Source organism: Martes martes (genome assembly GCF_963455335.1).
Source record: "Martes martes genome assembly, chromosome: 6".
Lineage (NCBI taxonomy): Eukaryota > Metazoa > Chordata > Mammalia > Carnivora > Mustelidae > Martes > Martes martes.
In genome coordinates this window covers 12,593,222-12,737,400 of record NC_137893.1, presented here as the reverse complement: position 1 = coordinate 12,737,400, position 144,179 = coordinate 12,593,222, and the positions used below count along the sequence as shown (strand labels likewise).

Here is a 144,179-nt window from a genome sequence, read left to right as displayed (position 1 = left end):
GATGTTTTCAGATTAAATAAGTTATATAAAGGGGCACAAGGAGGATCCTTGCAGTGATGAAACTGTCGTTTGCTTTGATGGGGGTTTCGGACTACCCAGGGATGGTCCAGAGAGCCATGAATGCTACTGTCCCCCGGGGCCCCTTTCTTCCCCTCTGGTGGAGTGGCAGTCCCTACATAATACCACCGGACTGCCTAGAAAGTAGGCTAACCATACCTGCCATCCTGTAGGGCACGGGAAGTTCCCTGAAGAAGAAAGAAGTTGTCCTTTTCACTACCTTCTCAGTCAGGAAATGGAAAGGAATTTCACTTAAAGAGATTTCAAGGTAGACCACTCATCTACTCAAAGCCAGCTTTTGCCCTACATTTTTGGCCTCAAACCACTAGCTGGTGTAAGAAAATCTCAACTGTGAATGAAAACAGCATAGGGCCCTGTGACACAGTGGCCAAGCCACAGGGGAGACACTCAAAGATCTGGATTTGAACCCTGTCTCTGTCTCTGCCTCTGCCTCTGCCTCTGCCTCTGCCTCTGCCTCACGGAGTTTAGACAGGGTACTTTTCCTCTCTGGGCTTTGAGCTCCTGGAGAGGACAACTCTTGTTTCCCAGGATTGTTTAGAGAAGTGACTGAAATTGTTCATGTACTAGTAAAAGTGTTGCTTATGGTTCCTGGAACATAGCAGGTGTTCAGTAATATCATTGGTCCTTATTCTGTGCCCTGCACATGCAGTATCCCGAAAATGCTACAGACTCTCTATTCAAAAGGCTATTGTGCTATTTCTAGTGCCTTATATTCCATGCTGGGATGTTTAGGCAGGAGGTTTCTTGTCTATTAGATTAATTCTTTCGCTTCTAATCTTAACTTGCTCTCACTAATGTATTCAGACATTTTTGAAAGGGCTTACCCACAGTCTAGTAATTTGGGGGTGAGTTTAAACTGGCTCAATTTCACTTTTCCACTACTTCTCTTTCAACGCCTATTTAGTTTGGGTGGCCTGTCTTTTGGTCACATTTGTTCCTCAGTTGTTTCTATGGCAAATATCTCTCACCTGATCATTTTTGAGACCAAGGAGAGTTGCTCAACACCTAGGAGCCTGCGTATCTGATTCCAGGCTAGAGTCTGATCAGAGACTCCTCCAAGGTGACAGTCTGTCACTGGCTCTGTGAGATGAGATGGCCAAGATCCTAATAGCAAGAATTATCTCTTGACTTCACAAAAATGTTTTTCCGATCTCTCCCTGGGTATGCCAAGATAATAAAGTCAACATGCCCTAAAGAAGTAATTACTCTTATGCTGGCAAGTCTAAGTGCAATTTAGAACTGTTAACTATGGAACTATGGTATGGAACTGACTGTTGAACTTGCTAGAAAGTCATTCAATACATGTTTAGAGGCTGTTATAAATCATCCAGAGAAAATAACCCATTTTTTTAAATGTGATTCTAGCCACTAATGAGACCAGTCAGCCCCCAGTGGGTTCTTATTTGTTTATTTTCATGTTCGAGCGATTACATGATTCCATACCAGTCTTAATCTCAGAAGGAATCCCCATACAACATTAAATAACATCAACTGTGTCATGTCTTAGATTTTAATGAACCACAAACATTAGCAAGTTACAACTAAAAAGCTGTTTTTGTTTTATTTTTGGTGAAAGATTAAAAGAGCGTTAAATTTTTGTTCATTTATTTTAAATCAACATTTATTTTGTATTCAGATTATTAAGGTAGCCCAGATATGCTCAACTAATGGAAAACTTGGAAAAAAAATAGAAAAGTACAAAGACAACTATAACTAACAGCTATAAATCCACTAATCATACAGTAACTTTTTAGCATATTTACTTCAATCTTGCTTCTCTACATTTTTACATAGTTGGAACAGTTGTGCTTCTGCTGTTTTTTTCCTTAGCATTAATAAATGACAATATTTCCATGAACATCTGTGGATTGATGGTATTCCTTTATATAGATCTACTGCCATGTCATCCTGATAACTAGGCTCATAACATTTATTATTAATACATAATTCTTTAAAGGAATCATGCTTATTTATGTAATTTAGAAAATACTGAAAAGCATAAAGAAGAAAATATAAATTGGTGGCTAAATTTTTAAAGTGGCTGTGATGATTTGAAAGCTGAAGAAAATATATTGACAAATGCCATTTAATGAAGACCCATGAAGGAGCAGACCGTGGGCAGTCGGATATGTGACCTTCACACATAACCCCAAAAGCTCAGTGTTATAATTACCACTTTACAGGTCCAGAACTCATAGAGTTTGAACAGATGGGTCTGACTCCACGTTTGTGTTTTCTCCTGGCTATATTTTTTTTGCTTTCTCAGAATCACCTCCACTCTACCACCATATCTACCACCACCTGCCGCCATCATACCCACCAGCACCTCCACCATCACCTCCACCAGCTCCACCACCAGCTCCAACTCTATACCACCACCCCATCACCACCAGACTGCCATCCTTAGGGTTTTTACCTCCATCACCACTTCTTTTCATCTCATGTCTATTTACCCTTTCTTCTCTTCTCTCCTTTATATTCACCTCCCCTCTTCCTTCACTTTGACTTCCAATAAGCATTTCCTTAAGTGTCAGAGTAACAGAGAGAAAGCAAAGGCTATCCTACCACACTCACTTTAGGAACAATCCCCATCACTTATCCATTTGATAAAAACCAACAGAGAGCATACTATGTGGCAGACACTATTTTGAATGCTTAGTGTATAGGAACCCCCCCCCCATTTGTGAATTTTTTTTGCAACACGGAGAGCTCATTGTTTAGGATTTTCTTCATTTTCACATCTGTTTGCATGTGAAACACGCTTGCAAATTGTCAACCTCTGTTGACGTTACCCGTTCCTATAGCCTCGCCTCCATGCTGGATGGAAAGCAGAAGTGAGCTGTTCAAGGAAACCCGCGTCAAAAGGAAAGTCTCAAGCAATCGTCATGAAGTAATTTCTTATCTCTTATTGCCACAGAAAACTACCACAGGAAAGAACTTCCTATTTCCAGACTTAGCTGATGTGCCTTTGCTTAATGCAGCTTCCTGCAAGAGTTTACACACACACACCCTCCCCAGAAAAGACACTGGATATACAAGGAAAGGAAAGGAAGAAAATTCGAACAGCAGTTGAAGAATGAGTCCCTCAACAGATACACACACTGAAGTCCCTTTCCTCCTCACTTGCATGAAAGAAACCCGTATTCTTTCTGTTCCTATTTTCTATGTAAAATAATTAGTAGTAGAGGAATCAGACTCTATAAATGACTGTGCACTGCCTAGGACAGCAGTAGGAACACATGGGCCCTGAAGCAAAAGAAAATCCACTGCTACAGTCAAAGATGCCTTGGCGGGTAGTAACTCTGACTCTTACAATTACATTTCTTTCCCATGCACACAAAGAAAAACAGATGCTCCAGATGTATCTCAGGACCAATATTACCTAACTTCTCATTTACATACAGGTATGACTTCAAGCCTGTGACTTTTCCCTAAGAGGAAAATCCGCTCCAGTCGCCTGCCTACAAAGGGGGACCTTCCACAAAGAGCACAGCTTCTCCAAAGAGGGTGGCCACAGAGTGTTTCCAGGCAAACTCCTCAGGACCCAAACAAGTGTTAAACTGAGCTTTTCTAAATCAAACCCGTGGTCTGCAGGCCAAGCGCCTGTCCATACAACATCCATTCAGGAAGGAGAAAAGCAGAATGAGTATACACAACCATTCTCCCAGGATATTAAAGAGTAATTTTAACACTGGACTTCCCAGAAGCAGGTTCATGAAGAGCTGAGCCAACATTGAGTCATTTCCCAAGAGCCACATTTTAAAAGTCATCACCATTCTGAAAGAGAGAGTGCTAGGGTATCAGTTGTTTTGCCATCTTGAAAAGCCAAGCAATGACATCTGATACATCAGCCAAGGAGTGATTTTACTTACATGCAAGAAAAAGAGAGTAACTCCAAGAGCTGGCTGGTTATCCCTGATTTCAGAAAACTCATAATCCACTGAAGCAAAGGCTAGGAATCCACCCAACACAGCCTCAGCTCTGGAGGCTCTGTCTGCACAGGACCACAATCAGAAGCTGAGCAGAGACTCAGGCTCTTTTGAAAGAAGAGGAAGTGTCGTCTCTACTTCCTCAATTTTCTTGTCCTTCCCTCTTCTTGTTATTGATCCCTTCCTCGATTCCCAAATCCAAGGCACTGAGCACACGAAGCGTGCGCGTTCCGTCTCTCTGATTTCACTTATCCCTAAACACCACCCAGTGTCTTCGTTTCCAGGACACACACACAAAACATTACTCAGTTTTGTTTTCCTGTTTTGGAGGCAAAGATGTTTATTTACAGGCACGGAGGGTGGGAACATTTGCAGAGCTGTTCTCAGTGTGTTCAGTGGAGACGCTGCTTGTTCATGACCCACCTCGTTTAGGCTCAATCTTATTTCAAAGTTCTCTTCTTTCTCTTCTCCAAATATTTCATAATACTCTTCTCAATAGAGTCTAGATGCATTTTAGGGTAAAAATAAGTCTTAGTCTTTACTGTTTTGCAGCACAAATCATAAATTCTCAAACAGCAACACTTGTCTTTCCCCCCACCCGGCAAGGAAATGATGGTCTGGGGGTCAGAGATACTTGAACTCCTCGCCAATAAATTCCTACCCTCCCACACCTCCTTTCCAACAGTAGCATCTTGTCTCTTGGGAAGAGTACAATATCATTATATTTTTACTCTGTTTTCAAAGAAAAGGAAACAAACCGTTAGAATGAAGCTCACAACCAAGGCAATTTTCCAGAATGTGGGAGCTACAGCATTAGCATGAATATCAGCTATCTGATTGCATTGACACTTTGAAGCTTTAAACAACCAACACCTATGACCTCGAAGCTTCTGTAGGTCAGAAGTCTGGACCCAGCTGAGCCGGGTTCTCCTGCTAAGGGTCTCCCCCAGGCTACATACTCAGGCGTTCAGCCGGGGCTACAGCCACCTCAAGGCTCCACTGTAGAAGGAAACTCTTCCAACTTCACTCCTGCAGTTGTTAGTAGGATTCAGTTTCTCACAGCTCTGAGACTGAGGACCTCGGTTCATGCTGGTTGTTGACCAAGGCCACCCTCCATGGTTTACCATGTGGACTTCACACGGCAGCTCATGACATGGCAACCGGCTTCCCCAGAGTGAAAAAGCAAGAGTGAAAGGGAATCAATGAGAGTGAGAAGCTCTCATGCCTGGTTAAAGTCCTATATGTGGCCCTTCGGGCCTGACTATGGGTGCTTACAAAGGCTTTCCCTGGCCTGGCCTCGTGGGGAAAGCTGCCCTCCCCACACCAGACTCCATGACAGCAAATGCGCTGAGGTCTCTGAGGGGAGTTGCAGTGAAGGTCTTGGGGGTCCCCTGGACCATCATGCTCTTTTCATATTTACGTTCTCAGCCCTAGATGTCTGATGTGGGAAACAAAGACAACAGAAAAATTTAATTTCCTACCACCTAGAGCCCACTGACAAGTCCTTGACACAGGCAGAGTGACATTCTTCTAGGAACTCAGCTGCCTCCACCTTAATACTTTGCTGGGGGCAAAAGGCAATCTTAGCCCGACCCCCAGGATCCTGTAGGTCTACTTTAACATGTAAAAATTATTTGGAAACTTCCTTTATCTCTAAACCCACCAAGAGAAGTGTTGGCAATCATCCCCCAAACATATGACCCACCAACATACATCTGAAGGGTCTCATGACTAAGGTTTTATTCGACAGTAATAAATGACCTTTCCCAACAATAGCTACCCTCCTCAAGGTTCTGGAAAGCTTGCTTCCAAAATTCCCGAGAGACATGCTATCCCAAATCCCCTCTCAACTTCAAAGTATATAATGGGCCACTTCTCATGACCCCAGGGCAGCTCTTCTGCCCATAGGTCCTGTCCCCGTGATTTAATAAAACCACCTTTTTGCACCAAAGATGTCTTAAGAATTCTTTCAAAGCCATCAGCTTTGAACCCTAATATCTTTCCCATATCAGTGTTCGTCATCTGAGACCTTGGGTCAAGGTCCTCTTCAGGTAATTTCATTGAGGCCTCTTTGAAGATACCTTTCCTACTACTCAGTACTTCCTAGCCCCCTCCCCCCTTTACACCCACACACCCACTACGGTCCATAACACTACTGGAGCCTTTTGTTCAGGGCTTCCTCAACACTGAGACTACCTCCACTTGACTCCACAAGTGTGCCATTCCCTAGTGGCAAATGGAATGGTGGGCGGGGTGGGGGGTGGGGAATTTGGTGCTTCCTCCAGCTTTAGACCCTTGCTTATGCCCTCACAGTAATTGATTAAAGCCTTAAGACTTTCAGTTGTGGCTGGTTGTTTTCATCAGCCCCACATCACTTCTACCTTGCCCAGCTCTGTTGAGCTCCTGACAGGAACAGTGTTAGCAAGACAGAAGTCACAATTTTTGTAACCTAGTCTCAGAAGTAATAGCCCATCCCTTTTGCCACATTGGGTTTGTGAGAAGAGGAGAGGGTCACACAGGGTGCCCTCCCAGGGCAAGGATCACAGGGGGCTATCTTGAAGGTTTAGATACAGCGTGTAAAATTATGTAAAATTTTACCCAAATTCAAGTTGCCCCTGTCCAACCAAATGTTAACAAAGGGGAAAACCCTTCTAAAGATAAAATCATAAATATCACACCGCTACAAGAAAATCTGAGACTTGCATCCAGGCATTATAATATCCTACAGCCCACTGTATTCATTACCAAGATCATACTGCTCAGACCTGAAAATACAATGACCCTAATCATTCAATCTCCAAGACACAGACTGATTAACATAGATGCAAACCCTATAATAAACTACAAAACTAGTCTAGAGTCTGCAATTTCAATCTAAAGAATAACTCTTCACCTAACCACAAGCATGAGAAGCCTCCAAGCAAAACCAGGGATTTTTCAGTGGGTTTATATATTCTCCTTAAGCATCCATGAGATTCGAACTTCTCAACACCTGCTTCTCTTCTCTTGACATTCAAAGAATCTTCTCCCTCCTAAGAAAGACCAGACAGGGCTTCAATGCTGGCTACCGCCTCTCCAACCCCCATGGTACAAAAGCATACTACTCCTTCCATCTTCCCTTGTAAGCAATTAGAAGGGCTATTTCCTGGCCTGCCACCACTGGGGGCAAGGAGGAAAAGGTCATTCTGGGTAGAGAAGTAAATAATTCAATTGAGCTTAGATCTTCTTCGTTTGATGATGTGCGGATAACAGCTGACATTCCAGACAGAAGCACTAGATTTGCAGTTTAACTGGCAACATTTTCAAAAGCCAAGTGAGATCCTCCGTATGTCATGTTTTGTGTCTCTCCTTCTTCAAAAGTGTTTGATTTTACAGATTAAACATAGCCTACATCCCAACATACCCCGCGCCTCACAAACCAGATGTCAATTAAAAAACCATGTTAAAAATAAATAATCCCAGGACACCTGGGTGACTCAGGTAAGTGTCTGCCTTCAGCTCAGGTCATGATCCTGGGGTCCTGGGATCGAGTCCCGTATTGGGCTCCCTGCCCAGCGGGGAGCCTGCTTCTCCCTCTGCCTGCCATGGCCCCTGCTTGTGCGCTCTCTCTCTCTCTCTCTGACAAATAAATAAATAAGATCTTTAATAAAAGAAAAGAGAAGGAAGGAAGGAAGGAGAGAGAAAGAAAGAAAGAAAGAAAGAGAGAGAAAGGAAGCCGGAAAGAGCGAGCCATTGGAGGAGCAGAGAAAGTGAAGGCGGATAATAAAGTTACTATTTGGTGAAAGTGAAGGCCTTTGGGGAATAGAAAATAGTTTGAAAATAGAAAACTCCTCAAAAGAACTTTTGAAAAACAACTCCAGTCTCTGGCTGCAGACGTCCTCTCCATTTCTTTCTATTTCTTTCATAAGGAGACAAAAACGAGATTGAATCTGGAGGAGTGAAAGAATGACAGGAAGACGCTGGAACTCCACCCGCGAGTAAAACGAAAGCTCCCTCGGGGGCTTCTTGTTCGCATGAACCTCTGGGTCTGGGAAGTGCCCCCGCGTCTCCTTCCTCCGTGGACTTGTCCCTGCTGGGCTCTGCTGTGGTTGGCAGCCGAAGACGGTGTGATAAGAATTTAGTGACATCGGTAGCAGGGACTTGCTTCTCCTCAGGCTTTTAGATGCCCTCATCAAAGACATCGCCCCAAGAGCACCTCATTCACAGCTATGGGGCTGGGATCCGAGTCACTTAAGTTCCACGAGCACAGATCACCCGATCGACCAAAGAGGGATCATCCTCAAGGCGGCTGGACTTCCAGTTCAAGAGCAACGGATCACAGATGCTTCTTGCGCTTTTCCAGCTCTCCCCAGACTCCATTAAACTGATGGGAAAAGCATAAAATATACATAAGCCCAAAATAACACTGGGGAAATTGGAGAAAGAGCATTAGAGCTTGACTTCTGGAAGACGGAGGAACAGAGGAGGGGTATGAAGTGTAGGAGGGCAGGAAACCAGGGGCTCCCGTCAGTAGGACTCCACAGAGTGGTAGAGACACTGGCCTTCTGCGCAGCAGGATCCCCGCGAGGATCAGAACTCAGAGACCCAAGACGACTCTGAAAATCTAACTACGTGTTGCGGCTGGGCACCCAGGGGGCTGCCTCTGGCTCAGGTCACGATCCCAGGGTCTTGGGATTGAGTCCCACAAGGGCTCCTTGGTCAGAGCGGGATCTGCTTCTCCCTCTCCTTCTGCCCTTCCCTAGCCCACCCCTGCAGGCTCGTGATGCACTCACTCAAATAAATATTTTTTTTTAGATAAATGAATGAGGGGTGTCTGGGTGGCTCAGTGGGTTAAGCCTCTGCCTTTGGCTCAGGTCATGATCCCAGGGTCCTGGGATCGAGCCCCACATCATGCTCTCTGCTCGGCAGGGAGCCTGCATCCCTCTCTCTCTCTGCCTGCCTCCCTGCCTACTTGTGATCTCTGTCTGATTTGTGATCTTTGTGAAATAAATAAATAAAATCTTAAAAAAAATAAAATAAAATAAAATGAATGAATGAATGAATGAATGATGGGCCTGAAAAAAAGGAAGATTGAAAGTGTATATGAACCTAGCTCCACCCCGGCCCATACTTTCAAGTATCTCCATCAGCCCCCCCTTTCACAGAGCAAGCACAAACCAGCCTGTGGGCAGTCATTTTCCCCCACCCCAAGCAATATCATGGAGGATTCATCTCTAAAAATAGTGAAATTATGCAAAGAATACTGACAAAGAAGGTATGCTATGAGCAGTCCAGAGTGAAACTCCACATTCTGGTTACCAGAGCATCACTCAGCATGTGCTGGGGCATGACATCATCTCCCTGTTGGGTAACCATGAAATGCTGTAGGAGAGTGGGAGGAGTGACCTTCTACCAGGTTTCCCTAGAGAGCCATGAAGATCTTATATCCATAAAAATGAACAGGGCGCTAAGAAACCTGAGAACAAGAAAGAACATTTTGATATTATAAATATGATTGCCAAATAAGGATTAACATGGAAGGGTCAGGGGATAAATTCAAGTAAGTCTTTCAAGAAATACTATTCACAGATCTCATCAAAGCAATAACGTAAGATTTCCCATAATAGAAGTCCATGAGTATCTGGATTAAAAGTTCTCACTGAATGCTCAGGATGAAGAATTTCAAGGTATTGTAAAAGTCCCGCATGCCAAAGACAAAGAGAAAATACTAGCATCTCCTCAATACAGAAAACAAGTCACTTCCACAGACACAAGGAACTGAAGGTTCCAGATACCTTCTACGTAGCATTGAGAGTTGGAAGGCAAGTGAGCGAGGTTCTGCAGGACCTCAAGTTCACCCCAGACTTCCATATTCACTCACTCAGCACAAACGTTGGGGCACCATTCTGGACCTGGAGGTATAGCAGCGAACGAGCAACAGGGAAAACTCTGCCCTGTTCCAATCGGGATGGAGGATCTCTAAGCAAGATAAGTGACGATGTGTTCAACAGTAATAAGTGCTTAGGAGGAAAATAAAAAGGAAGATAAATATAGAGAGTCAAGGAAAGAAATTACACTAAAAATGAGAAGATGACCTCTGAGAAATGGTCTGAAGGAAATGAGTGAGCCAGCTGATGCCTGAGGAAAGAGCATGACAGGGAGCGGGAAGAGCAAGTGCAAATGTCCTGAGGCCTCCAGAGACTCTTCTGCACGAGAGGAAGAGTAAGGTGGCTTATCCAGCTGGAACTGCAGAGAAGGGTCAGAAAGGTAAAAGAAGCCAGATCATCCATAGTTATGGTAGGTCACATGGGGTCACAGTACTTGGGTTTTTTATTCTAACTAACTAAACCTGGAGTAAGCAAACTTTTTCCAAAAAGGGCCAGATAGTAAACATTTAAATAGTCAATAGTCACAATCCAACTATTCGACTATGCTGTTGTAGTGTGAAAGCATTCATACAATATAGAAATGAATGGACACAGCTATGTTCCAATAAAATTTTATTTTGGACCATTAGAATTTGAATTGTATAGAATTTTCTTGTGTTCCAGAATATTCTTCTTCCTTTGATTTTTTTCTTCACCCATTTTAAAATGTAAAAAGACGATCCTATAACTTATGAGCTGCGCAAAAAAGAGGAAGCAAGACACATCTGGCCCATAGGCAATAGTTGGCTGATTCTGAACTAAATTATAAATTAAGAATGAGAGTAGAGGGGCATCTGGGTGGCTCAGTGGGTTAAGCATCTGCCTTTGGCTCAGGTCATGATCCCAGGGTCCTGGGATCGAGCCCCACATTAGGCTCCCTGCTTAGAGGGGAGCCTGCTTCCTCCTCTGTGCTCTTCCCCTGTGTTCTCCCTCCCTCCCTCTCTCTCTCTCTCTCTCTCTGTTAAATTAATACATAAAATTTTTAAAAATTAAAAATTAAAAAAAATCACTCAAATAACTGACAGAAGCACTAAAAACAGAGGTTTGATTGTGATGGGAGGAGAATGGAGACAAGGCAGCTATCCAGCAAGCTACACCACCATCTCTTATTCCCTGAGGTCAATAGTTAGTGTCTGAAGTTGATGAAGAGCATAAAGACAGTATCTAGAAATCCAGAGAAGGAGGGGCGCCTGGGTGGCTCAGTCAGTTACGTGTCTGCCTTTGTCTCAGGTCATGATCCCAGGATCCTGGGATCGAGTCCCACATCGGGCTCCCTGCTGAGCAGGAAGCCAGCTTCTTCCTCTTCTGCTCCTCTCCTCTTCTCTCTTTCTCTCAAATAAATAAAATCTTTTAAAAAGGGAAGGAAGGCCAGCATCCCAAGGAGGGCAAACCGGAGAGCTAAGGGAGAAGCCTGCGGTCAGTGGGCAGGGGTTACAGCAGGGGAGCAGCTCTTGCCTCGGCTGCTCCGGCCCGAGTCGCCCCCGCCCTTCCAGCCGCCCTGCCTTCGAGATTCAGCCCACAAATCACACTCACCATATTATAGGATGTTTGTAAGCACACGTGACATGTCCCTTCTCAAATCCCTGTCCTTAGAAGGGCCCCGCATGCTTGGTTTAATGTTCTGACGTCACCCTCTTGAAATTCCTCATCATCAGTGAACAAGGAGCCCACGTTTTCACTTTGACCTGGGCTCCGCGGAGCCTGCGGCCGTCCGTGTGTACATTTGGCTCCGAACTGGACAGTCAGCTCTTTGAAAGCAGGGATGGGTCCTTTCTGAGATTTGTATCCCCATGAATCAGCACAAAGCCTCCAGTAAATGGCCATAGACCTAACTGATACTTAGATATATTTTACTTCCGAGGGCCATAATTTTATACTCTAAAATCCAAGAACATAATCCATCTTCAGGAAAGCTACGGAGTCCCTCTAACGCGACCCATAAAACACCTCTGACTCATTCGCTGATGACCGAAATGCCAAAATTATAATTTTACTCCCTCACCGCCCCCTCTTTTTTTGGGAAGGCATTTCCTCCTCTTGCCCTGTCAAATGTTTCTGGGAGAGAATAGTCTCTAAGCTTTGCTGGTGAACCTTAACGCATGTGCACTTGTTGCAACCCTTCAGACAAAACAAGCCCTGCCCCAAAAGGAGGCAAACCAGTTTAAGTTCACACTCTGAACACATAGCATGGAGCTGTGTTACTGCTTGCGGACTATGTTGGTAAAACATGTATACAAATAACTCAAATCGCTTTCTGAGCCTCAGCCACCGCAAATCAGTGAGGTGAAGATTTCAGTGTTCTATGCGAAAACGTATCAACTCAAGAGTTTTTTTGAAAGATGCGTGGTCTCCAACACACATAACGTCATCTCTAATTTCTTCCCGAAATACTTTTTCACCGCTTCCACCATTCAGATATCAAAACCCTTACCTGCTTATTTATTATTCAGTGTATTTGTAGAATGTGCTTCTTGGGTGATGCTGGGCTAGACAATGTGCTAGAATGTGAGGACTGTGGAGCTAGGAGAGAAGGAGGGGTCCGTGACCCAAGGAGATCAGGAGAACCAGAGGCAGTGTGAAGCAGACATTGCCCAAGAGGAGTAGGAGAGGTCAGAGATAGAAGGAAAAAAAATCTGGTTGGATCCACTTGAACTAACTTCCCAGAGAAGACAGTGTAGGTGACAATAATGAGAGTGAGATGGGCCAGGGGATGACAATCCACGTAGTGGGTGAAAGTTCAGGACATCAGCAGGATGATGACGAGCTCGGTGGTCCTCACTGAGGCCTCCTAAGGAGTATTTTGGATTTTGTAGAGGCTTTTAATTGTCACAATGATTGAGTTGCTCCCCATTTAGTTGACTGGGGGTAAATTTGACAACCCTCAAAACAAACGGCAACCCTCATCACAAAGAACCATCGTGTGTCACACAAAACTCCAGACAGCCTCTAACTGTGAATCGTATGTCAGTTTCCGCCACCTGAGCCTAGAAACAGAGTATATTTTTTACTTGGCTCTAGTACCATTGACATATCTAGGAACACCACTGTTGTTACTTCCAAATTTATTTGTAAATGTGTTTTATTTGGAAGTTTGCAAAGAACTGCTCACCATCTCAGAAAAACACAGGAAACCCTCACTGGCAGCCTTACTTATAGAATCAGTCTGGGATCGATCCGCATGGATAACTGTTAAATTCCCAATCATTTAGCATGTATATGAATACGGTTAGTTCAGCATGACTTCCAAAGCCAGATTTTTAGTTGAAAAAAATAGTTGAATACTGTCTTCATTAGCTTAAATCAACACTTGTACCTTATTTGTTGGACCAAGGGTCTGTTTGATTTTTTTTTTTTTTCTAGTGTGGTCATGTCTGAGCATATATATATTAAAATACATATTACTTGGGGCACCTGGGTAGCTCAGTCAGTTAAGCCTCCGACTCAGTTTCAGCTCAGGTCATGATCTCAGGGTCGTGAAATGGAGCCCCACATTGGGCTACACGCTGAGACTCTCTCCCTCTCATCTGCTCAAGCTCTCTTTCTCTCTCTCTAAATATAAATAAACAGGGGTGCCTGGGTGGCTCAGTTAAATGCCTGCTTCGGCTCAGGTCATGATCCTGGGATCAAGCCCCGTATCAGGCTCTCTGCTTAGAAGGGAGCCTGCTTCTCCCTCTCCAGCTCCACTGTGCTTTGTTCCCGCTCTCGCTATCTCTGTCACAAATTAAAAAATTTAAAAATAAAAATAAATAAATGAATATCTCTTAAAATACATATCATTTTATTATAAGTTGCCCTTATATTTCATTTAGGACATTAAGAGTTAATAGAGAGTGTGCCAGACTTGTTATATATAACTCCTTGAAGCAGTGGTTAATACCCCCATTTCAAAAATGAGGAAACTGAGGCATAGAGAAATCAAGTCATTTGCCTGCGGTCTCACGGTTAGCAGACAGCAGACCCTGGAATCGAACCCTGGCAAGTTCGTGCACGTAGCCAAATTACCATATTGCATGATATTTGCTCTTTCTGAGCTTATGTATATGTAGGTTGAATTATTTATTAATTTCATCTCAAGATAGTACACAGGGCATTTTAATATATATTCTCTTGAGAAAAAAGAAGCATTGTAGCTGATAAGGTTGAGAACCACTGATAGAGCTAAACATTTAGGTGAAGGAGTAAGTAATGAGAAATAAACTTGAAGGTTAGCCCAGCTCGCCTCACCAGGCAAGCCAAGGAATGTGGACTGAGTTATTCTGAAAGACCCCTGCCTCCTTGCATAAAAAACGTTCTGAATATACTGTACTTTCCTAACAGTCTGTCTTTTTTCTATGCAGAAAATCTCTTTGTTAAGAGATGTAGGATTCTCAAAGTTAGGGACTACATTTTTTTTTTTTTTTAAACTCGAAACCACAAAGTACAATGTCTGGCACATTATGGTCCAGTCATGTTGGACAAATTAATTCTGTTTTCCAGAATTAAAGACTAGGAAGAAAAAACTCGGGTTTTCTCCTCTCTCTCTCAATAGCCTCCATCCTGCAGGGGCTTGCTTAATGAGAAGGATCAACAGTTCCAACTTGATGCCTTTGAGGTCTTTCTCTTAGTAAGAAAAAACCCCCTTATTGGTCTCAGCTAATGAGTTCTTTTTTTTTTTTTTTTAAGGTTTTATTTATTTATTTGACAGAGATCACAGGTAGGCAGAGAAGCAGGCAGAGAGAGAGGAGGAAGCAGGCTCCCCACTGAGCAGAGATCCCGATGCGGGGCTCGATCCCAGGACCCTGAGATCATGACCTGAGCTGAAGGCAGAGGCTTAACCCACTGAGCCACCCAGGTGCCCCTCAGCTAATGAGTTCTTTTATCAGCTTAAGATACCCCTGTGCCTAGGAATTTCAATGTTCAAAACAGCCATTCCCTATGCCAGTAAATGAGATTATACTTGGGGCATTTTAGCCTGGATTTTTTTTTTTTTTTAAGAGCACCTGCTGACAGGTTGCGTGGAACCTGTGATACTGTTGTTTTTACCATCTCTGAAGCAATTCTGAATCAATAATAATAGGAAAACCACCCCCAGGACACGAGGCTACATCTCAACCCCTTTTCCATCCCCTGGTGTAAGAACAGGATTGAGCCAAGGTTCTCTAGGGGAGGCCAAGACCCAGCTACAACATATGAGCCCCAGGCCAGACTGTGACTTGTTCGTGAAGCAGGCCTTTGGCAAGTATGGGTCTCATCTCTCACCAGCAAGGGCTTCTCCCAAAGTACCCCTTCCAACCACACATGGCAGAGTTCTGCTCAGCGCTCTTCCCCCATCACCACATTTCCAGATGTGACTGTGTACCTTGATCCGGCCCAGACAAGTTCAGTTTCACTGGATCTTCTGGACTGTGCGTGCCAAAGATCAGCAGATACTCCAGTACCCATAAAGATGAATCATGGCAGAAGAAAAATAAAAGATTTTCGCAAAGACTTGGATGGTGAAAGAATTGGAAACACGGATAATGGTGTGGGTGCTGGAAATACTTTACAATATATACCTGCAATAAAGTTTCCAGTATATATTATCTGTTGAATTTTCAAGCTATTACTGGTAACTAGGTCAGCAGACGCATTATAGAACAAAGATTCTTCTAAAAGGAAGGAGTTACTGAGAGATTTTCAACCTCTACAGGTCCAGAAATTCATTGTATTGTAAGTTGGAGTACTTCTATGATTATAATTCACTCCACACTATAAATCCCTAGAAGTTAGGGTCCATATCTTATTCATTGATACATCTCACAATGCTTAGCACAGACTAGGCACTCCATAAATATTTGTTGAAAGTGAGGGAAAGATGGAAGAAGTGAAGAAATACCGCAAGTGGGTATATTCGTTTTCCATTGTTCTTGTAACAAATACCATACACTTGGTGACTTAAAGCATCACCGATCCATCACCTTACAGTTCAGGCAGGCAAAAGTTCAAAATGGGTTGGCCGAGCAATATTCCTTCTAGAGGCTCGAAGAGAGAACCATTTCCTTGGTTTTTCCAGCTTCTAGAAGCTACTGAATTCTTTGGCCCATCACCCCACATCACTCCAACCTCTGCTTCCATTGTCTCCTTCCGTACAGCTCCTTCTCCTTGTCTGACCTTCCCCTCTCCCTCTTCTAAGGACCCTTGTGATTGCATTGGGCCCACCAGGATATCCAAAATAATCGCCCAATTTTAAAATCTTTAACTTGATCACATCAGTGAAGTTCCTTTGCCAGGGAAAATGACAGATTCACAGCTTCTGGGGATTAGAACATGAGCATCTTTGAAAGACCATCATACAGCCTGCCAACGATCCACTGGGTTAGACTCTTTTTCCCTCACCTAACTCTTTTTTTTTTTTTTAAGATTTTATTTTTCTTAAGCAATCTCTACCCCCAAGGTGGGGCTTGAACTCACAACCCCAAGATCAAAAGTTGCAAGCTTCACTGACTGAGACAGTCAGGTGCCACTTCCCTCACTTATTTCTAATAGTTTATGTTGATTTTATATTCTGTAAGCAGCTAGAGCTCATCTAGAACATGAGATATGTTAATGTTCTCCAAATGCCTACCGCAGTTATTAATACCAACTGAGCCAAAGCAGGGGAGACATTAGGTTTGTTTGATTTTTTTTCCAGATCTCTATCTACCTTCACAAGTAAATCACCAAAGTTTATCACTGTAACCTAATAATTCCCAAATCCGTGTTCTTCTACCAAACCTGCCTGCCACCTCACTCCACCTTCAGCCCTCCTCCTCTGCCGAACTGCAATACCTCTCCAGCCAGGATCCTCGCCGCCAGATGGGTCTCCCTAAAGCTATCCTCCATGAGCCTGAGCTCTCGAACATGCAAATCTGTCACTCCCCAGGAGCTGCCCATACACCTCGAAAAACATTTGCTGAAATACTTTCTAAGCAGAACTGGCCATAATAGATACTGATTTGAAAAAAATATATATTCAAAAAAGTGATCCTTTAGGGGTGCCTGGGTAGCTCAGCGGGTTAAAGCCTCTGCCTTCGGCTCAGGTCATCGTCCCAGGGTCCTGTGATTGAGCCCCCATCGGACTCTCTGCTCAGCAGGGAGCTTGCCTCCCCCCACTCTCTGCCTACTTCTCTGCCTACTTGTGATCTCTGTCTGTCAAATAAATAAATAAAATCTTTTTTAAAAAATAAAAAAATTTTTTAAAAAGTGATCCTTTAATCTAAGATCTACTACTTCCTTATTTGTAAAGGGTTACTTTGATTGGATTTCACCTGTTCACCTACATGATTCAATTTTGTAAGGAAGCCCGTTACTCTGGTCAGTTTAGTGCATGTGTAATTCAATGAGTGGACCTCACGTACTTATAACATTAGCTTTCTAAGATTGAGAAGATACATCACAGGTGTTTGTGACTGACTCCTCAGTCTGGACTAAACTGATCACTGCCACCAAGTGGCAAATGTTGTCACTGGAATGAGCAGGCAGGCGGACACAGCAGCCTGTTTCTTCATTCTTTCCATGACGATCGGTGGATGCATAGGTAAGCCCATGAAATAGACCTCAGACCTCTATTGGCCCCGAGAGGTGCTATTTAGAACAGCGGTTTGCAAGATTTTTATATCACAACAGGAAAAGAGGTCAAAACACTAGTAAGTTTCACCATAGAAGTTATTTTTAACTTCTACTTTCCACATTCAGCCTTACAAAACAGAGTAATACCTTGTTTACTTGACATTAAAGGGAAGATGACGATCTGGACAGTTATTTTCAAGATAACTCGGGCTTTGTCTTTTTTTTTTTTTTTTAAAGATTTTGTTTATTTATTTGACAGAGCGAGACATAGAACACAAGCAGGGGAGCAGGAGAGGGAGAAGCAGGTTTCCACCGAGCAGGGAGCCCAATGCGGGGCTCAATCCCAGGACCCTGGAATCACGACCTGAGCCGAGGGCAGACACTTACCAACTGAGCCACCCAGGTGCCCCTCAAGCTATGTCTTTAAAAATTAACCCTTGGGACGCCTGGGTGGCTCACTTGGTTGAGCGGCTGCCTTCGGCTCAGGTCATGATCCCAGACCTGGGATCGAGTCCTACATCGGGCTCCTTGCTTGGCAGGGAGCCTGCTTCACCCTCTGCCTCTGCCTGCCACTCTGTCTGCCTGTGCTCGCTCTCTCTCTCTCTCTCTGACTAATAAATAAATAAAATCAATAAAAAAAAATTAACCCTTATTTTTACAATCCAACCACCTATAATGAGCATGAATAGCTCCCTGCAACGGAAGTGAGAACAGAACGATGGGCCTGTTTCTCTGGGTGCGGCGGTGACAGGCCCGGGGCTGCGGAGAGGTCTGGCTCCTGCTCTGTCACATTGTAAGTTCTCCACTGTCTGGAGTCAGGCTCATCCTTGCCAGCACAGAAACTCCATTTTGTTCCTGCCTTGGTGTTTTCTGGCCACAGGGATGCTGACTTACCCTAACCAGGTAACACACAAAACTCTGAGAGCAGAGGTAGGTATTTCTGAGATAAGAAATACAACACATGAGATATTGACATTAACCTGACTACTCTTTTCTGAACCTTTTCTGAATTTGTGTCCGGGGTTGGGAGCAGGGGCAGGAGGAAAGAAGAGGGGGAGACATAGGTCGCCCTTAATAGAGAGACGCAGAGAGCTGGATTCAACTCGGATGGCATTTCTTCTCCTGTTCTAGTTCATGTCACTTAGCAATATGTCCCCTTTTTTGGAGATGACTTGCACGAATCTCTGTTTCTTAAGAACAAAAGAAGGAGCTAAAAATGCGATTAAACATGAGAATCCTTAAGGATGGTGTTTTGGGTTTTATGTACACTTTTAATTCTAGAGCATTTGAGAATTCTTTGTGATCGTTCATACTTTTGCTATTCGTTTCTAATTTTGTTAGATAATAGTAAGAGAAGGTAAGCTGTGCAATTCCTTTGTAAAATAGATTTATAATTCTTATTGTTCAAGTACATAATTATCATATATCTTCAAAGAACACTTTTAAAAAGGTCAGTTCTCTGTATTATAAATAATTTATGTCTATTAATTCAACTCTCAAAATACATCACTGCTCTTAACTCTACTTCATCAACTTAATCTGTCAAAGACTGTGAGAGGTACGTTCATTTCTATGGCCTGTGGATATTTGTCAATCTGCTTTTATATTTCTAGTAGAAGTTGTTTTATATGTTTTAAGTTCACGTATTTGGGCTTATACAGTTTTTTAACCATTACATCTTCCTTGTAGATTGTACCTTTTATCTAAAATAACACTCCAGGGAAATGAAAATCAAAACCACAACCAGATACCACCTCATACCTATCAGAATGGCTAGTATCAAAAAGACAAGAAATCACAAGTGTTGGTGAGGTTGTGGAGAAAGGAGACCCTCATGCATCGTTGATGGGAATGAAACTTGGTGCAAGCACCATGGAAAACAATGTAGAGGAGTCTCAAAAATTAAAAATAGAAATACCATACAACCCAGTAATTCCATTACCAGGTATTTACCCAAAGAAAACAAAAACACCAATCTGAAAAGACATATGCACCTTTATGTTTATTGCAACAATAGCCAAGATATGGAAGCAACCCGGGTGTCCATCGATAGATGAATGGATAAAGAAGATGTGGTAAACATATAAATGGAGTATTACCCAGCCGTAAAAAAAGAATGAGACCTTGCCATTTGAGACCTGGATTAATCTAAAAGGCATCATGCTAAGTCAAATAAGTCAGACAGAGAAAGACAAATACCATATGATTTCACTTATATGTAGAGCCTAAATAACAAAACAAAATAAAATGAGAGCTTATCAGAGGGGAGAGGGAAGGAGATGGGCAAAATAAGTGAGTGGGGATTAAGAGGAACAAATTTGCAGTTATAAAATAACTAAGTCACAAAGATGAAGACTACAGCATGAGGTATATAGTCAATAATATTGTAACTATGGTATGTGGTGACAGATGGTGACTGCCCTTGGTGAACACCAAGTAATGTATACGACTGTTGAGCCACTACGTTGTGCACCTGTTTTCTTTTGTCTGTCCGACTAATCTTTGCCTATCTTTCTTTTTTTAATTCTTGCACCTCTAATTTCATTATTTATGTTTTTGGTTATTGTTTGTAGCTTATAGTTTGGTACTTTATAAAAACGTTTTTTATATTATATTATATTACATTACATTATATATTATATTATATTATATTATATTATATTATATTATATTATATTAAAAACTTGTTTTAAGATGTTGTATCTGCTTGTGTTTGTCAAAACTGATGCACTGCTACTTGCTGTCTACTTGCTTTCAGTTTTCCACTCATCTGGATTCCACTGATGCTCCAGGGTCCAGGGCTAGAGCACGTGACTAGCCCTAAGCCAATCAGGGGATTCCACCTGTCCCCAGTGTCCAATCAGCTAGAGACCAGCATTTGTACAGGAGCTCTCAGGGGAAGATTCTCTTTTGTGCTAAACTTCAGCTTGTCATGATGTGAGGTTAGAGCTGCTAGGACCGCCTTGTTGGACTGAGAATGAACCAACACAATAGAAAAAAATAGTTGAGAGGTAGAAAGAAATAAGACTCCCTGAGGCTTTGTTCAAACCCCAGAATTCAACTATGTTCAAAGGCAAATCTGTGTGTAGGCCCTGCACTGCCCACCTACTTCCTGCAGTGATAGAAATGCTTTATGTTTTGCACTGTCCAATATGGTAGCCACGAGCTACACTGTGACTGTTGAAATGGAGTAGAGGCAAAAGGGGTGCCTGTTTGGCTCAGTTGTAGACATGCGACTTTTGATCTACCGGCCATGAGTTTAAGTCTCACGTTGGTCGTGGAGCCTACTTAAAAAAAAAAAAAAAAAAAAGTTGGGGTGGGAGGCAGCTAGAACAACTAAGGAATTGATAAAGATAGTGCATTATTAACAGAGAAATGCAAAGATTAAGCATCTTGGTTAAAATCACAGAATTTGTGGCCAAGCCAACACTGTAGCCAGATCTCCTAGAATCTACTCCTAAACTGTGGATATATGAGCTGAGATTTGTAGTGGTGAGTTAACAAGACACCAGTGAGGAGCTAAAAAATAAGGTCTGTATTTGATGTGTGGATTTCTGACCATTTCTTTTCTGTTTTGTATTGCTTATGTTCACTGGCGTCAAATATAAATAAGTCGTGGGGCGCCTGGGTGACTCAGTGGGTTAAGCCATTGCCTTCAGCTCAGGTCATGACCTCAGGGTCATGGGATTGAGTCCTGCATTGGGCTCTCTGCTCAGCAGGGAGCCTGCTTCCCCCGACCCCTCTGCCTGCCTCTCTGCCTACTTGTGATTTCTCTGTCAAATAAATAAATAAAATCTTTAAAAACATATACAAATAAGTTTTTAGAACTTAAGTTATCTCCAATTATACCAAGTATAAAGAAATTGTTCTCATTATGTTTCCATCGATAAAACTTGATGTGCCAGATGGGAGGGTGGTCAGGCTGCAACACCTGTCACCCCACGGATTGCTCGTGTGCACTCAGCTGATCTGGCTGGTCGGGCAAGGGTTCCCGTCCTCCCTCACCGGGCCATGTGTGTCCCTCCCAAAGCTTGGCCCTCTGTCCAAGAGGACAACCTTTCCCGACACAGGAAGATCTTCTTTGGTCAAGGGCATACGAGTAGTTGCGCTCTCCTGCTAGAACCTTGAAGCAGGTTTACTCTCAAAGTCCATCTGTAGGAGAAGGCAGGGTAGTCTAGCTTCCGAGACCCAGACACATCCAAATAAAGTGCTGTGTGTGGCAGTCTGCCTTTCTTTTCTTTAAAGATTTATTTATTTATTTATTTATTTGAGAGAGAGCGAGTGAGCACGTGAGCTAGAGGAGGGGCAGAGGAAGAAAAGAGAGGGAGAAAATCTCCAGCAGACTCCCCGCAGAGCACAGAGCCTGATGCAGGGCTCAGTTCCAGGACCCTGAGATCATGACCTGAGCCAAAATCTGGAGTCTGGCCCTTAACTGACTGAGCCACCCAGGCACCCCGAATTCTGCCTTTCCTAAAAACAACTAATGTACCAATTGTATCTTAAGATATACCGAAGACAGGGCCCTGTTAAGAAAAGTTTAAATAATTCGGACTCCGTATTTTAACTCCTAGCTTACACTGAATACTTATTCCGACATTTAAAATTATAAGAGGTGAGGGGGGCCAGGAGGGAACCATCAAGAAAGAATTCTTGAGACGTTCTCAGTGCAAAAAGGTGTTTTTATTAAAGCCCGGGGACAAGACCCTTGGGCAGAAAAGAGCTGCGCTGGGTTTGCGAGGAAATTGATGATATACTTTAAAGTTGGGGAGAGGGGAGAGAGAAAGGAAGCTTCTAAAGGGATTTTCATATGTTACAAAAGATTTACCGGATCCTGGAGGTCTGGCTGTTGTCAAGGTAAGTCTGCCTTTTGCCTCTAGCAGAACAGTGACTTCAAGTTGTGAGTTCCTGGAGGAAGGTCCTCCTCAACCTGAACTGTAAGGCCCCGTCATTGTATCTCCACATCTTTGGCGTTTGTTCTCCTCATCAGGATGGAAAATGTGCCTCTTGGAAAAAAAGTAGTCATGGAAGAGCTTCTCAAGGCTTCGTGCCAGTATCTGCTGGAAGGATGCACTATTGGCCTTGCGTCCTACTCACTGTCCTGGGGGGATCCCATCAGGAGAGCAGCCTGGTTCATTCTCCCTTTTGCACAAGCGCTAGTCCATTATCCTTTGTCTTTCTCTTGCTGGAGTCTACTTAGAGATTTTTAAAATATTTATCATAATATTGTGGTCTATTTGGATTATAATTCTTGCTAAAATGCCAGCTCTCAGTTTTGTTCACACACACAGCTGGTAACTCAGGAAATTTCTGGAAACTTCAGGAAATTTCTGAAGCCCCACATATTCACCTATGACCTTGCGCAGAGCATGCTGTTACTGCCTCAAATATGTCCCACAGGGGTTGCCAAGAAGCCAGGAAATGCAATGGCAGCCAAAATTGAAATGAGTTCAAATGTAGTTGAGGGGGGTGTTTTTTGTTTGTTTGTTTGTCTATGACATTTCTGACTTAGATTTTTGCATACCCAAGTGAAAGGAGAAGATTTTTACATGTTGATAATAATCAGGAAAAAAATTTTGAGAATCAGAGCCAAACTGCCCAGTTTTAGGCCCCAGGCTGCACCAATCAGAAGGCGGAGAAGCAGAAGAAACATGTGCCCTCAAAAGACTGGACGTCGGAAGGACACTCTGCTCTGCAAAGGGGGCAGAAACACCCGGGACGAAGTCATGCAGCTCGCAAGTTAACGGCAGCAAGTTCCATAATGAAATTCCCCTTAAAAAAAAAAAAAAAAAAAAAAAAAGTTTCCTTTTATCATCAACATACTTGCAACAAGACAATGTAACCCTGGCTGTTTTGTTTTGTATTTTCCCATTCTTTTCTTTTTTTCTTTTAAAATGTGACAGCTGCTCTACGTTCTGCATTTCAAGGGGAAAACAACACCAGAGCATCTGCCTGAGGGCTCACTGCTCTCAGCCTTGCATGACCCCTGGGCTGCACCACATTACTACCCTTCCCCACAGTAAGGAAGGAGCCAGACACATGCTGAATTCACAACACGCACCCTAAGCATCACCAAGAGCAGGAGGCAGAACGTCTGTTCCCAACAAAGGGAGTGGAGCAGGGCCAGGCGGCCGGCATCAGACCGCCCTCCTGCGGGGTGGTCCAAGCATCGGTCTCTGGAGTCTGCACATCCTGCTCCTGACGGGGGTTTACAGAGAGACTCTCCCAGGCCCTGGGAGAAGGAACACGAAGACTGAGAACCCTAGCTCTGTTTGAAAGACTGAGTCCAAACCACGATTTTCACTATAAGGCCATGACTAGCAGCAAATACATGGGGGGATAAATTAACATAAAGCTGAATGTGGAATTCAAGATCCCATCTGTAAATTTCACCTGTTTGGGAAATTAAGAATACAGGAAGGCAAACACTATTGGGATTATTTTGGACCCAAAGAAGGAAAAAGTCTGGGGAGAAATTGTGTCAGGGATTAACTCAATCGGTAAGAATAGCTTTGTTGTAAAATAAACTTAGAAGTTTGTATTAGGATGCTAGTAGGTAGGTGGCTTTATTATATGGTTTCTTTATTAGAAATTAAGAAATAAAACCCATCCAGATATTGTCCCCGTATACAGGTAGCCCCACACTTCGCAAGGTTCCGTTAGGCGTAACTTTGTTACGATGGTTTAGTTAAATGACAAAAGTCGTTCAAAACCTGAAGTATGTTAACTGCGAGAAGCTGATTGAGTACCAAGTGGCGCTGGCCTCTCAGCCCCCTAATCACTCTGTAATAGCAGATGCATCTCATGATCAGGGCACAGTCACGCCACTTCTTCCCCATCTATCAGTGATCGGTTAGTCCGTTCACATACAGCCAGCAAAGTGGGCACAAAAGGGGATAATCAAAAGCATCAGAATGAAAGAGCAGCAAAGAAATGAAAAGTAACAAGGCTGGAAGTAAATTTCTTTTTTTTTTTTTTAAGATTTTATTTATTTATTTGACAGAGATCACAAGTAGGCAGAGAGGCAGGCAGAGGGAGAGGGAAAAGCGGGCTCTCCACTGAGCAGAGAGCCCGATGTGGGGCTCGATCCCAGGACCCTGGGATCGTGACCTGAGCTGAAGGCAGAGGCTTAACCCACTGAGCCACCCAGGTGCCCCTAGAAGTAAATTTCGAATCAAATAAATGTAAGTGAGGGGCACCTAGGTGGCTCAGTCAGTTAAGCATCCGACTTTCGATTTCAGTTTCAGGTCATGATCTCAGGGTCCTGGAATCAGGCCCGATGTCGGGCTCCAGGCTCAGTAGGGAGTCTGCTTAAGGAATCTCTCTCTTCCCTCTGCCCCTCAGCCCCAACCTCTGTTTCTCTGTCTATCTTTCAAATAAATACATAAATCTTAAACAAACAAAAAAACAGGGGCACCTGGGTGGCTCAGTCAGTTAAGCATCTACCTTTCGCTCAGGTCATGATCACAGCGTCCTGGGATCCAGTCCCAAACTGGGCTAACAGCTCAGTGGAGAGTCTGCTTCTCCCTCTCACTCTGCCTCTCCTCTCATTCATGCTCTCTCTCACTTACTGTCTCTCTCTCTCTCAAAAAGAAATAAAATCTTTAAGAAATAATTAATTAATTGATTGAATGATTAAAATTAAGGTGAGTGGCATCAGAAAGAAACAGCCAACCTCGGGACTGTGGACACTGCCCCGTCCCACAGACTATGAACAGGCAGCCAGAGGATCCGTAAAGGTAAAGTCAGCCACTAAGTGCAGACAGTGGTTGTGACACAAAACATGAAGATGTCCTAGAAGAAGGGATGTGGGCTAAATTAATAATAAGTAAATTGATAAATAAAATCACATTAAAGGGGGCGCCTGGGTGGCTCAGTGGGTTAAAGCCTCTGCCTTCGGCTCAGGTCATGATCCTAGGGTCCTGGGATCGAGTCCTGCATCGGGCTCTCTGCTCAGCAGGGAGCCTGCTTCCCCTCTCTCTCTCTCTGCCTGCCTCTCTGCCTACTTGTGATCTCTGTCTGTCAAATAAATAAATGAAATCTTTAAAAAATTTAAAATTTAAAATTTAAAAAATTTAAAAATTTATCACATTAAAGGACTCTGAGGGATATTTCCCATTGAAGTACAAAGAATAAAATGTCAGAGGCTGATTCAAACTTAGGAAAGGTGGTTGACCAGCGTCGAGGTCTAGGAAAGAGTCGCAGAAGGCAAGCCCTGGACAAAGTGTTCTTGAGAGGTTTTTTACAAAGAAATAAAAACACTTTGATTATCAACATTTTAAATGTTCTAAAGTGGATGATACTAAATATCTATCAGTCTTACTATTTTTTTTTCATTTCTCTATACATTTATAACAGACAAAGTGTTTGATGTTTTGACAAAAATTTTCAAAGTTCACCAAAGAATCGTAATTTCGCCCATTGGTTATGGGAAGAGTCCGCTTGCACAGTCGTACTAATGGTCTTTCACTACCACACAAACCAAGGGCTGCCTACACTATTTTATTTTTTTAAAGATTTTATTTATCCATTTGAGGCAGAGAGCAAGAGAGAGCGAGCGAGCACGGAGCAGGGGGAGAGGGAGAGGGAGAAGCAGACTCCCTGCTAAGCAGGGAGCCCCTACCAGGGGACTTGAACCCCTGTCTACTGTATTTTAAATGGGAACATGAATTTGAGAGTTTTGACCTCTTTCCACTCAAATCACTGATACACTCTGGAGCACTGGTATGCTCTTGATGTGAATTTCCAACGCTACCTCACCCTCTGTCTGGCTTCCATTGCCTCGTGTCCCCCTGAAAGAAAAAGATGGTCTTGGTATCATCATGCCTTTGGCCAAATTAACATACATTCCGTTAAAGTCAAAATGCCCTTTTTCCAGGGATCATCGTTATTTCACATATAAAGAAGACTATTTCAGAAACTGCCCCCTGGTGATTATCCGCAACTCAAAGACAAGAGTTCTGAAACTCTGGGTGTTCCCCATAGCAGGAAATTTTCCATGGCAAGCTAAGTATACCTGGAGTGTAGCTGCCATTTTCATGCCAGTTTTTGGCCTCAAAATGAGGGATATGCAGGGATATCCCTGGCTAGGCTCACATAGGACATGTTGTACATAGTATCCTTCTAGTCTGAATAACTAGCTACTCACTTGAAGGCCTTACTCTCTTGACTCCCAGGGCATTCACAGTCATTTCCTCTCTTAGAATGCCTTCCCCACCCCCACTATCTGATCGCCTAAGAGACCTGTTTATCTTGATACCCTTGATCTCTACCACGGCACCTATCAAATAGTATGTGCCAGGTAAATTCTGTTTTGAATGAATGAATGAATCCTCAAGTCTTATTTCCAGCAACAACTCGTCTGAGAAACCTCCCTCCCCGTCCTCCACCAAATGGACCACAGGCCAGGCAACTCTCTCCTCTGCACTTAGACCTTCATATCTTTGTCTTGATCACTGCTTCGTTATATTTCAAAAGTAAGTTGAAATCAATTTCCTTTTAAAAGAAATCCTTTCCTGGGTCCTCACTACCTCACCTCAAGTTCAAACTCCTTGGTTGACGTTCTTTGTGTATTCATTCCCTCACTCAACTAGGATTTATCAGTCGCTGGGGGTGGTATGAGCAAGTTGAGAGCCCTATTCTCGAAGGGTTACCTGCATGGACCGGCCGACAGACACACATAATGGAGGGACAATGCAGGGCGTGCACTGACAAGGATGCGGACAGTGTATTTTGATAGCAGGGGGGAGGGGCCCCTAATCCATCTTGAGAATGAACAGAAAGGAAAGCTTTTCCCTGGGAAGGCAGTTGCTTAGACTGTTTTAAGGATGAGCAATCTGCCCACCAAAGCAAGGTGAAGGGGAAAGGGGGCGGGTGTACTTTGTTTGCATAAACGTGATGTATCTGGAGACCTAGGGTATCCAGAGGTGATGCCCCAACAGTACAGAGAGAGCCCCATCACTCCTTATCGCTTGGTAGCACCCCACTATGTGGATGCACCTAGTTTGTTCAACCAGTCTCCGTTGATGGACATTAATATTTCTCGTTCCATTATCTCCCATCACAAGTCACACTGCAATGAATGACATCGTGCATCTTTGTTGCGTTTGGTATTCTTACTGGTTGTCGCTTTGGGATAAATTCCTAGAAGTGTATATATGCTAACTATATTGGAATTAAAATTTCTAAACCATGGGGGAAAAAAATTCCTAGAAGTGTGATTGTTGGGTCAAAGGGTAAATGAAGATGTAATTGTGCTAAATATCGCTCATTTGTAGGGGTTGTGCCATTTGCATTTTCATCAGCAACGTAAGAGACCAAAAGGCAATTTATAGAAAGATGACAAAAAAGATGATGTAAAAATCTTGGTCTCAGAAGTGTGCTCCAGCAGCATCCATGAGAAAGGACAAGTTCAAAAGCGTAAAGCACTAGGAACTCAGAGATGTAGAAACCAAATTATACAATCAGAACATTTATTTAAATGGACAATGAGTTGCAGAGGAATAAACAAGCTTCTTACTACCTTTTGTCATGCAACAGAACAAACCAAACACACCACCTCTCCTGAAAACTGAGGTGGGGGAAGGAATTACAGCACATTAGCCCTTATTACAAATTCAGGGTTCCTCCGTCCCCAGGCTTGATTTTTTTTTCCAATGAAGTGAATCTCACAACTGCAAACTTATTCTGCCCCCAAAGTTTTCAAGATCTTTTACCTCAGCTGGGGACACCTGTCATAGTCATTCCTGCTCCTCCCCAGCCCCTCGGGGCCTATTTGTCTCTGAAGCGGAAGTAGTCAGGACAGCTGAAAGCTAAACAATTCGAACCAGGTAACTCAACTCCCCCACCTGATCTCACCTGCCTGAACCCCTAAATCTGTTTGTTTTTCTGTTTGTAGGGGACAGGTAAAGGAGGCAGATGGTGTTGCTTTTTTTTTTTTTTTAAGATTTTGTTTATTTATTTGACAGAGAGAGAGATCACAAGCAGACAGAGAGGCAGGCAGAGAGAGGGGGGGGGGAGCAGGCTTCCCGCTGAGCAGAGAGCCCGATGTGGGGCTCAATCCCAGGACCCTGAGACCATGACCTGAGCCGAAGGCAAAGGCTTTAACCTACTGAGCCACCCAGGTGCCCCGGTGTTGCTTTCTTTATCAGCGTATCTATATTTGGTTTAAATAAAAGTGCTGCATATGCATGTAAATATAAGCACCACCCACCCCTGCAACTAAGAACCAGAATATGACAATGGCCTTGAAGCTCCCTGGGTGTTGCTCCTTGATCCTATCTCCTGGTCTCCTTCCTTTCCCCCAAGCCTCTTCCGAAGAAGATGTGTGTTTGCATTTGTGGAGAGTCAGGTGATTCCTGGGGCCCCTTTTTCCTCCTTTCGTCCTGACGGGTGAGCTCGTGTTGTGCGCACAAGGCTTAGGCTCCACATCCCAGGGCAGGGTAGGAATCTGCCCTCGGGACCACGTGCCTGTCCTTTCCAGCCATCACCCTCCGCTCACTGGTGGAGGTCCCGCCCATTCTCACAAACCCAGCAGCGCTTTATACAAAATCATCTTCACTGGGATTAGCAAGATTTCGTTAGGGTGCGGCAGGAGGGCTCTCCGTGGTACCGAGCCACCCAGACTGCTGTGAGCCACCCGGACTGCGGGGCATAGACCGTGCCTCTGGTCTTGAGATAGTTATCTCCCTTCTTTCCTATATTCTTAGGAAGGATTACAGCAAATCCTATTCTAGGTGCCACGACCCCTTAAGACTTCAATTACCTATGACAGTTACAAATAGTTAGTAGTGGTTACCTGAAATTCTGTCTTGAGGAAGTTGCAATTTTTTTCCCAAGCACTTCAGGAATGCAAGGTCGATCTCCACCGCGAGTAGGCATGTGAGGAGTGACAGTCTCACAAGAATTCAACCTCCACAGCCTAAGGTCCAACGTCTGCGTTTTTCAGATGAATGTATATTTTTACTCTTCAAGGATCAGTCCTTGACTACCCAGATCTGATCTACCTTCAGAGCCCTTGTCATTAGTAAGGTTGCAGGAATTTTAAAAACAAACATCCCTCTCCCTACCCATGGCTTATCTCATCCTTCATTCATTCATGCGCCATTCTAACTCACGCCTGACTTACAAACCAGCCTCCCCCAAAACTCAAGCTCCTTGCCTCCTCTTAATTTCCTAAATCCTAGCAAAAGTTGTGCACTGCAGAAACACTTTATAGTCTGAACACCTGCCTCATCTCGGGCCCTATCTGACCATTCTTAATGATTAATTCTAATTTCCTGGTTAATATTCATCACTTGGCATATTAGTTATCTACAGCTTTGTAACAAAGCCTCTAAGATTTAACAGTTTGGAAAAGCAATAACATTGATTTTCCCACAGAGTTTCTATTAGTCAGAAATTTGGGGATAGGGCTGCCTGGCTGGCTTAGTCGGTAGAGCACACAACTCTTGATCCCAGGATTGATAGTTCAAGCCCCACACTGAGTGTAGAGATTATTTTATTTTAATATTTACTTTTTTTTTAAGATTTTTTATTTATTTATTTGACAGACAGATCACAAATAGGCAGAGAGGCAGACAGAGAGAGAAGGGAGGAAGCAGGCTCCCTACTGAGCAGAGATCCCGATGGGGGGCTCGATTCCAGGACGCTGGGATCATGACCTGAGCAGAAGGCAGCGGCTTTAACCCACTGAGCCAACCAGTCGCCCCAATTATTTACTTTTTAAAGATTTTATTTGTTTATTTGACAGAGAGAGATCACAAGTAGGCAGAGAGGCAGGCAGAGAGAGAGGGGGAAGCAGACCCCCTGCCAAGCAGAGAGCCCGATGTGGGACTTGATTCCAGGACCCTGAGATCATGACCTGAGCCGAAGGCAGAGGCTTAACCCACTGAGCCACCCAGGCGCCCCGAGATTATTTTAAAAAAATAAAATCTTGGGGTGCCTGGGTGGCTCAGTCGGTGAAGCCTCCAACTCTTGATTTCAGCTCAAGCCATCACCTCAAGGTCATGACACTGAGCCACAGTGTCAGTCAGATTCTGTGCTGTGTGTAGAGTCAGCTTGGCCCTCTGCCTCTGCTCCTCCCCGTTTTCACTCTCTCTCTCTATCTGTAAAATAAACAAAATCCTTAAAAAAATAATAATAAAATAATATCTTTAAAAAAAAAAAAAAGGCATTTGGGGAGTGTCCATTGGGTGGCTGGGGATCTCAGGTGAGGTTACTGTTGGGATGGCAGCGGGGACTACGGTCATTTGAAGATGACAGGGGACAGGATCCACTTACGAGCCGGCTCACTCACATGGCCGGCCCGTCAGTGCTGAGTGTCCTTACAACACAGCAACCGATTCCCCCACACCGAGTTGTTCAAGAGAGAGCAAGACGGAGCATCAACGTCTTCTATGTCCTCCGTCAGCAGTCCCCCACGGTCGTTTCCACAGAATCGCCATTGGTGTCCCCGGTCCTCTCTATCCAACATGCGAGGCGATCACCCAGTGGGATGACGGAGAAACCACACACTTGGTGATGGAGATCCCTGGAGGGCTTCCTGCAGGCCGAGTACTATACTCCGCACATATTTTTCCTTTGAAAGAGATATCAAGCCAAAAGGTCCCCAAAACCTGACACTTGCTGGTTTGTGAACCACTCCAGTGTGCTGAGTAAAGAGCAGAGACTAAGCTTTTACGTTTCCTGGGCGGAACAAGACGATTTCACATTTTTGCAAGAAATCTCATAGCTTTGGGGCTTATCAGCTTACATCTTTTTGAGATTCCAAAAATGAAATTACATTTCACAATTAAAGAGAGTGGAGCAGCAGAGCAGAGAGAAACCATGGGATCCCGGCAGAAAGCTGTTGTTCAATCGTTCCCAATATTCGTCCTCAGAGCCTTTTGGTTTAGTCATTTCCCACGGAATAATAAGCTCCATTCAGTGAAATACGTTCTTGCCCTTCTCCTTCTGACAGTAACTGTCATCATAGAATAATGGTAGACTACACTTTGTTTTGTTCTGTTTTGCTCTCTGGAATGCTTGATACGATAGCACCCACAGAGCTTCTGGAATTTCCTCACAATCTTCTAAGGCAGTAGAAAGCCGTAAGTCTAATTATAAAACAAGGTTAGCCTTGTCACTGCGCGGTTAGCAAGCCAGAATGCTGAGACGTTCAACAAAGCAGTGGCTTGAAGAGATTTATATAAAACTATGTTTAGTAGCCCACCCCCTGGAGAAGGAAGTTCTTCAAGGCGCATCAGCATCACCAAGGAATGTTATCTAAGCTCCCTCCTCCTCCTAAGTAATCAAATTCAGGAGACACTTAGGAAAGAATCTACCACCAGAATATGCCAGTTATTTTTCTGGACGTCCAGGAGCTATCGAGAAAGCGAAGACCCTGACCTCCCAGAGCTCGCAGATCTCTGGGCGGTATGAAACCTCTTACACCCGGTGTGGATTTTCAAGACCGCTCCCCTCTTTATCAACTTGTAATAAGACACAAAATCCAGTGATACAGGGATTCGGTTTGGAGACGTCTTCTTTACACTCTCCCTTCTACCTCACCTGCAGCCCCTACTTTCCTGGGAACAGCACACCTGGGGAGGGGGCAAGCCCCTGGCTGTAGGAATATTTCTCCCTCCAAATCTGATACGTTGGACATCTCATTCGGTCTCTCTCGGCCCCCGGTGATTTACACGGAAGGAGTGTGTCCAGGGCTCCCCCGAAGCCTTGAAATCCAAAAATGCCTGTCCTGGTGACAGAGGATGACACCCTTCTCAGGAAAGAGGCATGGGAGTGGGAGAAGCAACGGCTTTTTCCAATGGACTCTCTGAGCTTAGATCCAGCCTAGCAACTTTCTTCTTTTTCCCAGAGGAAGAAAAAAGTAATTCTGCTCCATCCAAACTAAAGACTCACTCAATTTTTTTTCTATTTATGGGTATCAACTTCCTTTCTCCCTCTCTTATCCATCCCTCAAATCACTGAGGATTCTTTGAAAAGGCACAATACAAAAGCAGCTAGGTTTATGAAGTGGAGCCCTTAATCGATTCTGCCTTGAAGTATCTAAATTTCCTAAAGATGGCTTTCTTTTTTTAATTGGGGATAATTAATGTATAACATTATATTCATTTCAGGTTTATAACAATGATTCATGTGTATGTATTATGAAATCGTCACCATAGTAAGTCTAATTAGCATTCATTACCATCCCTAGTTACACATTTTTTCCTGTAATGAAAACTTTTAAGATCTACTCACTTAGCAATTTGCAAATATGCAAATACAGTATTATTAACTATGGGCGCCATGTTGTAGACTCCATCCCCGGGGTTGATTTATTTTATAACTGGAAGTTTGCACTTTCTGATCACTCTGCCTGTGAGCCTGTATTTTGCTTTGATTTTTTTCTTTTTCTAAGATTCCACCCATAAGTGAGGTCATGTGGTAGTAGCTAAAGATATCTTTCTACATTACAGATTAACAACCTTAAAGCCTTCCATTAAAAAGCAATTTCAAAGCACTTACAGATTACATAATACCCAGATGCATACACAATGATTAGCATTCTGCCCTCCTAACAAGGAGTGCACAATTCCTCCCCCACCCTTCCACCTGTCAGTCTCTAGAATCAAAAACGACAGCGGTCCCCTGAAATCCAAAGACAAGCGTCCCCTGTGTACCTTCTCATTTGTGAAATGGAACTGAGTTATCAAAACCTACAATTTTAAAGGAAAAATGAAAAAAGACTTAGAATATGGCAATTATCAAAACATGAAGGGGAAAATACTTTGTTCCATGTGAAAAGAACTAGTAAGAATACATCCACCACTGTGGCAACTGCCTTGTAAGTGTGCCCGATGTTTTCTGATTTTCACTTCAGATCTACTCTTCACTCCCCCAAAACTTCCCGGCACCATAACCCCTGCTTTGGGCCACCGGAAGCTGCCCTCCGTGGACTCCTCCATCCACCAGTCTTTCCTGCCCTCTGTCTTCTGGTTGTGTCCTGACAATGGTGGTAGGTAGTGACGGAAGGAGAGGAAGGTCAGGACACGTTCTCCTCTCTCTCTCTCTCTCTCTCTCTCTCTCCTGCATTGGCAGCGATCTTCTACCAAAGATCAAGGCTTCCAGTGGGCATCCCTTCCCCTCTCCTCCTGCCTCATTCTCTCTGGGTTCCAGGGATCTCTTCCTCCCCTAATTGGTGGTCCTGCCTGCTGATCCCGAGATGCCTCACTGTCCCTCAGGAGATCTTGGCATCTGACAACACTTCTGTAAATAACCCATTCAGGAGACTCTCATCAATGACCCCCTTGGAGGGTGCCATCTGTTTCCCGCAGTGACCATGACCAGCACTGTGCATGACTGATCTTTTAGCCTTCATATCAATACATCAAGCATTTCACTCTTTTCCAAATGAAAAGTAAATTACAAAAGAAAAGAATAAGCCAACCACAGGGTGCCCGACTTTGCATAACTAATAAAATAATTTAGGCATTGCTGAAAAGAAAATTAAAGAAAGATGTTTTATGGTGTACATTATTTAATTGAGGCAATAGGAAAGGAATGTTAAGGAAAGCAGGAATGTTTGTCGAGTTCAGGGTCCGTGAGAACTGCCGATCGCTCCATGTTGCTGCCACATGAGTAATTCACGATGGATATGAACATGCATATGTAACGGTTCTTCTACTTTAGTGAAACATAAGAAACTGGCCAGCCTTGGATATTAGAAACGTACATGTTCAATTATTTTATTAGGCCTTATGTAAAAAAAAATTATATAATCAAATGTATTGTGCATTGTTTGTAGACATCTGAAACAATAGCTTATTAATAAAATTAATCGGACTTAAGAGTTGAATTTTTACAGGAGATTTGATTCTTTTTCTTCCCAAAGTAGGTTTAAATTAGCTTTGCAAAAAGAGTCAGCTGATTTCCTAGATGTAAGGAAGAGTAAGTTTCTCAGAATTGAAAAGCAACCTGCTTTTCTCTTTTGTGTAGAAAAACAAACATGGGAACACAGAGTTGAATTGTTCATAATTTGATCTGGGATTGTTTACACTACATCATCATCAACATCGCCCCCTCTTTGTACTTCTCTTACTTTTTGAATTTTATTCTTAAAATGATAAAATGAATTTCTATGTACCCACTATGCTAACCAGGAACGGGAATATTACTGACCAGCCACAAACCTACGCCCCCCCCCCCCATCCTCTAGGGACCACCCGATCTCAGGCCCCGCCCACATCTTACCAGCGCACCGGGGCCCCCGGTTCCCTGCCTAGGGCTGATCAGGGCGGGGCATCCCCTTGACCCTCACCAGGACCCTCACCACGGAGCACATCCAGGTTTCTAATCTTCCTTTATGATGAAAAGCCACACTGCGTGGCATGGGCTCTGCCTTCCTGAGCAGCCACTAAACAGGCTGGATGACACCAGGCAAAAGTATAGGGACTATAACTTCCTCGGGCAGACCCTGACCAATGGGAGACGGGAGCGGGTGGGGAGGCACCAGAAGATAAATCCCTTCTTCATCCTGCGCCCTCCCCGCGTTCCAGAGAAGCCCCACTGAGCAGGACACAAACCCGAGTGACCCACGGTGCCTCTTCATGACTCATCCTGACAGGGAAGCCGATAGCTCCGTGCATCACTTTGGGTCTAGTCTACTCAGGTGTCCACGACAAAGGACCACAGATGGGGTGTGAACAGCAGAAATGTATTGTCTCACATCCCTGGACGCCAGAAGGCTGCTATCAAGGTGTTAGCAGGGTTGGCTTTTCCCAAGGCCTCTCTCTTTGGCTTGTGGAGGTCATCTTTTCCCTGTGCCTTCCCACGGCCCTTCCTCTGGGCACACATGTGTGTCCAAATTGTGTCCATTTTTCCTCTTAGGGGGACACGGGGCGTACTGAATTAGAGTCTATCCTAAAGACCTCATTAATTCTTTAAAAGACCTTATCTCCAAATCTGGTTGCATTCTGAGGGCCAGGGATTTAGGACTTGGACATATGAATGGGAGCAGGGGTGGGGGAGGGTTGGGGGCTGTGAGATGTTGTGGGGGGCACTATTCAACCCATTACACTTTGCACTGTTTCGCCTCCCTTTTTTCTCACTCTAGTTGTCCTGGGTCTTTACTTCCCATGTAAAGCATCAATCCGCGAATCCCTGACCCCAGCAAGAACGGGGCTTCTACAGCAAACATGGCACACCCCCACCTGTAAGTGCTTTCTTTTCTCACGCTCCTTATTTTTTTTTTAAGATTTTATTTATTTATTTGACAGAGAGAGAGAGATCACAAGGAGGCAGAGAGGCAGGCAGAGAGAGAGGAGGGAGCAGGCTCCCTGCTGAGCAGAGAGCCCAATGCGGGGCTCGATCCCAGGATCCTGAGACCATGACCTGAGCCGAAGGCAGAGGCTTAACCCACTGAGCCACCCAGGCGCCCCTTTTCTCACGCTGTTATCACCCCAGCACGGCTAACATCCTGAGCTCGGTGTTTCTCATTCGCTTTCTTTTCACTTTCCACTTAGAGGCTACGCCTCCATAGTATCTTCTCCAGTTTTATCTCTTTCAGAAGGTAACGGAGTGTCAACCTGCGTGTTGAATGCTGGCACTTCCTCGTTGCACTCAGCATCGGGTTCCTAGATTTCGTCTTGGATATGAAGAGCTGGAATTCATTCGTGTCCCCTCGCTGCAGATCACTCCACTGGAAGAATAAAGCACCGTGCAAACGTTATTGTGCTGATGGACATCAGGTTGTGCTGAGCAAACAAAAGCAAAGGGCTAAGAGCACCAGTAGGGCCCTCGAGACCATGTGCCGGGGACACTCAGAAAAGCACAGAAGGGGTGTGGGTCCCCTATTGTCGGTGTCATCTAGGGCAATAGACACGAGTCTAACAGAGCCCAACCTCAGAGCCCGGGACAGAGTGCCTAAACCTTGTGGGGCTTTTAACCCACATGACAGAAGATGCCTCAGGCACTCCCCGGCATGATCAGAGCTGTGTTGGCCACTGACATTCTGCCAGCTAGCCCCAGGATCACCTTTATGAGCGCTCATGGTGAGAACAACCAGCTCTTCCTCGCCCTCGCCCTCGGAGAGAAACTAGGATCCTAGGAAACTAGGATCAAAGCCTTGCATCAGATCAGATTTTATTGCCCTCAACAACAGGTCGTAGCCAATTTCCATGGAACTCTGTAGAAGTCCAACTCCTTTTTTTTGTAGGGAGGGGATCAGTCTTTGACATGTTAGCATTTACCGCACAGGTAATTACCATGTCGTTCTCCAGAATACATGTCCAGGCTTGAAATTGCTGGGGTGCAGGACATATGAATATTAAATGGTAATTTAACTTCTCACCAGCAACGCACTGATCCTCCTACTATATTCTCCTGGTATTTTCTAGTTAGTTCATTTTTGCCAATCAATGAGTTAAAAGAGTAGCTCCCTGTAGTTTTGATTTAGATTTCCCTGATGACTACTGAGTATCTTTTCATGTGCATATGGGCCATTTGCATTCCCTTTTGTGAAACGCTTTTTGCTCATTTTTATACTAATTTGTCTTTCTCTAACCAACTTGTGAGAAGTATTTACATATTCTTAATTGTTAATCCTTAGAATGTATCTTCTCCCAATTTGTGGCTTCTTTCTTTCCTTTTTTTTTTTTTTTTTAAGATTTTATTTATTTATTTGACACAGACAGAGAAAGCAGAGAGGGAACACAAGAAGAGGGAGTGGGAGAGGGAGAAGCAGGCTTCCCACCCAGCAGGGAGCCCAATGTAGGGCTCAATTCCAGGACGTAGGATCATGACCTGAGCCAAAGGCAGATGCTTAACTGACTGAGCCACCCAGGTGCCCCTTGTGGCTTCTTTCTATTTCATTATAGTGCCTTTTGATAAACAGAAGTTCTGGGGGTGCCTGGGTGGTTCAATCAGTTAAGCCTCTGGCTCTTGACTTTGGCTCAGGTCATGATCTCAGGATGGTGAGATTGAGCCCTGCATCATGCTCCCTGCTGGGCATGGAGCCTGCTTAAGAGTTTCTCTCCCTATCCCTCCGCCCCTCTTCACCCTCACCGCTTAGGCATATGTGTGTGCGCTCTCTCTCTAAAAAACAAACAAACAATAACAACAAAAACAAACAAACAAAAAAACCACAGAAGTTCTTAACTTCAGTGTCGTTGGATCTATCAACATTTTCTTTTATAGCTTCCCCTTTTGTTGTCTTGTATAAAAGATTCCTCCCCATCCCAAAGCCATAAGAATATATAAACTTCAAGGTGATGCCTGGACCAAAAACTAAATCGTAATGGAAATTAAAAATTAGTTGGAACCCAATGATAATGAAAATACCGCATAGCAAACCTTGTGAAATACAACAAAAGTAATGCTTCAAAGGAAACCTACAGTCTTAAGCGTTCGTATTTTAGAAGTTGTATATGAATGAGCTAAGTATCCAACTTAAACATGGCAGAAACCACTAGTCCTCTCCAGGATCTCTTTCCCATCTGCCCTTGCAGTGAGGGGGGCCCGGTCATCATTTCTAGGCTAAGTTGGTTTATGCAACTTCGCTTCTGTATGTCCCACACCCCCATCTACTAGACAGACAACGCCAGGGTGGGCCCCAAGTTGGAGAAACCATCAAACAGGAGTCACCTGAGTCCCTGAGCCGCTGGCTGGAGGAGGGCTGGCATGGAGAGTTGCCCACCTAGCACACCCAGAGAGGATTGCGCGTGAAGAACATGTAAACTCTTGTGTGTCGAGTCACTGAGATATGTCAGTTGTTTCAGCGTGTTTAACTTCTAAAATAAGAAGTTAAAACACAACACAAACCAGAATAAACCCAAAGGATATAGAATGAAGGAGAAGGTAAAAGAGCAGAAATCGAGGTGCCTGGGTGGCTCAGTGGGTTAAGCCTCTGCCTGCGGTTCAGGTCATGATCTCAGGGTCCAGGGATCGAGTCCTGCATCGGGCTCTCTGCTCAGCGGGGAGCCTGCTTCCCCTTCTCTTTCTGTCTGCCTCTCTGCCTACTCGTGATCTCTCTCTCTTTCTCTGTCAAATAAATAAATAAAATCTTAAAAAAAAAAAAGCAGAAATTGCCGAAACGGAAAACAAAGATGCAGCAGAAAGTCTCAACAGCAGGACAGCTGTTCTTCCCAGAACTCTGGAAAAGCCATCAGGTAACTGCTCCACTCCACACTGACTCTCCTCGCGGGAAGTGTTTTCCTCTCCCCACACTGCACAGAAGCAGCACGCATCGACCCCCTGACACACACACGTATTCGAAGCCACATGGGCTGGACTGTTTGTCACCTGTTTCTCCAAGTGCCAAATCAAGGGTCTGTATTTCCCCCATTGTAGCAGCATCGGGAGAACACCAAGGTGAGAGAACAGAGCAAGAGATGGAGAGTGAGAGAGTAAAGGTAAAAAGGGCACGAGGCGGGACGCCTGGGTGGCTCAGTTGGTTAGGCAGCTACCTTCAGCTCAGGTCATGATCCCAGCGTCCTGGGATCGAGTCTCACATCGGGCTCCTTGCTCAGTGGGGAGCCTGCTTCTCCCTCTGCCTCTGCCTGTGCTCACTCTCTCTGACAAATAAATAAATAAAATCTTTAAAAAAAAAAAAAAAGGGCACGAGGAAGAAAGAAAGGCCTGCAGAGCAGAGGGTTGGGTTTTTTGGGGTGCTCAGGGCAAGTCCTCCCCCTGCAAGGGAAAAAAGACAAAAGCAGAGTATTGCCATCTGTGCGCCCCAAGTATTTTCCATTGCCCACAATAGAAGCCAATCCTCTTCCCATGTCCTAAGTGTAGTCTTCAAGTTCAGTGAATTCTACAAGAGTGCTTTGGATAAAAGTGCCCAGGTGGGTCCATCCAGGAAAAGCAGCCAAAGGGAGGTCCAGTAATCCTCATCATTAACTGTGATGTGCAAAGAAGGGTTTTTAAATTTAATCATCTGATATTTCTTCCTTTTACTCTTTTTTTTTTCCTTTGTTGAGCGGCATCGTAGCTGAACGGCATCATTGCTGAACGTCTCCTGCTACGTGTCATCTTTCCAGTGGGGGTTCCTGGGGAGCAGAATCTCTGCTTGTTTCCATCCATCAGAAAGGAGAACCCCACAGATTCAGGTGAGCCCAGCATCGCCACAAGCAAAGGACGACGTTATTGTAAAACCAGGCGTCCACGGCTTCCGATGGTAGCAGTAGAAATAGTCTCCGTAGTGCGGTCACTCACCCCCTCGGGACAAAGGCTCTTAGGAACGTAGACTCGACAACCTTCTATTGACACCCTCGGCTTTCTCAGGCCCAAATTACTCGCCTTCAGTGAAACGTCAGAAAACCGGAATGGTCCTCCATCTTGCCTAAATTTATGGGAATGTTCCTTCGCCCCTACTCTCCCACTGTTAATTTTTCTCCACTTCATTTGAAACTGCCTGTGTGAATGAGTCTTAAAGGAGTCCCCTGTAGACTCCTGAAAGAGCTTACATTCTCAGCAGTTCCTGTAATTCTGTAACCAAAGAAGCTGTTGTTGACGGCCTGGGTGTATTCTTCCTATAAATACGAGTGAGTTCTGACACCTGATACCATGTTTTTCTTTAGAACCAGAGCCAATGTAATGAAATTCTATATGCGGTAGTCTACAAAAATCCTTAGTAGAAGATTTTTTTTTTACAGAAAACTTAAATAATTTTCTCTAGCTTTTTTCTGACTGTACAGTCGTTAATTTTTCCACTTAGTTACTTTGATAATATTTGCTCTACTGCCTACCATGGGAGTTACACAGACTCTGATTTAAAAAGGCTCCTAATCCAAGCTGGAGAGCCAAACATCAACCAGGATGAGTCAATGTTACAGAAAAACAAGAGAGACCAGTTAATTATGTCCAGAATAGGATCGAAGAGAGCCTCACAGGGATGGCCATGGGACTCACCCCAGCAACTGGATCTGGAAGATCCAGATTTAAGAAGCCAGAACCAAGTGCTAAGTAAGGGTTGTGAGAAGAGCATTAGCTAAAATTAAATAGTTAATTAGTTAAAACTAACATACAAACCAAATCTTACACCCCGGCATTTGTACTTTATCTTCTCTAAAGGGTTTAATTCAATACCCTCGAAGGGGGCACTATAGTGGCATCCCTTCATTGAAGAAAAATCTGAAAAAGGTACTTCCAAATAAAACATACTGCCCTGGACAAGGTTAGTTTAAATGTTCTTCCATTTATTTGAATGCCCTAAGAGCAAAAGGAGAAGCAAATCTTGAAAGCTCTTAGTTTGCTTCTTTTCTTCTCCAAAGATCAGGTTCTAATTGGTTTTCTTTTTTCTTTCTTTTTTTTGGTTTGGTTTTTTTGTTTTGTTTTGTTTTGCTGTTGTTTGCTTTGTTTTTTTTTGTTTTGTTTTGTTTTTTTCTGTTGTTTTTGTTTGCTTGCCGTTGTTTGTTTTATTGTTAACTGTTCATCTGATCTGAATGCCCATGGCCAACCCTCATCTATCCTTAGCACTGCCCTGAGCACAAATAATGCAAAATGCCAATTTTGTCAATCCACCATGGTTGCCTTCCATTTTTTCTAGGAATTAGACAGATTATTTCCTAGGAAATAAACAGATGAGTAAAATCACATTTGGGCATCATCGTTAGGCGTTCCGGGTAGCAAGAGATACACAGAGGCAGACAATTCGTACAAAATGCAACTGTGACACAGGGTACAGAACAGAATTGAGTTTTGCTAGAAAGAGAAGGAAGGAAATATGATTACGTTGAATTGTGTGGACTGCTGATTATGTAGGGTTTTAGTGCATAGGGCCAAATTCACACATTCACACGGTTCCCCTCACAGAGGAGGGACACAAACCCAAGAGCCCAAGCCCTTTCCAAGGGGCAGGGAAAGTCACCGTAAAAAGTGTAGGCACAGTCCCACCCCAGTCCCACATCGCAGATAGATAAACTGAGACTCGTGGGCTGGGCTATCAGATATGGACTCCATTCACGAACGTTCTTCGAGAAACAATATTCAGGACCAATATTCACTCTGTATTTGCTAAGCATCTGTCAGTCTGCGTGCTCGGTCTGGCAGGTATGATGCACGTGCCCAGATGGGCAAAAGTCAGGCACGGCCCCATAAAGCAAATGAAAGCCAAGCCCCGAGATCACCGTCCAGCCCCCTTTTCCCTCTCAAAGGTTCTCTTTCCCTAATTACCCCCAGCCGACCATAGCATTACTTGGAAAAGGCATCCAAGGATGGGCCTTTTCAGCTTCTGCAAAGGCAATACACAATCTATTCACTTCCTACTCATGTAAGCGTTCATTCTCATGAATATTTTCAAAATGGGCGCCATTCTACAAGGTTCCTACTCTTCCAATCCCATGAAACACAGAAACAAGTTTGGGGGGGGCCACTCCAAAGCGGGTATGGGAGGCAAAAGTCATTCAGCCAAACAGGAGATGGGCAAATGCTCAGGTTTTGTTTTCCTCTATCATTTTGCTAAAGCAAGCTGGTGGGGAGGGCGGGGGCAGTAAAGACAGAAGACACGTTGGCAGTAAGTCGGTGCTGTGATACTGTGATTCTGGCTGGATGTGTCCGCTCACACAGGCTTTTATCGCTGGAGCTCTGACTCAGCTAACACTTCTGAGCAACCGAGATTTGTCCCAGCAAAAACCACACTTCCGGGTCACACACGGCACAGCAGCCCTGTGCCAGTGTGACAGAGGCATTATTTTGCTGCTTATGGAAAAACAATGAGCAACTGTCTATAGACCAGCTCTGAATGTCTTATTTACTAGAGGTTAAGATTGTGTAAACACCACTACTAGAGTATTCCAACAAAAGTCAATATCTATTAAGTGCTGTGTGGTAGACAGCCCTAAGGGCCTTACAAACATTATCTCCTTTAATCCCCATAAGCCTATGAAGTCGATTCTATTATTACCCTCATTTTGTAGATAACTGGGGAGCAGAGAGATAAGTGACTTGCTTCAAGTCACAGTCTGTAAGTGGTAAAGTGGGACGCTGGATTATCCGACTTCAAAAGCTGAGCCCCCCAGCTGCTTCTAACCACTGCTAATTTCCAAAAGTCAAAGACTTCCAAATTAGTACTAATTCCTGAAATCTCTCCACTCTTATCCTGGCACAGCCTCAGCTGGAATGACAGCGAGGTGTTCCTAAGTGGGAAAACAGAACTCGACACCCACAAAATTAAAAGACAGTTTCTTAACTTCAGAAACAGTATTGCTTTATATCAAACTTCATTTTTAAAGTTCCTTCATGTTTCTCTAAAATAATCGAAAGGTTCAGACCAAGATACTTCAAAACTTTGAAGGAAGGTATTAAAATTTGGTCTCTGTCACCCTAATGTTGAAATTACGGGTTAAGTCCCTTAAAATGGGTCTGGTCTATGGAAGAATAAGAAAAAAATAATAATTTGTTTCCTGGTACTTTCTTGTCTCCTTTTAATCATTCCTTCACGAACAGTTGAGGGGGGAGAGAAAGTGATGAGACTATCCCTGGATCCCTGGATCCTGGATTTCAGGAGTGATGTAGTTTTGGGTTTTTTTTTAATTTTTATTTATTTATCTGACAGACAGAGATCACAAGTAGGCAGAGAGGCAGGCAGAGAGAGAAGGGGACGCAGGCTCCCCGCTGAGCAGAGAGCCCGATGCGGGGCTCCATCCCAGGACCCTGAGACCACGACCTGAGCCGAAGGCAGAGGCTTTAACCCACTGAGCCACCCAGGCGCCCCTAGATCTTCTTCTTTTTTTGTTTTTTTTTTAAATGCCTTTGAGGTTTATTTTTTTAATTTTCTCCTGCAGCTTCAGTTTCACAACTTCTCAGGGAGACAAGAAACTCTGTAAAGAAGATCGTGTGTAATAGTCGTTGCAAGCATGGCATGAGCGCTCAGACAAATCGTCCCAGGAGCAGGGACTGCAGCGCAGTAGGTAGGAACTGGGAGAGAAGGCAAGAGGAAACCCCGTGATCTTGGCTTTAGCCTCATCACGTGTTTTAATCCCTAAGGTCTGTTTGAAGTTGGCAGCACGGGAACACTTGACCAATCAGAAGATGAACTTCACAAACGCTGCCATAGAATTTTTGAGTATCCCCAAGGATGGTCAGCATACGCCCAGACTCTTGTCTTTAATAACCCCACACCATGTGCCTTTCTATGTTGGGGGGAGTGGGGGAGATGCCCCAGAGGTTCTCAAAGACTGTGTGTGACAGGCTCCTGATTGAGTGATGTTATTTTACTCATTGTGGACAAAATCTCGTCTCTCCTCTTTCTCATCAGTAAGCCATGGGCCATTATTGTAGAAGGACTTTTCTAAGAGGACAAAATTCTCTTCCACACACATACACAGGGTTTGGGACAGACCTCACATGCCTAAAACTGGAGAAAAACACGGCCACCTAGCAAATCTGAATTTGATATAATCTCTTTGTCCTTTACTTACATTAAACCTTACATTTGTCAAAACTTTGTCAGACCAGCACATTGCTAGCAGTAAGTTTAGTGGCCAAAAATAAAACCTCTTTGGCAAAACTTAGCAGTTAAGAAATCTCCAGAAAATTATAAGGTAAATTTTATTAAATGATTACTATTTTTTTTCCTAATCCCATAGGTTATAAAATCTTTTTTTTTTAATCCCTCGAGGTATCCTCAACCACATTCTATGATTCCACTAGGTTTGACTCATCATTGCCAGATCTTCCACCTGTTTGAAGAAACATCAGAAAAAGTCAGTTTTTGTGTACTATTTACATCAGTTTTTAGTCGACAGATTTTTAAATACTCACCTTCAGCTGATTAGCATGAATGTGTAAAAAAAAAAAAAACAACCCACCTTCCACATCATCTCCAAGGTAGGGAGTTTGTGGTCGTCTCCTCCCAAAGGAAATGATGCAGGGATTCTATCATGAGGGTGGGAGGGAAATGTGAACCCCTCGTCCATAAAAACTAGTCCCAGACACATGCAGACCTTCAAATGAGGCTGCCCCATTTATGCCTTCAGTGGCAAAAAAAAAACAAAAACAAAAAAAAACAAAAAAAAAAAAACAAAACCACAACAACCCTCTCTGCCTTTTATTCTTTGCTAATAATATTCAGATGTCAAACACGTTTACGTAAGCTCTTTAAAGGGTAAAATTGCGTGTAAATACTTTAGTGTTTTCTGAAGGCCAACACTCTGAAACTCAGTAACATTCATGGTCTTTGGGCCAGAAGCAGCAACAACTGCTTGGCTTTGGGGAGAGGAAAAGAAAAACAAAACAGTAAAACTGATTCTAGAACCTCAGGTTTGGTGGGTAGAGAAGCAAGGAGAAAGAACCAGAGATAGACGATGGGCAAGAACATAGCATGAAGACTGACTCACACTCGATGATGATGATGATGGTGATGGGGTTTCTTTTAAATCACTTGTTCTCAAAGGATGGCGTCTCGTCCTAGAGCCAGTTTTGGAAATGTGAGGCGCCAGTGATGGGGAGGGCCACTACTGGTGAACAGGTGGGGTCCGGGCGCTGCGTGAGCTCCACTGGTTAGATCCCTTACAACCAAAAACCGTCCCCCATCGGTACAGCATCTGACTGCGCCACCAAGTACTTATGCGGATGGAAACCCGGCTCAGCATTGTCTGAGTCTGTAATCTCATTCTATCCGTGAACACACAGGGAATTTTTAGTCCCGTTTTAAGACGTGTTGGAATTTTCAGGAATGCAATCACTCTCCAAATTGAGAGAAGCCTGTACGGTAAAGCGATGATAAACAAAGAGGGCAGAGCTAAATCGCTTCGATCTTAACCCCGGCTCTGTTATCAGCTGTCTACACTTGGAAAACTCCCTCATTGGTAAAATGGGAAGAACAGGGACACTCATCTCATAGTTGTTGGGTAAATATTTAGAACAATGGCAGGCACCCAGTAAGCACTATGTGGATGTAGCTCTCATAGACTTTTGTTTTATCTACAACTTTATCAACAATTGGCCACATTTTAGAAAATCACGTTACTGACATCCATCTGTTCCCGGCATTGCATTGCCCTCAGAACACACCTGTGCTGGTCTCCATTTTGTAGCTGTCACATGCGTGGTGATTTTCTCTACAGGTGCAAGTATGTGCCTTGTCTCATTATTTCAATACATCTTGGTGCTCGCTTCGGCAGCACATATACTATTTCAATACATCTTGTACTATAATAGTGCTAGAATATTTACATCAGAAAGTAATTATTTCACTATAAAACATTTACACATTTGTTTATATTTCATTTAGGACATTAAATTGATGCATGTGTATAGAGGCTGGTTAAATTTACTATTAATTTCATTTTGGAATCATACAAGTATATGCGGGTGATGCTTTTATGTGTGAGGATAGGTTTAATCATCCATGGCTTTCAGTTGATGATTGTAGCTATGTTGCAAAATATTTATGATAAAAAGGGATGGGTGTTGAGTTGGTCTGGTAGGGTTAAAGAAAAAAATCACTTTTAAAGTTTCATGTCGAAAACTGTCATTCCACACGCCCTCCATTAAACCTCCATTGCTATGGAGGCAAGTGGTTTCCTTTCATGGCTAAGAAATTAGTATTAAACTATTGTTTATATATCTCAATGGTAGAGATATATACAAACTTTTTTTTTTTTTTTTTAAGCAGGGATCTATTTCTCAAATGCAACTCAGGAGAAAACGCAAATTAAAATACAGATGAAGTTGTGGCATCTGACAGAATAAAGGTAGAGAACCCAGAAGCTTCTCTGGTCTTCTATTAGGGCTTGAGGGAACAAAGTCACAGAAACACCCATCTGGTGCAGGAATTTAAGCTGGGCACTGCCTGTAGTTCAGACAGACTCCTGAAAATCCATTTTTGAGGATGGTCGTCTGATTGCAAGTGGCATTTTCTCCACAGAAAAGGGGCCAACTTCCAGCTAAGACCTCCAAAGCTACTTAACTCATTACTCAGCTGAACAGCACTAAGAATCCTCCCAAATCCAGGGAGTGAGGCGAAGTGTTGCCATCCCCTTTTCTGGGCATAAAGCCAGCTCAAGCTAACAGTAAAATGGGCCAAGGCTGGCGCCCTTCCTTTTCCATAGCTCCCACACTAGTCTCCAGAGCCTTATTTCCAGACCTCCCCACCCCATGCTCTGCCCTTACATTGTGCTTAAAGCACCCAATGAATCATGCATTCCGAGCCTCTTCTGTTCTTGGGCTGCAGCTCCCTCAGAGGCTGACAGGAGGAGCCTGACTGAATTCAATCCCCTCAGCCTCACCAGAGGCACTTAAAAAGGAAGATGTTTACTCACTCCAGGGAAGCTCTAATTCGTTGAATTTCAGGCACTTGAGCAAAAAGTAAACAATTCCAGGGGTGTTAGCGGTGGTGGGGGGTGGGGAGGGGGAGTGCTTTTGAGCAGGGAATACCAGCTCAGCCTAGGAATAGACCTCAGAAAACTCCCCGGATGTAACTGTTACTATACCATGCTTCCTCAACCCCCCCACTTCTAATCCATAAAATCCCAAAATGCTTGGGAGGGTTTGTTTTGTTTTCTAACAATGGGGCCCACAGCGGCAGCAGCCTGGGGCGGGGGGTCACTTGTAAATCGGAAAGCACCCAGAACACTCGTTTTCATTAGCTTCACGCAGGACGCAAAACAGAAATATTTCAATTACACGTGACTAAGAGTAAGAAAAATATACAACTATATTTAAAACACTTAAATTAACAAGATAGGACTTTTCTGTTCTAACAAAATATCATACATTCAGTTTAAACAAGAGTTAATATCCGGACACACTTTTCCAAAATACCTGATGCTAGTTGAAAATTAGTGACCATGAGACTTTCCAAGAGATTTCTATTTAGCAAAATATGTACAATCTTGAAGAACTGCCTGTTTTTTTTGTTTTTTGTTGTGTTTTTTTTCTGGAAGACAGACATTACACAGTCAAAATGCAAACTGCTGTATCTCTCATAAACCTAAATATTGTTGCTTCATTTTTCTGCAATGATCCTTTGGCTGTCAGCACATCTTAGAGCTTCTTTTCCCTTAAAGACAGTAATATATAACAACGACGACACCCCTCACGAATAACCATAAACTTCTTTGTGTGTAGTAATCCCTACCTAAATGTGTTCATGTGTTTCTGTGTTAACTGACCTACATACTGAGATTGTTACAAAAAGGGAATAACCAAGTGCAACAGGCCTACACTTACTTAAACCACTTCTTTGAAACAGCATGAAATGCATGCCACATGTTACTTCAAAGTCAAAGCTGCTATACGTACAAACAGGGTATGTAGCTTGAAAAAATCAAAACAAAAATGTTTTCTCCACTGGCTTTTTCAGGTGAAGAAGATGGACCACAAACCAAGGCCTCCGTGTGACAAGGGCCACCAACTTCAGCCCCGCCCCCAACACAACCATGGCCCAGGTCCTCACAACGACCGAAACATTCCGGGCACAGGCCCCGGTGTACAGTGTGTGTCTCCGTGTTCCCGCCCTAAGGAAGCAAGGAAAGCAGACTCGACTCATTTCTCTCCTTTGGCCTCCACAAGGCAACACCTAAGATCCTCCGTGATCTGTCCCCATCCAATCACTTCCAAATTCCGAGAAGGGCAGTATACAACTTCCAAAAGAAACCAACAATGAAACTGCATAAGGTCACGACGTAATACTGTGGATGGAAACCGGAACAGGTTGTCAACGGAAAAAGCAAGGCACTTGGGAGCGGGAGGCAGGGATGAGTCCGGGGGGGCGGAGCTCAGTGAGTCAAGAGTTTCAGGCGAGTGAACCAGCTGACCAACAGGGACGGCTCCGTGGAGGAGGCCTTGGCCGCCGAGGAGACCGGCTTCTTTCGGGTCCCTTCCTCCTGGAACGGAATCGTGGCGCTGCTGTGGAGATCCGAACCGAGGTAGCCCCTGCTCCCCCGGACGTAGTCCGCGCCGCGGACCAGCTGCCTCTCCGCCGGGGGCCTGGAGAAGCGGTACGGGGGCGAGGAGCGCTCTTCGAGGATGGGGGGGATCCGCTCGTTACTGAAATACCGGCACAGGGCGTCCTCACCTGTTTGCAGACAAAGCCCACGAGTCCGTTAAAATCCACGGCGCCGTCCAGCTCAGCCAGGCGGGCAGCGTGCGGAGACCCCGGTGCCCTCGGGGTGCGTCCCAGACCCTGCCCTCCCCCCAGCCGGCCAGAAGCACCCCACTGGATGTTTAGAAAATAGAAATGGAAGGAGTCCATCAAAGTCTGCTTTTACAACCCGAGAGGCAGCACAAGGGCAGGGCAGAATCGGAGAGGCCACACTTCCTTACCAGTGTAAAAATTCCCCTAACATTTCACTCGAAACTGAAGGGGGAAAAAAAAGCGAAAAGGTTGTCTCAGTCTGCACTCCTTAAGGCCCGTCTATTCTTGTTCAATGCCTGTGGGCACTGGGACAGTGGTTCTTATCCCCAAGTCTCCCCGAACGAGCAATCTGAAAGGTGGGGGTGCCTTGGGCTGTCACTATCATTCACCTTTAATAGACAGGGTTCTGCCATGCTTAAGACAGTTCCAAACAAGGAAGAATGGTCCCAGCCTAAGTGCCAGTACACCGCTCTTGTCGGGGGCTGGGAATGCGGGTGGGGGTAGGAGTGGGGGTGGGGGGTGGGGGATAGTTAAGAAACTAAAGAGAAACCTAAAATGCAGGGCAGTCTGGCCACGTGTAGCATTCTTTTGACCCAGAAATTATGAAGATCTAGGGACAAGAGGCTTAGTACAGCGTTGCTCACAATGGGGGGAGGGAAGGGGGTGCACACACCCAGCCCAGGTGTCCAGCAGCAGCAGCCTGAGTGAGTACATGCTACAGCCCTAACATGGATGTTAGGATGTCATGCAGTTGCTACAGAAAACATACATGTGTTGAGTAAGTCACCTTTCACGGTACTGTCAAAAATCTATTTCTTCCATTTTGCACATTTTTTCTAAGTGTATAACATCAGAAAACATTCAGAGTGATTATTTCTAGGTTGGGGAAGCAGAGGACAGTTGAGTTTTATTTTCTCGTGTCTTCTAGATGTTTCTCAGTGTGCCTGTTTCGCTTTTGTAACCAAAGGGGTAGTTGCTTTGAAGAAGTGCCCATTGTCAAAGAGCCACATAATGCAGGAGTCTACTTATAGGAAACGTCAAGAGTACAAAAATCCAGAGAGACAGAAAGTAGATTAGTGGCTGCCAGGAGCTGAGGGAGGAGGGAATGAGGAGTGACTGCCTGCAGGGGTTTCTTTCTGAAGTGATAAAATATGCTGGAATTAGACAGTGCTGATGGACACGCAACTCTATGAATGCATTAAAAACCTCTGAATTGTACACTTTAACAGGGTGAGCAGATTTATGGTATGTGAGTCCTCTCTCAAGAAAGCTGCTTTTTTAAGTGCCCATCATGCAGACAGACACCTTTTCATTCTAAAACGATCCTATGACAGAACTATGGAAGGTGAGACACGAGGTCAAGTATGTCTCCACTTTCAGACTGAACACTCCCCACCTCCCACCCCGATCTCTCAATTCTAAAAGGAAATAAAAGGCTAAATCAGGGATTAAAAGCCCAAGAGAACAGCAATGAAGATGTTGACATTTCTATATCTAAACAAAGGACAGCCCTGCCACCTGCTGACCGCCCCACAGATTGTCACATGCCAGTTAAGGGTATCCTGGACCTTACACCACAGACATGTTCTCCCTTTCCCGATTTATTAGGCTCCAGGTGATTCACGTTCCTGAGGGAGAAACTTTACCAAGGCCCGGGGAGAGGCGAGGGGTTGCTCACTGTGGAAGTTGAGCCTCCAGAACTTTTTTCTTCTTCCTTTTATTTATTTGTTTTTTAAAGATTTTATTTATTGGAGGGAGAAAGAGCACAGAAGGAGAATGGGAGAGAGAAGCGGCCTCCCCACTGAGCAGGAAGCCTGAGGCGGGGCTCAATCCCAGAACCCTGAATTCCTGGCCTGAGCCGCAATCAGGAGTCAGAGGCTTAACCCACTGAGCCAGCCAGGCGCCCCCACCACCTTTTTAGAGCACACGATGCTAATGAGAAGATTCACAGTCACTCACTAGGATAATATAATTCTGCCACTCCAGGAACAGGTAGGGCCTCAGAGACTCAGCAGCCCCGACGTTATATATGAAGGGACAGGACTCGGGCTGGGATCCTCTATCTGGTTATTACAGCACAACTAGGAACAGGGCTGAAATGAGGGCCATGGCCCTTTTGATTCCGGGTTGGTGTATTTTGGGTTTGTTTCCACTTACCCTTCCTCCCATGACCTCGAGGTCTGGCAAAAGGGTCCACGATCCCCATCCAGCTCCCATCCGCGGGCATGGACAAAGGTCGGGGCTTGCCTTCAAAGGGAAGGGAAGGACACGACAAGTTGACCGCGTCTGTGGACCTCAGAGCATCTTTCCTTTTATTTATAACTTAAGACTCCCCCATATCACACGCACTTGAACCTAAGTGATAACATTATTGTAAACTAAGAAAAATACTGCAAAGCCTCCCATTTCCACGGCAAGCAATGAGAACATAGGCCGGCTGAACTCAAGCCTGTGTTGTCTACACAGCAAAGCCGTTCCACGCCACAAGCCAGGCCCTGCAAGTTAAAACCGTAACATGATCTCACTCCACTGGGCTTTGATGCCAGGCAGCGAGTAATGATTCAACAAGACTTCGCTTGGGAGAGATGAATAAAGGTCTCATACTTAGAATTTCATTGAGGTTTATGTTTTCCTCAGATTACCCTGCGAGTCTGCCAAATTCATCCAACAGTTCCAAATAAGGAAGGGGGGGTAGGGGAGGGAAGGAAAAACAAATGGCAGAACAAAACAAACAGTCAGAAATGTACCGTGAGATGGAGTTTTCTCTCTCATTTTTGTGGGCAGAATATTGGTTTCCACCGAATACCCAGGCAACTGATCAGAATCAGCAATGGTAAATCTCCGTCTTCGGCTCTCCTGGTCCAGGAAGGAATTTGGCGACTCGGAACCCTTAGGACCAGGCAATGGCTGTTTACACTTACTGAAGCCTCCATAAAGAAAACTCCCGTTTTCATCCCTGGAAGACAGTGGCCAATAATTAAGTCGCTTACAGAGATCCTCTCCCACAGAAGAATTACAGGACATACTTCCTCCAGCACACACACGTAAGAAAATTTTAATCTTCCTTTCCACTGTAGGAAGAAGCATTCCTTTTTCGTTCTGTTACCCTCCAATATACAGAAATCCTATTACGTAAGAGTAAATAGCATGATCCTACTAAATAAGGGAAAATCACATTTTCTTCCAGATATGTGTAAAGAGTATAAAGACAGCTTTGAAAAGACAGCTCTGGTCTCCTGTACTTCTATCCGGTATCTGAATCTCCTATTTATTACAGAAATCACAAGTGAAGGTATGATTGAGCCATTTTTCTGATGCCCAAAGTAGTACCTTTGCCAAGAACTAGCAGAGAAGACACTGGATGTGTAATGGAGTTGTTAGGTTTGAAAACTCTTGTCAAAAAATACGAAGGCGCCTTTATCATACCCAATGGAGGGTGTCTGTTTTCTCAACTCCCTACAGAAACTGGAAAGTGTGGCTTAAGGACTCCAACTTAATTCTTTCTACATGTCAGCTTTCCTAAAACTTAAATTCTAGTTGAATCCAAGTTACCAGCTAGTTACATTTTTTTGCATTTAGAAAATTCTCTTAGGTGATCATTGCAAAAACTACTAGACAAATTTCAACATCAACTGAGTTCAAAAATAATCTAAAGATCAGCTTTGCCTGCTTGGTATTCCCAGTGAACCTCCTGCCTGTGCACCCCCTCCTCCTTCTACAAATCCATCTCCTTCTATACTTTTAACCCTGGCATATAACTGCCCCAGTCACAAAGCTCTCAAGACTCACCTCTCGTTCTCCGTAACCATGTGTATGTTTCATTCCTCTGAAGGTATCCTTCATTAATGGTGTGTAAGTGTATGTGTGTATGCACGTGTGCCTATGTATCACGTGTGCATGTGTGTCTCCCCTGAAGCTTAAAAGCTCCGGTTCGCTTTCCCCTTTACTGTGCACGTACCCTTTTTCCTGCCACTGCTCTGTGACCCTTCACTGACACCCAGACAAGAACATTCAGAGTTGGGGGTTAGGGAGTGGCCTCCTGGTTTCTTGTAAAACCACCCACACACAGGTCATCAGGGAAACTGTGCTCTCCGTGTGCAAAGGCAACTACCTGTCACTTGAAACACATTTAAGATTTTGTGACCACAGGACTCTGGTCTGTGAAGACAGGGAAAGGTCCCATCTACCAACTACGATGCCTCTGATCAGCTAAGGTTCTCTGCGCTGTACTAAGTTCTGGGCGGCCCAAAGCCAGGGAGAAGAAAACGATGTTCATTTTCCCTTGTGCCCAGGGAAGAAACAGGACAGATTCAAACACTCAGCTTAAAACAAAAACAAACCGACAAAAAACTTCCAATATAAAGTAATATATCACTGTAAGGTTCAGCCTGAACTTTTTCTTATGAAATATTATATCATAATTATGTATTTCTCAATTTATTCTTGAACAGCTGACTAAGCCATTGGCAGTTCTCTGGGGGTAAGAACCACATCTGTTTTGTGTCAGATGGTGATGCAGGCCTCGCCCTCACTAAACTTATGTTGAATAAATGAGTTAAATTCTCCGTAAATAGGTAAACTGATATAAATAAACCTGTATTCCACACCTAAATAATCCCCCATGGAACAGCTAATATGACGAGCCTCGTTATACCATGTGCCAATTAAGAATGTCTTCTAGTAGAACTTCTAAGAGACACACAAACACACACAACCACAAGTACCACACCTCCATTCACATTTCTGAAGTCCTATGAAGAACACAAGTCTACCCAAAAATACAGCTTAACTTTAACTTGCTGCACAAAAACATGTATTATCTTCCTCCCCAGAGATGATCTGACCTTATACATAATGAAACTTCAGCTTCAGGGACCCCCAAACAGCCCTTTCCGGTGTTCCAGGAGGAGCTAAAACAATGCATTCCCAAGAATGCATGCTTTCTCTACATAGAGAGTCCCCTCTCCATCAAACTACATAGTTTCGGATCCATCCCTACATTTCCCCCTAAACGATCACACATCCCCCTCCCCGTTTTATTGAGAAATAACTAGCATATGACGTTGTATTTGTTTTAGGTGTACGACATGACTTGATTCATGTACATACTGTGAAATGATCACTACAAAAAATTAACACCCATCACCTCACACAGTTACAAATGCTTTTATTCTGCGAACTTTTAAAATCTCTCTCAGCAACGTGGAAATATAAAGTACCATACTGTTAACGATCATCACCGTGCTGTTCATGACCTCCCACAACTTCCTTATCTTGTAACTGGAGTCTGGACCTCGTGACCCCCCCTTCACCCATTCCTCCCAGCCCTACTCCCAGGACCACGCTCTGTCGAACAACGGCCATTTCAAGACTCAGCCCTGTCACCCTGGAGTGCATCAACTTCTGCCCTCGAAATCCTCACGGGCTTGACACCGCCACTCAAATCTCCACGCACAGGAGACGGGCATGCACACCGCCACCGGACGCTGACGTACCGCGGAGAGTAGGGAACAGCCGGCGGAGGAGGGATATAAAGATCCAGGATGGCTGGCTTCTCCTTCTTCAGCGAGGTATCCATAGTGCTTTCAGGGGACTGGGTTGTCGTGGGTGGAGGTGAGGCCTGAAATGGAGGCCAGTGCAAAGGGCGGAGGTGAGATTATTCTTGGGTAACTCTCCTTCCCCAAAGCCAACACCGAGGGCCGACGTCATTCGTGTGTTTACGACTATTAGCAACACTCAATGTGTAGTCTTTGAGATACTCAGAATCAACTGGGCGTTTTGAAAGACTAGATGCACAGGAAGAAGTAGAGGCTTGGGGGTAAGGGGAAGAGGGTGCCTGGGTGGCTCAGTTAGTTGGGCATCTGACTCGTGGTTTCGGCTCAGGTCATGAAGGCACGGGTCGTGGGATCGAGCCCCTCATCAGGCTCTGTGCTCAGCATGGAGTCTGCTTGAAAGATTCTCTCCCTCTGCCCCTCCTCCCCACTCACCCGTATGCATGCTCGAACTCTCTCTCTCTCTCTCTCGCAAATAAGTAAATAAATCTTAAAAAAAAAAAAAAAAAAGTAGAGACTTGGAAGCCAGGTTAGAATTCTAACTCTGACCAAATCGCTTAAATACCCTTGTCTCAGTTTCCTTCTCAGAAAACAGCCATCCTGACAGTAGCTCCTGCACAGGGCTGTGGCCCACACTGGTTGAGTGAGTCCACACAAGTCAGCAGTGATGCTATCATGCACAGGAGCATGGGCTCGGGCCTCTGTCTGGGTGCTATCCTGGCTACAGCTCTCACTAGCTGTGTATCTCTGGGCAAACCGCTCAACTTCTCTGTGCCTCATCTGTAAGACGGGAATAAACGAGACAAGAATAGCATCCACAGAAGGTGAATTAAGTGACACAATACACGTCATGGGCTTATTAGCACACTGCGCGTCACACGGTAAGCGTACAACCTTATGCGCTTTTTGTCACACATCCATACAAGTTAATTTTAGAATTTTAAAATCCTTACAGCTTAATTTTAATTATGTTATTAGGCTCAAAAGGACCTATTTTTTAAAATCTTATGTGAGACCTTCAAATCTTATTTCTTCTATAGACTAACAATGACGACACAGTTTCTGGCGGGTAAAGGAAGGCTGACGAAATCTCAGAGTCGAGGCATAAAGACCTTTGGTGACGGCCAGTGGGTGGTGATGGCCACACGAGAACTGTGCCTGGCCCCTGGTACCTCAAACCCTATCCAGCCGGGAGACCCCACAGTTCCCCCCAAGTGAGACCATGAGCTATATTTAAGGACTGGAAGGACTGGAATGTACTCACAGTGACAGCCCTGTTTTAGGGGGAGACCCCCAGACTCAAGAGAAATGGGGGCTTAGTCATTAGTCTCCCGTGACATGATGCCTACAATCTGGATGGTGGCCACCAACACAGTCAACTCTACTCAATATAGAATTGATTAATAGCATCTGAAAACACAGGGCAGGGAGGGAGGCCCCCCACGAGTGTTAGCAGAAGGACAGTACAGCACTGGCACAGAGTGGGCGCTCTCCAAAGACTCCAGTACTGATGATGCTGGCTATAAGAAGAACTCTCATTTCCCAGGATGAGGACCTAAAACCAAAGAGGACACCTTCTCAGGGACAGGCAACATGAATGATGGTGACAAGAACGAAAGAAACGCCCTCCCCACAAGAGGTGGGTGCCCAGGCGTGAAGCCTGGAGAATGACACACAGCAATGTCAGGGAGTGTCAGTGTTCCAGAATTTATATTCTGCAAATATCCTGGACCCATCATGAGAACACCTGGTAGCTAAGCTGTGAAAACGGCCTCTCAGCTGTGATGCTGGTTCTCCCCCTGGGTCAGAAGCAAAACTAGGTATCTCCTCCCTCACCATCAACTGCTCCCCCAAACTGCACAGTCAGTGGGACTTGGCAGGAAGGTGGACAAAGCCAGAGAGGAGGGAAGCATGCCATTCTGGAGTGAATTTCCAGACATCAAGGGACTAACTCTAGCCTGTACCTAAAAACAGCTTCCACTTCCACTTGAACACGGGCACTTGAACCATCCCGTCCCCCCTCACTTCCGACTCAGTGATTCTCAGAAGACCCACCGTCTCCGCCTTCCTGACTCTAATGTCTGTCACCGGTATCACCAGCCAGGTTCAATGTCACACGGCACACCTGCCCTGCTTGCCTTCCATATCCCTTGGCCCAAAGCCTTTTAAGATTTCTATTTATTTATTTATTTTCCGAGAGAGAGGGAGAGAAAGAGAGTGCACAGACGTGTGAGAGAGAGAACACAAGCAGGGGGAGAAGCAGAAGGAGAGAGAGAGAGATGCCAGCTCCCAACTGAGCAGGGAGCCCAATGTGGGGGGTCGATCTCAAGACCCTGGGATCATGACCTGAGCCGAAGGCAATGCTTAACCAACTGTGCCACTCGGGTGCCCCAAGCTTTCTCTCATAGTAAATACTAATAACTGGAGGTGAGGTTTAGAAAGATTAAATACCTTATCAGAGATCCCACAGTTAGTCAGTGGCAGAGCTGGGATTCGAACTGGAGAAGTTGAACTCTACGCCCGCCCCCTGCCTAACCACTATGCTGTGCTGCTTTGTGAGTCTTTTTCATGCTTTTTCCAAATGACCTCCTCGCATGAGCCTTGCACTGGCATTGCCCCATCACAGTTGGGGTGTGACTGATACTGTTATTATTTAAGAGATGATTATTTATAAGAATTGACTTATAAATTATTTATTTATCAGTTACTATTTAAGAAGTGATTTTAATTACGTGCCCCTCCTTACTCCATATCCTGTTATTTTAAGCACCCCCATCAAGGTACGCATGTAGGTGTATTTCCAATGCTCTGTGTATCACAGAGGGTCCAAACTGAGAGCCTGAGACGACTACCATTCCTTCCATTTGAAGATGAACCATAAAATGGCAGATGGTTCCATATAAATTACAATCTCCGTCTTTAAAAAGGGCATGAAGATGTCATTGCTTTTTATTTACGATTTAAGAAATAAACACTAAGGACCAATGATATCAGGAAGGGGTCTGGTCCCTGAGCACACTCCACCCAGGTGTGGGCAAAAGGGAGTTACTGTTCGCACAGAATTATAAGACAGTATCCGATACGATGCCGTAAGTCGGTCTGCTGCTGCTGATCACTCAAGTCTGCCAGCTCTGAACTAAACAATGCGGTGGTCCCACTCCCCACTGTATGGCCGGTTCCCACCATCCCTAGCCCTGCCTTGGCAGGACTCCACCCCAGGTGGTCTCTCCAGGGTTAGTGCTCAAACCGTGTACCGTCAGATGTGTTTGAAAGGAGAGGGGAAAAGGACCAGAACGAACTTTCTGCAGTGATGACGACAGCCACTAGCCACACGAGGCTACCAGACCTCTGAAGTGTGGCTAATGAGGCCAAGGAACTGGACTTCTCATTTTATTTAATCATTTAAACAGTCACATGTGGTGAGTGCAAAATCTAGAACCTATGTTCTCACTGAAGTAGGACTAGAGAATGATTCCGCATACGCAAACTCCTGAAACCAGTCGCCTTCAAATGATAACTGTTCTTTCTGGAGACAAATCTGATCCTCGACATGGTTCATGCGCAGAGGGTGGAAAAAGGTTTACAGGGGCACGTGGGTGGGTCAGTGGGTTAAAGCCTCTGCCTTCGGCTCTGGTCATGATCTCAGGGTCCTGGGATGGAGCCCCACATCGGGCTCTCTGCTCAGCAGGGAGCCTGCTTCCCTTCCCCTCTCTCTGCCTGCCTCTCTGCCTACTTGTGATCTCTGTCAAATAAATAAATAAAATCTTAAAAAAAAAAAAAAAAAGAAAGAAAAAGGTTTACAACCAATAACGGATACCTGCACCAGAGGCGGTCTCCACCGGAGGTTTTTCAGGGGAGCGGGGGTAAAGTTGAAAGAACCCGTGGGGCGCTTCTTAAGCAGTAATACGACTCCTGTAGGATTCTCTCTCAATTTTCTCACCAGATTTTTTAGCTGCCATCCCACCTTCAAAGAAAGAAAATGAGGAGAAGGGGCTCACTTGTGAGTTATGAAAAATCAAATCTATGAATTTATTTCAAGGAAATCAGTTGTGAGCAACTAAGCAAACACTAGTGTGTCCGTCTGAGCACTACTTAAAACTACGGAAAATTGGACAAAAGTCACAAATTTCAAAAGTTCAAGCAAAATGGTTTCGGATTTAGTTAAAAGCTCTAGAGGGGAATATTATAAGTCTTAAGTCTCAATGAACAAACTCACCACCGTCTGCTGATTAACCTGAATGACTTCATCACCAGCGTGAATCTTCTGAGATCTGTCTGCAGGAGACTATTAGGAACAAACACAGAGACCTGTCTTATTTTTTAAATCTTCTATTTGTTTCTGCTTCTATTTCTTCCTCCTTCTTTCTTCTGCAGACAATGAGGAGTGGAAATACAATTTTCTCCAGAACTATTACACAGAGCACTTATGAGACAATCCCAAGACAATACGGTCTGTAGAGCCTGGCATGGGGGTGGGCACTCATGTTCCCCACCTGATGAATGGCCGGCTGGTCCAGACCATCTGTCCGTTACAACAGCCGGGTCCACCTAACCCACCAGAAGAGCGGGACATGCAGCCGGGTCCATCTAACCCACCAGGAAAAGTGGGACATCCTGCGACACTGAACTAATAAAAAAGGCTTTCTTTGGTTTACCTAACGTAGATCCCTATCAAAATTAATCTTGTAAAAGCTGACCAACTGCTTAACACGTAAAAACCATTGTTATGGTGATGTTCATATCTCCTTTTAAGCAATTATTAAAACGAACTCTTGTCTACTCAACCTTGTTTTATGCATCATCACAATGCTATTATAGCACAGAAGGACGGTGACATTGGAAAACATACTTCTTTAAAGAGAATGAATTTAATTTAATGTACTTCTTTAGAGAAAACAAATTTAAATTTTTGTCATTTTCAGGTTGAATCCAAAAATGCATGTGTTTTCAGTATCAGAAGTCCAGATTTTGATTCTGCCCAATAATACTTTGCTACAAATCTGCATATATATATATATATATATATATATATATAGCTTTCTCTCCACTTATGTGTGCATATAAATATCTATATGTGATCTATTTCTCAAATATTTGTCCACAATATTCTGTTCAATTAATGAAACTAGCACTCTCTGTGTTTAAGGTATCTCCTATGAGCAAAAGTAAAGAAAAGGATAAAACCTTGATTTCAAATTACAATCTAATGTTCTCGAGGCCAGAGTATTTTATTTGGTAACTTATGTAACTGACTGAATCTTTAGACATATTTATAATTATTTTTCTAAAAAAAAGCAGCACCTCTGAACACAGTCAAAAGGACAGGAACCAAACACAAGACATCCTTGGCTGAATCTTCTTGCTCAACTGTTGGGACAGGCTCAACAAGAAATAAGCAAACAGCATTAAACTGTACCAACAGTCCCTTCAATGTATCTAGATCCAATGCAAGGTTCAGGGAACTGAGAGTTATTTTTCCTGCCACCATAACAACCAGCAGTGTCTTCCCTGAGAGACCTGCACCGTGGGTACCTCAGGGAGATAGTCGACCTCAATCTCTTTCTCTTGAGGCACTGAAAGAAAAAAACAGAATGTGTCTAGGCTCCCTTTTGCCCCCGCATGGCAGATGCTTAACCCATAGTTATAGACCAATTTCTGTAAGTCCAGTCAGAATCAGTCCAGCCCAAATAATCTTCCCGGCCTGGGATTCACTTAAGGTAAAGCTTCACTTTAAAAAGATGGTCCTAAGCCTAGGACGTTCTTGTTTATGGATGTGCAATCTTAAAAACCAAGCCTAAATGTCCTGACTTGACTTTCCTTCCTAGGGATCCTCATGCATTCATTTCTCAAATGTCCTACCAGATGATGAAGAGATGTGTTTGGCAGAACACTGGTAAAGGGAGAGCTTGATACCAAAATTCTCCCTGGGGCAGTGACTCTTGCCTATTCTCACCATGAGCCAGACTACTGAAAAATGATGCTTGTTCTGGTTTTCTGCAAAAGGGTAATGACCTGGAGAAGAATGCATCCATTCTTCAGAGGCTAATCGAATCCCCACATCATCTCAGAGGTGGGGAACAGAAGTATGGATGAGATCCTGTCAAGGTGTTGGACAACTTCAAAAAAGAAGTCATTGAGAATCACTAGATACTGTTAGGCTGACCTTGGAATGATCCTGACTTCTCGGGTAACCTCCCCCCAAAATGGACTGGAGGCCTAAGATGACCTGCTGTCGTTGCTTCAGCCTAGAGTCCAAGATAAACACAGGGAATGCAATGGGTGATTTCCATCCACTACCAGCCACCACACTAGGCTTCCTTTAACACATTCTAATACTGGGAGCGCCTGGGTGGCTCGGTAGGTTGAGCATCGGACTCTTGATCTGGGCTTAGGTCATGATCTGGGGACCTGCATGCGCTTCCGAGCTCAGCGGGGAGTCTGCTTGAGATGGGATGTCTCTCTTTCCCTCTCCCTCTGCCCCTCCCCCTGCTTGCACTCTCTCATTCATACATACATACATACATAACTAACCAGCATTCTGATTTGAAAGTCACAACAACCGTTAAGCACTAGCTGGAAGGCTGTCCCAGAGCTGGCAGCTGGCATTTTCTACTGCCATTTAAATGTAAAACATCCAGCATTTTTAGGGTAAAATATCCAGATTAAGCCCTTGAGAAGTAGGCTCTTACCTACGGTCCCCACCCCCACCTGTAAGATTTAGCAAGTGTCTCACACATTCCAGGTACTCCGTGAACACAAGCTCAATGACTGAAAAGAATGAGTGACATCCTCAAATGGATTGCCGGAGGGAATAAGACAAGTTTTCCCTTTTTTGATCTTTCACAAGATGGAAACCACCTGTGTCTCTGGGATGACTTCTGTAGACTCCTGCATGGGACCAACTACATCCAGGTCAACCCTGAACCTCTCATCCAGTCTTACTGGGTCTTGTAGGAATTCCAGGAGACGTACCCTTGCATCTGACATTTCACTTCATTCAAAAGCAGCTTGTTTTGTCTCTCATTCAACTCTCATCCTTAAAGCCAAAGGATGGGGGGCTGGTTTGAAGAGGAGAAATCCGCGTGCCGTCTGGCAGTAACAGGATAGCGAACTACACAACTATCCAAGATGAAAACTGCCTTAAGGAGACCAGGGAGAGTCTGCAACCACACAGGTCTGGTGGTTAAACAAGGCAATCACTAAATCGCTGAATGCAAAACGTCCACTCTTTAAAAACTGAAATGACCTTCACCGTCCCCCTGAATCCTTCCAAGTCCCAAACAATGTACCGAGTGGTACACAAGTATGTTCTCATTTTGGATGACTTGAAATATACCAAGCCTCTGACAAGAATGAGGGATGAACCAAGTAATGAATTACGCATTTCCTCTTCTGCACCATCCCTGACCTAAAAGCAGAACTTCCCGTGCTGTTACTGCCTATCAGGTGATATGCCCAAAAAAATTCCTATCTACCGCTTCTCAGTGTGTTCTCACAGCGGCTCGACAAAGGCTTAGACACCACCATCTTCCACTCATTCCTCTGCCAGAACCACACACCATATTTAAAATTCACTGACTGCCTTCAGCAACATCACTTCTTTCTTGCTAGAATATCAAGCTTGTGTCACAAACCCTCATCAAAGATCATGCCGTTTTATTTTATCAAAAGACGCTGCAGCTCGAGTTCAAAATTCAACACGTATTTCCAACAGATCAGAGGAGTTACCAAATTTCTTCTATTTTTAGAAATTATTTCCTCTTGTCTTAGTTGATTAAATAGCAGATTAGTTCCACAGACACATGCTTCTTTCATACAGATCCAGGAAGCTATTCTAACATTTCTACCCTCATATCAATGTCATCAAAAACTAGCCATATTGTAGGTTACAAAAAGAAAGCATTCAATTAGCTCTACTTTTTACACATTCAAAATGTTAGAGGGGCTCAAGAAAAACCTTTCATGGAGCAGCATTTCCAAAAGGAAGTGAACAGTGTACAAAGACTCTCACAGGAAAAGCCGCCCTGCTTTTTCTATTCAAAAGATTGGGGGTGGGGGTGCGGGGGGGAACTCAACTTCAATATCATGCCAAATATTACAAAACACAACTCTGTAAAAAGAATCTACACTGTGTAAAAGTCCCAAAATAGCTGCTCTGGTGATCTATCTAAATTCCATTAAACAACAACAAAAAACTGCATTTTACACATATGGCTACTAATTTCAGTTCTTCTAAGAGTGGTTTTCAACCATAAAGAGATCATTGTTTTTAGACCTATGGGTTAACACTTCCAGGGTGCAAAAGGAATAATTAACAAGGGTGGGGGGTTAAAAACTGGGCAAGGTATGTGAACAACAGCAATAAAAGACAATTTAAATAATAAATTCCCAACAGCTGCGGATAAGCAGTGTGCTAGCAACAGAAATAAACAAAACAGCACCCACGCTCTCACCGCAGGTAATAAAATAGGATGAACACGTTGGGAGAAAAAGTATAGGGACCACGCGTGACATCTGTTTAAATACACGATAGCTTTTACATTTAACGGATGTGCGCACTTACGTTCTCTGTGGTTCCAGTAATCACGTGCAATCCATCATAGGTTGATTTGATGTACATACCCTAGAGGGAGTCACAAACATATTAACTCATTACTCCAACATTCAGAAACATAGCCGCCAGGGAGACTTCATCTTATAAAACATTAAAGGCAATCGCTTCGGGACAACGCTCATTTCTAAGCCGCCTGAAACACTGGGAAACCAGAGCCAAGGAGCAGTGAAGGGAGCTAACAAAGGGAAACACTCATGAAAGAAATCAGGAGCCGAATCTCTCTGGTATTATAATTTGTGTACTGGGCACAGAGAATTTTCCCATAACTCTGGGGACTCGGAAGGCACCTTCTCAGACCCACGGAATGAATGAGGCATTTCAAACGAGGACTGTTCTCTCCTGACCATCTCTTGGGTGACACGATATATTCAGATAAATGGGGGATCAGCCGTCATCATGGGTGACTTGCTTAAGCCACTAGCAACCCAGACTAGGATACATGAGCCAAGATTATTAACCAACACGACACGGGGAGTAAATCAGAAACAGGCACCCCTCCGTTTTAAGGGAAGGATAAAGCCGAATGCGCTCCCGCTGACGGGCCTGGTGAGCAAACTCACAGGCAAATGCCATACCATGGAGGAAACATTTCCACTGTTTGATGTACCACATATAAAAAATTTTTATTAAATGTTTATAAGATTGGGGGAAAGAACAAAAAGTCGACTGGGCGAAGAGTAGTATCGAATTTGCAATAACGTATCAAATTTGCAATAACGTATCAAATTTGCAATAACGTATCAAATTTGCAATAACGTAGATCTTCCTCAGAAATCATTTTGACCCTGAGCTTGTCCTGCTCAGCAACCTACACCACTCTGGAGTAGGAATCTCATCAAGTGCTAACACCTTCAAGGGACTTCCCATTCCTCTCCTTTCCTGTTTCTTTCACTCACAGAGGAATCCCCTTCTCCTGACCTATGCAACTCCTCCTTCCAAAGCATTTGCTTATAAAACTTTCCATCTGAAAACAGCAAGTCTACTTCTGCCCATTTGGGGTGTTTCTCTGCTTCAAGCCAGAACTATAAACTCACCTCCAGGAAGTCTTCCCTGCTTAATCTACTCTATTCCATCAGGTGAACCCAAGAAGTCTCAACATGCATATTACTACGTACTAAGACTGAACTTGTCGATACTCAGTTGATTTTTGTTTTCCTGAGAGCAGAGTCTGCCTTGGTGTCTCCCCACAGCTACCTACACACTGGCCTTCCTCCCCGCCACCTCCCTCCCCACCACCTCCTCCTCATCAGTGCCATTTTCAGAACCTGCACAGCCACCAATGACTACATGGGAACCACGCATCCAGCAGCTGGTACCCAGCACTCCTCATCTAATTTAATACGTTCAACAACTCTGTGAGGCAGTAATTATTACTGTTCACGTCTGTCAGATGAGGAAACCGAGCTCTCTCAAACTCACAGCCCTGAAAAGCTCATCAGGGAGCTTCACAGCCTCCCTACCAGAAGATCTAGGTACCGAGGCACAGATCCAGGGAAGGAATCTGCCTGTGTGTACGCTCAGGGCCTGTTTGTATAGGGCTCGTACAGCGCTTATGAAACATTTCTGAACTTGTTTTTAAGAAATCATTTGTTCCACGGCTCTTCTCACATTCATCCTAAGTGCTAATACAGACTTTCAGAGCAGATGTTGTTTTTGTACCCAGAAACCATCTTTCCTTTGTGTAAATGTTTTATATCTCCCTGCATGGCCAAGTCCTAAAAATAAGCTTGTTAAGACAATTCCTTCAAGATATGAGAATGCAGTTTAAAAACTGTATTTATTTTTATACATTGAAGACATAAAACATACCAACAGTTCAAGATGGCAAATTCCTAACTGCACAATGGAAGACAATCGAATTTAATTCTATTCAGAATCATAGTAAAAAGCAATAAGGAGTCAGGAAAAAAATAACTTTAATAAATGATGGTATGTTATTATGTGAAAAGAAAATAAGTGGTTCGGGGACCTGGGGGGTGGCTCAGTAGGTTAAGCCCCTGCCTTCAGTTCAAGTCATGATTCCGGGGTCTTGGGATCGAGTCCCCAGTCAGGCTCCTGCTCTGCAGGGAGTCTGCTTCTCCCTCTGCCCCTCCCCTCACTTATTCTCTCAATCTCTCTCTCTCTCTCCCCCAAATAAATCAATCTTCAAAATAATTAAAAGAAGGAAAAAGAAAAAGAGAAAAGAGAAGAGAAGAGAAGAGACAAGAAAGGAAAAAGAAAGCAAGTATTGCTAGAATTCTTACCAGGCCTTCCCCAGGTTTAACATTTGGCAAGTGAACCTCCTCCAGACATGCACACTGGCTCATAACAGGATCCGTAGTAGATCGTATTGTTTTGTCACAGATGCCATTTAAAACCTTGACCTCAAGTTGGAAGAGGCAAATAGGAAAGGTTCAATCATTAACCAAGTTTATCTCAATCTGAATTTTAAAGAAATGCACTTCCCCTACAATCTTGAGCTCCGGTCAGCAATCATTTTAATAATGCTACTCCATGAAGCCAAGGCATGTGAACTTCGCATTTGCAATCTGTAGAAATGGTGCCACTACTTGGGCTTTGTTCAGAGAGTACAGCTCTTCCAAGAATCGCAGCCACTAAAGAGCAGAGATTGCACAGAAACCTCCATTTGGTGGTGGAGGAGAATCACCTCTTCCCAGCCATCTGCATGATGTCTTAGCGATCACTCATATTCTGTGCCTATCAAATACTCACAAGGCGAGAAGAATTTTTTTTTGTCTGCAGCTGCTTTTTTTTAATAGATTTTCTTTTCAAAGCAATTTTATTAGGTTTACAGAAAAACTGAGCACAAAGTACAGCATTTCCCTGTACTGACTTCCCCACCCCAACACGATTTCCAGTAATATAATATAGTAATATAATATAATATATCATATTATATTATATATAATTATAATATAATCATATAATATTATAATACATTATTTATATTTATATATTTATATATTATTATACATTATTTATATTTATATCTTTATATATTATTTATAATATAATATAATAACATAACATGGCTAATAAAAACAAGATATCAAAACATTCTGCATTAGTATGGTACATCTGTTACAACTGGTGACCCAAAACTGGTACCTTTTCATCAAAAGAGAGTCCACAGTTTCCATTAGGGTGCACTGTTTGGGGTGTATAGTTCCATGGGTTTTGACAAATGCATAATGTCATGTATCTACCACTATATACCATACAGACTAATTTCACTGCTTAAAAGCCCCCTGGCTCCACCTCTCTCACCCTCCCCACAATGAACCCTTGGCAATCAATGACCTGCTCACCGTCTCTGTGGTTTGGCCTCTTCCAGAACGTCAAATAATAAGAATCATACGATATGCAGCCCTTTGAGCTTGGCTGCTTTCCCTTGGTATGTGCATTTAAGGTTCTGCCATATATCCTCATGGCTTTATAGATCATTTCTTTTTATGAGTAACTGGAATATTCTACTGTCCACATGTGCCAGTCTATATAGTCACCTACTGGAGGACATCTTGGCTGCTTCCAAGTTTTGGCAATTATGAATAAAGCTGCTATAACATTCTGTGTAGGTTTTCTGTAATCAGGTAAACACCCAGGGGTCTAACTGCCAGATCAGAGGGTAAGAGTAGGCTTGGTTTTGCAAGAAACTCCTGCAATATCTTCCAAAGGGGCTGTACCATCCTGCATTCCCACCAGCAATCAACTACTTCTCTAATCCTTGCCAACATTTGGTGTTGTCGTGTTTGGGGTTTTAGTCATTCTAATAGGTGTGTAGTGGTATCTCACTATTGTTTTAATTTGCAATTCCCTAATGAAACTGGATGCTGAACACTTTCCCTATATTCATTTGTCAAAAGCCTATCTTCTTTGGAGACATCTGTTCAGATCCTTTGCCCACTTTTTAACTGGGTTTATTTTATTACTGAGTTTCAAAAGTTCTTTGTATATTTTGGATACAAGTTCTTTACCTGATATGTGTTTTAAGAATACTTGTTCCCTGTCTTTGGCGTGTCTTTTCATCCTCTTAACACTGCATTTCATGGAGCAGAGCGTTCCATCTCAAGGAGATCTACCTTGCCAATTTTTCTTTCACGGATTCTATCATTCTCCAACCCCAAACATTGACAAGGTAAAATTTTTGAGCCGTGAAGATCCTTGCTAAGTGGTCTCTATGTAGAAATAACCATGGTTACATGTGGTGGTTTCCTCCAGTCAGATTCATCTAACCTTTCAAAATTAAGCCACCAAAGAAATCAGGAAATTCCAAAGAGGATTTTTTTTTTTCCAAGGGGGAGAATCCAAGAAGTGACACTTCTTACATTCCCCCAATTTGTTTAGCCTCCCTATTTATGGAAAATATATTTATAGCTGTTTCATTGCTAAATTCCTCAACATCAGTGGGAGGAAGGCCTTATCAAAGGAGCACAGGCCAGCTTATGTCAAAGGGAGGAAGCAATGATGACTAAGTCACAAAATCTCTTTAAACAATCACAGCACATCCCCCCCTCCATCATAAGGTTTTTGCCAAGGATTTTTTTTTTTAATCAAAATGTTCCTAAAGTGAAATCTGCAGATTAGTGTACCCTTGATTACCAGCCTAGCTAGTAATTTAAGTATAACGGTACCTACGGAAATGTTAGGAGGAGACAGAGACCTCCATCTACCCAAGCACAGGAATTTTCACAGTAGTCATTTTCTTGTTATTAAATAACTTTCATTCTTCCCTTTCGACCTTAAGTCCCCAAAAGCCAGTATTTCAAAGTATATCCTGAAGGAATAAGCCACAGAGTTTTTGCTCGAATTGATGTGAGTCCCACTGGTTTGGGGAAAGGAATTTTACAGTAATTTTTAAAAGGTATACTTACTACAGTTAAAACTTTATCCTCCATTTCTGCAACAAGGCAATCCTAATGAAGGAAAGAAGAAAAAAACCATAAGAGCTAGAAACTTCCAAAAACTGTTGGCTTAGCTCTATAGGTACTTCCTGGAACCCAAGATGTGGCTGGCATGTCCCTCACCCTGCAACCCAAGGAGTCCTGCACTGAATTCAAAGGGCACAGAGCGGGGCATCCAACCCCTCCCAAGGCTCTGCTCTCTCCTGACCAAAGGAGCTTATCATCCAAGGAATGCGTTTGACCATTTATTTAATCAGAAAACCTATGAAACATAACTGAACTGAAACCCACCAACCATCTACACTGGGGAAGAGAGCAGTAAGCCAGAAGTCAAGTCCAAGAAACCTGACAATGGCTCCGGAACGTGACCCCACGCTCAGCCAGCCCTTGGCCAACAAGCCAGGAATCTTTTAGCTCTGGGCCTGCCTATAAGAATAGCTTTCAAATAAGGGCTTGAGTAAACGTAGCCACAGAAGTTTATTTTAAGCACCACCGAGATTAAATCAGATATCTCAGTCCTTAATAAATGAAAAAGGTTCAACAAAACATTCATTAACACACTGCCAAAAAAGTGGTCTTGAGGTATGCTACTGATGACATTAAATAAAGGGCTGGAATGCAAAGCATTATTTACTCAGCTTGAGAACAAAAGACTCAGAACTGTACGAACCCGGTTGGCTGATTATAGGAGTCACCATTGTCCTGTCTAAAAGTGGTCACAGTGAAGCCGCTGATGTCAAACTCTCACAGTTAACCTTCTAGAACTGGTCTACAGCAGAGGTTTCCCACCCACTGGGCACAGTACACAGAAAAAAAGGGCGCTAGATTCTTTACAGTTCTTTTGCACCATTAAGTCAAATCTAATCCCAAACTAGGACATCCTACTTCTTTCATGGACATGAAAGATATTAATCAACACTGTTGGAATTGTCAAAGATTTTTACTTCAATCGAAAGTCATTTGAGGTCATTTTTCTACCACCACGGGGTGGCAGGGGCCTTGGTTAGAAATGTATGATACTCTATCCTATATGATTCTGTAATCAGATTTTTGGTGTCTTCCTAAAAAAATTCTCTACTAGGGCACCTGGGTGACTCAGTGGGTTGGGCCTCTGCCTTCGGCTCAGGTCACGATCTCGGGGTCCTGGGATCGAGTCCCGCATCGGGCTCTCCACTCAGTGGGGAGCCTGCTTTGTCCTCTCTCTCTGCCTGCCTCTCTGCCTACTTGTGATCTCTCTCTGTAAAATAAACAAATAAGATCTTTAAAAAAAAAATTCTCTACCAGATTAAAAAATGTGGGAAACAATACTACTCCATTGCTCCCAAAATTTACAGATTCTCAGGAAAAGAGCAGCCAAGTAAGGACACACTTTAAAAAAGAAGTTTAGAAATGTATTTTTACATGCGTGAATCTGATATAAACTCAAAATACAGAAGCAATTTCTGTAAGACAGAATAATCATAGCTCAAAAATGTGCTGTTCCTCCTCCCTCTTGTGCACAGAACAAAACCATCAACTACCACCACGGTTCAACCCCTATTAAAACCACTGGAAAAACAGAATTATTAAATAAATACCAATTTTAGCAAACAATACTTATGTTGTCTAGTGCTAGAAATAAAATTAATCATACGTGTTTATGGTTTTTTACTACAAATCCCAAAATGACATGAGCCCTGTCACCCTCCTGAGATAATCACCCACAGACAGAGGGCTCCTCTCGATACACCAGAGACCACAACTCAAGGCAGCTATGGGCTCTCGTGGTTCCTGACACTTAATTCCCTGACAGATCCAAGAAGCCACCAAGAAAATGGGCTCCCTGCAGCATTGGAACCAAGGTGTGAGAGGGACTCTCCTGCCTCCCAAAACTGTTCCAGTCAGCATGCGAAAGAGCTCCCTTTTTACCTTCCGCCACCATGAACATGGGTTCCCACACCCGTTCCTACTGGGAGGAAGCAGCTGCAGGCATGACTTCATGTTGTTTGGCATAAAGGCAATGGAATGGGAAAAAGGAGTTCTGGAACCAAGTCACCTCTCAGGAGCCAGGCAGACACCCCACCAGGGCCACCATCGGGTGCCCCTTCCTTCATGGCTCTTCCTCATTCTACCTTCTTACCAACGGAGGAGGCTTCAGCAACCTGTCACCCTCTCCATGCTGTGTCTCTTCCTCTGTAAAGCAGGCATGATAAACCCTAGCTCAGAGATCTGCTGAGAAGTAAATGTGGTAACAGGTGTCAAAGATGTCACATGCACCTGAGACACAGCCAGCACCCAATAAATGCTCTCGTGGCTTCTTTCTCTCTGCTTCCATGGCCATCTCACTTCCTGTTCAGTCCTTCTGGGCTTTCTATTGCTCATCCCCCCAACTTTTTTTCCACAGTGGAACTCTGGTGCCTGCCACTGTCATTTCATCTCTCACCCCTGTGACTGCAGTTTCCATGTCATCGCCACTTCACAAGGGCAGACTGAAGATACAGCCCTTCCCACCCGAGTTTCCCCTGTAGGACGGTAGAGCCTGAACACTGGACAGGAACTCTATCCGTGGACTTGGTGTGGGATGGCAGCTGAGGCACACTTACAAGAAGGGTGCAATCTCCTCACAGGGGAAAAAGCAGCAACTCTTTACCCTTCAGACACATTCAGACGGACACATTAACCTTAAACGGAAGGATGCAGACAACGTGACAAGAAAGAGAAGGGCGGATGACAACACAGGGAAGAGAGAAAGGAGCAGAAGGATAAGCAAACAGCTCTCCTCACAGACGGAGACAAAAGGAATAAGACCCAAAGAGAACACGTTCCTTGTCACTGGAAGAAGGACACGACTTTCATTCCTTAAATTTCCCAGAGAAAAGGAATAAACGGAAAAGACAGGTTTCTTCCGGAAAGGTCAAGAGACCTTCTGCCAAGAAGTTCTGGAGAAAACTGTACTTCCCCTCACTGGAAGAGAGTGTGAAGTCTCCTGGCTCATTCAGTCTTGTTGCTGCTGTCACACGGCATACAGAAAAAGGCATTCAGCTCATTCATCAAGTTTGTTATTTCTAATTTGTGTGCACACCAACATTCCGCTTGCCAAGGCACCTGTGTTCTCTAATTGCTGAAGAAAACATATGTTCACAAGAGCTAAACATCTTCCTCAATCTAAGTTCATAAAATGATACTCCCATGTATATTCATATTTTGCCAGTTTCAGACCATCCTTAAAAATTGTTCAAATTTAAATAAACAAACAAACCAAAAAACCAACAACAGAAAAAAAAGAGCAACACACTTGTCGACTTTCTCTCCTTAAATCATCAACTTTGTTTCCAGAAAACCAGTACGAGGCATGATTTTTTTATACTTCCTACTATATGCTATTATTTCTTGTGGATACTGTGCTTTACGTATATTATCTCATTTAATCTTCATACCAATCTTTTGAGGTAGATATTATTATTATAAAATAAAATATTTGGGGCGCCTGGGTGGCTCAGTGGGTTAAAGCCTCTGCCTTCGGCTCAGTTCATGATCCCAGAGTCCTGGGATCGAGCCCCGCATCGGGCTCTCTGTTCAGCAGGGAGCCTGCTTCCTCCTCTCTCTCTGCCTGCCCCTCTGCCTACTTGTGATCTCTGTCTGTTAAGTAAATAAATAAAATCTTTAAAAAATAAAATAAAATATTTTACATTATTTCGCTATATCTAATTTTACAGAAATACATACATGTGGTCAAGTAATATTCTTTGTAAATGAAAGAAGTGCTTCTTTTCCATCCCGGGGTAGAGGGGGTTTGGCTCTTTTGCTCCATCCCTAATTCTCTCCCTGCCAAAGAAAACCCAACTTTTCTTTTCTTCCAAATTGCCTACTGTACTTACTCCTTTGTATACAGGTTTTTGGATGTCTGTATATTACAAATACATATATACCTACATTTTTATATTTTGGGGAGGTCACCATTTGCCATTATATTACCCTTTTTTTCCTTTTTTTCTTATTCAACAATAACTGCTAGAAATCCTGCCAAATCATCTGGTAAGGTAAATATTAGTATTCCCATTTTACAGACAAAAAAATCGAGGTTCCTAAGTTTTAAGTGACTCATCCAAGGTCCCAGGGTTAATTAGTGGTAGAGGTAGGATTTGAACCCATGGTTATCTCTGAAGCACATGCTCAATGAGCACCAAAGGGAAAACAAAAACCATACCTCTTGTGTCCCCGAAGTTTGGGTTGAATTTCTCCCGATAAGTGACAAAGTCTCATCAGCTGATTTGTCAAAAGTATTATCTCATTTGTTTAAACACACATTTAAAAATCACTACTTCTCATGGGCCAGGCAGTGTGAGGCCCGCAGAAGGGGCAAGCACGACGAGTGGGCAGGGAGCCTTCTCCTGAGGTGAACAGCTCAGGATCCGTAGTTCCCATGGTGACCTTTTTTTTCTACCATCAGTTCATAACAATCAATACCTCTGTGACCAACAGGAAAGCACCCCAAGACGACATAAGAAGCCCTTTTCCTCCAGACAGGCACAGAGTCACGCCAGTCCATTTACTCAAGCGTCGCCTTCTCAAGGAAGGTCGCCCCTGCCCCATACCTAAACCTGAATTCCACCTCAATCCTTCCCGTGCTCCTTCCCTCCTTAGCATTTCTTAACTTAAGGCCATGCAGTTGCTCCAGAGTTTCTATTAAAAAAAATTAAGTGCTCAGACAGTTTAGAGAAAGTACAGACCTACTAGCTCCATTATTTTAAAAAAAAAGAAGGCAATCTCTGATGTAAAGGCCACTGGTCATTTTCCAGAAACCATCAGTACAGTGCATCTCATTAAAAGCCTTTCATCGCTCCCCAGTTGCGAGAAATGGGGAAAAAATGGTAGGGACAGAAAAGCAAAAAGCATGTGAGCCCTGTGAGGAAGAGGACAGGGCAGAGGGAGGAAACGATGTTAGGAAGCAACAGTGATGTACTCACCTTCTGGACGGTGGTGGTCAGGTCCAGGCAAAGCTGAATGATTTTGTTCTTGGTTACTGAGAAATCCGTGATCCCTGTAAATGGAGCCCTAGGAAACAACAAATGTTCTTTTAAAAGGGGGGGCGGGGCACCAGGATCCCACACCATACGCTGAGAAGCACGGCCACAGCCCAGGCTGGTTTCCAAGACTGGTCATGCAACTGTTTCCTCTAAAAAACGGGAATCTGAACAGAAAAGAGAGAGAGAAGTGCTAGATAAAAACACATCAGAAATGAGCCAAGAGAATTCCTGTCCCTTCAGAGGTCAAGGACAGCTTCACGTGGTTCCAGGCCTTCCCCAAGCGGAGCTTAATTTGTTCCTACTATTCACCCTTTCAGGAGCTTCCACAGGGACCCCAAAATCCCCCACTGAGCCAGATCTCCTGCAGTGGTACAGTGGAAGGGACAGGCAAGGGACCCCAGCTCACTTCCCCGACAATGGACAGGCCTGTGTGCAGCTCAGCTCCCCCCCCACAATTGGACGGTCGAGGCCATGCATCACTTACCGGTCCAGCCAAGCCAACAAGGCCTTCGCAGCACCTATTAGCTCCACCACAGAAGTCAGGAACTCATTGGGGGGCTTGTGGGAAGTGTTTCCATCGTAAGCTGGACTTTTCCGCCGGCTACTTATGTAATTTTGTAAGTTGTGAGAAGATGCTCGCAGTTTCAGAACTAAGTTCTTCATATTGTCAGTTTCCAGGCCATAATTCTGTGGAAAATAAAATCAAAGGGAAAAATTCAAAACAATCAACAACATCCAAACTCTCATAAGTACCTCAAAAGCCCACTGAGCAACTTGAATAACTCCTACGACAGCCACAAAACCCTACATGATTTACCCCCAGGGCTGATCTTTCCCACTCCAGCCTCTTCTGTCCTTCCTCCAGTGTACTCCCATCCCAGTGACTTTGTTCTTGCTAGTTCCTCTTTTCAAATGCTTCTGCCACAAATATCTGCATGAACAGCTCTCTTTTAATTCACCTACTAGCCCAAAGGTTCCCTCCTCTTTGAGGGTTCCTTGACTATCTAGAACAGTTTCTTAGCCTGAGGTTTACTGACACTTAAAGCCCACTGTCTCTGTTTTGGTTGGGGTAAGGGGGAAAGGGAGGATTCCTGTACACTGCAAGACGTTTAGCAGCAACCCCGGCCAATTGCACCCTCTCCCTAGTTGTGACAACCAAAGATGTCTCCAGATATTGCCAAATGCCCCTTCAGGTAACTCTTTAGCTCATCACCGACTGTCACCTCTCTGAACCGCCCTATTTGGCACCATCTTTCTCCACAGAGATGCAAAGTCTGAGAGAGCCAAGTTCCGTGTCTGGCTCACGACCATACTGGCAGCACAGAAGACAACAGAGTAGCCCCTGAGTGGATGCATTTCCACCAGGTGAGACTCACCTGCCCAGAAACAGCATCACTGAGCAAATGTCCACTCCCCTGAAATATAATTTCCACCTCTTGAGTTTCTCACCTGTGTTCTTTCTGGATAATGTTCAACTTACTCAGGTGCTTTGAAAAAAATGAGTTTTGTATGACAGGTAGAGAACAAATCCCAGAGGACAACACCTATATCTCAGATGACTTTGGCGGGAGGTGGGATGAATTTCTGTATTCAACCGCATGTACATATTCCAAGTTGGTGTTTCTTTATTTTAACCAAAAAACGAAGATATTTCTGAGGTCTATTATACTGTTGCAACAGCATCCCAAAAGTCAGAATGTGGTGCCATTGAAACTCTGGGAGTGACAGAATGACCAATAAAATGGAACATGTACGCTCCGCCATCTCCAGACTGGGCTAAGTCCTCAACAAGTATTACCTCAGGGAAAGAGCACATGAAGATGGGAGTGATGGGATATCTATTTTCTAGGTGAGGAAACTAAAACACGGGGCCATTAAATAAATTCCCCAAAGTCACACAGCTCATCTGTGGAGAGGCGGGCTTGCAAGCAAGGCCATCGGCAGCGAGGGCACAACGCTTTGATCGCCATGCTGCACAACCCCCATCCATGCTCCCTGCCCGAGAGAGGACAGGAGAAGACACACAACAGGACGGAGAGCAGATGAGGAAAAAAAGAAGAGTGGCCAGTGGCCTTGGATCTACACAAATCAACAAGCTGCTTACCTCCCCCCAAGTTCTATCTTGACCCGCTCCAACCCCTGACGTTCAAGAAGTCAATGGTTGCACAGTAATAAAAGTACCAAGTAATTTCTGGGGACATCGGCTACAGACACTATAGCTGGGTTTTCACTGCAGTGAAATGTTCATGAAGCTTAAATGTATGTTGCTGCCTATAATAAAATAAAAAGTGCTTTTTTAAAAAAGATTTTATTTATTTATTTGACAGACAGAGATCGCAAGTAGGCCGAGAGTCAGGCAGAGAGAGTGGGGGAAGCAGGCTCCCTGCCGAGCAGAGAGCTCGATGCGGGGCTCGATCCCAGGACCCTGGGATCATGACCTGAGCCGAAGACAAAGGCTTTAACCCACTGAGCCACCCAGGTACCCCTAAAAAGTGCTTTTTAAAAATTTTAGGTAGACATTTTGAAAAGAATGGAGAACAACTAAAAAAATAAAATAAAAAAATAAAAATAACTCCTTGGAACCATTAACCAGAAGCTGTCATTTGCAAGCTTTAAAATTTTCATATAAATTCATAATTTCATAATTTTACAAGGTAAAATTTCATAATACACATGAGTGTTTTGTATTGCTTACATTCCTTTTTTCCTGTCATTTTCTGCAGACTAAAATATGACTTTGTCCTTCAACAAAGAAGACAAAAACACGAACATGGAGTTTCAGCGTGCTTTTTAAATCCAGAGAATCAAAGCCTCACAAGTGAATGGATAAAGAGCCACATGACAAGCTTGTTTTGAAGGACTTGTGACTGATTAAAGGAACTGTCCCCTCATTCAGTCAATTCCTCAGCCTGCCAACTTCTATCAAGAGTTCTGAACTAAAAGCAGAAAAGTCAGCTCTCTAGACTAAATGTCACCAGCAATGACTTGGAACTCTTATGACTACACACAACATTTACTTTTTGAACTCAAAGAGGATTAAATGCATTTTAGTACAGCAAGAAGTGTTAAACCTCCATCTCCTACAAACCTACCACTTTTAATCTAAAATAAAGGGGGAGCAATAGCTTCTCGTTAACTGGTTCCTTTCATTTCCACTCAATGTGCTCTGATTCTGGTTTCCCACCCAAAACAAATCCCAGGACTGGAAGGAGGGACAGATGCAGCTTTAATGGAGTACAATGTTAACAAGATAGAAAGGAGGAGCAAAGGAAGGGTAATTCCTTCCCTTTCCACCCCATTCCACACAAGAAGAGAACAAGACACTGATTATATTCGCGCAAGAGAACCTCTAATGCAGAAACATAGTCAGGAAAGGATGACTGACCGAAGTGTCCCACAGTGAAAGACAGAAAATGAGTAATTTCTCAGACCAGATTTGATTATCTTCATTAATCTTCTCCCTCAAACTTGTCCCCTTCAGAAACTACACTAAGATAAAAGGATGAAGAAGATACAAACCAAGGAAGAAATGAAACAAAGCTCTGAAAATCTATACACACACACACCCCCTTGGGCTGGGGATCTCGCTTCATTAGAGCTCAGCATCCGGGGTTATTTCCTGGCCTGGCTGGGGAAATCACACAGGAGGCCGAAGGGAAGGAGAAAGGCGGATTCTCGCTCTTCTGGTGCCTTAAGTACACACTTTAGCTAAGATGAACCTTCTGCTTCTCTTCTACATTCTTTCCCCCCATTCCTCCCAATCTAACACGTGTGATTAGGGAGGGCCAGAGACACAGTCTAAACCATCTCACTGACTTGGCTCAATCAACTAAGTCACAACCTAAGACATACAGTCCACATTCTTGTCCTAAAGGCATTTAATACACTCATCAGGAAGATCCAGTTAAACTCAAACTTTTAGCAAAGATTACTTTCCCGGCATGATTTCTTCCCATAAAGAAGGATAACATTTTTTCATGATTTGCCATAGATGGGTAAAGGATGAACTGAGTAATCTCAGGGATATACAAGTGCACAGAAGTGCCCTGGGCAGGTAAACACATTACAGGTATTTCATTTAATCATACATTTAGGGGCATCACTTGACATATGCTACCAATCCCCACTTTATTCACTTTCTCAACCTACTTCGACCTTAAACAATATGGGGCATCTGGGTGGCTCAGTCGGTTAAGTGTCTGACTCAGGTCCTGATCTCATCGGGATCGTGAGATGGAGTCCTTGCAACGGGTTCTGAGCTGGGCGTGGAGTCCTGCTTGAGATTCTTTCTCCCTCCCTCTCTGCCCCTCCCCCCTTGCACATGCTCTCTGTCTCCAAACTAAAATCTTTAAGACATATATAATGTTTTATAGTTAATTACTTATAAAACATGTAATTTATATATAATTATATATATGTGCCTTCCTTAGTAACTAGGGTCTGGTTGATTTGGCAACAAAAATGGGTTACAATTCTACTTTCTTACCCTCAATCACACCCTCCAGACCAGTGCTAGTAAACAGAACTTGATGCAGTTGGGGAAATGTTCTCTATCTGCACTGTCCAAATATGGTAGACACTGGCCCCCAGTAGCTATGACCTAAAATATAGTTCAGTGCGACCGAGGAAGTGAATTTTAATTCATTTCAACTTATTTTAATTGAGATAGTTGCATGTGGCACATAGTTGTCCTGCTGAAAGAGCGGCTCTAGTGTCTGCCCCGGATGGGGAGAAAAACTGGGCTCCGACTCATTCAGTCCTGAGAAGTGGTCTTGGTTCCGCCTCACAATCAAGTCCCCAGTCAATATTTGCAAAAGGCAGTGGTGTTCTCTCCTGGCTCTCTTCTCTACCCACGACTGTCTGTCTCTGGAGCCATCAGCTCACTGGTTTTGGAATCTTTACCCATAGCTGTTCCCTAGTTTAGGCTTTTATCCATTCTATCTGCCCTGTTCCCTCCAGAACTTTCCAGTGGTTTTGTTGTCTCCTCTTTCTTCTACATTCTATTCATTTCCTGTCCATCACGAAACCGACATCCACCAAACTAAGTTTACATTACAACCTCTTTTATAACCCTAGGGCCAACTGCAAATACACATTAACTGCCCAAGGGATGGGTTGTTCAAGGCGAAAAATTATCACCGATTTATATATACAAAGGTCTATATAGTGGAAATGCATTAAACAGATAGCATAATAATGAACATATGCATTTCAACAGGAACATTCTATAAGGATATTATATCAAGATGAAAAAACATTTTACTCCAACGTTCTAAAACCCTCCCCAACCCAGAAAAGGCACAGTCATGTGAGAAACCCCCTGTGCCCCTCCTGTCTAATGCATTCACTGGCACTTTACTGCACAAAGCATGTCCAGAATGAGTTTGAGGTCAAACTTTGTCTACAAAGGAAATTAGAAGGAAATTGTAGGAGATAAAATGCAGCTTTAGGTTCTGGCATTTGTCCAGTTTTGTTCCTTTCGGCCCAATATTTTAAGAGGCAAGGAAGGGGCGAAGCAGAGAGGCAGTTGCTATGTGGATCACCTGGCTTGCTACACACTACGTGCCTCCAATCGACCCTTCCTCCTCACCTCTCACATTGCAGACTGCAAAGTCATTTAGCTCAAAGCCCTCCCTCGAAGCTGAAAGAGCCAAATCAAATGAGCAGAAAACATGGAAAAGTGATCTGCCCAGAAAGTGTAATAAAAGTAAACTCAAACATGTTTCACTGTATTTAAAAAAAAAAAACACCATACAGCTTTAATAATAAACAGGACTCTAAGACATCTTCTGGGCAATGCAACACACACATTCGAGCACTGCCACATCCAGAAAGTGTTACTGTACAGATGGGGAAAACAGACACCCCCATTTCCCTGGAGGTCACAGGCTGAGGAGTGTGGAGCAGAGCCAGGACGAGAATGCAGAGAGCCTGCCTCCCAGGCCAACACTCACACCACTTGGCCACAGCGTCTCCCCTGTGGCAGCTCATTTATCAACCACAAATAATTTCCCCATTACTTCTGTAAACAAGAGCAGCGCATCTCAGAGCCGGAGACAAAGCTCTGTCCATTTTAAGAAGAAGAACATGCACAATGCGTCGAGTGTTATACAATCGACGGAACGCAGAGCGGCTGTGGCACCGTAATCGGGAGCACATTCTTTCCCACCATTCTCAGTGATGTAATTGTATATACCCCTGGCTCAGGTTCGCCGCATTACTTAACCCAGACTGAATGCCACGGAGTGGGTCCAAATCCTGACAGTTGGGGAAAGTGCATCCTGGACATGGCACGGAGACAGAGAGACGCAGATCCCACCGTGTGGCAGCCAGTTAGCAGGCACAAGGCCCTCACAGGTGTTTTTAGCCCACGCAGCCACGGATGTCGGGCCAGAGTCAGAACGTGGCAGGACTGAGCTCACTGATGTTCCCCCCGGAGCTCAATCATCTGCAGAGTGTAACTACGTTCACATTTTTTCCCATCTAGCTTCCATTTCATAGGCTGACTGCAGCCCGCCCAAGCGTCGGCTATTTAAATATCACAAAGACCTGTGAAACATAAAAAAGCTTTTCATGGTAACAAAAACAGGCACGAAAATCAGAACTTATTTCTCATTTCAGTTTAGAAGACGGCCCTGTAGTTCAGGACGGTCTCCTTCTTCGTACTCTCCACAGAAGATAAGAAAATGAGACTAACACAGAGTTTTTTCTGTAAAAGGCAAGCTTTTCAACAAAGGGCAAGACAGTCAACACACTGGACTCTGGGGGACCCCCCGGGTCCCTGGTACAACTACACCACTACCACTGTGGCGTGAGGGCAGCCACAGACAACACAGAAATGAACAGGCGGCGCTGCATGCCAATGAAACTTTAGTGACAACGGTAAAGGGCCAGGCTTAACCCGCAGGCCACAGTTTGCCACCTCTTCGTCTAGATAATGATTTCTTTTTACGTCGTTGCTCCTTTTTTATGCTGTGTTCAGCTCATGCCTCAGGTCAATGGATCATTAATAGAAAACAACGCTAGGCTCAACCGCGAATGGTGAGGATTTTGAGAGAGTAAGGTTCTGAAGAACATCATCATGGCACAAATCATCTTTTCCTGAACTAACCAGTGCACAGAGAAGGTCGACAGCCTCCAACACAAGTTCTTGGTGTCCAATGCGCGTGACCCCCAGCTCCTCAAGATCCTGATGGGAAATCTGCAGCAGCTGCTCTCCATTTATCTTCTCCCGTTCAAACTTGTGGACATACTGCTGCAGGCAATCATCTAACCCTACCAAAAAAAGCAGAAGTCCATTATTGTCATTTTGTTACCTTGACTCAAAACACTGCCCACCTTTAAATCAGCCTCAAGTATCTCCACTTATGGTCCAACCATTCAGACTGCTGATATACAATGTATATCCCACCCGATGGGCCCTTTTCAGATGTGTCTTCAGATCTGCACAGCTTAAGATTTTCAAAGGGATTTAGCAGTTTCATGACAGTTACCTTTCCATCCCCTTTCAACTAAAAGAATAATCAGTAAACCCTTGCCAACTTGGAAATGCTGGTTATATATACTAGACATATTTGTTTCCCAGGCAGGGATGCGACACCAGCCCTGTCCCAGCCCCCGTGATCCCAGTGGACTTGCCAATCAAGAGCCCTGCCACAGTCTCTGGCCACAATATTCTACCTGTCGGCCAGTTAGAGGTTCAAGGATGACCAAGCAGAACCAATCAAAATCTTCCCTGACATTTGATGTATGGACACAGGAAGACAGAGGTTGTTCTTGCTTTCCTGTTGGAAGTCATAAGGATACAACTTTCGGAATACTGACAGTCACTTTTCTGATCAGTTTTCTGGAAACAAATCCACGGGAGGGAAAGAAAATGCTCCAATAACTTCCTATATGCTCCTGGATCTAATCCTGCTTAAGGATCGTTCTCATCCTGTAATCTTTCACTTAAACTAAAATAAATTCCCTTTCCAGTTTCAGCTTGTTTGTGTTGGGCTTCTGTCCCTTGTGACTGAAAAGGTTCTGATGGATACAGAACCCAAAGGAGAAGATACCAGCAGTGGTACCAGAGAACAGCAATGGTCAGTGGGTTCACTCATGGGACTTTTTCCAGGTCCAATAATACTGCCGACAGTGCTGTATTTTAATGATCTTCTATAATGACTAAAATAGTTATACAGGTAAGCCTCTCAGAACTTGGGGTTCTTTATGCCTATACAGAGAACTCTCTGGTCAACTTGTTTCCATGGTTTTACTGGAATAAAATTTTACACTGAATCAACTGGTCAGTTCAAGCCTAATAATAAATGCTACCTTAGTGTTTTCAACACTGAGGCTTGTAAAAATTTAATCCCAACACAGAGGATGAAAATTCAACTTAACCAGCCTAAAGTAGGTGGAAGGCACGCGGCTGTCCTCTAACACAGACACACACACACACACACACACACACACACACACACACACCCTTACTGAGCCCCCACCAAAGATCTGCCAGGTGGGTACTCCGGACTAGGAAAAGTAGACACAAGGTCTGGTACTGGGTTTTGGCTATACCAACATCTGTGGATCTTAAAAGCCAAGGTGCTAGGCTACATGACACCTCTGCTCCACACAATGTCACCATTTGCCTCCTGAGAAGATATAAAAAGAACAACAATGTCCTTATCACTATTTGGGGACTCCATCAAATACAGGAAGAGGAGGTTAAAATATATATATATATATATATATATATATATATATATATATATATGATGATCCTTCAGAACCTACCCAACTTCCCTCAAGTGACATCTCTCACACTGAGAGGTTCCATCACACCACAGGCCAGATTAGAGACACTGACATAAGCCCAGCTCCACTCTGACAGCCGCGAGCCACAAGTGGCCATCAGGGCGTGCGAGTCAGACAGGCCCCAGAGACTACCCAAGGTGGCAGGTATGAAGACGGAGCCCCAGCCCCAGGGTTGCAGGGGCTGCTGCGCTCCAGGCCCTACCACCCAGGGTCGTCTACAGAGCGACGGCATCAATCTGCACGAGCAGGAGTAACAAGTGCCAAGAGCCAAGAAAGCCTCCCGACAGCTCTCTTCCCAATCTCTAGATACCTAAATTAGGGCGCATGGGGAACACATAACCTGTCCACAGCCACACGGCTGGTAAGATGCCAAGAGAAGGATTTTCACAGCCATCTTCTTTAGCTTGCTTCAGGAAGAAAAGGCCTCGAATTCAGATCAAGGCCTAACGGACACAAGCTCTGTTCCTTCACATTCTACCCATGAAACACGAGATTATAAAAATTCCCCTCCAAGCATCTTCCCAGATAAGCAGTAATGTCTAATTACAAACACTTATTAAGAGAGAATCACGAAACCTTAGAGGTACTTAGAAAGTACTGTCACTGAATCTGAACAGAAAGTCTTCATTACTATGAATTTCAGCCTAAATCACTTCGCCAGTTCTAAGCCAGATCACGAGCAATATCCTAGAGTACTCTCTCTATCCGGATGTACTCCTCCCTTGCCCATTTTTCGGCTTTAAAAGGAATTTTTGTTTTAATTATCACAGAAGTTTAGGACAACCGTGTTATCCATTTAAACTTTGTTATGGCCAAATTGGGTCTCCCCAAAATTATATGTTGAAGTCCTAACCCCTCGCGCTTAGAAAGTAACTGTATTTGGAGATAAAGCTTTAAAGATGTGATTAAGTTAAAATGAGATCATCAGGATGTGCCCTAATCCAAGATGACTGGTGTGTCCTTATAAGAAGAGGAGACATACGCGGAGGCAAGACTGTGTGAAGACACAGGGAGAAGAAAGCTATTTGCAAGCCAAGGAGAGAGGCCACAGAAGAAGCCAGCCCTGCCAACGCCGGGATCTCAGACTTCCAGGCTCTGCAGCCGGGAGGAAACCAATTTCTGCTGTCTCGTGACCCGGTCCGTGGTGCGTTTTTACAGCAGCCCCACTAAGCCAACACAAATGTAATAGGGTTTCCGTTCCTCTTCATCCACATGTCATAAACTCTTCCTTAGACAAAATACACAGGGACCAGGGACCGGCAGAAATCCATGTTTACTGGGCCAAGCAAGTTCACTGTGCAAAGTAAAGCATAAAACAGAGATTCCTATCAGTTTTCATGGGCACAATAAATAAGTCCATTAAAATTAAAGGGAAGAAACCATGTACCATGAATGTTCATTAAACTTCTTCCCTGAGTAGTAACAGTAGAAATGAAGATGAGGCCGGATTCCTCTTTTAATTAACTGAAGAATTTCACTGAGGGAAAAGGATTTTAGGAGTAGCTTGAGAGCATGAGGAGGTATTTTGGACACAGAGAAAGCTGTGGGGGAGGGGCAATGCGGGTTCTTGATAGGATGAAAGTTGTCCACGTGATCAGAGATGGAGAACTTGAAGAACACAGAAGAAGAACATTTCCCTGCAAGGAGGGCCAGAATGTCCTTGAAGATTCTGAGGAAATACCAATGACCTAACCTCCAATAATCAAAAATCTCTGACATGTAGGCGAATTATCAAGTAGGAATGCCATGTTGCTCCCTACCTAAAAACAGCACCTACAGTGGCATAAAGACCTCTTCCCAAGGAATACACATGCTGAAGACACTAGGTTTTCAATAATATTTCCCCAGTCTTGGCGCCCGGGTGGCTCAGTGGGTGAAGCCTCTGCCTTCAGCTCGGGTCATGATCCCAGGGTCCTGGGATCAAGCCCCGCATTGGGCTCTCTGCTCAGCGGGGAGCCTGCTTCCCCCCACCCCTCTCTCTGTCTGTCTCTCTGCCTACTTGTGATCTCTCTCTCTGTCAAATAAATAAACAAAATCTTTAAAAAAAAATATTGCCCGGTCTTATTATTCCAACATGTTATGGCCTATTATTCACACCCCACTGATCAGAATACAGTTAAACATTTGTCAACAGCTAAATTAAACTATTATGCGATCCCACCAAGGATGGGAAAATCCCCAATTTCAAGTAAACTGGTCTAACCATTTTAGAATTTGCAATACACGCTTTGCCCCATTTGTCACATGTACCTATTTGCCACATCCTTGCTTCGAGGAATTTACAGAACATCTAGTGGAACGGAGAGAAACACACATCATTAAATAAAATTAAACACATCCCATTTAGACAAATTAAACACATAATTCAATGTGAAAGAATCAGGAAGGAAGGAAGAGGAAAGGGAGCTCCCAAAGAATTAAAGAATGCAAACCACAGGGAGGGGGGCCCAGACTCCCTCCACTGCCCCCAGATCTGCAGCAGTGAACACTCTCAAACTTTCAAAGAAATCCCAAATGGGAGAAGGAAAACAAGCAATCTCTCACCCAGGGGTAGAAGCAGACAGGGCAGTGGTAAAGAGCCTGAGCACCAGGTCTAGTCCTGCTTCTTGCTTAGGGGAACAAGTGACTTAGTCCCCTGGTTTGTAAGACAGGGAACCAGCACTGCCTACCGCACAGACCCGTAACGAAACTGAAATGTCAGTTACTCGTAATGGGCTGAGAACACCATGAAGCACACGGTAATTACTCTAATGTGATTTATTCAGCTCCTCAATTTGCTCAGTGTTCAGAATAAAAGTTGCTAGGGAGACACAGAAACCCCCAAATGCTTAGGTAGCCCCTCCTCGGGAACACAGTTAACTACAGATTATGATGTCCTCCCCAGGAGGTGTTCCCAAACACGGAACCTGCCACCATCAGCGATTCCACCCAAAAATGTTTTCTGATTGAGACCAGGATAGAAGCACCCGGAAAGCAGAGACCTCCCTCTGTTCCCTGTTTACCCCCCCAGCATCCCCAACAATGTCGGTGCTTAACAGTATCCGTGAAGTAAATAAATGAATGCATGAAGACAGACAAGGAACTTCACAAAAATATGAAAGCCACTCCAGTGTACAAGCCACCTGATTTCATTTTCCCAAGCCAGCGAGTAACTAGAGAGAAGGAAACTACGGTCGCTGATACCATCCGCAGGTCTGCGCTGCCAGTCTCAATGTTGCAAGATTAAAGAAGGTCCTTTCTATATTAAGGAAAGGACCATACACAGAACAAAACTCCAAAGTAAAACTCCAGTCCTTGACAAGATACTTGTCCCACATAAAAAATTTTTTATTAATTAATTAGTCTCTAATGTAACACAATAAAAAAATTTAAAAAATAAAAACAACAAAAACCAAACAAATGACAACAAAACAAAACAAACAAAAATTAACGAATCTCTCTAAAATGTGGGAAGGCTGTGTCCATGAAGAGTAAATGCTCCACTACAGAAAATATAGGAAGATTCTCTTCTTCTTTTCTGTAGGAGATTAAAATCAGGTCACTGCCTAGACCACCCTCTGTTCAGCAAGTGAGGCCCCCTGGAAGGACCTCTGAATGGCTATGCCTTTGGTCGCTATACTCAAGGCAGCAAAAATTCTAATTCTACAAATACAGTGAGTGAGCCCAGAGTGGTCTTACAGCATTTTACACCTGGTACTTTTGATCACTGAAGCATGCTTTAACCAGAGGGTTTTGTCCTGTTTGATTCAGAAATTGGTTTAGTTAAGGCTTATGAACTCATGTCTTACTCAGGACTCTTAAGGGCAAGCGGGATCAAGGATACTGTGTTCTTCAACCACGGGGATCAATTACAGATCACACATATTCAACTTAATTCAACATAATTTATGGAGCAATTAACTACCAAGTGTAAGGCCTTCCACCACGAAGGAGATAAGGACTCAGGAACGGGTCAGTTCTGGATGATCTGAACCGGAGGAAAGGAAACAAGACTTGGGTCATATGTTTATACCTAACCAAAATATTCTTGGAATTCCCAATACTTTCATTTTTTTTTAACTTGTTTTTCTTTTTTCTTTTTTTTTTTTAAGATTTAATTTATTTATTTAACAGAGAGAGAGAGAGAGAGAGAGATTACAAGTAGGCAGAGCAGCAGGCAGAGAGGGGAGGAAGCAGGCTCCCCACCGAGCAGAGAGCCCGATGCGGGGCTCGATCCCAGGACCCTGAGATCATGACCTGAGCCGAAGGCAGAGGCTTAACCCACTGAGCCACCCAGGCGCCCCTCCTTTTTTTTTTAAATTTTATTTGTGTGTGTGTGTGTGTGTGTGTTCCAAAATTCATTGTTTACGCACCACACCCAGTGCTCCATGCAATACGTGTCCTCCTTAATACCCACCACCAGGCTCACCCAATCCCCCACCCCCTCCCCTCCAAAATCCTCAGTTTGTTTCTCAGAGTCCACAGTCTCTCATGGTTCGTCTCCCCCTCTGATTTCCCCCAACTCACTTCTCCTCTCCATCTCTCCATGTCCTCCATGTTATTCCTTATGCTCCACAAGTAAGTGAAACCATATGATAATTGACTTTCTCTGCTTGACTTATTTCACTCAGTATGATCTCCTCTAGTCCCGTCCATGTTGATACAAAAGTTGGGTATTCATCCTTTCTGATGGAGGCATAATACTCCATTGTATATATGGACCAAATCTTCGTTATCCATTCGTCTATTGAAGGGCATCTTGGTTCTTTCCACAGTTTGGTGACTGTGGCCATTGCTGCTATGAACACTGGGGTACAGATGGCCCTTCTTTTCACTACATCTGTATCTTCTGGGTAAATACTCAGTAGTGCAATTGCGGGGTCATAGGGTAGCTCGATTTTTAATCTCTTAAGGAATCTCCACACTGTTTTCCAAAGTGGCTGCACCAACTTGCATTCCCACCAACAGTGCTTACGAGGGTTCCCCTTTCTCCACATCCTCTCCAACACACGTTGTTTGTGTCTTGTTGACTTCGGCCATTCTAACTGGTGTAAGGTGGTATCTCAATGTGGTTTTGATTTGAATCTCCCTGATGGCTAATGATGAACATTTTCTCATGTGTCTGTTAATGGTTTGTATGTCTTCTTTGGAGAAGTGTCTGTTCATGTCTTCTGCCCATTTTTTGGCATGATTATCTGTTTTGTCTGTGTTGAGTTTGAGGAGTTCTTTATAGATCTTGAATATCAGCCCTTTGTCTGTAGTGTCATTTGCGAATATCTTCTCCCATTCCATGGGTTGCCTCTTTGTTTTTTTGACTATTTCCAATACTTTTAAAAACATGAAACAGTCAAAACCTGACATCAAAGTTCTTCTGCCTTCCCACTGGCTGACACTCCTGATCCACAATGTTACAGTATCTCCCAAATATGGTTTCAAACCAAAGCTCAGTGTGGTTTAATTAACCAAGCAAAACCAATTTCAACATCATGGTATACTGGTAGGACCTCCAAGTGCCCTTTTTATGAAGTGAGCCATCCAACTACATCCCTCTGGAATGACTTTCTTTTGTCACCCTTGTTTCGTTGAAGTCTCTAGGCCTTAATTTTAAAACCAGCTGATAAAACTGGTTTAAATATAGCAATCTCAGTTTCGGCAATAACATTATGTTTGAGGCACAGGGGTGTGTAATTTTAAAGGACTGAGGAATTCTTTTTACCTGGTTGGACAGGCCCTTGACTAACTGACCTTTCCTGAAGAAGTCAAAACTGCACCCAGTGTCTCTAGGTAACAGTGGGGAGAGAGAGTGTCCAAGGGCCACCTCTCGGGGGCAGCCTGAGACAGCAGGCACACACCCTGAGGCCTCTGACAGAAGCAGTTCTACCCTCTAGTTTAGAGGGACCCAATCTTGGGCGCCTGGGTGGCTCAGTCGGTTAAACGTCTACCTTTGGCTCAGGTCATGATCCCAGAGTCCCAAGATGGAGTTGGGCTCCCTACTCAGCAGGGAGTCTGCTTCTCTTTCTATCCCTCCCCCTGCTCATGCACACTCTCTCAAATAAATAAGTAAAATATTTTTTAAAAGAAGAAGAAGGAGGACCCAATTTCCTCACAACCCCACCCTCTTTGTCCCCTGTCAGCCTACCCTGTATCCACTTGGAGGGAAGAAACTGCAGCCACACACCCCCTTCTTTGGCTCAGGATGCGCTGTCCTCCCTCACAGATCTCAAGAGGACAAGGAGAAGCATGGAAAGCAATGAAGATAATACAAGTACAGCAAATTATCAAAATGGTAGAATTGATGTTTCTAAGCAGTGATGATCAGCTCTAACAAGAATCACTTGAAATGTGGCATCGCCGTCCCATTAATGAGAAATCACACCCTAAATATATATTTGCTCTGTGATTTTTTGAAAAAAAGTTTTAATCTTCAGCTTTTCCTTTGGAAATGTCTATTTCTTATGTTAGGTCTTAGAGTCGCCCTTCCCTAGGTTCTCTCCACCCCATGTTACTGTCACAGCTAAACCCTCTTGCCTAGGTTTCTACAATAATCTAGAAACCGGCTGCCATGCTCAGTCCCCTCCTCCTCTTAATTCATCGTCCACAATTCCATGTGAGCAAAACCACCCTATCCTTTACAGATCCAAGTCTGTGAGCTCAGCCCTGGGGGGCCTGTCCTCTCCCCAACTTCCCTGTACCCCCCCTTTTCTAAGACATTCATCCTTCTGGTGAGAATGTAGAAAATGCCCGCTTTGCTGAGTTTTTCCAAAAGGAACATAACTCCCAGGTTAGCAAATACAGCTCAAAGGCCAAATTCGGCCCACTGCCGTGTTTTATAAGTCAAGTTTTACAGGAACACAGCCACATTCTTTGGCATACCTACTGCCTCCGACTGCTGTCACGCTACAGTGACAGAACTGAGTGCTGTGACAGAGACTGAACGGCCCACAAGGCCTAAAATATTTACTATCTGGCCCTCTACCAACCCCTGGTATAACTCACAGCAGTGATGAGTACAAAGTGATGATCAATCTGCCAAGTGGAAAAACAGACGAGACTGGGATTTAAGTGAATCTGGGTTTTTTTCTTTTCTTTTTACAATTTTTGAAAGAATCATTTTCTGTAACTACACTGAATTAAAAAGCTGAGAAAATGTTATCTCCCCTCCCCCACAAAAATCTTAAACATGTTTTAGGATGCCCCTTACAACTTCTTATCTGGTTTATTATTTCCTTTGGGTCAGTTTTTTGTTGTTTTTTTTGTGGGGTTTTTTGAGGCGTGATAAAATTCACCAATTTTCAACTCGACGATGAGTTTTTTTGACAAATACATACCGTTGTGTAACCACACCTCGATCGTGAGATAATCATTTCTATCCTCCCTCAAACAGTTCCTGCTGCCGGTCAGTTCCCTCCCCACAGTCCCTGGTGGTCACTGATCTGCCTTCTATTAAAAGGAACTGGTATCTTATCCTGGCCTTTCCTGCATGGCCTACCTGCCTTACCCTGGTTAAACTGCTTTGACTCCCAGTTCTTGGGTTCCTCCCACACAGATGAGCTGACTTGGATTAGAACTGGGCCCCACGCCTACCACTATTCACACTGATTTTTTCCTTCATCCTGTCACACTTCCAGTTGAACGTAACTTGAAGAAAGGGGTCCACAAAACAAAGCCTTCAAAGCCAGACTGGAGGACCTCTCGGGTCCTTCCAGATCTGCAAGTTTAGGTTCCTGTAACATGTCTGAGCGAGCGTGAGTTACCTCCATTATGACAGCCAAGTATGAAGAAGCGAAATAACCAGCCCAGAAACTTAAATCTCAAACAGCCTCAGAGCTAAAAATAATTAGCAAGTGAATGAACTTGGTCTTGGTTGGAAAACTCTGTTGGGTTTTCTGCCCTGATTAGAGTCCGACCACAGGAAGTCATCCCTAAGGACTCCTCTGCCTTAAAGCACAAGCGGTATGAAACCCAACACATGGAAAGATGCAGCAATGCGAGCCTTGGAAGCCCAGTTAGGAACCAAGTTCCTTCACCATATCGATGGAATGGAGTAACTGCTTTGGAGGAGGAAGGACAAGCGACTGGACACTTTTTTAGGGCACCGAGCTGAGAGCACAGTAATGCTGAAGACAAAGTAAAAGCTCGTATTCTTAACCACCTGGGAAAAGTTGGTCCACACATCGCTGAAGAGCTACCCTCTATGTAGCAACAAACCCAGGCTTCCATTTCTCTCAAGAAGTAACAACAAGGAGAGCAGAGAGCAGTCGGTATTTTGTTTCTAAAGCAAACTCCGCTTTCTTGCTAGAAACTCATGTCTTCTAAGACTTCTGTCACTCCCAAGCCATCAGAAAATATAACCAAGAAAAAACCGCTCTCTGGGTTTCACTACCGAAGCAGACGATCCGTTACTGAAACAAAACTTGGAAATAGCCAATCTATCCATGCCAGGATAATTTAAGGAAGTAAAAATAGAAAAACTACCTTAGTTCAAGGATTCAAGTTACCCAGAGAACAGTCAGTCAAATGGCCTACCCTCGTTTGAGGTTTCGGCCCTGGTAAGTAATGCCTTCCAGCTGGCAATTTTCACCAGGAAACTCTGCGTCAAAGTCGTAGGCCCTGCAATCTGACCCTGTCCCCTCCCACCCCACCCCACCCCCCAATGGATCCAGCACAACACTGTGAAAGGGACCCGTCCTGCCGTCCCTTCAGAGTCCTGAGCCCACCAGCCATGAAGGGAGAAGTGCCCAGAGAGAAGCGTCCACTCTGGGGACAGGGGAGATGAAAGCAGTATTGTCTGAAGTCATCTTTTTCAGGACATACTTATCCTGATCTAAATCACTAGAAAAGAACGGACAAATGCAAACTCCGATGCAAATCAGAATCAACCAAAGAACCAATGGACTAAAAAGATGATCAGAATTCGGAATATAATGGCAGCCCTCACTGTTGAGCTCTGAGTCCTCCCGCCTTGCCTGCTGCCCTCAAAAAAGGTATCCTGAACATGAAAGGTAACCCTGAAGGCAAGGAAGAAACTTGACGTTGACTTCAGTGTCTGAGGATGTCTACAGTGTCTGCGTGTACGCACGCTTATACAAATGTATCCTAGTAGATGTCCAACACAAAATGCGAAACAATTTTTGGGACTCTCAAAACAAAAACAGAAGTCGTGGAGAGGAACAGAAAGGATTCCACAAGGCTCTGGGGAAAATAAATATGTACTTTCCAAGGCTGGCTGCTGTAATTCAGTAACCAAACCATTGTATCCAATTCTGCAAAACTTGGACCCAAGGGCGGGGGCTAGGAGCAAGACGCACAAGAGGAGAAAAAGAACTTACTTCGCTCAGAGTCAAGCTGTGCCTCCCCCTCCTCTAACACAACTTATTTTGCCAGAACTCTCAATCAGATCTGCTCTAAAACCAAACACTGGCTCCAACTCTTGTCATCGGCATGCTTATGCTGAATGGAGGGAAGAATGAACCAGTTCCCCGCACGCAGCAAGCCTAAGTTTATAGCACAGCGGAGATCAACTCTGCAGGCGGACCAGGCGGTGGTCATGTCAGCAAGCCTGGAAGCCGGCCTCCAACTCTGCCCATCACCTGGGTGTCCATACCACCCAGGGAAAAGCACCCCGGTGCGGAGGGCAACACGTAACCCATCCGTCACTTCCGTTCCGCCGATTTCCTGGGAAAAACTGCCACTGGTCCATCTAGCCCTCTACCAACACTGCCATCATTGCTTCCAAGGGAAACGTCCCAACAGCGGGGCTGCACATTAAATGAAGCCGCTGGGTTAAGAGGAGGCTGAAAGGTTTACAGAGCACCTGCACGCACAGTCTATCTCACTGCTCTGTGCAATGACCCTCGGGAGGATGCTGGCCAGCTTAGAATGACCTCCACTCCACTGACGAGGAAGCCAAAATGAGAGAGGGGTTCCGCAAGACACTGGGCCAGTCGAAGGACAGGACTAAGACAGAACCCAGACCTTAACCCGGCACCCAAATCCTTGTAGGGTCTCAAGTGGTCAAAGAAGAAATGAAAGGATGCCAAAGTGACTTAATTAAGTACATTAATTCACAGACTATGTTTTAGGTACCATGCTGAGCGCCGCAGAAATGCTGTAACATTACAATTGATGTTCAAGTAATTGAAGATTAAAGGACTGTAAGCAAAGCAAGGACAGGGCTATCATTAAACTATTTTACAGGCCAGGATCAGCGGCAAGGCAGAGTAATTAAGAAATAGGGCCTCTGGGGCCGGACTGCCTGGATTCAGCTCTGCTCCTTCCCAGCTGTGTGATCTTGGGCAAGTTAGTTAACCACTCTGTGCCTCAGTTTTTTAATCTACAAAATGGAAAGATAGCAGTACCTATCTTGTGGAGTTATCTGGATGATTAAATGTGTTAAATATTCTTAAAGCATAAGTGCTATGTAAATGTTTGTGAAAATAAAAATTTTAAGTTTTTTTGTTTGTTTGTTTGTTTAAAGACAAGAAACTGGGCATCAGGGAGTTTTTAAGGAGCTGACCTGCAGTCACACAACCAATAATCAGGAGGGTAGGATTTAAACCACTGGCGAGCACTGTGAAGGGGAGCCCAGGAACCCATGTGCAACCAGGAAGCTGGAGGTCCGAGGGCAAGAAGCTGACATCATCATCAGCTGATGTTTTTTGCGGGGGGTGGGGGGGTGCAGCAGGGATGCTCCGACACAAGGAGGGTAGAGAAAAGCCAAAAACAGCTGCTAATCTGAGGACAGCTGCCTGGGGCAACGGCACTGGGTGAGGCATCATCAGTCTTTTCTGATTTTTTTTAAAAGATTTTATTTATTTGTTTGAGGGAAAGAGTATGTGAGCAAGAGAGAGAGAGAAAGAAGGAGCGGGGGGGAGCGGCAGGGGGAGAGGAAGAAGCAGACTCCCCGCTGAGCAGGGAGCCCGCCCTGCCCCATGGGGCTCGATCTAGGGACCCCAGGATCATGACCTGAGCTGAAGGCAGACGCTGAACCCACCGAGCCCCCAGGTGGCTCTTCTCTGATTTTTTAAATGACAGCTTGACAGAGACATAATGCACACACCATCCAATCCACCTACTGTGTTCACAAGTCAACGAGTCTGGTATATTCAGAATCCTGCAACATAATCACAACTGATATTAGCACACGTTCAACCCCCCCAACACGCACAGACACAACCCGCTTCACACCCCCACCCCTAGGCACACCCCCACCCACTGATCTATTTTCTAAATCTGTGGATCTGCCTGGTTATTTCACATAATAGATTCTAGACATCTCCCCAAAATAGAATCCTACAATATATGGTTTTTTGTGACTGGCCTCTTTCACATAATAGAATGTTGTCAAGGTTCATGAAAGCCTTCTCGACACAGTTTCAACACCACGCCCTTGCTCCAAGCCCTACTGGCTTCCCACCGCACTTGGGAAAAATCCAAGCCAGTGAAGCCCAGTCTGGTGTGTGAGCCTCCTACCTGCCTCTCCAACTTCTCTCGTGCCCCACACTCCCCCAACCACTATGCCGGACACTGGTTTAATCCGCTTCATCTACATCGCAAGCTCCTTTCTACTTCGAAGCATGTTCCTTCTCCCTAGAATGATCTTGCCTCCTCGTCCCTCAGGCTCCCCTTCAGAGAGCACACCCCGGGAGGCCCCAGATGATCCGGATATATGAACTAGCCCAACAACCCTTGTTCTTCCTTTAGACTTAGCAAATTTGTGAGTTGGTGTGTTTTTTAAAGATTTTATTTATTTATTTGACAGACGGAGATCACAAGTAGGCAGAGGGGCAGGCAGAGAGAGAGAGGGGGGGAAGCAGGCTCCCCGCCGAGCAGAGAGCCCGAAGCGGGGCTCGATCCCAGGACCCTGAGATCTTGACCTGAGCTGAAGGCAGAGGCTTAACCCAGTGAGCCACCCAGGCGCCCAAATTGGTGAGTTTTTACTCATTCTCCCTCAGGTGTCTGTCTCCCTCTCTGAAACACAGGGCCAGGAGGAGGTCTGTCTTAACTGTTCAGCGTGGCACCACGCACACTCTCCGGTATGAAGAAGGCACCCAAATCCTGGATGGAGGAGATGAAAACAAAGAAAGTCCTGGTTGAGGATGAAGACCACCGCTGAGGGGTGTAAACCGACAGGGTGGTGCTCTTCTTAGCCAACCTATCCAACCCTCCCCTCCTCTGGGTCTTTCGTTAACCCCTGTCACAAGAGCTGTGGATAGCGGCAACCGGAAAAGAGAAACCGAAGGCCTCAACCCTTGCAGCCTGCAGTGGGGCAGGGGGAGAACTATGAGCAGCTTCCACACAAAATTCCCCCAAGCCTGCCACGATTATGGCTTGACAGAAGGTCAGCTCTGGTTTCCCCAAGTGATGAAAGGAAAGCCTTCTCCTGGTTCTCCAGAAAACCCAGTATTTACGACACTCTGGGCCAACCCAAAACGTCCATGTCCTGTGCTACCTGCGCGATGTTCGTTCCAAAGACCCTTTTGTTTTTACGAAGTCACTTTTGTGGCGTGCGGGCGGCAGGCGTGCAGCCCTGTGGCTCCGATCTTACCCGCTACGTGACCTCGAGCCCATCACTCCACCCGCTCACCAAGGTGTAAAAGGCCGAGGCCAAAAGGTGGATCCCATGGTCCCAGCAGCACCGTAGTTCGAGGATTCTATCATCTCAGAGCACGACCTCCCTCTTCCCATCTTCAAATTGGTAAGACACCAGCACCCTCCAACCTCCTACTGACAGAGAGGTCAAGGGCTCAAATATCACAGTCAGCTCCCATCAACAGGACATGTAATTAGCACCATTTGTATACAGTTACCGATGTGAAAAAGTAGTACTTTCGAGGCTAACAGAAGATCACACAAGCCCAGAAAATGGAGCAGAATTAAACAAAAAAGTAGGGCCTGTGCTGGCTCAGCTAGGACTAACTGGAGATGTGGCACCACTGCCCCCCACCCCCGAGAATCCCTCCTCATTGTGAGGCAGGGACAGCAGTGCCCACTCCCTTCCTCCCCTCACAGAAGAGCGCTTGGAGCCATTCAGAAGAAAAAAAAAAATTCCCCACGTGGGAACATTCATATTTGTACCTACAGTACAAATCAGATTTTAAAAGTACGCTAAAGAAAGTCAAAGGCCTGAATGAGCCATGACGCCTAAGCTACCGGCCTCCCCTCGAGAGAAGCATCCTCGAATGGGAGCAAATGTGGGTCAGAACCCGCAGAACTGATGGCTTCAAACAAATTCTCAAGTCTTTATGTGAAATACAACAGGACTGACATCCTACCAAATACTATGGATAACAAGATACCGGGTTTCCTATGATACAACATGAAGAAAAATAGAATTGGGAAAAATACATATACAGAATTACACAGAAAAATTGGCAAACCATTCAATGTCACTTACTACAGCGCAGGCCCCCTTTCGAGACTTCTCTATCTAAAAACTTTCATCCTGCCCCCGTCCCCAGGAGTGCGCACTCCAGCCTCCCACTTCAGAGATGAAGAGGCAGGGCCCAGAGAAGCAAAGTGACCTACCCAAGGCGACCCAGAGGCAAGGCTCACACCCTGGAGGCTGGAGCCAGGGTCTCTCCCCTTCACCTCCGTATACTGCCTCTCTGGGCTCCAATGCAGAATGTTCCCCCCCCAGTCCTTTAACTGGTCTAGGGAAAATACGGTTTTGTGCAACAGGACAAGTCCTTCCAGCTCAGTTTCCGGTCTGTGATGACCATGCGACATTGTAATGGCAATGTAAAGACAAATGTCCCTCCCACCTAGATAGGTCTGATGAGAAAACCAACAGCTCCTGCAGCCTGGTGCTTGCTAATACCCTGACAGTATCAAGTCCTGTCCCAGTCGTCCTGGTACCACTCTAAAAGACAGGGGAGACGGACTCTGTTTTCTAAGAAATCGAGACAATTCTTTTCTAGCTCTTTCACTGTTGAATGCAGCTGCAGAAACAGGCCCGTTAGTTAGGTCAGTGGTGACTGTAAGACATTATGATACGCCACTAAAACTGACTGCCTTTAAAGGATTAAAAACCAAGGCACTGGGGTGGCTCAGTCAGTTAAGCATCTGGCTCTTCGTTTCGGTTAAGGTTAGCATCTCAACGTCCATGAGGCTGAGCCCCGTGCTGGGCTCTGCTCTCCGCATGGAGCCTGTATGAGAGTCTCTCTCCCTCTCTCTCTCCATCCACCCTTCTCCCACCTCCTCCACTCCTGCACGTGCTCTCTCTCTCTCTCTCTCGCTCGCTCACTTATAAATAAGTAAGTCAAGGATTGAGTATCTGTGGAAGTCACAAGACTTTCTCCTATTTCCCAAACTTACTTTATAAAAACTTTAATACAGAAAAAGGCAAGTTTTCTTTTTCTGGGACCAAATAAAAACATGGGCCATCAGGCCACTTGAGGTCTTCTGTAGACGTTAGCACTCCAAGAACAAAGGCAGAAAGAGACACCACCACAGAGAAGAGAAAATGCAGCCATCCGTACAAGTCAAACCTACCTGCGAATCCTGAAGGCTATAGAAAAAGAAGAGAAAAATGAAAAAAAAAAAAAAAATCTAACTCTGTCTGCCGTGTGCTCCTCAGTGGGGAACAGGCCAGTTCACTGGGCTCAGGGACTGACCTGCGTCTCACCATATACCCAGAAACAAAAGAAGCACCTGCCTACGGAAGCACACATGAGCATGAGCAGCCACACTGCAAAAATCGGGAAACGCCATAAAACTGGAGGGTTCACTGCACCATAGTCCAAGGAACCTCCTACCCCTTCCTCCCCAAACACCACCACCGTGCCCCGAAACGTGCAGATGTTCGCCTGGTTCTTGTTTTGGACAGGCATGGCACTACCGACGAAAGTTTCCTGTTTGAGAGTTCCAGAAGAATGACACGTTCCCTAGAGTAAAGAGTTCATTGCATCTGAGCCAATTCACCTAGAAGCCGCTCTGAAGTGCTCCGGGGAGGGGCTTAGAGACGCGGTCAGGGGTTCCAGTCACCCAAGCAAAAACCATGGGTCATACTCCATGTTTAGACCACATATAATATAGTACACACGTACACACACGCACGCTCTGTCAACAAGTACAAAATGACAGGTGTGAACACGGAAGAGAACCAGAACAATGGTTTAAACTCAAGTCTCAGAATGTGATCCCCTAAGGAACACAGGAAATGTTGAGAGTATGGAATACACGAGATGTTCCTCTTCCTAAAAAGTCTTATCTCTGCCCGGCTTTCTCAGGTCCTCCAATCTCAACTCCAACGTTACCTCACCCTGATCACCCAATCTAAAAAGCCCGTCTGTGTGTCACAGTCATGTCTCTCACGCTGGCCTCCGATCTTCTTCTTTGGACATCCCTCTGAAATCACCCTGCTTGGTAGACTAATGGCTTGCTGTCTGCCTCCTCCCTCTGGACCGTCTGCACCGCAGAGTCAGGGTTCTCACTTTATTACCTGCCTATCTCCAGCTCTGAGAACAGGTTCTGGCACACAGGAGGCTCTCAGCAAGTAACCGCTGACTGAATAGAGTGAAAGGACCCACACGTGCCAGAACGACAGGAGAGCACGGGAAACACAGCGGCCGTGGGGTCGGACAACCTGGGCTTGAGATCCAGCTTGACATCTTGTTTTCCTAGGGGTCTAGGAACAGTTACTTAACCTTCAGAAGCCTGTTTTCTTAGCAGTGAACTAAGATAACAGGAAGTACGGCGTTTGTAAGTCGTTTGTAAGTCACGAAGTACCTATGATTATTAAGACATCTTGGGTCAGTATTTATAGCGGCATCAATGAAAAGGTTCATTAGAATAAATCCTTAAATAGGTGTGCTCATCTGGCAAGAGTGAACTTTCTCAGCCTCAACCCCCTTTGGCAACTCTGGTCTTTGGCCGGGTCCCTCTCAAGTGTGTGACGACTTGTGTACACACTGTAGTATAAAGCACAGGATGAAGCCCAGGGTTCCCGTCCCTACTCCTTCTATTATTCGGCATCTTTAACTCCCATCCTCCCTCCCTTACACATGCAGAATATATATGAATAACCCACAAATCCTAGAGTAATACTGTTAATATAAAAATGCAACCTTACGCTTTGCACAGCAGGTTCCAACTGACCCATGCAAGTCTATGTTAGCATTCTGGCTCCAGAGGCCACATGGGCGTGTGGGGGAAAAGCACAGTCCCAGTAACAGAGGGGCGATGACAGGAAGCCCATCCTACAAGCAGTGGCAGTCACTCACACCTTCAGAGTAAACCTTCTATGACCGTGCATATGTTTTCATGCTACCAGATTTTTTTAAGCTATAATTCATGTACCATAAAATTTACCCTTTTCAGGCATACAATTTGGCAATTTTTAGTATTTTCACAAGGTTTTATGACGACTACCTAAATTGAGAACATTTCTATCACCCCAGAAAGGAAGCCCATACCCAGCAGCAGCGAGTCTCTGTGTCCCCAACACCCAATCCTTACTACCTGTCTCTGTGGATTTGCCTATTCGGGACATTTTCTATAAATGGAATCATTCAGTATGTGGCCTTTTGTGTCTGGCTCATTTCACTCACTATAATATTTTCAAGGCTTATCCATATCATAGCATGTGACAATACTTCATTCCTTTTTCTGGTTGACTAATATCCCATTGCACTGATACCATATTCCTTAATCCATTCGTCAGCTAATAGACATATGGACTGTTTCTACTTCTGTGGCTATTATGAATAATGTTGCTATGAGTACCTCTGTGTAAGTTTTTATATAAACATATATTTTTTTTTTAGTTCTCTTGGGTATATACCTCCTATTCTAAAAGAATTTTCTGAGTCTTCTGGTAACTCTATGTTTAACTTTCTGAGGAAGTGCCCAACTGTTTCCCAAAGGGACTGCACCACTTTTCATTCTTTTTTTTTTCTCCAAAGGTTTTATATATTTGTCAGAGAAAGAGAGAGCACACAGAAGCAGAGAGTGGGAGGCAGAGGGAGAAGCAGGCTCCCCACTGATCAAGGAGCCAGAAGTGGGGCACGATCCCAGGACCCTGAAATCACGATCTGAGCCAAAGGCAGACGCCCAACAGACTGAGCCACTCATTGCTCCCCATTCTTCATTCCTACCAGCAATTTATGAGGGTCTCTGTTATCTTCACCAACACGCATACTACCCACCTTTTTAATTCAAGCCATACCGATGGGTGTAAAGCAATATTTTATTGTGTTATCAGAGTATTTATTGTGTTTTAACATCCAAATCTTCAGTAAGTCCTTGAAACCAAATGATGGCAGGGGAAAAATTCGGATTACACCAAGACAGTATTCCCAAACTTCACTTGTTCAAGAACCACCTTCATGATTTTGCCACAACTAGGTGCCATTTCTAAATTTTTAAAAACCAATTCATTTTTAAAAGAGCCTTTAAATCACTGTTATAAATTAGTATCACTTACTATAAACAAAGTATCAGAAACATAAATGTAACGAACACTAAGTTAGCTGGATATAACTATCTCCCAGGCCCCGCCTCCTGTAAGAGGGAAATTGCAAGTGACAGGTGTTGAAGACGTGCTGGCCACAAACATGGCCTTCCCTCGGCTTAGTGAGACTGTCTAAAATCACTTCTACTACCATCATGGGCTCTGCGCTTTGGAAAACTCTGCTAAAATACCTTTCCTGAAAGAGATGGTCCGATAATGAGTTCCACGTGAGGATTATACTTGGGTGGGGGCTTAAAAAAACCATGCCGTAAACAGCATCATATTCTGGTAGCTGGTTACACCGGGCTGACGGGTGTCCCTTCTTTGCATTAACCAACTTTGTTCAGCAAATTTCCAATAAGTCGGTCCATACTCTAGCTGCAAGCATCTGGCTCTTCAAGTTTCAACAAAAACAGCTTTCAGAGCAAATACAGGTAAAGCGAATTAAAAGTAAGAGCACCTGCCTTTGGGTAGGCAAGTCCAGGCAACGCGACCCGTAACGTGACAAAGTGCCTGACGGACTTGACTGACGGCCCTGGCCTCGAGTGTAATAAAAAACACAATGCTTTGTTTGTGCTCCGATACATTCAGCCTCCCTCACCCAGCCTGACACACGTACTATACACAAGTCAGATAAAAAACAGTCAGTGACAGCATATTTGGGCACCCAGATTTGAAGACTAATTATCATCTGTCATCATCCAAGCGTAATAAAATGCTAAACAGCATATTACATTTACAGAAAAAGAGTGAGCACAGAATCTGAAGATATCCCATTGCCTCTTTACTTGGGCACTCCTACTCAGCCCTCAGATCTCAGCTCAAACACCTCTTCTGGAGGGAAGAGTTCCCTTGTCCTCAATGCAAAAACCCTTGATTCTGTATCTCATGGCACCTTTCTTTATAATTCAATATTTGCATGGTTGGTTTCTGTCTCCCAAACACAAGCTCCATGCAAACAAGGAACAGGCTGCTTTTGTCCATCATCATACCCTCAACAGCCAGGACAGTCCTTGACACAGAGGAGGTAATCAAGAATTATATGTTGAATGAATGAGCTCAAAAGAGGTCAAAATTTTATTATACATTCTAAGTCTTGGCCATGTTTAGAATGACCACTAAGAACACATTTCAGAAAGGCAAAAGAGCACAAAGCAGGGGCTCTCAAACTTCCTAAGGTTTCCCACTAGTGGACCTCAATCCAGTCCATCCCTACAATGGAAGCCTCTCTTCTCTTCCATGTAACTTCCAAACAACTAAGCTAGGTACCCAAGTCCATCAATGAGCCTTTATGGAGGGCTTGAGTAGCAGACGAGGGTTAATGACAAGGCAAGAAAACTAAAGTTTACTGAGTGGATACAGTATGTGGCATAGTCCTTCTTAATCCACAAAAAACCCTTTTGTTATCACCCTGATACAACTGAGACTTGTAAATTTCAGGAACTTGCTCAAAGTCATACAAGCTAACAAACGGCCAAAGGGAACAATGATCCGGTTCTTTGCGAGGGGAAGGAGTTACACAAGCGCTATGGAGAATATACAAGTTGAAATAGTCCTAAAAAAAACAGACAAAGGTTTGCTGCAAGAGGCAGGGGAGAGCATTACAATACAACTCCTTACAAGACCTAATGTGTACTGACCGTGTTCCATGGGCTAGGCACAGGACTGAAGCATCTACCCCTCATTATTTCATTTATTCTGCACCTAAACCGTAAGAGATGAGCATACACATCGTCCCCCTTTTGTAGAGTAAAACTGTGGCTTGAGAGAAGGGATCCAACAAAGGTGAGGCAGCTGGTAAGTGTCCGTGGCCTGAACTCCATGCTCTGGGAGCTCCTATGAGAAAACTTATCCCTTCCTCCACCTCCTGCCAAGACCTAGGGCTCACAGGAGGGATGGGAAAGCTGGCAGGGCATGGATTTAGGAAGTGTCTATCGTATGTCAAGACTAGGCATGGAGTGTGGTGGGCTGCGAGGAATAACACAGCCCTTGTCTCTAGCACCTTAGGTATGGACGGAAGCCACTGAAGACAGAGCTGGTCTAAGAAGGCAGGGTTCGGAGCCAGGCTGCCTAGGTTCAAGCACTGATGACTTGGGCAATTTCGGGCAATTGCTTAATTTCCCTGTGTCTCAGCTTACTCCGCTCCCAACCGGCAGCAACAGTAGTACCTACTTTGCGGTAATCCTATTTCTTACAGTGGGCTGATAGAAGTAAAGTCGTCAGCACAAAATTAGCACAAATACATGTTAGCTATTACTACATTTGGACTGAATGAAAATCAAGGTTAGAGGGGCAATGCAGGGCCAGATCCAAGGACTATGGAAGGAGAAAGGAGTTCAGCAGCATCTGAAGAATGTGCAAGGTGGACAGGGGCAAATGAAAGTCAGAGAATCCTCCCAAAACACTGTGGGCAATCCACTCATGCAGGGATGCAAGCACTGCACAGATGGGGACCGTGGCCTCACCAGAGAAAGAAATGGACAGGATCAGATGACGGGGTAGAAACATCCCACGGAAGGCAAGAATTCATCAAGGACAACACCAAGGGCTGAATCAGGCTGGCTGGAAAAATTCAAACTCCAACCGAACATGAACGGCGACATAAAAGGGCCAACAGATCTGAAAAGGGAGAGGAGAAGTGTAGGAAGAAGATGAGCTAATGCATTTCCTCCTGCACCTGCTGAGCTGCCTGTGCCCATCAGTGAGTCAGTGAGTGGGCCCGGCCTGTGGGCATCAGGAGGCTCCAGACTGGGTGCTGCGCAAGGGCTGAGCCAAGGAAATTACCACTTGCTGAGCATATGCTAGGTTTACGTAGTACATGGCCAAATGGAGTCACCATTATCCTGAAGAATCTACAAGATCCGTCTTATCATCTCTTTCCCTTTCATGAGGAAGCGGATGCTGGAGGAGCTAGAAAACTGCTGAAGACAACGCAACTAGAAAGTGGCAGAACTAGTCTTGAGACTCAAGTTCATCCAACTCCATAAGCTACGGTCTCCCCACGGGGAGGTTCAGACAGCGAGGCTGGGAGGATGAGCCGGCTCTCCAAACAGAACAGATCAGACCTACAACACACACCTGGCCCTCACCTCCTTCCCCTTCCTCCCCTCCCCGCGATCCTGGGCATCACTGTCCACTTGGCCAGCCCTCCCTTGCCTTCTCTAACTCAGTCACTGTACTCACGCGCCAGGATCCGACAATAATCCTCCCGGCTCCGAGGAGTCGTCACAAGCCACCCTCCTCCCCAAGTGGAAGCGATCACCTCCCCCAAACTCCCGCAGGCCTTGCTGTCCACCCTACCTGTCTGGCGTGTACAGACAAGCTTCAACCCAGGTATGCTGATCTGGCCACCACATGCCTGCCACCGCACTGACGGTCAAAGCTGTTTCCACCGCTGTGCCTTCCCTGGGGCTCCTTCCCACCCCTCAGTGCCATCTGAGTTCTCCTGGCAGCTGTACCCTCAGTCAGAGGCCAACCTTCCAGAGAGAAGAGGAGGACTCCTATTCAGCCATGGGCCTTCCAGGGGCTGAACCACCCTGTTGTACCTTCTGACAAATTCTAAGTGCTACGGTTTTCTCCTCCACTACTTCCTCTGCCAAGTCAGAAGTTAACTTCCTATGAAGTCATTCCCAGTGTTGTTCACAGTGTCTTCCATGTAGAAGCTCCATAAATCGTCATTGCCAAAGACAATGAAAAACCACCTTTACACAGGGACCTCCAGCAACCTCAGAACCCAAAGGTAAGCCAAGAGGCTTCTAGACGAACAGGGTAAGAGGCCAGGGGACTGCTTTCCTTCACTCTACAAACACAGCAGCAGCACTGCCCGCAGAAGTCATGATGCTCTGATTTTTCAGATGTGAACGGCTGGGAAGTCTTGTAAAACAGAAAATGAGTCCTTTCTTTGAAATGTTAACAAGATAAAGCCTCCACAATATAGTCCAAGCCCTAGGTGTCACAGGACTCCTCCAACAGACCCTCACCCAAAGCCTATCCCTTCTCATTTCAAGAAGGAAGTTTATTCTGTTTCCCAGCCTCCAAAGACACAAGTTGAGTAAATTTAAGGAAGGCAAGGTGGGACAGGTATGTGGCTAGAAGCACTCCTCACCTAAAAGAGCCAACAGCAGAAACTTTGGAAACATGGCATTCTGGGGCCATTTGGCAAGACGGTCATAGCATCAGTGCATTATCATCACGGTAATTATTGGCTTCAATGATTGTGCAAAAATTCACTCTTTCATGACGAAAGAATATTGAATGCACTCTGGTTTATCAGCACAAGAAGTTCAGTAATTTGTTCCAGAAAGATTTCCATCCAAAATGGCAGGGAAAAATAATAAATATCCAGGTGTTAAAATGAGGGAGTTCAGTTATCAGGAAAATTTACATAGTGGAACAGTTCGTTCCCTCATCCATCCCAGAAACCAGGATGATACATCAGAACAATTCTCTCAGGAATTACAGAATGCACACTTCTTATCTTCTCTCAATTTGCAAACAATCTAACTGCAAGACGCAAATGGCTATGAGGTCAGCTGTTTGAAGCCTAGGAAAACCTGCTTTACATCAAGAACTCATTTATATCAAAGCATTCAATGCATTTCAAAGAAAGCTAATTCATTAAGATTTCTTGAATCCATCACTGAACTACCAGTAAATGAAGAAAATGATTATAATATTATGACATCACAACTTTTATTAGAACCTCCAGGGTAGCTACGGGCTTTGTAGAGTGGGAAAAAGAGTTCTCCAAGCTTCTCTGTAATTTTTAGTACAGTTTCAAAACATCTCTAATAGAAAGAGATTGATACTAGCTATTGATAATTAACAGGTCAGCAAAGCCTGGCTCCATCCAAGGCACCCGGAAGACAGGAGCACCTCACACGCTCCTTCCCTTACCCTCCGTATGCACCAATGAGCTCCCTTCCCACACACTTTCCATCAGCTCTATGTATCATTCACACTGCCTCTTCACACCCAAATGCACTCTTGTGAACCCCACTCCCTGATTCAGCCCCTCCAACGGTTCCTCAACACTCACTGGATAAAAATCAAACTCCCTAACATCACTCAACGCCAGACACTGTCCGAGGCCCTGGGAATACAGCCAAAGCGGAGGCCGAGTCCCTGCTCTCAGGGGCCTTCCATGCTAACAGGACACGGGCAATGAATTCGCTAGGCTGTGAACAGGTCAGGGGGTCAGTGCTAGCAAGCAGGCTAACGCAGGAAAAGGAAATAAAGAATGATACTAGTCAAAGAAGACCTCTAAAATGAAGGGAGCAAAATCCTAAAGGAAATGGTATGATCATAGACATGCAAAGGCCTCCCACCGTTGGCCCTGGCTTCCAGGCCAAGCTCCTCCCCTACATTGGGGAGGCCCCTGGAGCCTCTCTGAGTTAGGATTCCCTCTCCTAACACACCTTGCTGCTTTGCACTTTCATGCCTCTGCATTTCCTCTTCTGCCTGGGATGCCTCTCAAATTCCTCCTGAGTCGCCAAGACTCACCTGAAGCTTCTCCTCCTTTATGAGGCCGTCCCTTGCACACCAGCCACACACCACAGCCCAGCTCAGCAAGGTCATCGCCCCTCCTTTCTGCCAGCTGGACCATGTCTTTTTACTCATGTCTCTGATTCCTCCCTAAAATGGAGCTCCTTAAAGCCCAGAGCACGACACTGATCCCGGTGTCCCCAGTACCTCGTCCTTCAAGACAGCTGCACCTTTAGGAACTCAATGAATGAATGAATGAAATGCACGCCCTCTTTTTATAACGCCATCTTTGAAAAGATCTGCCCATGAGGAAAGCATAAACCTAAGAATGTCCTTTAATTTAAAACCCTTTTTGTAAAACTGGCTTTTTGTTTTGTTCCTGAAAGCTGCATGATTTAAAAGTCTTTTTGGGGCTTTTCCCCCAGAAAACGATCTTGACACCTAGCCACGTATCACGGTACACGAGGCAGCTCTAACTCCACAGTTGGAAAAACACTATGCTGTGAAAAAAGAAACCGTATCTGCCAAGACACCAAAAGGACTGCTGAAGATACAATGAAAATATAACTTTGGACACAATGAAAGCAGCTTATACTCTTTTATAGCCTGGGATCATTTTCACAAAACCTTCTTTTTTAGGAGGATAAACTGTTTCAAAGCAGGGGGGAGGAACACATACTCTCTTTTGGCCCTTCCTGTTCTAAAGCTACACTCTGGACCTTTAACACTCCGCCTCTACCTTCCCCATCCTCATGGTACCCAAACAGAAGGGCATATGAAGGAGAAGAAGAAAAAAAAAACAAAAACCGGGGCGGGGGGGGGGGTGTGGGGGGAAGAAACCAGAACACAACACATATGGCCCCAGATAAAGGAGACAGATTCAGGGGAAGAAATGCCTCTTTTGGTGCAGACTTCTCCACCATTATTTTAGGTTCTATTTTGTTTTCAATGCTGGGCGAATCAACGGTTTAGAAGGGAGAGCCTCCCATGTCAGTGTGTGGATGCTGGATTCAGAGCAGGGTTTTCGCTGCAGAACGTCAGCTGCATCTCGGGACGACCCGCCGGGGCCACGCTGCCAGCTGTCCCTCCTCAAGCCCAAACTACAGTTCTGAAACTGAAGACCCTTGAAAAATAACAAAGGAAAACCTCAGCTGCTCCATCCCAACTTAAGCACCAAAGAAAAAGGGGGAGGGAGTGAATCGTTTCCATATTTCACATAAACACAGATCTCACTGCGGCAGCCGGGAATGTGTGAGAGGCACGGGGGCCGAGGACGATCACCGCGCAAATGGAGCCCCGGATAAAGACTAATACTAAGAATGTGCAACCTTGTTCGTTCGCAGACACCCCGACTGGGAAATGTTGGTGTTTACGGATTTCCAAACAGCCTTTTTAAAAATAAAGTGTCCTTTTCCATGGGATTCTAAGTCGTTCAAGAGAAAGCACCTGGAAGAGACATTCAAATGTAAATGTCGTGCAAAGTAATTTTGAGATTTTGTACTGAGAACTTACTATAAGTGTGTATTGTTCCTCGAGCACCCAGACTCCTTCCCCGGCTGGCTGAGGTCAGCTCTGCCCTTAAAGGATCTTCGGTTACTGCCCCAGCACTGGTCACGTTGGGGAGGCAGAGAAGCAAATAAATCAGACAACGAGGGCAACTCCAGAAGGGTAGTTTCGGGAGAGGAGAACTTTCTCCATGTTGACTAGTGAACAGTGTGGGTTGAACCAAGAACCAGACACCTGGTGCTGGGGCCAGCTCATTTCACAATAAAAGAACACAGAGGAAAAAAAAGAAATAAATCCATCACAAGTACCATTTCCTGAGCCCTTCCATATTCTGTAACACGAGCTGGGCATTCACTCCCAGTGTCCCATTAATCCTCATAATAACCAGAAGATGTACTAGGGTCCCCATTTTCCGGGTGGGGAAGCAGGCTGTGAATGCTCAAGGTCATACCACCCCTAAGCACTGGAGTGAGAATTCCACACAGGACCGACCGCCCCAGGCTGGCTCTGCCTCCCCCCTACAGCAGGTGACATCCTAGAGTGACTTCCCCAGACAAGTCTCATGAACAGGATAGAAGTGGGGAAACAGCGTTTCCCCTGATTTGTTCTCTTTGTGCTCCAACTGACTGATGCTTCATAAATGAAGGCAGGAGGTAAATCGAGTGCCTGAAGAACCCTTACGAGCTATTGTGTGAGCAGGTCCCTGCTCACTGTCAAAGACGTGACACTGCTGAGCTCTCATTACCAATTCCATATCCAATGGAAGATAAACCGCGTTCTTAACCTCACTATGGCCCACAAAACCCCAGGTTCCTTGAAAGCCAGACTAAAATAGCCGACTGGGTATGTGCCATCGAATCTAGAGATTATGATTTCTTTATAAAGCCATGACACAGATTCACATCTTCCTTCCAGGGCGTATTTGATAACACGTTCCCATAAAAGATCTAAGTGACCCAGAAAGTCTCTCTCTCCTCAAGGAGTTCCTTCTTTAAGGCAGCAACTGACAGTGTAAAATATAGAAGACCTGGTGCCTTCAAGAATAGAGAAGATAAGGGGGCGCCTGGGTGGCTCAGTGGGTTAAAGCCTCTGCCTTCGGCTCAGGTCATGATCTCAGGGTCCTGGGATCGAGCCCCGCATCGGGCTCTCTGCTCAGCAGGGAGCCTGCTTCCCCCGTGCGGCTCCCCCATCTCTCTGCCTACTTGTGATCTCTCTCTCTGCCAAATAAATAAATAAAATCTTTAAAAAAAAAAAAAAGAATAGAGAAGATCAGGAAAATAGGCACACACAGCCATGTATCCTTCATAATAACACCATCTCCTCAGATTTTACAATTTTACGCATGCCTATGGGGTTTTTTTTTAAGATTTATTTTATTTATTTTAGAGAGAAAGGGTGCAGGGGGGAAGAGCAAAAAAGGGAGACAGAAACACAAGCAGACTCCATGCTGAGCGCTGAGCCTGACACATGGCTCGATCTCACGACCCTGAGATCCCATCCTGAGCTGAAGCCAAGAGTCATTCGCTCCACCGACCGCGGCATCCATTGTGTTATTTTTTAAGAAGAGACCTGACTACCAGGTTCTGGTCACTTTCAGGGCACTGAAGAAAAAGAATGACAGCAGGTGGCTGGCAAACTGTCAAGTCAGTAAGGCATCTTCCCCCCTTTGTCTGAACAACATGCACTGAGGTCATTCATCCTGAGAGCATTCCGGCAGCAACTGCGGCTCCTGGGACAGGTGCTGCTGTGCTTCGGGGAACAGCCACAAAGGCCCCTGATCTATCGGGGTTTGGCAAGCTCAAATGCCCAACACAATTTCGGTGAGTTTATTATCGAATGCTTCCCATGACGTCAGCAACCCACGGATGTATCAAAACAATGGCCTACCCCAAGCCCCCTTCCAAAGGGTTCCCCTTATCAATTCTAGGTCCTGCTTCCCAGTGCTGAAATTCAAAGCAGTCACCTTGCTCTTTGGGTCAAAAGTTGACCAATCTCTCTTAAACAGGTTTTGCAAAATTATGAAGCAAGCTTGGGAGGAAGATACAAGTTCTACACGCTTTGTATGTCTTGGAGAACTCAGAGACTGACTATCGGACCACCTCTCACTTTAATACCCTGATATTAAAAAAAGACCAAATGTTTGTTTGAAGCAGAGCTGGTGACACAGTAAGGAAAGCGAGAGACCAGTTCTCTCTTGCCAAGCTGACCCAAGATGTTTTCCGCCTACCATAAAACATCCTGAAGCCACTGTTCCACACCAATGTGGGTGGGCCATGATACCCTTTTCCTAAGAGGCACCCAATTTTTGTCCAGCCATTCCTAAATTACAAATGATCTGAATTTAGTTTGACGGTATAAAAATTACTACTAAAATGTTTGAGGTTTATTTCAATAAAGTGATATGGAAAGATCTTTAAGAAGAGAATTAAACGTAAAAAATATATGTATGAATCAGATTCAAACTACCCATGACTCCATTCATAGAAAAGAAAATAATTATCTGTGGATATGTACAAAAATATATGTGACTGTCTCAGAAGATTCTGGAGGTGCTCATACACAACTCTGGAAAAGGAGAGGGTTTAGCAGAGCGTGACTGTCTAATAAACTAGAGTTATATTGTTTAATTTTCTTTTTACAAGAAAGTATTTCTGTACTATAGGACAAACAAAAATAAAATGTGCAGGGAACAGAAGGACAATGGGGGGAGGGGTGAATGTACGAAAACAAATCACAATCCCTAACGTCCGAAGGTCTTACTGGCGAGGACTCTGCATTAATATTCCTGCACTGACCACGCGGCTCCACGAGGCTGCATTTCTGCCTGCGTCGTTAGCAGCAGCTGTTTCCTATCATCCCTTATCTGCTTCCTCCAAGGCCGTGAAAACTGCAAGGCAGTTCTGTCTGGTTCCAGAAGCTGAAACCTACATGCACGCCTTCACCCCAATGGCATCTTGGAGGAAGGGCAGGAAGGCTCCACACTGAACCAGCTGCCTTTGTATTTCTGAGACTATGGCAAAGCATTATTCCCGAACCTTCTCCCCTGAGTCACCTAAGCCACCGCCATGGGCCTCTAGGCACTCGTCAGCCCACAGACAGTCACAGCGGCCATCATATTCAGAGACATTTAATGTTCTTTGGCTTAAAAGAAAACAGAGGGTTACCGATAAAACTTCAACCACTTGCTTCCATTCTGAAACAGCCTGGAGAAGGTGAACAATGTGAGTACAACGTCCTGATTTCCACAACCTGCCACGAGCCTGCTACCAATTCCACCTTCCAGCACTGTCCATGGACGGTTTTTAGTTTTCTAAATCACTTCCTCTAGAAGGATTCACCCCCACTCCCGTGCTGGCTGGCAGACTCCCCTTTATCCCTTAAAACCCGTCTTCAAACAACTGGCCCTTGAACTTCACACACACACTGCATTCTGCGCTCCCCTGAACGCCTCCCAGACCTGTACCTGTATCCATCACTGAAAGCATCAGACCATTTGTGTAGTAATTAGGGCTGACACTAATTAGCAAAGCTAGAATGGAAACTCTGCATCACTAGATCCCCAAAGCTGACCCGCAGTCTAGCATATCACAGGTGACAAATACAGGCTTATTGATCTGGTTTCCAGCCCAGACAGGAAAAGAACCACAGTGCCCCACACTGCTGCCGGGGCGGGGGGAACCTACAGGCTATAAACATCCAGGACTGTGAGCCGGGGTGTGATGAGGGCGAAGCTAGGAGAAGAGTATGATCAGAAACATTCTGGGCTGGAAGTATGGAGAACTCAGTTCTGGCCCAGGTCCTGTCACTACATCTCAGCTCTCTGGACCACCCATTCTTTAACTGGGAAGTGAAACAATTTATTCACTCAAAAGACCATGTATCTGGACCACATAATCTAAGGTCATCACCATCCCCCAATATTCCAGGTAGTGATGGGGAAAATGCCTAGACATCGGAGTGCTAGAGCCACAGTCCGAGGAAAAACTCTCTGCCTTGTTAGATGCCCAGCGGAAGTCAAGAACAAGCCCACTCTTCCCAATAAACAGGCCAACCTCCGGTTCACAGACCAAAACGGTTACCATCTCCGTACCGCTTAACCCCTCTTATTTCTTCACCACAAGGGAGCCTTCCGGTCTCCCTGATCTCAAACCTAATAGGCTTTTCCCTTATCCCTTCCCCCAAATAAAATGAGTAAAATTTGAAAATACAAATAAATGGCTATGAATACGAGGCAAAGACATCTGTTGCAAACTGAAGCGGCAAAGGACTATGACAGCAAACCCTGCGTCTTTAAGGCTTCTAAATAGACGGGAAATTAGCCACACAGGCCTCCTGGCTCGCCTGGCCTGATGGCTCCAGGCCTCTGGATGGCATCTGCAGCGAGGCTCGGCACCCCTGCTTTCTTAGAGAGCAAAACTGCCAGTTGCACTGAAGACAGTGCTGCCAATCAGCGCGTATTTTAAATATCTCTTCACGGGGTTTTCTGTGGATTTTTTTCATCTTTTAAGTTTGGTATACAAGTTCGAAAGTTGATAGCAAGTAAAATATGTTCTGCGTTAATCCAGGAACACTGAGTGGACGGCATCTCCCTACACAGAATCTAAAGCTGTGTGATGGGAGGGCAGGGAGTGGTACAGAGAGCTTACACATGTATTTTTTGAAGTAATACATAAACACAGTCAATCAAATACAGTAAGAAGAAAACTGACCTAGAAGAAATTATGTGTCAGTTTCTCAAGCAGGAAAGGGATGTCTATGACTAATACAGGTTTATCTAGTTTTCTCTTTTTTAAAGATTTTATTTATTTTTTTGAGAGGCAGAGAAAGAGTGTACAAGCAGGGCGGGTAGGAGGAGGGGTAGAGGGACTCCCCACTGAGCAGCAAACCTAATTTAGGGCTCCATCCCAGGACCCTGAGATCATGACCTGAGCCCAAGGCAGGTGCTTAACGACTGAGCCACCCAGGAGCTCCCAGTTTTAAGACAACTTTCCTACATTAATCCCTGCTGAAATCCTGTTTCAGAAGCAGGTACACAGGGATTACATACAAAAAAAAAAACAAAAAAAACAAACGCCTCTTCCCTCGCCTCAAAGATGCCTTACAAAAGCCTACTTGCTCTACTGATAAGCAAATAAGGTCAACTTTTCAGCTTTGCACTTAACACCCCAAGCCTCCCAAAACTAACATCAGGTCTGAGTCTGCTCATAAGCCCACGGACAGCCTTCTCCAAGTCACTCCCGCCGCCTCTTTGAGACCTGTGGGGATCCTTCTCTCTCCCTCTGCACATGTAACCTAAGAGTCCTTTGAGAAGTGTATGACTTTCTACGATTTTGAAGTTGAGTGAAGCAACTATGGTAAGTAAAGGACAGAAGTAAATCACCAACCCCATAGCTATTCCCACAGTGCTTACAGGAGCAGATCTTACGAAATAACTTCTTGGCTCCCAAGAAGAAACCCGGCTGGTTTTCTTAATTGGGTTTGGTGAGACGAGTGCCTTCCACTGGGGCTGCTGGGTCAGATGATGACAGAAGACTATTACTCAGTGGAATACATATTATACCAAGGACACACCCTAGGGTTGCCTAGGGTTGCCATCACCCCACCTGTTATCAAAAGCCCTACTAAAGCAGGAAATGTAATAAGTTGTGGATATTACCTTTGATACCAGAAGAAACAGAAACTCAAGGGCCTGGCCTCTGGTGACAGCCTTCCCTCTGACTCCTCATGACTGCACTCTACAGATCACTGTTCACAGCTGTCAAGTGTTGGAACAACCGGTTGGGGAAGAGATTTAAGAAATCACCCACATCTTAAAGGTCAAGAGGTGTAACTGGCATCTCCTCTTTTGGGTACCATTTTTTATCAATACTGTCCCCCAAAGAATATGTGACTCAATCTTCTCTTTGCCTTCCTTCTGAGTTGTCATTTGGCACTTGCATGAGGCAGGGTGTCTGTGTTCAATCTCAAGCTGTTCTGTTGGAAATGTGAAATTTTGACCCAAGATGTCCCTTTATGTAGCCCACACAACAGAACAACAGCTAGCGTTTTATTAAGCACTTACTATGTGCCATATAGTTTATCTGACCCCTTACTGTGGTAAATGCTTCACCTGCATGATCTCACTTAACCCTCAACATAAACCCTGAAAGTTTAGTAACAGCATGATCCCAAATGTGAAAATAAGCTAGCTGACTCCCAACAACTTAGCCAACATCACACATCTAGGGATAACGGGTCCAAAGTTAAGCAGTCATCCCCGCTCTTAACCACTCATTTTTCAACACGCGATACAGTCACAAATGTTTCAGAATGAGGAATGGCTCACACACACACGTGAATGTATTCAATCATTAAGAGAAAGAGAGGGAAAGAGAGAGAGGAAGGAGAAGACTATGAATGGATGCATGAATACGTTTTCTCTCCAGGCAGAATCTTTGAGAGAGGAACAACTGCTCCTCTACCAGAGGTCAATTAACTGCAAGCATGTGCTCCTACCTTCACCCAAAGCCGACACATTCCATCCAGCTCCAGGATTTTTAAAAGTTAATTCCAACTTTGCTAGAGAGACTTGCAAGTTCTACCTTCCTCTCTGTCAAGTGTTTACCAAAGACCATTATTGTCTGGCCCTAACTTGAGAAGATAAACAGACACCATCCCCGACCATCTCAAGTGCAAATGTTAATCCTATCATTTGGCTTTAAGATGAAACTATCCTCTTAAAAGAGAAAAAGAATGTTAACTGCGTGGAACCAAATCAAACCAAAGCAAACAAAAACAAACAAAAAAAAGCAACTGTATTCTTTATAGCTCATCACAGTATGTCACTTTCATCATAACTTTTTACAGAAAAAGTAAACAAAACCAACAATTACAATAATAAGATCTATAGTATGCAGTCTGCTTTTGTAAGAACAGTCTTAAAACATTTTTATAATAATATACAGTTATCACCAAGGATGATAATTACCTACCTTACCCCACAAAATTGTTCTCAGATCTCCTGATGACAAGTCACTATAAAAGACTGATTTCACCTCACTGATCACTTCCAGGAAATCTACCACAATTACATTTAATAAAATAGATTATCTTAGATCCTTAGATTCTACCCTGAACTCGTAAGGTTGCTTATAAGCATTTATACTTTCTCTCCTTTTGTTGTTAGTCTTGGGAAATGTTCCTTTTCTCCTTCATTCATTAGAGCATGATTTTAGGAGATGGAATGTCTGTGCCAGAGTTGAAACATAATATTAGTTCAAGTTAAGGTTAATTTTAAAATTGGAAATAGGAAAAAGGTACCAATACGCACGCTACCTTAATAAAATATTTCTGTAATATGCATTCTAGGGCTTTAAAAAAATAGATGGAGAAACAAAAAACAAACCTCGAGATGGGAAACAAGGCCACTGATGTAAAAAAGAAGTTACAAAACAGAATTCCAGGTTGCTAAAACATACAGAGAAGGTAAAGTAATAGATGTCCTCCCCAGGCATCACATACTCAAAGATCATTGTGGGGAGGAAAGGGGAACGGAAGCAAGAAAAAAAAAAAAAAAACCCTGACTAGTTTTTTAAATGGTAACTATTAAGAACTAAAATTTTACCTTGTTAAATTATTTTTAAAACCACATTCCACTGAATTGTAATTGCAGACCGTTGACGACGGAAGCTTTCCCAGAACTGAGTATATGTTTAACCCTGGGAATGATGTGGCCACGTCAACCGCCCACAACAATCTGGGAAACAATGCAAAGCAAGAGCAAGGGCAGCCACACCCTTCAGAGGTGGGTTCTTTCTTTGGTTTTTTCATCCAACCATAATCAAGCCCCATTAGTTTTAAGTACAATCTCTATGTTCTTCCAGAGTTCAGGACCTCAGACGCGAGCACCCATGTGGCAGCTTCTGGATCTGGCATAGCAAGTGTGATTCATCTGGGCCCGGGTCTGAAATGTTCAGAGCGAGAATGTTGTCAGGATACAGGTATCAACTGCACCACCCTAAGAGTGAAAGGGCAGAAGGACAGCGCGCCCCGCCTTAAGGAACAGCTTTCTGGGTCGGGGAACAGGAGCCTTCCTAACCTTTGGCTGGTAGTTCTGACCCCTTCTGGGTAATACATGCCTACAAATGCTATGCTATGCTTTGGTTCACCATAGAAAGACGACATTATATGCTGAGCCAGAAACAATCATTAATCATTAATCAGCCATGGGCAGCAGATTGGAGGTGATAACACACGGAACACCCACAGCTCCAGGTGTGACCTCCGGCACTCCTCCACGCACTTCGCTTCCTCTCTGCGCCCAACGGCCCCTCCCAACCCGCAGGCTCTGCTCCTCTCCCTTCCTCACCACCTTCCCTTTTCTCTCCCACCACCACACTCCAGCTTCTCGAACTCCGATCACCGTTTCAGCAGTGCCTTCTTGTTCTAATGAAGAGTTTTTCTGTTTCCTTGGGCTAAGTCAGTTTCACATTTCACGGATCGCGGGAAATAAACACCCAGGAAGTCAGGTAAATTTTCACACAGAGCCTTTAACGGATACTTCTTGAGATTCAGGTTCAGTCAGGGTCATAACCCCAGTACCCTGCTATGTTCCATAAGAATCAATCAAGTTAGTGCCTCCCTAACAGAATCCCAAGTCAAGTAACATACAGGAGCCTTAAAAAATCTAAACACATATATGTATAGTTTATATGTGTATGTGTGTGAGTATACATACGTGTGTGTATTCCCTATGTATACAGGCACACACACTTCCTTCTCCAGAAAAGAGCTCAAATACATCAAACTCCTTCATTGCAGGGCGCCTGGGGGTGGCTCAGTGGTTGGGTGTCTGCCTGGGTCATGATCCCAGGATCCTGGGATCGGCCAAGCGTCAGGCTCCCTGCTCAGTGGGGGACCTGCTTCTCCCTCCCCCACTCCCCTTGCTTGTGTTCCCTCTCTCGCTGTGTCTCTCTCTGCCAAATAAATAAATAAAATATTCAAGAAAAAAAACAAAAAACTCCTTCATTGGGTTCCACGTGGTCATAGGCATAAGTAGGGCCCTGGTGATGTGCCCTGCTCCCCCAACACCACCTCTCCAGCCTCGTTTCTCTCCACTCAACCTCCTGATAGGGCTATCACAATCTAGTTCTTTCAGCAGCTAGTACTTAAATGCCTGGCTCTCTCTTGCCTTTCACTTCTCTGCCAAATATTTTCTTTCCCCTCCCTAATCTAAGCCAGCTCATACTACAGGTCTCGATTTGAAAATGGCTTCCTCCAAGAAGCCATTCATGCACAACCCATTCAACTCTGATGAAATACTCCTCCTCTGCACTCTTAGGATGTCCTGTAGCTTAAATGCCTACGGACCCGTCGCTCTGTTCTACTCAACAGATCGTGCCAAAGACACCGGGGACTCCGTGCTGTTCACTGCCCCTGGAGGAGACATTACATATGACAGGTACTCGATAAATATTTGATGACTTATATGTAAAGCTGACGGGTTTATCTGTTTGCACTAATACCCTTGCTAGCGGATGGCCTCCATGTACAGGCTGTAACCAACACTACTTATATATTGTTTTATGGCATTCTGAGTATTTCAGATAAATCTTACAACATATGAAGGTAAATCATCACCAATAAGGAATTCTCCCAAGGTTTTAGATCCACCTATAATGAACATTTCCTACCTAAATGGGTTAACAACGGAATAGCACAGAAGTCAGGCAGAGAGCTACTGACTTGAATTCCCAAATTTTCATTTCCAAAAAATGTGGGAACAAATGGGGTAGAGAGGTTGGCTCCCGAGTAACTCTTCTCTATGGAAGCCACAGTCCACAGTCATTCACTAAATGAATGGCTTTGTTCGTATGAAAATAAGAGATTGCATCATCTACAGTGTACTGTTACCCTGTTGGCGTAACAGGAATTGATCAAAGAGCTACTTACCAAACGGTTACCTATTTCAAAGCTTGGGTACAGATTTTAAAGAATTAAAACAACATGCATTCAGTATTCTCAGTCATACCGGGAATAAACCAATGTTTTAACACCGGGTGGTCTCACAAAACATCAATTCCTCTTCTCCCATTTGCCCTTGGATTGCCTTAGACTCACGCTGCCATCAACCCACTGAAACTAACTTGTCCAGTCCTCCACACAGCTCAATATGCTATGCTGGTCTGTTCTGTGTCCTCCCCTTATCTGCCCAACTGTGATACATGGTCCAGCAGACCACTCCTTCCTTCTGGGCGTACTCTCTGGCACCGGCCTCCAGAACTACCCTCTCTTCTAGCCTCCCTTCTGCTACAGGCAGCAGATTCACAACAATCTTTCTGGTTGCTCATCTTCCAGACTTCCGAAGATTGGGTTCCCCAGGTTTCCTTTCCTGTTCACTCATTTGTCTTCTTTTGCTCACTCCTTTGGTGATGGGTCTATGACCCAACTGGTCTTGAACCAGTCCCCACCTGCCCCATGAACCCAGACACATCCATCCGACTACCTGCCTCACCTGGGGAACGAACACACTGCAATTTTAAAATCTGACTACTCCCTAAACCATCTCGTCCCAGCTCCTCTAGACCAAACGCTTACTTGATAGGTATGCCTTCCACCAATATCTAATCTCCCAACAAATGCTACTGGCCTTTCAGAACACTCGGGACATGGCCACCTCTCATGGCGGCCACAGCTACCACTGGGTGCGAGTGTCACCTTCCACAAGATTGCTGTCCTACCATCCTGACTATTCCCTGATTCTACTCCTGATCACTTCAGTCTTCTCGATGCAGCAAACACTGTAACCTTAAAATGTAAATCGGATAGCACTCCTCGGCTCCCCATCTTCCAACAGCACCCCAAACACCAAATTAAAGCCAAAAAGGTATAATGATCTCTGGCTGGTCCGAAGGTAGTGAGTTATCGCAATTGATTGTATAATGACCCTTACTAAGGCTCTGCACCACCTGGTCTCCAATCACACGTGGCACCTTGCTTCTCCAACACGTCGGGCACTCTGCTGCCTCAGGACTTTTGCACTTGCTGTTCTCTTTGCTAAAACATTCCTTCACCTGTTAGCCTCATTGCTCACTGAAATCTTTCCCTGGTCACCGCGGTTAAAACGGCTTACTCCCTACTCCCTTCCTACATCCACCTATGCATCCCTTCCCCACTGTATATACCAAATTTTACTCATATTCTGTCTACCCCCACTAGAATAGCAGCTCCAGGAAGACAGGAACTATCATCTATTTTATTGACTCTTGTATCCTCAGCTCTTAGAACACTGCCTGGCACAATGTAGGCATTCAGTAAGTATTTGCCGAATGAACGCATGGCACTATGAACGCTTACTAGATGGGAGCACCAGCTGAACAGGGCACTATAGTTAACAGACTAAGAGTTAGTTAGAGACAAAGAGTTAGAGTTCTATTTCTCCTGATATGGCCTAGTGGCACAGTACTTCATCAAAAACTTTGCTTCTAGGGGCGCCTGGGTGGCTCAGTAGGTTAAAGCCTCTGCCTTCAGCTCAGGTCATAATCCCAGGGTCCTGGGATCGAGCCCTGCATCGGGCTCTCTGCTTGGCAGGGAGCCTGCTTCCCCCTCTCTCTCTGCCTGCTTCTCTGCCTACTTGTGATCTCTGTCTGTCAAATAAATAAATAAATAATCTTTAAAAAAAAAAACAAACTTTGCTTCTAGAACTAAAATGAATGTGAAAGACAAGGGGCTTCATTTCAGAGTATCAGGTAAATGGAGTCAGTACGAATATAAAAATCATACGTGGGAAATTAGCAAGTTTTAATAGAAATGTTAAGCCATTCAGAACATTGGGAAAGATGTTCTAAAATAAATAATCTATGATTTTATACCTGATCCTATTAAGTAAAGAACCTATTAACTTTACCTGAGGGATATCGCAGAAGAAATCACACCTACGTCTAAGGGTTGGCTGCGATGAATAAGAAAATGGGCCATATCAAACTTACCGCAGGAGGACCCGTCAAGATTCCTATACACCCCTGGCTCTCTCCAGGTTGGTCCTTCCACTCACACACTTGCTTTGGCAGCCCAAAGAAGGCACTAATCTCAGCAAATGAGCCCCCCCACCCACACAGCAATTATGACCAAGCACGTTAACCAAAACTGCTTACCTCACTAAGCACTGGACAAAACTTCAGGGACAACTCCAGGATGAATTCTGCTCTTATCAGCACTGATTTTGTATCTACATTTATATGCTGTCCTACAGGACTTGAATCCTCTGTTTTATTTTGCATCCCATACCCTCTAATGTGTGGTACAGAAATAATTCTAGGTGTCATATTCATGTATATTGCATCATTTCACACTCAAGTATGAGGACCTAAATTTCAGCTAACACTATCCTACTTTAACATGTTTCGTGTGCCAAGCGGCATATTTACACCTCATTAAACCATGAGACAGTCAGAGTGCTATGGTAAGAGAGGGCACTGTGTCTTAAGAGTTTGAATCATGCAAGACACTGGCACATCATGCAAGATGCATCTTCTACAAACGGGACGAGCTTTTGAGGTTGGTATCTATAGGTGTATTCACCTTGAACCTGCAAAACAGCTCTGCCCAGAATTCAACACACATTACTGGTGCTGCCACGTGAAGTCACTGAGCCACCAATCCTGGACACGAAAGTCCCTTCTGCCACCACTCACTGATCAGACCCTGCTGGGGCTCCCAGTCCACTCCTGGGCAGTACCTCTCTCACTGTTCTCTCCCCCTGCTTTTGTTCCCAAGGCTTCTCAGTCCTCTTCAGCACTGAGGACCCCAAAATGTCCCCTAGAGCAGGTCTCTTAACCTCTAATCACTCCTCCTAAAAGTCCTTCCCATTTCCCACAGTTCTCGGGGCAACACGCCTCCATTCAAACTTTTCTATCATTTCCCCAGTGAATTAAGAACAAAGTTCCTAAAGGTCAGTGGCTCTCAAACGGGGGTTCACAGACCACCAGCTAAAGACATACAGGGCTGCCTTCTAAACACGTGGCTCCCCCACCTATGACATTAGCAGACCCTGGCAGTTAGGGCCACGAACCATTTGGTCTGTACTAGTGACTCTTATGCCCACTAAAATCTGAGTGCTCCTGAAGTTTTGCCTTCATATAGCACAACTGGACACACCTGGCTGTGTTGGACAAACCAGCCTACACAAGACAAAACAAAACAAAACAAGGACAGGCTAGCTGTTTGAAGGTAAGAGAGAGCTGCTAAGGCAGCCAAAACTTGGGGCATCAAGGTCCTGAAAAGACAAGAAAATGCATCCAACATTCTTTCCCATGTCGTTCTTTGCACCTTTTCTGATTCCCAAGCATCCTGAAGACAAAAGGCCAAGTAGAAAGTAGCCATGGCTCTCAGTACAAGACAAAAATCATTTCTCTTCATTGATACTATCAAGAGAATAAAAGCCACCTTTAATCCTATCATCCAGAGATAACCCATGCTGGCACTATAATGTATTTCCTCCCGGTGGCTCTCCCTTTTTTTAATGTATATTCACACAGTCTCAGAACTGTAACTTACAAGAAAACTAGAACCTAGAATCATTAAGTGACATCTAAAGGCTACATCATCCCTATTAAATATATTTGAAAAATTCATCTTTTCCCTTTTACAACAGCCCAATCAAAAATTTTTTAAAAAGAAATGAAACAGGGGCGCCTGGGTGGCTCAGTTGGTTAAGTGAACAATTCTTGATTTCAGCTCAGGTCATGATCTCAGAATCATAAGGTCAAGCCCTGCACTGGGCTCTGTGCTTGGCATGGAGCCTGCTTAAGATTCTCTCTCTCTGTGCCTCTCCCTCCACCCCCATGCACCTGCACGCAGGCGCGCACACACACACACACACACACACACACACTCTCTCTCTCTAAAAAAAACACAAAAATAGTAAAGAACAAGAGTTTTCTCTATAAATTTTTTATTGGGTGGTAAAATTACAGATTAAATTTATACAGTTCAATTCAAATCATACCATTAATAACATGAATGTTTTCCCCTTGCCCTCAAAACTTATTACCAACCAACTTATGTGTCGGTCCTGCCAAAGGGCAGCTAGGCGACAGGTCAGGTTTGGGAATCAAATGTGTCTTGATTCAAACCCCATTTACTTATCATGCAACCTCAGCGAGGTCAGGGCCTGGTTTCTTTAACTCTAAAATGAAGACAATTACAGTGCCCCTGTCAAATAAGCATTTTGAGGACTAACGAGATTAATTCACAAAATGTCCTAGCAAGGGTCTAGCACATACAGAAACTCAACGTCACCTGCTAACTGCCGCCTCCTTACTAAGCCATGAGCTTCTTGACAACAGGCTTCCTTTGTAACTGACTCATCTTTTTGTCCCTAGCGTAAAACAGATTAACTGGTATCAAAAAGGAGAGAGGGCACCTGGGTGGCTCAGTGGGTTGAGCCTCTGCCTTCGGCTCAGGTCATGATCTCAGGGTCCTGGGATCAAGGCCCACATCGGGCTCTCTGCTCAGCGGGGAGCCTGCTTCCCCTCTCTCTCTGCCTGCCTTTCTGCCTACTTGTGATCTCTGTCTGTCAAATGAATAAAATCTTTTAAAAAAAAAGAGGAGTAAAAAGGAGAGAAATTTTTTCTATGCCTGTTAAAGGAAATTAATGGTTGAAATAAAAACTTATACAGATTTAACAGAAGACTATGTATAACGAATATTTATGTGTGTGTGGTCTATATACTTATATTATGTGTACGTCACACAGACCAAACAGACTATGTACTTACAAAGCAAATGAAAAGATTAAAATACTCCGTAATTACAGTTGAGAAGTTTATAGGTTGCATTTTGGGGTGAGTACTACCCCACTGTAAGTACTCACACTAGCACTTTTCTTGTTTTTGTTTTGTTTTTCAAGAAATAGACCTAAAGTCAACTGTTAACTTACTAAATCAAACAGGACCCCACAACTGGCACAAAAATCTGGAACATATACCCTACTTTAAAATGAATGAATTTATGTATGAATGAAATCTTTCCGTACAAACAGAAATAGCTTCTGTCAGTGGCCAATCTCACACAGCCAATGGCAAAATAAACGCAATCAAGAGAAGCCAAATTCCTGTTATCTTACTGAAGAGTTAACTACCTAATCATCTGCTACGGCCGTTAAAGCATTGGTATTTTTGGCCTAACAAACCCTGCATGGAATTACACACTGCAGTGTTAGGAATAATGGAACTAGTTAAAGAGCAAAATGAAGTTATACGTAAGAAACAGATTTGCTAAGTCATTGATGGATTACTGTAGAGCTCATTGTATTTACCTCTTACAGGTGTATTTCTCACTTAGGCAATTAACACCTGACCATGGCTGTCCACAGAGGGAATTACAAACAGGCCCACAGACATATTTTGTTTGTCCAATGTCAAAAAAAACTGTAAACGGTATTGTAAAAACTGGGAGATATCACGTACAATGCCAAATTTCCAGCTTCGTTGTGATGACGACAACAACAACAAAAAAAAACAACAAAAATTGGAAGATCTGGAAACTGTAGGTCTAGTCAGCAGAAACTGAGCCAACGAATGTGTCTTCGGGTTTGCCACACTCTTGGCCACTTCCTCCTGACTCACATACTCCTGCGTTTCCATTTCAGACACTGTCTGCCTGGCCCCCAAAGGCCTCTGAGTTTGCAACTCTTGTTGCAAGTCCCAGTGCCAATCCTGGTCTTCATGTTCATTTCTGTAGTACCTTTTGTATTTTGGACTCTCCTGGCCTTGGACAACTGTGGGAGGGGAGCTCCCCAAATTCCAGTGTCCATGCACACAGACAAAAGAGCTTTTCACCTTGAGCTCCTCTGAGGAATTCTCTTCTCTGATTCTTCTTTCCCTCACTTCTCTCTGCAACTGCTTGCCCAGTTCAAAGCCAAAACTTGAGTGCTAAATGAGACAACCACCATCCACCCTCTCTCAAAATGGAATGGGGGAGGGGGGTGTTACATTCTGCTCCTCAATTAGAGCAAGGTCTGGAAATTCCATCCAAAACCTAAACGGGTCCCTTCTGACCATGAAACATTCCTCTTCCTCTGTGTTTTTCTGGGGCTGAGGGCTCAGAGGTACACAAAAAAAGGATCCCCTGGGTCCCGCGTGGAGCAGCTGGCTAGGAGCCCACAGGTTAACAGCTTTGACCCTTCCCTGCCCGCTCTGTGGAAAGGACACTCAAAGTCAGCGGTACATTAACTCATCCACTGAAATAAGTAACAACCATTCCTACTGGAAAAGCTCTCCTTCCTAAGTGATCATTATGTATTACTTAAAAATGAACTGTGGAAGGAATTATGGGGGACAGTCTGTCTTAAATCATTGATTTTTGAATGTTCTACATGAGCGGTATAAACCAATGGGCCTCAAATTTTAGCCAGCACCATACTCTCCAGAGGGACTTGATACAACACAGATTCCTGGGTCTCACCCCCAAAGCCTCTGATTCTGTGGGTCTGGGGTGGGGCCTGGGAATTCACATGTTTAATCTCCCAGCCCATGCTGATGCTGAAAAAGTAAGTTCAAGAAAAACAATGATGAGATGTTGGGGGGGGGTGGGGGTGCCACATGTATGAGACTGGGAAAGGATCTCAAGAAAATCTCAGCTTAAAAACGTCAGGAGTCAGGCCCAATATTCATATATTTATAGGTGGTCATTGCAGGTGCAGATTAGGTGGTACCAGATAAGAACCAAGAATCCATCCACATCCAAAATGGTCTTTCCTCACCGATCTTCTGTAAGATTCTCCAACTTCGCTCAGGAGTACTAATAACCAGACCGCTTCACACTACATGTCTCCAGACAAACTCTAACAAGAAATATTTGTGGGTTTTTTCCATACCATTACTAACAATTTTGGCTTTAGCATAGACAGTCACTTCTCACAGCCCTGTTATCTGCACGTGGTTCATGTAGGACTCCGGCTGGAATCCATGTTAAGAATGTGCTCACCATTTCAACAGGTATTATATGAAGTCTGGTCCACTCTGCGTAAGAAGCTAGTTTTCCTATCCCAACGGTCATATTCCAGGTAGTTTGACTTGACTCTCTTTTTAAAACACTGTAATATAAATTACTCTGAGAACATGAAAGACCATTCAATTAACACAGGTTCAACTTGGACACACACACACACAACCACTGCTACTACTAAACCCAAAAGCACTGAATTCCCCCTCGCCACAAATCTCCGAAAATAGGAAATAGAATGTTTCCTTTCACTAAAAGGTTTTTCCTCAGGAAAGCATGATTCAGATTATCAGAATCACCGCCTTTTCTGATAGATAACACGTGGGGGTTTCTCCTCTCAAAGGGCTGATAGATTTTCTTCTTGGGGGGAAGGGAGTAGTAAGCTTCCAGGTTAGTCTCCTATAAGCCTACCTACCCTTGTTTCCCTCCCACTCTACCCTGTTGATAAGTAATACATTAAGTGTTTAAAAATGTGTTCAACTCTAACCCACTGAAAATTCCTCAATACACCATCTATTCAACCAAAATTACGGTGGCTCTCTTTTCTAAAGCACAAGTAGGACAGTCTTGCAATGGAACAAAAATATTTTAAATCAGATCTGTCTGTGGGTTCCTTGGACCCAAACACTTTTTTAAGTGTTCCTACAGAAAGCTTTCTAGCTTTTACACCCTACTGATCTGCATTCTAAGGAACTGTTTTGCTCTAATAAACACAACTGCATTTGCCCTTCTGATCCCAGGTTAAAAACTGTTCAATCAGCCATTTGATGTCAAAGAAAACAAAGTAGGCTATGTCCACTTTCACAAAACCCCTATTCATAGATGAATAAACAGCTTCAGAAACTGTAGCTCCCAGCAAAATGTGCCAGGAAAGAACAATACCGGGAACAAAGCATGTGAATGCAGAAAGACAGATTACACTCTCTATTTAAATGACAAGAGAGTAATCAGGATGAGGGGAGGGTGGGCGCTCTCCTAACCCTAGTAAGGAAAACAGACACACACACAAATATATATACATCACAATTTCAAATATAATTTCAAAATGATCTATCAATGAACCAACTCTATCTAGAACTTGGCTTCTCAAATGCCGGAGCCACCAAAACCTTTGTCCAAAATGCCATCATCTCCAGAAAAGTGTACTGCATGCCAGCTGGATGCCCTAAATTCACTTCTGCCCCAGAATCCAAATCAACTTTGTCACTCCCCTGCTTTCTACAACAACCAGAAAAAACTGCGAACACATGACCAAGATTTGTAAGACCCTACAGGATCTGGCCTCTGTGTATCTTCTTATCCCAACTCTACCCACCATCCCCCTACCTCCCCCACCATCATCCCTGCTCTTCAGGACCCCACATTTCCAATTTTCTCAAACATGCCAATTTAATTCGTACCTCAGGGCCTTAGCACTGGCTGTTGGTCTATTTTGTTGTGGTTGTTGTTACTGTTGTCTGCCAACCCTGTATTAAAGCCGGGACCCAGCTAGATGCTTGCACCTAGACCAGTATGCGGAACTTAGTAGGTCCTAAGTAATGAAGAAACTCTTTTTACTGCAGGGTGGAATTGTCACAACATGAGTCTTCCTCCTAAACTCTTGCTCCTAAGCTCTTTCCAAGAAAGCTACTACACAACTGTTCTATGATAACACCCCCCTCCCTCTAAGGTCCTCAAAGGAAATAAGGAAAAGTGTCCAAGGGAACATGAGGTAAACACAGAAAATAGAGATGACTTAACATACCACCGGTATACCAATAAGAGGGAGGATGGAACTGTTCTACGTTATTAGTAAACATGTGAAAGGTGGTATCAGCCACAACAGTGTTTAACACAACACTGTTAAATATTCAAACAAAAATAAAATCCAATTATAGTACATATTAACTTGGAATTATTACAAATTAATCACTAATAAGTGTATGAACATTTATATGCTATATATCACCCTATACGGCCTATTTTAATTGTTAACTAAAACCCTGTGTACTGGTTATTATCAGTCCCATTTTACAGATGAGAAATCTCAGAAAGGCTTGAAGACCATAAGTTACTTACCCAACCTTTCAAAAACCAGTTCGTGTTAAACACAGAATGTGAATCCAGTTTTATTTTATTCCCAAGTCTATATATTGTTCACTGTAACTCCTTGACCTTCTCTCTGAAAGCATTTGAAATGAGGGACGCCTGGGTGGCTCAGTCAGTTAAGCATCAGCCTTCAGCTCAGATCTTCATCCCAGGTCCTGGGATTAAGTCCTGCATCCAGATCCTTGATCAGTGGGGAGCCAGTGTATCCCTCTGCCTGCCACTCCCCCTGCTCCTGCTCTCTCTCTCTCTCTCTGACAAATAAATAAATAAAATCTTTTAAAAAAAAAAAAACACTTAAAATGAAGTCACTGTGAGTAATCAAAGGTAAGCAGGAAATACGTTTATATGTGTATGCGTATGATTCTACCCAACAGAAATACTGATTGCATCATAGACAAAAAAATTATAACATGACACTCAAAAATTAGATTAGGAGTGTCAAAAAAAGGAATGATGTATTCCACTACTGAGCTGCAATACAATACAACACAATCAACAAACCACAATGAGGTAAGTAACTAGCAGTAAGCGTCTCGAATGCTAAAGGGTCAGGTTCAAAATAGGCAGGGGCCTGCTTAGGCTGTATAATTGAAAAAAGAAAGAAAAAAGAAAGAAAAGGCCTGTGTCCCATGAGTATAAATCCTAAAGGGATAATCAGGAAAAAAAAAAAGTCAGAAGTTCTTTGCAGCTGCCCCTTCCCACATCTTCCAATTAGGAAACAAAAAACACCCACCTTGGCCAGAGGAGGAACCAGATCTGGAGCGGACGGAACAAGAGAACAGAAACCTGGGGAGTCTGGTCCCAATTCCTGGCCTTTGACCTTGGCCAACTCATTTAACACCCAAAAACCAAAATTTTCTCATCTGCAACAGAGAGATCCCTTCACTGCACATCTCTCGGGCTTGTGAGGGCTCAGAAAGGAACGAACATGGAAGAGCTCTGCAGAGCTTCTGTCAATAAAACTTGCTTTATTTATCAGAAGCTTACATAATGGCTAAGCCTGGGATGAAAACTCTAGGAATACCACCGAAGGAGAGTAAAATGGGACATCGAGGTGAGAACACGAATGTCCCAGAGCTAGAACCCAACAGGCTACGAATGATCAGAACTGGAAGTGATGACACAGAGTGCAAGACAGAGAAGAGAGGTCCCCATAGCTCCACGCAATGGTATGAACACGGGAAGGGCTTACAGCGGAGCCTGGAGCATGAAGAGGTCACTCCCAACCCTTATGGAGATGGAACCCAGACACCTGGCCTTGGCACAGCACACACCTTTCAATTTTGAGAACTGCTCTGCTTACTCCCAAAAAAACATTCTGTGTCATTTTTACCAACAGTAAAATCGTCCCACAAATCTGCTAACCATGGTAAACCCTGTGCAGTCAATCACCAAAGCCCTCCTCATCCTCCCACGTCCACCTGACAATCCAGACAACACACTAAACCACGGTGCCCACCGACCACCCCACAACTCCCTTGTGACCACCTGTTTTAAAAACAAAACAACACACACACATACACACACACAGATTGTTAAGAGAACTCTTCAAGTCCCCAAACATATGTAAGAAACCTCAGGGGAAAGGTCTCCTTCAGGTGTGCAGAGAATTACCTGATGCCGTTGCTAGGTGGTGCTTATAAATACAAGGACACACCCTAAGATGGTCTTTTTGCTTTAATTAGTAGCCAAGTCAAGCGTCCTCAAATTAAGTGTCATCATTTAAGGGCTTAAATAAAACACACTGAGCCCACGTGAGATCAGACCGCAGAACCTACCAGCAGAGTAGAAAAATGGGTTTGCAGCTCCGTGCCCCAGCAGTGCCTCTCACCAGGGGCTCTTGTGAAAATGCAGACCCTGACTCAGCAGATGTGAGCTTCTGCATCTCCAACAAGCTCCCAGGTGACGTGGACCGCTGGTCAGGACCGGGGGCCAGGCAGCAGCCACCCGATGACGGCATAAGCCAACCCTAATGCTGTGCCCACTGGAAGTCCAGTTACTAGTAAAATAAAAAAGGTTGAGATAATATGAACTGGCTTCCTCTACCCAAAGAAAGTCCACGATATTGGCAAGAGACATCTGTCACTCAGCTAACCGAGAACCTTCCTGATCAGCCGTTAGTCCTGCCCTGGGTCCTCTGAGTGGTTGTCAAATGGCAGGGAAATTTCCTGGGTACAAAGTGGGGCCCCTGCACGGAGGAGCCGGCCTTATGACAGACCCGACGGCTCACAGAAGAGAACATGTGACCTGGAGCTACAGAATAAAAGAGAGGAAGCAATAAAAACAAGGAGTAGTAATTTACTGAGAACTTACGTAAGGCCACACAATTCGGGGTAGAATGGGGATACAGCTCCCGAGTTTGACTGCAGAGCCCGCCCTCACCCCGGAGCTCCCCTGATCTAGCGCAGACCGTGGAATTAATGACGTCATGGCGAGGGGTGTTTACGAGCACCGCAGCTTATAAACACAGGACCCTGAGCACGTTCTCTCTCTCTCTCACCCCTCTCCCTCTGCTTCGGTTTCTCCATCTTTAATATGGGTTAATAATGGTTTGGACACTTCACTGGGTTTTCTAAGAATCGTATGAGTCAAAATAAAGCACTTCGCACAGTGGCTGACACATAATAAATGCCTCAATAACTGTTTTTCTATCCTTATGATTAAGATAACTCTATGGCAAGAGCCTAAGAAATAGACTAACACGAGGAAGAGACTGGAATAAAAAGAAGAGCTTCTGACCCACGAGAGAGATGTACAACCGTCAAAAAAAAAAAAAGGACCTCCCTTTTTCACGGGCCACAGAGGCTAAAGGGAAAAAGCTAAACCCAACTGGAATCAGGTCTGCGGGAAGCACTGGCCTCTGTGTGGACGGCAGCAGGAGGGGCCTAAGAGTCTGACCCTGGAGTTGACCTACAGTGTACCAGATCTCTACAGATAACACGGAAATTCCAGCTCCTCCAGGACTAAACAGGGAGGCGCTTTAAGACTGCTGATGTCCCACATACTAACAGACACTACAGGGAAGAGCAGTGCTGACGGCCAGATGGCAGAGAATGAGCAAATGCCCTGAATCCCACAGGCTCACACCTGAAGCAAGAAACCCTTCACTCGAGGTTTGTGATGGAGAAATGGTACCCATGCTAGGAGCAAGAAGCTGGCGAGAGGGACTTCTTCTCTGCCACGAAAGCAGGGTATTAGAGATGTGCTCACTCCACAACACACTTATTGAGAACCTGCCCATGCCAAGCCAATCAGAGACCAACAGAGCTTCCGGGGACAAATCAGTGGTCCTTCCTCCTTGTCAAAGACAATCCCCAGTGATCTGAAAACAGAAACACAACTTGGGTAGCTGTGTTTTACAATGCAACTTCTAATATTTAAATCAAACTCAGAGAAAAAGACTTCATATAACGTATGGTCTTTGACCTGAGAAAGCTGAACAGGAATAAAAACAGAAGGTCAGTTCTAAAACAGGGTGGACCCACAGGCTTGATGTACGTGGGACATTATGACAGGTCTCCTACTTCGAGAACTAATCTATAAAGATCAGTACATATAAATTACTGTGTGTCAGACACTACTGGCTGCTTACCAGTATCTACTGTCCAACCACCCCCCTTCCTCCTCACTGAACAAAGTCCAAATTTTCTCAGGGCAACAATGGACCCAAGTAAACTCCTCCCCCACTCCCACCCCCACCACCCCACCGCCGCCCCCCCCCACTAGCCTCCCTTGCAGCATGAGGCTATGGGAGAGTTCTGGTGAGGGAGATGTAAGCCACCTCCCCTGATGGAACTTCTAGGAGAAGACCCGGCTGTCACCAGTCTTTCGTCTTCACTGGGCCTCCTTTCACCAGGCTGAAATAAAGACGAGATCCTGGAGGCGAACAGCCACCCTGCACTGTGGCATCAAGTAAGAAGATAAACACGACTTGCTTACCACATGCTAAGAATGGCTGAACGGGATGGCAGAAGGAGCCTGGGCCCCTGACAGCACCATGAAGCCCCCCCTCTACTTCTGAATTCCCCATTTCCAGACTTCTTTTACAAGAGAGAATCAGCAGTCCCACTGGGTTTACTCCTGTAAACTGGATTTTCAGTTATGGGCACCACACCCTATTCTCACCTGATAGACATTATAAAAGATCATTTGCTTCGCAAAAGCCTTTAGAATTATTTAAAGACAGGGTGCCATGAACTATGAATTAATTTACAAATTTACAAATAATCCTACCAAATAGGCAGGATAAGACACACATATACCAGACAACTCTCTTCCACTAACAGGATATTAACAACCCACATCATGGGAACCCTGAAGTTCTGCTCATCAGTGTGGTAAAGATTCTAGAGTCCTCTAAGAATGAGAACCTCCTGGGAAGACAGAGTTAAAACCAAGGCACCTGGGCTCAAATGCTGCTGTCCCTTCCCCACTGTGTGACACTGATCAAGGTACTGGACCTTTCCGTGCTCAGAACAGAACTACAAAATGGAAATATCTGTTCCTACCTCAAAACGTGTTTACCCACATTAAATGAGTGAATACTCGTACCATGCAGAGATCTATCTGACCCTAACACACTGCTAAGATTTACTGAGGATCTCCTAATATTATGATGAAAATGGTGACAGTATAGCTAAAGATTCATACAAACAAAAATTTTAACAATAATAAGAATAAAATCCACATGAATTCATTCATTCTGTAGACACAGACCCTTTTTCCTAATGCACGCACCTGCCTCCTAACATCAACACGAGAGAGCACGCTGCAAACCGTGGTCAGGTTTAGACAGTTTTAAATCCAAGGCTTTCTACGGAGCTCACAAGCACCCCACCATACTTGTACAGCACCACACATGGCAAAGTCTACATGAAGAACTTCTTATCAGGAGGATGTATTTATAAAGTGGGGGTTGTGCATAGAGGTTAGCAAAGACAACTAAAAATAGTCGTATAAGCAAACAAGTTTGCATAAGTCAACAGTTGATTGAAAAGTCAATACTTTCACATCTTTACTATGAGAAATATTCAAGTAATGTGTCATGCAATTTGGGAGAGTGTTGCCTCTTGTCTAAGAGTTTGCCACACTTAACTCCTGTTATCTTTTCTAGGTTCTAAGACAGAAAGTATCCAGGTCATTCTATGAGGCTGTGTTTAAGGGTCCAAAAGGGCACAACCATTCCGTATCAAGTTGCCACACACTAACCACAGGCATGTAACCTAATCAGTGTCCAGTGCTCCTGATAGCGAGATACTGAACCACTTATAACTGCTCATTCACATCAGTAGGAAACTTTTCCTAAATGAAAGCAATCGCAAGTCCTAACGTCAAGGGAACTGGATGCCAAAAACCTTTGAATCTGCTCTTCCTTTTAGACGCTAAACAAACATAACAGGATGTGAATTTACACTTCTCTTCTCCCAATCCCAAGAGGAACCAAAAAAAAAAAAAAAAGACACGAATCTTAAGGGTGTGAAGATCTCACTCCATAATCTTCCTGTGTGCCTGTTACCATTTTTCTAGCTGTACGTTATCAAGTAGGCTGGCAGGGACTCAGGAAAACCAGAGTGATAAACTGTAACCCTTTCTTGACTCCGGAGCAGTACAGCTCCAAGAGAAATATACTGCATGCCACAAGTGTGACTCATGTGTGTAATTTTTCACTTTTTAGGGGCCACAATTAAGATAAAAATAAGCAGGTGATGTTAATTTTAATCATAAATTTTATTTAACCCAATATATCCAAAAATAGTGACCTCAACATGTAGTGAAATATGAAAACTTGAGATAATATACATTCATTTCTTTGTATTAAGATTTCACATATGTTTATCTTACACTTACAACACCTTACAATTTTGACCAGCCCACCACAAGGGCTTAAGAGCCACATGTGGCTATGCTATTGGACAGAACAGCTCGGCAGGTCAAACACTGCTGAAAATCATCTTTTTCTTGAGTTGCTTCTATGATAGACACATAGGTAAACCAGATCAACCAACCCAGTCTTGGCAAGTCACTGGTTGGGGAATCCAGTAGTATCTTGAACAGGGAAAACATACCCAGTTGCAAAACAGGGCCTAGGAACTTACAAGCTTTTAAGTTAATGTCTTGTGCCAAGCACTGGCAATGCTATTTACTCTTTACCTGGGCAAACCAATCACCAATGTACACATCTGTGTTGTTTTCATCCTTGTTTTAAATAAGAACCCAGGAAATTCTGGTCCCTGGACCAAGCTCTTCTCAGAACTATATCCCTTTCCTGCTCCCAGTGGAAATGATCAAGCATTCCCCACTGACACATCCCATAATGTCCCATACATCTAGAACATCCCATTCCACGTGGTCTCTGTGTACTATGCAGGCATGAGAAATGAGATGCAGAGATGACCGGTTTCCATTACGCCCCAGCCATGGGTGAGACAGTTGGAAAGATGACCTGATCTTACCAGTATTACCTACCTCACAGGCTTACTGTGATGACCAAAGGCAATAACAGAGAGACAGTTCTTAGCAAACTGTAAAGCGCTATACAATTCTAGTTATTATTATTGAGAAAGGACACCATTCCTCACCTAGAAGAGCAGACAGAAGAAAGAAAATAGTAAAAAGAAAAAATAGTAACTTGAAACAAAAGAGATGATAAGCTGGGAGGGGGGGAGAGGAACCCATGAAACCAGTGATTGTTTCTGTGGACTTCATTTCTTGGGAAGAGCACAAAGAGGCTTGAGGAAACTCATCACTCTTCCTTGGAAATACTGGGAGGCATAAAAAAGCAAGCCAGACCACTGGACCTTCGAGCTTCTATCCCTGCTCAATCACCCATTACCACCCCACCCCACTGTTTTTCCTCATTCCCAATACTGTAGGACCCGGGACAGTTATTCTAAACAGATCTCTTCTTCCCGAGGTCTAAATGTGGCCTAAAAAAAAAATAATAATAATGCAGCGCACAGGGGGTACTGGCACCATCTCGAGCAAGTCACCGAGTCCGGGGAGTCTGGCTCAAGGCTTCTCCGCGGCGCGAACGCCTCAATGCTGGCTCCTGGGCTGCCCTCTCGCCTCCTCCAACAAAAACAGAGAGGCTCGGCGAGCCGCCGGAGTCTCTACCTGTCCAACCGCCCCGTCACGCCTGCGAACTCCTCTGGGCAGGCGGCATTTACGAGGTCCGAGGGGAGCCACCCACACAAAGGCGCCTTGTGCCTCTCAGCTCCGGGACGGGCAGCCTAGGAGCCGGGCACCGCACCCAGGCAGGGAAGGCGCGCGGGTCCCGCACAGCCCTGCCCCGCAAGTCCCGAGATCCGCACCCCCAGCCCTCGCTGTCCACAGAGCGGCCATCTCCACTCCACGGCTTCACGACGGGGCCTCCCCTCGGCTTGCCACATCCGCACCCCCAAAAGCAGGCACAAGAGTTAGGGATGCACAAACCGCTCGGAAGAAGTTTGTATTGTCACCGCGCTGCGCTCTCCACGCGTCTTGCCTGGAGAGCGGCTGAGCACCCCCACAGCCCAGCTCCCCGCCCGCCCCATCCCTGGACTGGACGCGCCGGGCCCCCCCCCCCCCAGACCCGCTCACCTCTAGTCCAGTCCACCACTTGCTTGGGGCTCCACTTGGTCACGGGTTCCATGGTGCACGGCTTTGCTCCCAGCTGGGCGAGAGTCGGCGGTTCAAGTCTTACTACCAGGGCCCGCTGTCCTTCCCGAGAGGGCGCGCCCCGCGGCTGGTCCCCGTGCGCCGGAGCGCCCCGTCAAGGCTGCATGGCCGCGGTCAGCGGGTCATCGCAGAGCGGCTAAGCCAGGACAGCGCGGCCCCCTCCCGGGCACACGGGACAGTCGCGCGGCTCCTCCTCCAGCTGCCACCGTCCAGCTGCAGCTCCTCCTCCTCCCCGTCGCCGCCGGGAGCCCGGGCACAGCTGCAGCTCCTGGGCGACGGCAGCTGCGGGGACGCGGGACCGTGACCCCAGGGCCCCTGGCCTCGGCTCGGCACGGGACCCTTTGGGCGCAGCTGCTCCCGGCTCTCGACTGCGCGGATGGTGCGGTCCGCTTCCTCCCGCTCGCCCGCCGCGGGCTCCGCTCCCCTTCCAGCTCCTTCTCTTCGCGGCGTGCTCTCCCGGGGTCTCCGCTCCGCGTGCGCCGGCGTCCCCGAGCCTTCCCGGCCGCAGGTCCCACCTCCTGCGCCTCCCTCCCGGGCTGGACTCGGGCTGGGAGGAGCGCGGGCGAGCGCGCTCGGATTACAAAGTTTCAGCTCTCGGCGCGGCTCTCCGAATAAAAGAGGGGCGGGGCCGAGGACCCAGTGAAACTCGTAGGAGGGGGTGGTTCCGCCCGAAAAGGCCGACTCAGGTTACTTTCTCTAAGCCCTTCGCACACACGGTCTGAGTGTCCCGGGCCCTACCTTCCTTTTCAAGAGGCGGGTTGTAGATCGTGCGTGCATCCTGGACAGCCCTTTGGCTCGGGTGAGCCCGGGTCCTATTGGTAGCAGAACAGTCTGTCTCAGTATGAGCAACAATACACTTAAAAAAAAAAAAAAAAAAAAAAGTAGGATCTGCACGTTCTCTTCATTTTCAGTGCTTTGCATCAGCATTGCTCGGCGATTAAGCCTTCCTCCTTTTAAATATCTCAGGGCAAAATTATTTTGCTTCATATTTTAGGTAACATTGTGACAATGTAACTCACTTTTTTTGTAAATGCCCTAAACACCAGCCCGATGTTATTTTGTTCTCCAAAGACAGCAAGCTTACCAGGAAACTGCTAGTCGCTTCACTCTCGGCTTCACCCATTCTAAACTGCAGTGGAAAACTGGCTCTCCACGTATATATTTCTATCCTTTTACTCATTTTCAAACTAAGCCTTCCCTGTTGAATCTTCAAGGCCAGTGTGTAAGAGCAATTCTCTCTCACTTTAACTCTGGATATGTGCCAAGTTCTCTCGACTCTGGGATGGTTTGGGCCACAGAGTCCCACGAATCTTGCCTTTGAGATGGACCTTGGCAAAAAAAAGGCCCACAGCATCTGAAGGTGCCCAACGCAGAATGTTGGCAGGTCGGCAAAGCCAGAGGAGTTGGGAAGGAAAGAGCCTGACTTCTGGGGCAAGGGGAAATGGAGCCAGTCACTTCATTCTCAGCTTTATCCCACTCTCGTCTTACATGAAAAACTTTGGCCCCCTGTATGTCTACTCCCATCCCCTTCTGTTTTCCCGCTTAGGTCTTGGGTGGCAGTCAGGGGCAGGGAGGCTGTCACAGCAAGCACCACACTCCATCGCTGCACTAATGGAAAGCATTCACTTTCTGACATGCCCTGGGAAAGCCTGTCCTCCTCTTACTGAGTAGGAGGTGCTTGGCAGGCTGGAGTTAGTATGGTAATGGTTACCCTGCAGGACTCAGCTCCCTTCTTTTAGTCACGCTACTGCAATGATATTTCAACTTGGTAGCTAAAGTGAATCACAGTAAATTGGTAGCTTTTAGCATTATTTATTGCTGTATTGTCATAGTCATATTTGAGAAGTGAGCTGATGCTCATTTGGATTAGTCATCAATCTTGAAAGTTGCTAACCAGCCAAAACAATAAACAGCAAAACAACAAAAATCAAGTACATAAATGCAGAAACTGATGGCAGGAGAGCCCTTCCACATTTCACGGGACTCAATCTGGGGCCAAAATGAACCCTGAACAGAGGGCAAAAATCCTAAATTTGAATACCTCTCCACCTTCAAAGCCTCCGCTGAACACCCGCCCCAGCCAGAGTGAGCTCTAACACCCACTCACAGATCCTTCTGGCACTGAATGATTCTTACCTTCAATTATGATTACTTATTCACACCTTCCCCTTGGAGACTTGAAGGCAGAGCCTACCTGATATTACGCGGAGCTTTCTCTCCCTTCCCTCTTCCTACCTCCTCGCTGGTAGCGCCTCACACCAAGCCAAAGGTGTGGTAGTATTTATTCATTCAATTAATACCTGTGAATGCCTCCTATGTGCCAGCCACTGCAGTCACTAAATATTTGTTGAATTAGTGTGATAGGTACTATTTATACAAGTCTGGTGGGATGTTTATGCTGAGAAGATGGCTAGCAGCAGGCCTAAGCATCTGTTGTACACTCTGATGAGCTGAAGTAAGAAGAAAAAACACTTTAAAAAGTGAAACAACATCATGGAACGACCCACCTTCCATGCAACTTATCTCTAGGACTGAGCAAACACAACACAGATATGCAGTTATCAAATACTTTTTTTTTTTTTTTTTTGGAGCAAGAGTTATTGGCAGACTAGCAAACTTGGCAAAGGCAATGACAAACTTCCTGGTAGAGTAAATGACCTCCAAAAAAGATGACCTTTTAAACTTAATAATATCACTTGCTGGCCATCTTTATGGCAGAGAGTAGGGAAAGGGACTCTGACATTTGTCATTGGGTTCACTAGAAAATATAACCACACCTTTTGTTACAGCAATCACTGTACGTTGTCACTTTTAATTATGATGAGGATGACCACACAATTTATCTCCAAACCAAGATATTCCTGAATATCTAATGCTAATGCATGGGAATAGCACGAATAAATTGGGCCATATAGTCCCTGTGATTATGAAGAAAAGTGAAGTGTTAACAATTTTGCCATAGAATTTTACTTGAAGTTTTTCACAACACCTTAAAATTCACTTGCATTAGTCACTCCTGGGGAGTTAAAAGCTAAAATTCCGAGAGTCAAGCAAGATTTTGCAAAATTTCATCCCACTGAGTCAACACACTGTCTGAACTCGGTACATACATACATCATAGCTAAAGAGGAAGGCCATGCTAAGATCTCTAACCCAGAAGACCAATTAACCATCGAAATGAATTAGCGTTCTGTTTACACTTCAAGTCCTGAAGGCTAATTACTATTTAAATAAGGCCTTCTACTTTAATTACAGTTGTTAGCATGTGAAAGTTTTAGGGAGGCCTCCCTTCCTGTCTGAAAGGCAAACCTGAAGACATCCGAGTCACATAATAAAGGCAGAATCTTAGGTAAATAGCTTTGGAAATGAAAGTGTATATACAAAAAGATCATTTGTAAATTTGCTAAGTTTTCTTCTCTGCTAGCTGTAATCTGTAGCTCTATTGCACGGTACAGGTGTGCATGCACAGAACCCAACTGCGGCGGTGCCGTCTTCTTCAGAAGCAGAATTACTCATTTGGACCTTGATGCCTACCACAATTCATGATCCATAGCAAGAAGCTGAAGAAATCCTTTTCTAAACGGAATTGAATTTGTAGAACTGATACTAGAACTCACATCTAGATTTCTCCTCCAGCTCCTTCATTTTCCTGACTTTGGGTCTCCTTGAATATAGAGGTCATTTATTCAACCAATGAAATAATTCATTCAGTACTTGTAAGGCATCTAATGAGGCCCAAGGAAGATTCAGAAACAAATGCTAGTATATGTGTATGTGTGTATATATATATATACACACACACACACAGTTATATAGAAATATATATACATGTATATAAAATGTATAGTTATATATATAAAATATATATATAGTTATATATATAAAATATATATACAGTTATATATATATTTATATATATAAAATGCAGTAGCCCAAACAGGGCTTGAACTCATGACCCTGAGATCAAGACCTGAGCTGAGATCAGGAGCAGGACACTTAACCGACTGAGTCACCCAGATGCCCCTAATGCCAGTAATATTTATAGGTCAAAGGCATTATGTGATTTTCTGAAGGGTGGATTTTATCCATAGTCCTTACCAGAGAACAGTAACCTGGTAGGCCCAGTAAGTTTTAAGGGTCAAGGTGATATTAACATTTTGAACCAGTCCATATTTTATTAATTTTTTAATTGGAGAACTAAGGATGGAACATTTTGGATTAGTGGTTATTAGTATAATTTATTTGACAAACACGGGAGCAGCAAAATAAGGAAACTTTAAAGCAGATTATTAATCTGTAAAGACCCAGTCTCCTTCCCCACTCCAAAGCACTGTTTTATGGCTTTTTTCTGGAATGAGAGAAAAAAATAAATAAGGCAAGCTACTCCAAAAATTCAGCTTTATCTTACAATCTGAGGTCCTCTTAATTATCCTTTTCTTCCCATCACGTTGCCTTTCCTATTTTCAGAACATTCCAGACTATTTAATGTTTTCTTCACATATAATTGTCTCGCGTATGTCTCTTGAGTTATCTTTTATCTCGCGCAATCCCACACAATTCTGCAAAATGCTGCCTGTGAGGCTTCCTGCAGTTAGAGCGACGCATTCTTATCTACGACATTACCTCACTGCAAAACCAGCGGTTAACTAAATTATCCAGGCTGCTGCTGATGTTGTCTTTCACTCAATTCCATTTGGTCTGAATTCTTCACACCATGGTAATAGTTATCTTCCTAAATACCAGGTTCCCCATCAGAAAATTCAGGTAGTCGGGTCCTCAAACTTTTTTTACCGTGTTGTTTTTTGTTGTTGTTGTTCTTAAGTCTCACAAGTGCTGCCCTACTTATTGGAATTCTTTTGATCATTCAGTTACATTAATTAAGTCATCCTGCAGTAGGAAAGCCGATAGTTGGCTTTCTTTTCCTGAGCCTCATCTGTAACTCCGAGATCAACGTCAATTGGATAAATGTTCAAAAACCTCACCTATTTTAAATCAGACTTGGAGATGCTGATTAGACTTTTCTAACACAAAAGAGAAACAGTGACACTGTTAAATTCTATTTTCCAGGATTTATAGCTGTAGTTTTGAAGAGTTGTTACACGAAGAAATACCCACAGAAGAGTTGAGCTTCCTGACCCACAAGGGCTGACGCGGCTAACAAAGCAGTATGCTACACACAAAGAAGGAACCATCAATCCTGCATTTCCCCCGTGGATTTATGCTCCTTTTCATTCCAGCTATCAAGTTGCAGAGTGTCCAGAAAGAACACAATGCCATTTGCCCCAGTTGTTCTTATAGTTTCGTTTTAACTTGGTAGGACTCATAATCTCCAAGACAGTACATACACTACCAAGAGTTTCAGACTCAATGATTTTTGTTTTAGAGTCCAGAGTGCTAACCATGACACGATGAAACCTGATTTTTGTTTCAAATATAAACTCCATGCTGATAATGACAGACAAAAATCTGGGGTGTAAAAAAAAAAGAAGACTAATTTTTTTAAGTCATCCTAAACCTAAAAATAAAACTATAATTTAAATGGGCCAACTGAGTTTTTAACATTAGAAATAAAACACAGGTCTGAGTTTCGTAAATGTAACCCAACATTCTAACCCAACATTTTACCAAATTCCTTAAGAGGTCAATAAGAACATAAAAATAATTGTTTATTTAGTATTTTCTATTTTTCTAATGTGAGTTTTGTCTAACAAAAATACTCATAATGACATTTCAAATCAAATTGAAATACATATCCAAATGCTCCAGACTCTAATTAGGCACCTTTAATGAACTTGGAGTTCAGTCTACAGGATGTTTGCTTTTATTACGGAGTCACAATTGTGTTGTTCAGGGGAGAGCCATTTCTTCATGGTTTTGACCCACCAAAGGTATGTAAATTCTGCAGCCACCACTAAAGAACAGAACCAGATTTTCACTAACAGCACCTTTATTCCTCCTACTTGGATCCTCAGTCGTTCGAGCCTGGAACAGGACCCTATTCCTTAATTCTCTACCACTAGCCCCTTGTATTTGGAAATACTATAATCATTTGGGATGGGGGAAAGGTGGGAAGAAAAGGAACACAGCAGAAAAGCAGGAAGTGCTTCAGTCTACTTCAACATCAAAAAGAAAAGGATGAAAATTAATACCAATCAGTGTTTTCCTGTAGAGAGTCAAATGATTCCATAGGATTTTAAGAACACTCCCAAAGGTCTAATTGAACACGAAAACTCACACCTGCTGCCAAAAAGTCAGCAAAATGGTTCCTGAAACCCACAACCAGCTCACAAGTGATAGCAACAGTAACTGTTTTAAAATATGCACTGCCCCCAGAAAAAAAACCTCCCAGATCAAATCTCTTTTTTCCATCTGAGCTCCCCTGAAGTTTTGCTTTTAGTTACAGAGGAATGGAGTTAAATTCATTCCTTTTCTACTTTTTCCTTCTTCTCCTGAGCTTTCTCCCAGAGAAACAGCTGTGGGGTGGGGGTAGAAGAGATCCCAAGAACTAGAGAAACCCCTGTTTAGAGGTCGACAGAAAGCCCTTTGGTGGTTAAACTCCAGGTACTTGAGTCCCAGGAAATCTCCTGTTGCTGTGTAGAACCAAACAAAGGGGGGTACCTGCATAATCCCACAGATGTAACCAGCAGGCCTCACTTCTGTCCTGCCCTATCGAATGACCCCAGCAGATGCTACGTGCAGTGGCCAGCCAGGGGAAGCAGGGTGTCATAATAATTCTGATGCTGGCCTCACTGGCTGGGCCCCAGACAACACCAAGAGGCTGGGCTGCAACACTGGCCTAAAAAGAAGGTCCTTTCTCAGATAATTCACCTTTTGAAAGGAAACTCTTTGAGGTCCCAACTAACTTTATTATCTCAATCTCTTAATGAGTCTACAGCCAGCCGTATAACCTTAAGCAAGCCAGCCTCTTGGGACTATATATGGATGGTCTACAGGGACTTTAAGAATCCTTCTAACTTCAAATTTCTCTTTTTCAAATAACGAAGTATCCGTTGTTGGGGGCGAATGAGAGGAAGGCAGTTTTGCCTCGAGACCTGACCGATTCCTTCCTGTCCGTTGTTGAGTCCACGGGGCTGTGTAAAATCAGTTGGTGACACTGCCTTTGAAAATAGGAAATAGAATAGTGATAAGGGAAGAAAAAGGAGGCGGCTCAGGCTTCTGTGTATTATTTATAGATTTTAACCATAGAATGAACATAAGCAATTTGTCAAAATGAAGTTACACAGTTTGCCAAAAGCTGTCAATACTGTAATCATAGCAGATGATACTTGGGTTGTCAAGCTAAGGGTTTCGTTTCTGCCAGTATTAAAATAAAATAAATAAAAATACTAAATGCACAGAAGAACACTTATTACTACGACCAGGCATCGGTGCCAACTCTGGCTCCTCCTTGACAGTCTGGCCGCCCAGGAAAGAAATGTTACCTGGTGTGAAGTGAGGTGGCCCAATTTCATTGAGGACCCAAACGGCTTTCGCATTTCCAGCCCCCTTCACTTTGGGTTCCCCCCTATTCAGGAGATCTTGAGGGCACACACTGTTTAATTTCACTAGTTTGTTTGTTTTAACAATTTAAATTTTATTTAGTTCTGTGGCTTTTTCCTTTCTCCCCCTTCAGATGAAAACATATCCATAAAAAGATCTCTAATTAAATTACTATTTTATAAAGAGTGAAAACCTAAATTCAGCCATTTTGTTTTTGTAGAAAGCAAAACAAAACCATGTACCAGAATGTTCTAATATGAGCGGTGCCCATATCCTTTCACCAAGTTATGATTCACTAAATCATTTCATCTCTCTGATCTCTCTGGAGTCAGAGGCCAGAGAGAATCAACCCATCTATAAAGTCTCTATCAGCTCTATAGATTTATAGATTTATAGATATAGCTATAGATACATCATCATATTTTTAACCACCGCTGCACTCCCTACCATTGTTTAAAAATCCACATAAATACATCTGAGTTTTGCCCCCTCCTACCCAAAGGAATTCTCAGATACAAGTATGGCTTTAATCAGCACTTAATTTTTTTTTCATTCCACATTCATTGTGTAAAATATTATGTCTTTCTGACACAATGAGCTTCCATCTTCCTCAGTCCGTGTCTCTGTACAACAAGAAATGTCTGAGATATTCAAGAATTCAAGACACTAAACTCCTCCACCAATGCAAAGAGAGAAAAAATGTCTCTCCTACTTCCCCTTTTCTCTTTAACATCTGACTCCGTCACCAGCTTCTTCTATTTAGGGCAGGATCTAGGAATAGAAATGAAATCTTCACATAACTGACAAGGTCTGAAGTCTGACTGATTATCTTTTATACAATTTTTTTTTCCTATTTCTTCTGATAGCACTTGTCTCTGTGGTTACTTGTTGTAAAAAATGGGAACAATTCAAAGAATGGTGTTATCTTCAGTTACTAATTAATCCACTAAGAAACTTAAAAGCATTCCCTTCTGGGAAAAGGGGGTCTTATAAAGTTGACAAGAGTCCTTTATGCCCAAAAGTGCAGAGGCTAAATCATTGTCGATCTCCAGGAGAGCTGCCATACTCTTAAAGACTCCCTAAAGGCTTCCCATGGAAGACTGCCCAAAGGGGAAGTCTGGTCATGGAGAAAAGTTGAGCCTGATAAATTCCAAATTTGACATTCCAGTCCCTGAGAGGAACCATCATCAGACACGGGCCACAAAGGGGAGCCTCTCATCTGCTCCAACCAAATATGCAGATATTATAAACAAATGGCCCAAGATTTATTCTTTTGCCTTCATTTCTCTATATGCTGTTAATAGCCTCTGAGTAAGGATACACAATCTCTCACCAAGCTTCTGAACTAAAGGATAGCTGACCACAATTTTAAATGTTCATCCCCTGGTACAGCATTTATGTACAGACAAGCCTAAGGCTTCCACACAGGAGCTTTGTTTCTATAGACAAAAGAAGTTCCATCAGAAGTAACTTACTTGAGAACCAGAGGGGCTTTTATTTGAACCCTGGGCCATGAAAGTCCAGTCTCCAGTATTTCAGATAATCCTGTTCCATACAAATGTGAAGTGATAATAAGTGACCTTAAATCCATCAGCTAATCCCATAGTTGAAAAAAGAAATATCAAATGTTTGCAATAATGAAACCCTAAACACTGTTGACACATAGTGGCAAAACAACCCAAAACAGTGAGAAAAGAACGAAGCTCAAGCCAAATGATGCTTTGTCCAAAATTAACAATAAACAATAAAAAAAAACAGCTGTAAAATAAGGTATAATAGACTAACATACTTTATACCGTATATAAAATAAAGCAAAATTAATTTTGAAATAGTGTCAAACTAATTCTGCAGGTTTTAAAATACATTTGCAAATTCTTTGACATCTCCCATTCAAGAGGAAGAGGTTAATTCCCTTCCTCTTGAGTGAGTGACTTGCTTCCCATAGAACATGGCAGAAGTGAAGACAGTGACTTGGAGACCATGTCTTAAAGAACATGTGGCTTCTGCCTATCAGTCTGTTGGATCAGTCCCTGTGGGAGAAGCCGGTTTCCATGCTGTGAGGAACCCTACGAGGCCCTGCAGAGAGGTCCGTGCGGTCCAGAACTGGGACTTCCTGCCACGACCAGCATTAGCCTGCCAGCCGTGGAAGTCAGCTCCCTCGGAAGTAATCCTTCAATCCCAGTTGACCCTCAAATATCTGCAGCCTTGGTCAAGATCTTGATTGAGAGGCCCTAAGTGGAACCCCTAGCGAAGCCAACTCCGGATGACTGACTCATGGAAAGTAAGTGAGACAATGAACATTTATTGCTTTACGCTGCTAAGTTTTTTTTTTATTATTAACATATAATATATTGTTTGTTTCAGGGGTACAGGTCTGTGAATCACCAGTCTTACACATTTCACAGCACTCACCATAGCACATACCCTCCCCAATGTCCATCACCCAACTACCCTATCCCTACCACCCCCCTCCACCTAACAACCCTCAGTTTGTTTCCTAAGATTAAGAGTTTCTTATGGTGTGTCTCCCTCTCTGGTTTCATCTTATTTCATTTTTTTCCTCCCTTCCCCTATGATCCTCTGTCTTGTTTCTCAAATTCCTCATATCAGTGAGATCATGATACTTGCCTTTCTCTGACTGACTTATTTCGTTTAGCTTAATAGCTAGTTCCACCCACGTCGTTGCAAATGGCAAGATTTCTTTTTCTTTTGATGGCTGCGTAGTATTCCACTGCATATATGTACCTCATCTTCTTTATCCATTCATCTGTTGATGGACATCTGGGCTCTTCCCATAGTTTGGCTATTATGGACATTGCTGCTATAAACATTGGGGTGCACGTGTCCCTTTGGATCACTACATTTGTATCTTGAGGGTAAATACGCAGTAGTGCAATTGCTGGGTTGTAGGGTAGCTCTATTTCCAACTTTTTGAGGAACCTCCATATTGTTTTCCAGAGTGGCTGCACCAGCTTGCATTCCCACCAACAGTGTAGGAGAGTTTCCCTATCTCCGCATCCTCGCCAGCATCTGTCGTTTCCTAACTTATTAATTTTAACCATTCTGACTGGTGTGAGGTGGTATTTCATTGTGGTTTTGATTTGTATTTCCCTGATGCCAAATGATGTTGACCACTTTTTTATGTGTCGCTGGCCATTTGGATGTCTTCTTTACAGAAATGTCTCTTCATGTCTTCTGCCCAGTTCTTGTTTGGATTATTTGTTCTTTGGGTGTTGAGTTTGAGCATTTAAGTTCTCTATAGATTTTGGATACTAGCCCTATACCAGATATGTCATTTGCGAATATCTTCTCCATTGTCTTTTGGTTTTGTTGACTGTTTCCTTTGCTGTGCAAAAGCTTTTGATTTTGATGAAGTCTCAACAGTTCATTTTTGTTCTTGCTTCCCTTGCCTTTGGCGATATTTCTAGGAAGAAATTGTTGCGACTGAGGTCACAGAGGTTGCTGCCTGTGTTCTCAAGATTTTGATAGATTCCTGCCTCATATTTATGCTGTTAAGTTTTGTGGTAAGTTATGTAACAATAGATAACTAATATAGAATATCTGAACCATTTCTACCATACGATTTCAATCACATAGATAAACGGTATGTTACTATCTCAAATTATTGATGTCTCCACTGTTGGTCCCATCCCTTTAGAATGTATACTGCATGAAAGAAAAAACTTCCCTTTTTTTGTTTCGTGCTGTGCACTTACAGTGAAAAACAATGCATGGCACTGAGTAGGTGCACAATAAATATTTCTTGAGTGTATAAATCATGTAAGGAATTCATCATAATCTCTCTCAGATAAAGAGTGGAGGATTAAAAAAACTGAAGTATTTCATCAGTAGTAAGCTAAACTTCAGCAAAGTGGTTAAATGATAATAATATTTATAGTAAAGGTGGGATGACTTTTCTAATGTTAAGATAATTTTATTACATAGAGTATCTGTGAAACTATTTGTTGACAAAAGGAAAAGACTGAACTGGAGATAAAATTCTATCATCTCTCCACATAGTGCTAACCAATGAACAATATGAGAAGAAAGAGTTCTATAGAAAAGCAAGCAAAAGAAAAAAAGGAAAGGAAGAAAGAAAGAAAGAAAAACAAAAATCAAAACA

General features: G+C 44.2%; 1 protein-coding gene across 2 annotated transcripts; it reads right to left on the bottom strand.

Annotated features, from left to right (window-relative positions):
- Positions 1–47,090: 47,090 nt before the first annotated feature.
- Positions 47,091–133,137, bottom strand: CNKSR3 (CNKSR family member 3). Of its 2 annotated transcripts, none has more exons than XM_080805124.1 (13): positions 132,479–133,137; positions 79,721–79,884; positions 73,094–73,296; positions 72,550–72,637; positions 67,574–67,615; positions 64,946–65,065; positions 62,652–62,711; positions 58,305–58,373; positions 57,906–58,052; positions 54,032–54,156; positions 51,284–51,492; positions 50,694–50,783; positions 47,091–48,476 (listed from the first exon to the last, which is right to left on the bottom strand). In XM_080805124.1, exons 1-13 carry the CDS (start codon positions 132,528–132,530, stop codon positions 48,178–48,180), a joined length of 1,668 nt encoding a protein of 555 aa, XP_080661250.1. In that variant the 5' UTR covers positions 132,531–133,137; the 3' UTR covers positions 47,091–48,177. The 2 variants fall into 2 exon arrangements, with proteins under 2 accessions (XP_080661250.1, XP_080661251.1); XM_080805125.1 differs by having other exon boundaries at positions 47,098–48,388; positions 132,479–133,067.
- Positions 133,138–144,179: the final 11,042 nt, after the last annotated feature.

Bases quoted from the DNA above. Each gene is read 5' to 3' on its own strand.
- CNKSR3 (XM_080805124.1), bottom strand. From the start codon at position 132,530: ATGGAACCCGTGACCAAGTGGAGCCCCAAGCAAGTGGTGGACTGGACT. The intron at 79,885-132,478 runs GTGAGCGGGTCT...TTTTTTTGGTAG, and splicing joins AGTGGTGGACTGGACTAGAG to GGTTAGATGATTGCCTGCAG. The intron at 65,066-67,573 runs GTAAGTATACCT...TTCCAACTTGAG, and splicing joins AGGATAAAGTTTTAACTGTA to GTCAAGGTTTTAAATGGCAT.